The sequence below is a fragment of the Oncorhynchus mykiss genome, chromosome 26 (genome assembly GCF_057628025.1).
Source record: "Oncorhynchus mykiss isolate SJ-2025 chromosome 26, ASM5762802v1, whole genome shotgun sequence".
NCBI classification, from domain to species: domain Eukaryota; kingdom Metazoa; phylum Chordata; class Actinopteri; order Salmoniformes; family Salmonidae; genus Oncorhynchus; species Oncorhynchus mykiss.
In genome coordinates, this window is record NC_143047.1 from 1,636,203 (window position 1) to 1,747,907 (window position 111,705).

The 111,705-nt window shown below is 41.5% G+C and overlaps 1 protein-coding gene across 1 annotated transcript; it reads right to left on the minus strand.

Moving 5' to 3' along the window:
- Positions 1-12,206: 12,206 nt before the first annotated feature.
- kcnk5a (potassium two pore domain channel subfamily K member 5a) lies at positions 12,207-71,233 on the minus strand. The gene is made up of 5 exons (XM_021585671.3): positions 70,510-71,233; positions 23,896-24,007; positions 23,164-23,330; positions 22,831-22,999; positions 12,207-18,568 (listed from the first exon to the last, which is right to left on the minus strand). The coding sequence occupies exons 1-5, from the start codon at positions 70,693-70,695 to the stop codon at positions 17,616-17,618; spliced, it is 1,587 nt and encodes a 528-aa protein (XP_021441346.1). The 5' UTR covers positions 70,696-71,233; the 3' UTR covers positions 12,207-17,615.
- Between the last annotated feature and the right edge of the window lie 40,472 nt (positions 71,234-111,705).

Genomic DNA, 111,705 nt, shown 5'->3' on the forward strand with positions numbered 1-111,705 from the left:
CGTACACACTCTCACTAAATCACATCCAATATCATACACATCAACCTACTCAGATTTACTACACACATAATATCAATTTTCTACCATCTGTGGTATTGGCTCACAGGCAAACAGGCAAGGGAATAAACAAATATTGCTAGAACCTATTTCTTGAATTCTAAACATCAGACATTTGAAAGCTCTAGTTTTGACCGCCATAATACCTCTGATGGTAGTAACTTTACAAGCACTAATTGTGGTCAATTTAGACTGAGAATAGTATCTAGTTATGGTAAGGGGTGAAGTAAGTATAGCCAGTTATAATTGTAACGGTTTAGCAGATTATTTAAAAAAAATCAGTCTTTACATGGCAAAAAGAAAAGGAATATAACATCTACTGTTTACAGGAAACTCACTACATCCCTAGATGAATTTGCGTAGGAAAAGGAATAGGGTGGTGAAATAATTTTCTATCATGGACAAAGGATCTCAAAGGGTGTGATGATATTAATTATGTAACGATTGTCGTCTACTTCGGACGAGGAATAGGAAAGATCGGACCAAAATGCAGCGTTGTACGTGTCCATGTTAAATTTATTACAACTGAACACTGAATATAAAATAACAAAATTTAAACAACGAAAATCAAAACAGTCCTGCAAGGTGACACAACACAAAACAGGAAACAACTACCCACAAACACAGGTGGGAACAGGCTACCTAAGTATGGTTCTCAATCAGAGACAACGATTGACAGCTGCCTCTAATGTGGAACCATACCAGGCCAAACACATAGAAATACAACACACAGAACAAAACATAGAATGAAAACATAGAATGCCCACCCCAACTCACGGCCTGACCAAACCAAAATAGAGACAGAAAAAAGGAACTAAGGTTAGGACATGACAAATTATCAAAAATGTCGATCTGAATGTGCAAATAGTCAAGAATGATTCGCAAGGAAGGTGGATCCTTTTGAATTTGAAAGTGGACGAAAAAGAGATTTGGCTCATTAATCTATATGGTCCAAATCAGGATGGTCCATACTTCTTCGAAAACATTTATACCAATTTATTGAACTTACAGGCAACAAATGATCTAATCATTATGATAGGAGACTATAACACAATGTTGATGTGAGCCATAACCAGCCTTTCAAAGCACTTCATGATTACCGACGTGAGTGCTATGGGGCGGTAATCATTTAGGCAGGTTACCTTAGCTTTCTTGGGCACAGGGACAATGGTGGTCTATTTGAAACATGGAGGTATTACAGACTCGGACAGGGAGAGGTTGAATATGTCAGTGAATACACTTGACAGTTGGTGCACGCGTGCTTTGTAATCCATCTGGCACCGCGGCTTTGTGAATGTTGACCTTTTTAAAGGTCTCACATCGGCTATGGAGAGCGTGATCACACAGTCATCCAGAACAGTTGGTGCTCTCATGCATTCTTCAGAGTTGCTTGCCTTGAAGCAAGCATAAAAGGCATTTAGCTCATCTGGTAGGCTCGTGTCACTGGGCAGCTCACGGCTGGGTTTCCCTTTGTAGTCCTGTAATGGGAATTTTAATGCTTGTGCTTATAACTCATTTCTGTGTTCTAGTCATATGCTGTTCTATAAACCAATTTCTGTGTTCATACAAGTGGCTGACTGTACAAATCACCTATCAGTAGCTGCAATTTGGCAGTACGCCTAGGCCGTGTTTTAAGAACGAATGACGTTGTTTTGAGACCAAATGAAAGATCTCAGTTTCAACGTCTCAGCCTAGAGAGGAGAAGCCTCGTGAGGTGTTGGTCTGTCACATGTTATGAAACAGTATTGGTCAGTCACATGAATGAAACAAAATGGTAATGATGAATTAATTATGCTAAATCATGCAAATATAACTTGTCTGTGTATAGCCGTATCTAAGACAACTGCTGGGTCTGCCCAGGGAGAGCTCCCGATTTACAAGTGTACTATGGTGCATTGAGTTGGAACCGCTCTAGCTCGCTGACAATAAACAATGATTAATTTAATATTGACTTTGAGTGTCCCCATTTTTTCCACAATAGTCCATAATAGTTTTCAAGCCCTGCCACATCCAATGTAGCCACATGTAGTAGGATTCAATCTTAGTCCTATATTGACGCTTTGCCTATTTGATGGTTCGTCTGAGGGCAAAGCAAGATTTCTTATTAGTGTCCGGATTTGTGTCCCGCCCCTTGAAAAAGGCAGCTCCAGCCATTAGCTCGGGCGGATGTTGCCTGTAATCCATGGCTTCTGGTTGGGAAATGTACGTATGGTCACTGTGGGTACGACATCGTCGATGCACTGTCGTAGAAATTCAGTACTGAGAGAGACTGTCATTTCTCCAAACAATCATCTTTATTTAATATAGATAATTTATTGCAATAATGAGGCTGGTCGACCCCCAAACCTTTAGTGTTGGACCGAGTAAATTAACCTTCACACAAATGCAGAGTACTTTATATAGCTGACACTAACAATGCTCAGCCATGGTTGGTTCAAACCCCCTAATGCAGACCAAGGAGCATCATAATCCACTCTGGGTTCATTCTGTCGTTATCTGTACAGGGATGTTGTCTTAACCCCAACCTGGCTTAGTTCCCCAGTTGGAAGGATAATTTTGAGACAACGAGAGATTGTTCTACTCCCAAGCTATCCCCAGTAAAACACATTCTTGTCTATGTAATGCAGTCCGTCTCTATGACACAGAGGATCGGCCCATCGATCCTACTCCCATCCTTCCAGCTTCAAGGCTGGTTGCACCGGTGGTATGGGAGGTGGACGTGGAAATTGAGTGGGCGTTACGGTTGGAACCTGCGCCTCCACGATGTACTACAGGTCTTAAGTACGTGCCGCTTGGTGTCCGTGATCAATTGATTCGGTGGGCTCACACGCTACCCTCTTCGGGTCATCCTGGTGTGGCGAGGACAGTGCGGGGTCATAGGGTGAAATACTGGTGGACCACCTTAGTTAGGGACGTGAGGTTCTATGTATCTTCCTGTTTGGTGTGTGCTCAGAGTAAGGCTCCTAGGCACCTGCCTAGAGGGAAGTTACAGGCCCTCCCTGTTCTACAACGGCCGTGGTCTCATCTGTCGGTGGACTTTCTTACCGATCTTCCCCCATCTCAGGGGAACACCACGATCCTGGTCGTTGTCGATCGGTTTTCTAAGTCCTGCCGTCTCCTCCCATTGCCCGGTCTCCCTAAGGCCCTACAGACTGCGGAGGCCCTATTTACCCACGTCTTCCGGCACTATCGTTTCTGATCGGGGTCCCCAGTTCATGTCCTGAGTGTGGAGGGAATTTATGGAGCATCTGGGGGTCTCGATCAGCCTGACCTCAGGTTATCACCCCGAGAGTAATGGGTAGGTGGAGAGAGTGAACCAGGAGGTGGGTAGGTTTCTGCGGTCGTATTGCCAGGACCGGCCAGGAGAATGGGCGAGGTACGTCCCATGGGCGGAGGTGGCTCAGAACTCACTCCGCCACTCCTCCATGAACATGTCACCATTTCAATGCGTGTTGGGCTTCCAGCCAGTCCTGGCACCGTGGCATTAGAGTCAGACCGAGGCTCCTGCGGTGGAGGAGTGGGTGCAGCGCTCTAAGAAGAACTGGAGGGCCATCCATCCCTCAAGCAAGCTGGTGGCCGGCAGAAGAGGAGCGACCCGTGCCCTGCCGGAAGCTGGGGCCGCAGTGTGTGAGGAGGATAAACGAGGTATCATATTAACCCCTCGTTTCATGTGTCTCTCCTCAGGCAGGTGGTAGCTGGTCCCCTGCAGGAAGGTGAGATGCCGGAGGTCCCTCCGCCCCCTCTGGACATCGAGCGGTCCCTAGCGTACACAGGACGTGCTGTTCTGGACTCCAGGCGCCATGTGAGGGGCCTGAAGTACCTTGTGGACTGGGAGGGGTACGGTCCGGCGGAGAGGTGCTGGGTACCGGTGGGGGACATCTTGGATCCGTCACTGTTGGGGTATTTCCATCGCCTCCATCCGGATCTCCCTGCTCCTCGCCCTCCGGGTCGCCCTCGAGGCCGGTGTCGGCGCGCGTCGGGGGCGGGGGGGGGGGGGGGGGGGTTACTGTCACGACTCCCACCAAAGGTGGCTCCTCTTCCTGTTCGGGCAGCGCTCGACGGTTGTTGTCACCGGTCTACTAGCTGCCACCGATCCCTTTTTCCTCTGTTCATGTTTGTGGTTGTGCGATTTACTTATTTTTTCTCCGGATTGGTTGGGTCCTGGTTTTGGGCCGGTCTTATTATTGCGCCTGGTGTATGGCATAACCATTTTCCCTGTGCCGGAATAAAACATTTTTCTTTACCCTCTGCTTCCTGAGCCTGACTCCGCACCCACTACGCATAGAGTGCATTACAAACGGCCACTCATTTGAAAGAATTGCAATGTACATATTTACAGTGCCGTGCGAAAGTATTCGGCCCCCTTGAACTTTGCGACCTTTTGCCACATTTCAGGCTTCAAACATAAAGATATAAAACTATTTTTTTGTGAAGAATTAACAACAAGTGGGACACAATCATGAAGTGGAACGACATTTATTGGATATTTCAAATTTTTTAACAAATCAAAAACTGAAAAATTGGGCGTGCAAAATTATTCAGCCCCCTTAAGTTAATACTTTGTAGCGCCACCTTTTGCTGCGATTACAGCTGTAAGTCGCTTGGGGTATGTCTCTATCAGTTTTGCACATCGAGAGACTGACATTTTTTCCCATTCCTCCTTGCAAAACAGCTCGAGCTCAGTGAGGTTGGATGGAGAGAATTTGTGAACAGCAGTTTTCAGTTCTTTCCACATATTCTCGATTGGATTCAGGTCTGGACTTTGACTTGGCCATTCTAACACCTGGATATGTTTATTTTTGAACCATTCCATTGTAGATTTTGCTTTATGTTTTGGATCATTGTCTTGTTGGAAGACAAATCTCCGTCCCAGTCTCAGGTCTTTTGCAGACTCCATCAGGTTTTCTTCCAGAATGGTCCTGTATTTGGCTCCATCCATCTTCCCATCAATTTTAACCATCTTCCCTGTCCCTGCTGAAGAAAAGCAGGCCCAAACCATGATGCTGCCACCACCATGTTTGACAGTGGGGATGGTGTGTTCAGCTGTGTTGCTTTTACGCCAAACATAACGTTTTGCATTGTTGCCAAAAAGTTCAATTTTGGTTTCATCTGACCAGAGCACCTTCTTCCACATGTTTGGTGTGTCTCCCAGGTGGCTTGTGGCAAACTTTAAACAACACTTTTTATGGATATCTTTAAGAAATGGCTTTCTTCTTGCCACTCTTCCATAAAGGCCAGATTTGTGCAATATACGACTGATTGTTGTCCTATGGACAGAGTCTCCCACCTCAGCTGTAGATCTCTGCAGTTCATCCAGAGTGATCATGGGCCTCTTGGCTGCATCTCTGATCAGTCTTCTCCTTGTATTAGCTGAAAGTTTAGAGGGACGGCCAGGTCTTGGTAGATTTGCAGTGGTCTGATACTCCTTCCATTTCAATATTATCGCTTGCACAGTGCTCCTTGGGATGTTTAAAGCTTGGGAAATCTTTTTGTATCCAAATCCGGCTTTAAACTTCTTCACAACAGTATCTCGGACCTGCCCGGTGTGTTCCTTGTTCTTCATGATGCTCTCTGCGCTTTTAACGGACCTCTGAGACTATCACAGTGCAGGTGCATTTGTACGGAGACTTGATTACACACAGGTGGATTGTATTTATCATCATTAGTCATTTAGGTCAACATTGGATCATTCAGAGATCCTCACTGAACTTCTGGAGAGAGTTTGCTGCACTGAAAGTAAAGGGGCTGAATAATTTTGCACGCCCAATTTCTCAGTTTTTGATTTGTTAAAAAAGTTTGAAATATCCAATAAATGTCGTTCCACTTCATGATTGTGTCCCACTTGTTGTTGATTCTTCACAAAAAAATACAGTTTTATATCTTTATGTTTGAAGCCTGAAATGTGGCAAAAGGTCGCAAAGTTCAAGGGGGCCAAATACTTTCGCAAGGCACTGTAAGTGTGTACGTCTTAGTTGTTGAAATCGGCAGTCCGTCTGGGGAGTAATTCAACAGAGATCAGAGACTACCAGAGATCAAAGTCTTTCGTAGTTGTAGCTCTGTTATAATGGATGTCAGAAATACCAATGGTCGTTTGATAGGTAAATGGATCTTTCATAGTACCACCCGGTATTTCTTGGTCAAATAAAGTACTTAAACAGCTGCAGACAATGTTCCTGTGTAGTCTTCATCTTCTTCACCCAAGAAAATTTCAGAGTTTCTAACCAGTTTGTAGCTTTCAGCTCAAGTTGTCCGTGTACTGGTCTTGTAGAGTCTAACCATTCGTGATGTCCGGTTCACACCATCCGCCTGCTTGGTCTGATGTAAATTGTCTTAACCATTTGTACCGTATTTAGCTGGTACTGCACGTAACTGGTCTAATGTTAATTTAGCTAGAAGTGGGTTTTATACACTCTGGGAAAAGGGGGCGTTCCATGACGCCGACATAATGTCTGTGCTCACGTGGGTGTGGTCACCGACTGGTTAAGACTTTATATGAAAAACAAATCTCTCATTTAGAAGGCTAACATCACATTTCATCTTCTCACAATTTCATATTTAATCATATACGTTCCTCAACATTTGGATGTGAATCAGACAACTGGGAAAGATACACATTCAGAGATACAGTTATGTTATTATACTGTCCTTAATTACATCACAAATTCGACAGGATTGTTATCTAAGTACACACAGACCATTCCAACTGTTCGGGTTACAGAAAAATACACTGCTCAAAAAAATAAAGGGAACACTTAAACAACACAATGTAACTCCAAGTCAATCACACTTCTGTGAAATCAAACTGTCCACTTAGGAAGCAACACTGATTGACAATAAATTTCACATTCTGTAGAAAACAGGTGGAAATGATAGGCAATTAGCAAGACATCCCCAATAAAGGAGTGGTTCTGCAGGTGGTGACCACAGACCACTTCTCAGTTCCTATGCTTCCTGGCTGATGTTTTGGTCACTTTTGAATGCTGGCGGTGCTTTCACTCTAGTGGTAGCATGAGACGGAGTCTACAACCCACCCAAGTGGCTCAGGTAGTGCAGCTCATCCAGGATGGCACATTATTCAACCTTTTGATGTCACAGTACTACAAAATCTCTCTGTTGTAACGAAGGGATTTTTCAATTCCCTTTCATTGTGTGGGAGAGAGAGTTCCTGCAGGTACTTGCGACTGTCATAAAATGGCCAACTTCACCCCTCTTCCCCTCTGCAGGCGAGAGAGGGCGCTGTAACCTGATCCTTCAGGAGAGTCATGACACTGGTGACTGAGGTGGTACACTCCTCAATGCCATTGGATGAATCCCGGAACATATTCCAGTCTGTGCTAGCAAAACAGTCCTGTAGCGTAGTATTCGCGTCATATGACCACTTCCGTATTGAGCGAGTTACTGGTACTTCCTGCTTAAATTTTTGCTTGTAAGCAGGAATCAGGAGGATATAATTATGGCCAGATTTGCCAAATGGAGGGTGAGGGTGAGCTTTGTATGCATCTCTGTGTGTGGAATAACTGTGGTCCAGAGTTTTTTTCCCTCTGGTTGCACGTGACATGCTGGTAGTATTAGGTTAAATGGATTTAAGCTTGCCTGCATTAAAGTCCCCGGCCACTAGAAGCGCCGCTTCTGCATGAGCATTTTCCTGTTTGCTTATGGCCTTATAAAGCTTGTTGTGGGCGGTCTTAGTGCCAGCATCGGTTTGTGGTGGTAAATAGACCTCTACAAATAATATAAATGAGAACTCTTGGTGTGGTCTACAGCTTACCATGAGGTATTCTACCTCAGGCAAGCACTACCTAGAGACTTCTTTAATATTAGACATCGCACACCAGCAGTTATTGACAAATAGAAACAAACCCCCGCCCCTCGTTTTAACAGACGTAGCTGCTCTGTCCTGCCAAAAGACGGAGAAGCCAGCCAGCTCTATATTATTTGTGTTGTCGTTCAGCCAAGTCTCTGTGAAACATAAGGTATTACAATTTTTAATATCCTGTTGGTAGGATAGTTTTGATTGTAGATAGTCCAGTTTATTTTCCACTGATTGCACATTGGGCCATAATACTTGTCGGTGAATTATTACAATTTTCTCAGTCTTTTCTTCATACTGATAATGGGGATTTGGGCCTTGTCTCGATAAAGCAGTATATCCGTCACATCGGACTCATTAAAGATCAAATATTATCCAGTTCGAGGTGAGTAATCGCTGTTCTGATGTCCAAAAGGTATTTTCAGTCATAAGAGATGGTAGCAGCAACATCACATACAAAATGAGTTACAAACAATGCGAAAAAAAATCGAATAAAACAGTTGTTGAGAAGCCCGTAAAACAGCAGCCCTCCGGCACCTTTATTACCACTGTCTAGATTACATCTTCAAACTAAGAGCAACCATGGCATCCATGACAGAGAGGGAGAAGCGTCCATCCATGCATACGGGTAAGAGAGTCTAACTAGCTACATTTTCAGATATAACACAAGTCTAATATTGTCAGAAAGTCATTTTCATTTCAAGTTAAAGTATACCGTTAGCTAGCTAGCTAACATTAGTTGGCCCCGCTAGCTGGCGTACGTTACCTGTATGATCTGTGTAGTAATATTATTCATATCTCAGAGCCATTTGCATTACTAGTTGTAGCCTAATGTTAGTTAACTAACATTGAACCTAGTTGGTTAGCTACCTGCAGATTCATGCAAGGTAGTAACGTTATGAGTTGGGAATATGATTCATTGTTTCGCTAGCTAGCTACATGTCTAAACAAAAGACTCTACTATTCAACTAACTACACTACCGGTCAAAGGTTTTAGAACACATACTCATTCAAGGGTTTTTCTTTATTGTTACTATTTTTTACATTGTAGAATAATAGTGAAGACATCAAAACTATGAAATAACACATATGGGATTATGTAGTAACCAAGAAAGAAATTAAATAAATCAAAACATTTTATATTTCAGATTGATGACAATATTGTACACTCTTGGCATTCTCTCAATGAGCTTCCAGGAAATCACCTGGAATGCATTTCAATTAATAGGTGTGCTTTGTTAAGTGTTAAATGTGGAATTTCTTTCCATCTTAATGCGTTTGAGCCAATCAGTTGTGTTGTAACAAGGTAGGGAGGTATACAGAAGATAGCCCTACTTGGTAAAAGACCAAGTCCTTATTATGGCAAGAACAGCTCAAATAAGAAAAGAGACAGACCATCATTACTTTAAGACATGAAGGTCAGTCAATACGGAAAATTTCAAGAACTTTGAAAGTATCTTCGAGTCGCAAAAACCATCAAGCGCTATGATGAAACTGTCTCTCTTGAGGAATGGAAGACCCAGAGTTACCTCTACTGCAGAGGATAAGTTCATTATTCATTAGAGTTATCAGTCTCAGAAATTGCAGCCCAAATAAATGCTTCACAGAGTTCAAGTAACAGACACATCTCAACATCAACTGTTCAGAGGAGACTATGTGAATCAGGCCTTTGTGGTCGAATTGCTGCAAAGAAACCACTACTGAAGGACCCCAAGAAACACGAGCAATGGACATTAGACTGGCGAAAATTTGTTCTTGGGTCTGATGAGTCCAAATGTTAGATTTTTGGTTCCAACCGCCGTGTCTTTGTGAGACGCAGAGTAGGTGAACGGATGATCTACACGTGTGGTTCCCAGTCAAGCATGGAGGAGGTGGTGTGGGGGTGCTTTTCTGATGACATTGTCTGTGATTCAAGGCACACCTAACCAGCATTGCTACCACAGCATTCTACGACAACACGCAATCCCATCTGGTTTGGGCTTAGTGGGACTATCATTTGTTTTTCAACAGGACAATGACCCAACACACAGTCCATGTAAGGGCTATTTTACCAAGAGCGATGACGTGCTGCATCAGATGACATGTCCTCCACAATCCCTCAACCAACCAAATTGAGATGGTTTGGGATGAGTCGGATCGAGTGAAGGAAAAGCAGCCAACAAGTGCTCAGCATATGTGGGAACTCCTTCAAGACTGTTGGAAAAGCATTCCAGTTGAAGCTGGTTGAGAGAATGCCAAGAGTGTGCAAAGCTGTCATCAAGGCAAAGGGTGGCTATTTGAAGAATGTCAAATATAAAATATATTTTGATTTGTTTATCACCTTTTTGGTTACTACATGATACCATATGTGTTATTTCATAGTTTTGATGTCTTCACTATTATTCTACAATGTAGAAAATAGGAAAATGAAGAAAAACCCTTGAATGAGTAGGTGTTCTAAAATCTTTGACCGGTAATGTATTCCAAATTCGCTCTGGCTATCTACTCCGATTTCAGAGCACTCTAGTCTGAGTGTGCCAGAGTGCAGAATAACTGACGAATTTACGAACACTCAATACCCGTTGAATATGGCCGGTGTCAGTAAACGTTGGCAAAAAAAGGGTAATTAAATTGTTGCCAGCAGCACAGTTGCATCACCAACACTCTGGATAACATAAAAACAGCCCAACCACCTCTGCTAGGGTGAGTCAAATGAGCGGTTCTCTCATTTGTGTCTGGAATTAGCTAGCAAGCTAGCCAATGTTAGCCAGTTAGCTTGGTTGCTTGACAGCTGTTGTTAGGTCAGAATGCTTGGATCAACCATACTCCTCGGCCAGAGCATCCAGTGTATGCTTTGAATGCGCCAAGAGTGGAACACTCCGAATTTACAAAGATGAACAATTTGATAATGCTCTAATTTTAAGAACGCCCAGAGCACAGTCTGGCACTCAAGATTAAATTCACGAACACACCTGTAGTCTAAGCCAGCCTTTAGTCTTTAAATGTTTTGTTGTTTAGTACATAGCCTCACATGTGAATCTTTAAAGAGATGGGTGGGGCTAAAGCTTAAGAGGGTGTGAACGATGCCGAATGGGTGCAGACAAAGAAGAGCTCTCCAGTTGGTACCAAAACTTTCAATGGGCACATTCTCAAAAGGTTACAAGTTTTTCAACTTTGAAAGCATAGTTACTTTCCCATTGTTCCTCAACTGTAGTGTATGATATACAATTTTCTTTCTCCGAGTCTCTACTTTTATCCAATGCAAAAAACACAATTTCAAATGTTGCTACATAAGACCGAATCGAGCCGGTCACATTTGTTGGGGGACTCGTCACATACGCTGATGCTACTGTTTTATCTATCCTGTTGCCTAGTCACTTTATTCCTAGTTATATGTACATATCTACCTCATTTACCCCTGCACTTCGACTCGGTACTGGTACCCCGTGTATATATCCTCATTGTGTATTTAATATTACTTTCATTATGCGTTATACCTTTTCTATTATATCTCTATTTTCTTCCTCTGTGCATTGTTGGGAAGGGCCGTAACTATGCATTTCACTATTCATTTACACTTGTTTACGAAGCATGTGACAAATAACATTTGATGTGTTGACGTCATTTCACAGGATTTGTTTTTGGACACAAGCCAATTATCGGATGTAGCCAAATATATTATTCATCAATTGTTTTAAGCATTAAATGACCTGGTATGATGGTGCATTGATAAGTTATACAGTTTAAAGACGTTATTTTTGTGTTTACCCAGTCTAACTTTAAGCAGAATAAGTAGTAATTAATGTCTTCTACTGTATGTCCATTTTTAAATATGTTATCATATCATCAGCTTCATCGACTGAGTAATGCCTCACACACTAGCGATGCTTTCCATGCAGAGTTAACGGATGAGTATGCACTGTGTTTTGAGTGTTGGTAGTGCATTGTTTAATGCAACCTCATGCAACTGATGCGCCAACCCCTCGCACCTTCACCATTGAAATAAATTGACAGAGGCAATTCAGTGTATGTTGCGTTGCTCAGTGTGAAAGAGCCTTGAGACCATATATTTGTAGGAAAGTAGCCATAATGAGCCATGATTTTCCATACCAGGTACCTTTGCCATGCCCTGTGTGTGGAGTAATATTAAAAGTCATCCTTGAGTAGGTAAACACTAGCTCCGGTTCATTTAACTCCTTGATTGAAAGAGGGGAAATTATGATCCTGTGTTTTGTTTTTTTGAGGTTAGCGTGCTTTGCCGGCACAGTATTTGACACATTTTGGCAGTAGATGGTGCTATTTTGATGTTTTACTGTCAAAATCAGGGTTTGATTTAGATGTGAAGAACATTTTTTAAATAAACACTTTATAAATATGTTTATTCAAAATGAAATGTATACAGTTTTGCTGTGATTTCATGTACAAAACAATCATAAAAATTGCAATAATTTAATAATAAAAACAAAAGATGGAGTACATTTTACACAAAGTATCAGTGACAGGAGTAAAACTTAAAACATAGTCCAACCAACATAACTTGTTCTTTGTTGATAATGTTGAAACATTTAAAACGGTTTAATTTAATCAGAATCTAGAAAAGTACCATAGCTGCATTAAAACAATGCTGCACTCAAGTGGTCTGGTGAAACCATTTGTGACTGGTGTAGCCTCAGATCGAGTACAGAGTTAAATTCTAACAGACAGTTGGACAATTTTCTGGAACACACTAACCATTTTCCAGTAGTTCACATACCTGTTCTGTAGAAAGATGTGAACATAATGTACCATTTTACTGTAGATGGTGAAAGTGTGATGATTTAGGACATTTACATCTGGTGTCGGTGCACACAAAATGTACACACTCTAAAAATAAACACTAAGATAATGTAAGCAACACTAAAGATTATGCTAACACAGCCGTGGAGCATTAAGCGCTTATGCTCACCATTGAACACCATTGTAATACAATTGGGGCCATATTAGCAACTAGTTTTTTTTCCTGATGAAGAAAGTACAGATATGCAATAACAAGGTCACCTGGTATCCATATCGGATCCATGCTGTATTCTGCACATTGGAAACAACATTCAAGAGTCAGAATGTAGAGGAGTGTGGATTCAATATGGATAGCAGGCAAATAACAAGATGAAAGGTATCTGTCCACTAACAAGACATGTCAGACTCAACTGAATCTTCTGGGAAGGGGAAAAAACACTAGTTGTGAGCAAATGGTATGGGCATCCATAATATTGCACAACACTTATATAATTTGCAGAGTAAGGTTTTTGTGCGGGGGGAGGGGGGAGCAATCGCTGTGGATGAACACAGAGGAAAACAAACAGTGAACACTGACATTGCTGCCTCCTTGTCTCATGACTAACCTTATGCTAAGGGAGCATTACGCTGTCACGTGTTAACCTTGACCGCCCACATGAGTTACATTTCAGGCATTCACACCAGCACGAGCCCCCAAGAGTAAATACAGGCAGCAAGGCCATGTCCTGGACAATGCAGAGCGGGTGGCTACTGATGGGCACTTTCCCAATGTTTACATGGCAAATAAGAAAGGTCTCTCAAAAGGGAGACAGTAAATAAAAAGGAGGAGAGATTACGTGAGAAAATGAATATTGTGACTGGAGAAATTCCTTACGAAGACCGTTTCAAATGAGCCGATTCAACATTCAAAAGAGGCAAGGGACCATTAAATTTTTACAAAAGAATAACAGAGAAAAAGCCATGAGACAAAGTAAGAGAGTAAAAAAAAAAAAAACTTTACACTAGGAAACCAGACTCTAAACTCAAGGTGGTTCTGTGCCGTGTCGCAGAACTAGCGTGTAAGAACGCGTCACATGAATACAAGGAAGGGGGCACTTATGGATATCCCACCTTTTGGCTGAAATGTCTAATGGAACACTAATCCCTATTTTGCACGCAAGTCTACTCTGCATTGGTCCAAAAAAACACTTCAAGGTTTCACTTTCCAGGTTGGATCTAATTGGTTCAGGAAGCTCTCAAAATGGTATTCATGTTCAGAATTTGACCCCTAAAAAATGCAGTCAAACAAATATTTATCTCAGACATTAAAAGTAAACATGGGTTTCACTTAGTGAAACAAAGAAATGATAAGAAAACAAAGGGAGAGGGAAAATTGCACGCAAACCCACTCAACCTCGTCAAGGACAAGGGCTTGGCTAAGGTGGTCAACATTAATCTGCATTGAAATGGATTTTACACTGCACTCATCAGTTGATGAAATTGTGCAATGAGAGACATTTACGCCAGTATGCAATTAAAGTGGGCCAATCCGCAATTGAAATAGTTGCAAAGCAGTCAACCCCCCACTGTTTTGGAAAAAAGCTGAGGGAGGGGATGTAGAAACGTAACCACTCTTAAATTCATAGGCAGAGCTATGGATACAAGGACGAACCATCCATGATATAACATAGTTTGAACCATGTTTTTGAAGCTAAATTGTTTGTTTACATTTATAGTTTACAAACACTAGAGTAAAACAAGTTACTGATTGGGTGCGACAGCTGTTATAGTTATATTCTTCAAGAATCAATGAGTATGCACTGTGTACAAAACATGCTCTTTCAATGACAGACTGACAAGGTGAAACCAGGGGAAAGCCATGATCCCTTCTTGAAGTCACCTGTTAAATCCACTTCAATCAGCGTAGATGAAGGGGAGGAGACACGTTCAAGAATGATTTTTAAGCCTCGAGACAATTGAGACACGGATTGTGTGCGCCATTCAGAGGATGAATGGGAAAGACAAAATACACTGCTCAAAAAAATGTGTCTATTTCAATTAGCTCTATATTATACACTGCTCAAAAAAATAAAGGGAACACTTAAACAACACAATGTAACTCCAAGTCAATCACACTTCTGTGAAATCAAACTGTCCACTTAGGAAGCAACACTGATTGACAATACATTTCACATGCTGTTGTGCAAATGGAATAGACAACAGGTGGAAATTATAGGCAATTAGCAAGACACCCCGAATAAAGGAGTGGTTCTGCAGGTGGTGACCAAAGACCACTTCTCCGTTCCTATGCTTCCTGGCTGATGTTTTGGTCACTTTAGAATGCTGGCGGTGCTTTCACTCTAGTGGTGAAATGAGATGGAGTCTACAACCCACACAAGTGGCTCAGGTAGTGCAGCTCATCCAGGATGGCACATCAATGCGAGCTGTGGCAAGAAGTTTTGCTGTGTCTGTCAGCGTAGTGTCCAGAGCATGGAGGCGCTACCAGGAGACAGGCCAGTACATCAGGAGACGTGGAGGAGGCCGTAGGAGGGCAACAACCCAGCAGCAGGACCACTACCGCCGCCTTTGTGCAAGGAGGAGCAGGAGGAGCACTGCCAGAGCCCTGCAAAATGACCTCCAGCAGGCCACAAATGTGCATGTGTCTGCTCAAACGGTCAGAAACAGACTCCATGAGGGTGGTATGAGGGCCCGACGTCCACAGGTGGGGGTTGTGCTTACAGCCCAACACAGTGCAGGACGTTTGGCATTTGCCAGAGAACACCAAGATTGGCAAATTTGCCACTGGCGCCCTGTGCTCTTCACAGATGAAAGCAGGTTCACACTGAGCACATGTGACAGACGTGACAGTCTGGAGACGCCGTGGAGAACGTTCTGCTGCCTGCAACATCCTCCACCGTTTGGCGGTGGGTCAGTCATGGTGTGGGGTGGCATTTCTTTGGGGGGCCGCACAGCCCTCCATGTGCTCGCCAGAGGTAGCCTGACTGCCATTAGGTACCGAGATGAGATCCTCAGACCGCATGTGAGACCATATGCTGGTGCGGTTGGCCCTGAGTTCCTGGTAATGCAAGACAATGCTAGACCTCATGTGGCTGGAGTGTGTCAGGCATTGATGCTATGGACTGGCCCGCCCGTTCCCCAGACCTGAATCCAATTGAGCACATCTGGGACATCATGTCTCGCTCCATCCACCAACGTCACGTTGCACCACAGACTGTCCAAGAGTTGGCGGATGCTTTAGTCCAGGTCTGGGAGGAGATCCCTCTGGAGACCATCCGCCACCTCATCAGGAGCATGCCCAGGCGTTGTAGGGATGTTTTAAGGACATTACATCAAAGTTGGATCAGCCTGTAGTGTGGTTTTCCACTTTAATTTTGAGTGTGACTCCAAATCCAGACCTCCATGGGTTGATAAATTTGATTTCCATTGATCATTTTTGTGTGATTTTGTTGTCAGCACATTCAATTATGTAAAGAAAAAAGTATTTAATAAAAATATTTCATTCATTCAGATCTAGGATGTGTTATTTTAGTGTTCCCTTTATTTTTTGAGCAGTGTATTTAAGTGCCTTTGAACTGTGTATGGTAGTAGGTGCCAAGCGCACCGGTTTGAGTGTTTCAAGAACTGCAACGCTGCTGGGCTTCAACAGTTTCCTATGTGTATCAAGCATGGTCCACCATCCAAAGGATATCCAGCCAACTTGACAACTGTGGCAAGCATTGGAGTCGACATGGGCCAGCATCCCTGTGGAACGCTTTCGACACCTTGTAGTGCCCTGACGAATTGAGGCTGTTCTGAGAGCGAAAAGGGGTGCAACTCAAAATTAGGAAGGTGTTCCTAATGTTCTGTACACTCAGTGTATATCAATAATGTATAAGTCCAAAAATGTATGTAGCAACTGTGGATTGCCCCTTTAACAAAAGGGCTGCATTTTCCTTCATTGTATAAATATCACAAAAAAACACCAATATGGTGAATATAAATCAAAGAAGTAAGGAGCAATCCTCTGAAAAATGTATTCACCCTTGCTATTTCATATTAACATCTCAAATTGATTGAAAAACTCAATCTTGTTTCAAACAAATGTTAGACGACCATATCTTCTGAAAACAGTAGTGAATTAATGTAGGACAACTTTATCTATAAGTCCATAAGGTGTCACTCCATTTAGTCTATAACCAGAAGGAGTTAATAAGTTCATAAACTCATTGTTTAATATAGACACATTATTTGATCGTTTGAGGGAAGACTGTTCGTCTTTTTCAATCACTCTGGTGCAATTTTCAAAAGCATCTTTTACACTTTCACAATTCTTAGCACAAAAATCTAAACATTTAATCAAAATGGCTGTTTCAAAACTAAGTGTATTTACAAACAAATTCACAGTCACTTGTCCACTCCAAGTATCTGCTTTTCATGACTTTTTATATGATTATCTTGTAATTTCTTAATTCAACTATAACCGAATTAACATGCTCAAAACTGAAGACTCCTGAAACAAAAGTGTATAGTGCCTAGTTACTACATTGTCCATTGTCATCCTTCATCAGCCAGTATTCTTCAATACAATCTATTATTCCTTCGATTCAGCACTTCAAAAAGATCAGTTTTGAAAATTGTATAATGTATTTTCTGCTATCGGATTAAACGTTAGTTAAAATGACTAAATGGTGAGCCTGTTATCTGATGTATTGGTGACTAAGCAAAATGTTCTCATGGTATTTGAGAAAAAAATTGCATGAAAGACTTTTGAACATAAGACACGGGCAAAATACCACTTACATCTGAAAAAATGCACCAGAGTGATAGACATAAAACCTGTAATGTTCATTTCACAGTCTTTGATATTAACAGAATATTAAAATATTTCTCCTTCATTAGATCAAGTTCAACGAGAATGTGGCTATGCCTTAAATTGTAAAAAAATGTTTTTGTCATAGCGATGACAAATGAGGGATTATTTTAAGTTTAGTTCAGTCAAGACCAGTTCAGTTCCTCAGGACTCTGTGTTGTCCTCCTTTGAATATTCCTCCACAAGCTTCTCATAAGAGTGGTCATGTTCTGATCCATCACTGGTGAACACGGACTCTTCTGATTCAGAGCCCTGCTCCTCTTTGGAGTCAGTCTCCGACTCTACATTTTCGTCGCACGTGGTGATTGACAGCTTGGCTTTAGCATCATCGTCCTCATCCTCCAGGTTGTTGTTGAGGACGTTCTCCTCGTCAATAAAAGTGATGTTCGCATTCTGGAAGATCAGGGACTGGTACTCTTTGGAGTCCCACAGCCGTCGACCACCCATACCGCAACCACCACCGCCCAGGCTGCCACCTCCGCTCTCCTGGCCCACCTCTTTGTCAAGTTGGTTCTCGTACATCCTCTCCTGGTCCCCGTCCAAATCACCCTCACCATGGTCCTCTGTGAGCAGCATCCCGTTCTCCGAGCCCAAGAGGTAGTTCTTGGACTTTGAGAAGGCCACTGTGACGCGGTCACTGAAGCTGTAGCGCCGCTTCTGCCGTGGTGAGCGGTCCAGGCTGAGAATAGTGTTGCCGTTGCAGGTAACCGTGTCGATGCAGCTCTGGGAGCGGTTCGCCTCCTTGGCCTTGTTACTGGCATCACTACCATCACAGTGGTCCCCGCCACCATCTTTCTTGACACCAATCTGTTTGATGAGGTCGTTGTAGCCTTCTTGCTTCTTGGACAAGAAGCTGAAGATGTTGACGTCGTTGGCGGTGGGCGGCAGATAGAGGGGCTTGTGGCTCTCCTTGTAGTTCCTCAGCTCGTTAAGGGAGAGCTTGCGCCGCTTGCGTCGTTTCTTCAGAGCCTTGTGGGCCTCCACAACCATGCGCACCTTCCAGTTGAAAAACAGGGAGAGCCAGGCCAGACCCAGGTAAATCCACACCTCCACAAAGTAACGGTACAGAGTGGGGTAGTCTGCATTTGGATCCACGCCTGAAAAAATAAAAGCAGGAAGGGAAAGTTTGAGTATGTACAAATGTCAATGTCCAATTTTTCGAAAGAGCAGAGTTCAAAAGTTTGTGGTCACTTAGAAAGGTGCTATTTTTTTGTCTATTAAAATAAAATAAAATAGATCAGAAATACAGTGTAGACATTGTTAATGTTGTAAATGACTATTGTAGCTGGAAAAGGCAGAATTTTTATGGAATATCTACAGTTGAAGTCAGAAGTTTACAAACACTTAGGTTGGGAATCATTAAAACTCGTTTTTCAACCACTCCACAAATTTCTTGTTAACAAACTATAGTTTTGGCAAGTCAGTTAAGACATCTACTTTGTGCATGACACAAGTAATTTTTCCAACAATTGTTTCCAGACAGATTATTTCACTTATAATTCACTGTATCACAATTCCAGTGGGTCAGAAGTTTACATACACTAAGTTGACTGTGCCTTTAAACAGCTTGGAAAATTCCAGAAAATGATGTCATAGCTTAAGAAGCTTCTGATAGGCTAATTTACATAACTTGAATCAATTGGAGGTGTACCTGTGGATGAATTTCAAGGCCTACCTTCAAACTCAGTGCCTCTTTGCTTGATATAATGGGAAAATCAAAATAAATCAGCCAAGACCATAGAAAGAATTGTAGACCTCCACAAGTCTGGTTCATCCTTGGGAGCAATTTCCAAATGCCTGAAGGTACCAAGTTCATCTGTACAAACAATATTAGACAAGTATAAACACCATGGGACCACGCAGACGTCATACAGCTCAGAAAGGAAACACGTTCTGTCTCCCCGAGATGAATGCACTTTGGCGCAAAAAAAGTGCAAATCAATCACCTCACAACAGCAAAGGACCTTGTGAAGATGCTGGAGGAAACAGGTACAAAAGTACGTATATCCACAGTAAAACGAGTCCTATGTCGACATAACCTGAAAGGCTGCTCAGCAAGGAAGAAGCCACTACTCCAAAACCGGCATAAAAAAGCCAGACTATGGTTTGCAACTGCACATAGGGACAAACATGGTACTTTTTGGAGAAATGTCCTCTGATCTGATGAAATAAAAATAGAACTGTTTGGCCATAATGACCATCGTTATGTTATCTCAAGACTTCCTGAAGTTAAAGCCTGGTTGCAAATAGGTCTTCTAAATGGACAATGACCCCAAGCATACTTCCAAAGTTGTGGCAAAATTGCTTAAGGACAACAAAGTCAAGGTATTGCAGTGGTCATCACAAAGCCCTGACCTCAATCCTATAGAAAATTTGTGGGCAGAACTGAAAAAGTGTGTGTGAGCAAGGCCTACAAATCTGACTCAGTTACACCAGCTCTGTCATGAGGAATGGGCCAAAATTCACCCAACGTATTGTGGGAAGCTTGTGGAAGGATGCCCGAAATGTTTGACCCAAGATAAACAATATAAAGGCAATGCTACCAAATACTAATTGAGTGTATATAAACTTCTGACCCACTGGGAATGTGATGAAAGAAATAAAAGCTGGTATAAATAACTCTGCTATTATTCTGACATTTCACATTCTTAAAATAAAGTGGTGATCCTAACTGACCTAAGACAGGGACATTTTACTAGGATTAAATGTCAGGAATTGTGAAAACCTGAGTTTAAATGTATTTGGCTAAGGTGTATGTAAACTTTCGACTTCAACTGTACATCGTACAGAGGCCCATTATCAGCAACCCGCACTCCTGTGTTCCAATGGCACGTTGTGTTAGCTAATCCAAGTTTATAATTTTAAAAGGCTAATTGATCATCAGAAAACCCTTTTTTAATTATGTTTTCATAGCTGAAAACTGTTGTGCTGATTAAAGAAGCAATACAACTGGCCTTATTTAGACTAGTGGAGTATCTGGAGCATCAGCATTTGTGGGTGGTCAAAATGGCCAGAAACAAAGACCTTTCTTCTGAAACTCGTCAGTCTATTCTTGTTCTGAGAAATGAAGGCTAGTCCATGTGAGAAATTGCCAAGAAACGGACAATCTCGTGCAACGCTTTGTACTACTCCCTTCACAGAACATGGCAAACAGACTCTAACCAGAATAGAAAGAGGAGTGGGGGGCCCTGGTGCACAACTGAGCAAGACGACAAGTACATCAGAGTTTCTAGTTTGAGAAACAGACACCTCACAAGTCCTCAACTGGCAGCTTCATTAAATAGTACCTGCAAAACACCAGTCTCAACGTCTACAGTGAAGAGGTGACTCTGGGATGCCGGCCTTCTAGGCAGAGTTCCTCTGTCCAGTGTCTGTGTTGTTTTGCCCATCTTAATCTTTTATTGGCCAGTCTGAGATATGGCTTTTTCCTTGCAACTCTGCAACTCGTTTGGTAAAAAAAAAATTGCCGAGCAGTCGCAAATATATATTTTTTATGGCACGTAACACCAGTCTGATTTGCATCCGTCTCAGTGGACTAATCCATTGAGGAGGTCCAATAAGAAGTGAAATTAGCTAAGATCTATAAGGCACATCTCTCTCAGGAATGCGCACTCTCCCACCATTTCATGCACTTTCATTGTTTCATAAATTGTGTGAATCGTTTTCCCTTTACATGTTTGTCAATCAATTCCCCATTACATACTGTACATACTGTATATCAGCAGTAGCAGCTTACATTGACCGTTAATTCCCATAATAAACTACAATGTTTGTTTGGTTACCGTAAATTCTGTTAATGCATTCCATATATTAATATTAGTCAATTACCGTTCTCATATTATCGGGACACTTTTGTAGGCCTATAAATTGTCTTAACTTGAGCTTCGAAGTAATTTTCTCTTCACTTCAAAACAGGAAGTAAATGAAGTATGTTTTTAGAATCCATTGCGAATGACAATAGCTTTTCAATGTATTAGAAAAATATTTCCAGCTCTCTCCCTTTCGATAACCACTCAGCATGAAAGGGAAAAATGTAATGCTCTGATCGTGTGGAAACTTCACAAAACACCTGATTACTTTTAATCCCTTGCAGAAATAGCCTACAGTTTTGTCTGTCCGGAGCTCACTGGCGCAAGAAACTCTGAGAGCCCAGAATATTTTATACAATGTTGCAAATCAGGCGGACACAGTTGATACAATGTTTAAAGTTTGTTACAGACAGGCAATGTGTAGCCAATGGGATTTTACAGGATTTTTATTTTTAATCATGATATTTTCTACCTGCAGACCGCAATGTTTTTATTTCTTGGCTTTATGTAGGCAATTTTTTACATAGTTGACAATGGCAACAGAAGTTACTTTTATATTTGTATCATTTTCATTTAGATAGCATTTAAATTAACCACATTACTTTTTGAGATCAAAATTAAATGAAACTGTTCCACGAAAATGTGCATATAAAAATCAGAACCGGCCCTCTCCTGTTTCAGCAAGACAATGTTCCTGTGTTCCTGTACATACAGAAATAGGTGTCGAGATCGGTGTCGATGAATTGACTGGCCTGCACAAAGCCCTGACCTCAACCCCATCGAACACCTTTGGGATGAATTGGAATGACGACCGTGACCTAATCACCCAACATCAGTGCCCGACCTCACTAATGCTTGTGGCTGAATGGAAGCAAGTCCCCGCAGCAATGTTCCAACATCTAGTGGAAAGCCTTCTCAGAAGAGTGGAGGCTGTTATAGCAGCAAAGGAGATAGCAACACTAGATTAATGGCCATGATTTTGGAATGAGATGTTTGATGTGCAGGTGTATATTTGGTTTTATTGAAACACATAGGATGTGTCTATATATGGAAAAAAAACACGTTTAAAAATGTAGACCAATTGATTGGTCGAAAGAAAATACATTCTTTTGGCGGGGACAGTCCAAATGCGAGTAGACGGCTCACTTTCCATGAAATCGTCCTCTATGTGGAAACAGCAAGAATTTTTTGAAATGGTCTGTCTGAGATACAAGTTTGGGTTGGGGTTTAAGCGTTTTCTCTCCAATTTATGCTTTGGCCACAAATACGAGTATAGGACGAGTCAACAACATTATTTTTTGTATGCATTAACAGAATATAAACTTTTAAAAGTGAGATTATCACTTCAAAGTTTTATTAAGCACATTTCTGAGGATGTGGGAACATTGTTGCATGAGAACTACTTTACCATATTGGGTAAAAATGTATGTTGAAAATAAGAAGTACCTTACAAAATACAAGTTGGCAAAAAAATATCACTTGCAAAGTGTAAGGACAAATACCCATAAACATGCAAAAAGCTTGATAATGCAAGGGGAGGATGAGCTTACCTGCTACAAGGTCACCAAAGCCAATCGTGGTCAAGGTGACAAAGGAAAAGTACAAGCCCTCCACATAGGTCCAACCCTCTTGAGACATAAATACAAATGGGGGGATGACCAGATGGACCAGTACACCCCAAAGGACAAAGATGGCTGTGCAAGTGAACTGGGCCTTTCGCTGAAAAACAAAAAATAATGCAAAAACCGATGAAGTGAGTCAAATGCAGTGGAATGCAAAGAAACACATTCACTTATTTCCCTCTGATCATTTTAACTTAGACAAAGACAAATTAGCCATGTTAGATGGAAAAATATTTACAAGACAAAAAGTATCTTTCTTACCAGTGAAACCCCTCTCTTGGTAAGGTACTGACCCAGGTGCTTGGCCCTGCCTCCAAAGAACTTCCCCAGCTCACTGATCCAGGTAAGACAGAGTGGCACCCCGAAGAGCCCATAGAAGATGCAGAACACCCGTCCTGCTGACGTTTTGGGGGCAATGTTGCCATAACCTGTCAGAGCAAGAAAGGATAGGAAGGGGTTAATAGTAGTATTCAAATCAATAGCATTCAAACCTTAACACTTCTTTGTTTTGACCAATTCAGATAACAAATTCTACCAAAAGAACGCACATTTCATAACCACAGTTTATAAAATATTTTTCAGTGATGAGAAATGATAGAGACTTGGCAAGGCTGAATAAACATGTAAAATCATTTTTAAAAAAACTGTTGGCATTCAGAGTACCAAAATAAGATAAATTACTCTGCTGACAAACTAGACCAGTTCTTTAATCTGGCTTTTCTTTACCCGATCCCATTTGATCTGCCCCGTACATTTAGATTATACAGACATGGACTAAAAGGGCAAGCAGTCCACCCTAAATGAGAGTTTATCCCATGAGAGTAAAGTTAAGCAGATCATTACAGAAAGATTTTGATCCACATATCCTTGCACAATAAATGATTATGGAATATATTCCTGTCTTGTTGCATCAGTTATGATATTCCCTTTTCTCCTGACTATAAACCACAATTACATAAGCTCCATGTGACACTCTCAGGACAGTTTGCCTACCTATAGTTGTGATGACAGTAGCAGCAAAGATGACAGCATTGGGCCAGTTCCAGTTGTTGAAAGTCTTGCTGCCAGTGATGGTGACACCTTGTCCGGCAGCATCCGACACCACCTGGGCACAATAACAGCAGTGTGGCAGTTAGTGAATTGAAGGCAAAACTGCATGCCGAATTCAGCCGCCTTCCACAAGGCGGGGACAGCTATGAAGCGTCACGGATGTTTCTTTATATATTTGCCTCTTTGCTTGACATCATGTGGAGGTCTATAATTTTATTTCTGAAGTCTTGGCTGATTTCTTTTGATTTTCCCAAGTCCTTGGGAGCAATTTCCAGATACCTGAAGGTACCACATTCATCTGTATAAACAATAGTACGCAAGTATAAACACCATGGGACCACGCAGCCGTCATACAGCTCAGGAAGGAGACATGTTCTGTCTCCTAGAGATGAACGCACTGTTGTGCGAAAAGTGCAAATCAATCCCAGAAAAACAGCAACGGACCTTGTGAAGATGCTGGAGGACACAGGTACAAAAGTATCTATATACATTGTAAAAAGAGTCCTATATCGACACAACCTGAAAGGCTGCTCAGCAAGGAAGAAGCCACTGCTCCAAAACTGCCATAAAAAAGCCAGACTACGGTTTCCAACTGCACATGGGGACAAAGATCATACTTTTTGGAGAAATGTTCTCTGGTCTAATGAAACAAAAATAGAATTGTTTGGCCATAATGACCATCGTTATGTTTGGAGGAAAAAGAGGGAGGCTTGCAAGACGAAGAACACCATGTGGGGGTGCTTTGCTGCAGGAGGGACTGGTGCACTTCACAAAATAGATGGCTTCATGACGAAGGAAAAGTATATGGATATATTGAAGCAACATCTCAAGACATAAGTCAAGTTAAAGCTTGGTCGCAAATGGGTCTTCCAAGTGGACAATGGCCGCAAGCATACTTGCCAAAGTTGTGGCAAAATGGCTTAAGGACAACAAAGTCAAGGTATTGGAGTGGCCATCACAATGCCCTGACCTCAATCCTATATAAAATGTTATGCAGAACCGAAAAGGCGTGTGCGAGCAAGGAGGCCTACAAACCTGACTCAGTTACACCAGCTCTGTCAGGAGGAATGGGCCAAAATTCACCCAACTTATTGTGGGAAGCTTGTGAAAGGCTACCCGAAATGTTTGACCCACGTTAAACAATTTGAAGGCAATGCTACCAAATACTAATTGAGTGTATGTAAACTTCTGACCCACTGGGAATGTGATGAAAGAAATAAAAGCTGAAATAAATCACTCTCTACTATTATTCTGACATTTCACTTTCTTAAAATAAAGTGGTGATCCTAACTGACCTAAAACAGGGAGAATTTACTCAGATTAAATGTAGGGAATTGTGAAAAACTGAGTTTAAATGTATTTGTCTAAGGTGTATGTAAACTTCCGACTTCAACTGTATATACACACACACACAAAAAATATATATAAATGCAACATGTAAAGTGTTGATCCCATGTTTCATGAGCTGAAATAAAAGATCCTAGAAATGCTCCATATTAAGCACAAATTTGCTTACAACCCCATTATTGAGCATTTCTCCTTTGCCAAGATAATCCGTCTACCTAACAGGTGTGACATATCAAGAAGCTGATTAAACAGAATGATCATTACACAGGTGCACCTTGTGCTGGGGACAATAAAAGGCCGCTCTAAAATGTGTAGTTGTGTCACACAATACAATGCCACAGATGTCTCATGTTTTGAGAAAGCATACAATTGGAATGCTGACTGCAGGAATGTCCACCAAAGCTGTTGCCAGATAAATGAACGTTAATTTCTCTACCATATGCCACCTCCAACATAATTTTTTTCGAATTTGGCAGTATGTCCAACTGGCCTCACAACCGCAGACCACATGTAACCACGCCAGCCCAGGACCTCCACATCCGGCTTCTTCACCTGCAAGACCAGCCACCCGGGCAGCTGATGAAACTGAAGAGTATTTCTGTCTGTAATATAGCCCTTTTGTGGGGATAAATTCATTTTATTGGCTGGGCCTTGCTCCCCAGTGGGTGGGCCTATGCCCTCCCAGTCCCACCCATGGCTGTGTCGCTGCCCATTCATGTGAAATTCCTAAATCAGGGCCTAATTTATTTATTGAAATTGACCAATTTCCCTATATGAACTGTACCTCAGTAAAATTGTTGAAATTGTTTATATTTTTGTTCAGTATACATGGTCCAGCATGTTGTTTCCTCTCATGGAGCAGGGTACATGTTGGTGATATTTTGGAAAAATGTTGTAAAAACTTGCTTGTTTAAAATCTCCCACCACAATAAAAGACTGCTCCGGTGAGAAGACTCTTGCTGGCTAATGTTCTTGCACAGTTCGTTGAGTGCTTGCTTGATGTTTGCTTGAGGTGGTATTGTACACAGCTGTGATAACTCACGTGAATTCACTCTGCATTTAGAAGGGTTGGTATTTTAGCATCAGAAACTCCAGGTCGGGTGTACAGGAGCTCATGGACGTTTTAAACATTGGTACACCAGGAATTGTTGATGAAAAAGCCACCCCCCCGCTACTCTTACAAGAAGCCGCCATTCGATCCCATAAGGAAAATGGAAAAGCCATTTGGTTGAATAGCAGAGCCATGTCCTGTAAAAACAACGACACAGCATTACCTGATTATCCCGCTGCAATTGAAGCCTTGCTCTGAGTTCAAAGTTTATTTTCCAGTGATTGGACATTAGCCATCAGGATACTAGGAAGAGGAGGCTGTAGCCAGTCTTTCAGCATAGCTTGGAGTCACCCTTTCCTTCGTCTCAGGCATTGCCTTCAGTTATCTAGATCAGCAGCAACAAGTAAGCCTGCTGTGTGGGGAACAAAGGAGCTTATGTAGTATTCCAGTTCTGGGAGGCTGAGAGTGTGTAGCTTCCGATTCATGACACAGAAGTATTTGTCATCGTAGGAAATTGGACAAACATTCTGAGCAAACAAAGTAATAATTAATGCAAAAATAGCCGTAAAAAAGGTTGAGTAGGAACAGGCAAGACGGGGTACCCTCCTCAGCACCACCATCTTATAACTTTAATTACAGAATCCATCAAGCTATGTGTGTGCTTGAGCAGCCACAAGGAAAAGCCAAAGAAGCCCATTCCCCCAGGCATGAGCGTACACCCTTCGGCAATAACTTCTAAACTGGGATGGGGCAATGCATTCCCACACACCAAAGCTCTTTAGATTCATCCAAATGTGCTCGAGGGCAAAATGTGCTTGAGCTCAAAAGTGCTGGCAGCACAGCAGATGAGGGCTCTCTTTAATAACGGGCCTGCGACAGTTCAGCTCTGTAATTAGTCAAGCACTAGAGGAGCGAATTCCTTTGCCTGCTGAATCAACAGTCATTCTTTGTCTTCATCAGGCCCCATGACAAGGGAATTGATGGACTTGTTAAAGAAGAGACACAGAGGACCGATGCTCGGCCGAAAGCAGTAGGTGGCCATCCTATCGCCACAGTGTGTTATAGGGACCACTTGCATGTAGAATCGGAAAATCCATTGGTGCTTCGTTTTCACACCCTTGTGCCAAATCAGAGTGCTAGAGAGCTTTCCCCCAATGAAAACAAGTGTTTGGCTGTTATCTGGGCAGACAACCCAGTTAAAGGCACTGAGTAGCAGTTGGAAAAGGGGTCTTACAAAAATACTTAATGTACTATAAATACATCAAAACACAATCAAGTCAAGTAGCTTATTTGCAGGTAGTTGAAGTAAAGAACACTGCCAACTAATATCAACACATATTTTGTTTTGGAGAAATGATTTGCCTTCTGTAAGATTATAAACCTATTGCCTTGTTATTTCGTTTAAAACCACCCCACATATCTTTAAGATATTTTCTAATTTCTCTCCCTCATGGGGGTGGATGATGAAAGTTTGCAGAAGTAACAAGTTAGACCTATCATTTAGACAGTATTTTAACTGATATACATTATGTTTATGACTTATTAGATGATACAACTTACCAAATCGGTAACAAAATGTCCCCAAAAATTGAACGGAATCACAGCAATTAAATTGACTACAATGGGAAATCATAGTGGTCACCTGCTACTGTCCTCCCTTCTTCGCATACTGTTCAGCTCATAACTATTATCTTTCTCTTTGTCATCTGGTGGTCAAAGCAAGAGTGTGAAAACAGTCTGGACAGGCCCTTGCTCGCTCTCCCTTTTCCCTCTTCTCTCTCCAGTTAATATCATCTCTGCCATAAAGCCTCTATCATTCAATTTACTGCAACCAGCATCCTCATCTTCTGCTCCAGAAAGTGGGAAATTCATTGTTTTGAGTATATTGCAGAAAGCAAAGCCAGCAAATCACAAATATGTAGCACAAGTAACTGCCATGGGGAATGATTACTTACATGTTACACACTTGTACCAAAAGAACAGAGAAGGTCTTCACCATACAGTGTCATGTCCCTAAGTATTTAGGGTCCTTCCAACACCGGTTTCTGACAATAAAGCACATTTTCATTTTGCAGAGGCTATCCCTGAGGCTACACTCAGATTGGGTGTCTGTGTGTGTTTACACATGACAAAGGCCTACATGTTGTTGCTTTTGTTCAGTTGTTTTTGCTGTTGCCAAAAGTCTAGGACTTTTCCCCCCATGTAAAAAAAATAATTTGGTTAAATAAACAATCATTCTGTTACTAAATTGCATCTGCACAGTTTAAGTAAATGTGGTATTGTCATTTTTGTGTGGAAATTGTTAAGAAGTAATTCTTGTGCATAGAGTTACATGGTTCGTTAAACTTTGCAGTCACTGTTTATTGTTTGGGATACATTTGAAAGTGAAACATCTGTCTCAATAGATTTCTGTTGACGTGGAATTGCCCTTCTTATTAAGTGGGGAAATGACACTCTGGCGAAAAACCGTGGTGAGCAATTAAGCAATTTTGATCATCTGCAATGTAAACTTAATCCTGCACTTCTTGAAAGGAATTTAACCCCCAACCCAAGATAAAGTTTTGAGTTGTCATTCCTGAATGTGTTTTTTGTTGTTGTTATTTTTCAGGTGTGGATTATCTTAAATGGCAGTGTCGGGTCTATCAGACTACCGACCGTGAGAAAGGAACACCTGCCGACAGCAGCTGAGAGTATTTTACACTAATGGAAACAAGTCAGATATTGTGAGTCGAGGGCTGCACATAAACAGGAACTGAAACTAGCCATTTCATTAGGAAATTCTGCTTCGCTCCAGACATTTTGCTCAGAAAAAGAAGAATTGAAAGGCCTGCTAGTGAAAAGTAACACAAAGGGTATAGATTGTGTCCGCCATCTCTTTTCCAAGAAACTGTTCCTCTCTCTGAAAGTAGTTGCTTAGGAAGGCAGAGTAAAAGATCCATAATCCTCCAAAACAAACATCAATGCATTACAGTGAACCCTTTGGAGATCAGCTTGTAATATTTACTCCAGGATGTTATTTCACCCCCCCACCATGACACAGGATAAACAGCTGCTTTTCGTGGCTGTATTATATATATGTTTGGGATGGCTATGTCTGAATATCCATATCTGTGGCCTGATGTGGTCAGTACTCTTGTGCCCTAACCCAAATAATTGCAGGGCATCTAGAAACTGATAAAAAGCATATACCGCTTGAGGAAAAGTACTTAAGTACGGAGAGTCAGAGAAAATGCTGACTCAGAGGAAAAGGCACAGAAGAATTGTGAGGGCATAACGACAGCTGTTCCCATCTCAAGCTGAAGAGCAGCCAAAAATAAGTTTATGATTTAATGGTCGATTACAGAGCAAATTGAAAAGCAGTTGCAAGGTTGTGGGAGTGAACCTAGAGAGCCTGCTCCATTTCTTCATCCTATTGTAAGACCAGGGTTTACTTTTGAAAAGCTACAGATATCCAATGGTAGGCTGGCTGACAAACACTGCCCTAAGTTGGGCTGTGTCATGATTCTCCACACTTCTAAAGTGTGCATTAGTCATGAATTTAAAAGCATTGGATTTGGTGTATAGATTGGTGTAAGTATTGGCTGTGGGGAGCCTCCATGGTTACTCAAATCCATGAGAGTGCACACTAAGGGAGAGTGAAGGATTGGGATCAAATCAAATGTTATTTGTCACATGCGCTGAATACAACAGGTGTAGACCTTACAGTGAAATGCTTACTTACAGGCCCTTTTCCAACAATGCAACTAAGAAAAAGTGTTAAGTAAAAAAATTAAAAAATTAAAATGATTTAAGATCAGCAGAAAAATAACAGTAGCGAGGCTATACACAGGATTCAGCCTTTGTTTCACTGCACTAACGTGGAAGGTCAATGGAAGGTCAACTCTAACTCAGCAAAGAGGGCAGGAGTCACCCTTCGAGGCCATAAACCCAGAGCTATGTGTGATTCACTGTGGCCAGTGGTGCTAGACCTGCTCTGTAGGAAGCTGTGAAGTAGGATAGCACATTTTACAGCCATAGGGAAGGATAGGGAATATGTATAACATTTCTGCAATACCTTTGAGTTTGCTAGCTTGAACAATGGGTCTGTCTGTAAAATGGATTTATGTAACCATAACAAATAGATGGTGACAGAAACATAATTTCACCTTGTTTTAAAATGGGTAAAAGTTCTACAACACCCCACGTTCATGCCGGAACAGTTGCAAAAGAAAATCTTAATCTTAATCTGTCAAAAAAATGACCAACACAATTACACAATTAATTACAGGGCTCATCTGTAAAACAGACCTTGTCAAAATAACCTAAACTGCTGTGTGAGGTGAAATGGTAGCCACACACACAACTTGCACACCTTATCTTTAGTTAACATGAGCAAGTTAACTTTGGCCCTGACTGACTTTTCGCAAGAGATTTCTTGTTCCTAAATATATTTTGAAAAGGTAAAGTAGAATCAAATAGATTTCAAGATGGCGTAGCAGTTCAGACGTCTTTGTCTTTTCGTGTCCTGTGTATGTATGTATGTATGTATGTATGTATGTATGTATGTATGTATGTATGTATGTATGTATGTATGTATGTATGTATGTATGTATGTATGTATGTATGTATGTATGTATGTATGTATGTATGTATGTATATATATATATATATATATATATATATATATATATATATATATATATATATATGTATATATATATATATATATGTATATATATATATATATATCTGCATTTATATTTTTAACCTCAGTTTCAACATACTCTCCTACAACCCGCCTCAACCAATGTGGTATAGATCTGCTATTTTATATACTTTAGAACTAGAAACCCCAACAGAAGCTAGCCAGCTAACTACCTACTAGCTAGTAGTCAGTTAGCCACTGCTAGCGGTTATCAGCTAACCTTAGCCCGGTCAACTCCTGCCAGTCTGCACAGCGTGATTCAACCCAGAGCATACCGGACTGCTTTTTCGCCACATCTCCGGTTTCCTACCGCAAGCTCTGAACCTTTTCACCTGGATCATCGCAGCTAACTAGCTGCTATCCGAGTGGCTACCCCCTGGCTAACATTTCTGTCCCGAAGCAAGCACCAGTGAGCCTGGAACTAGCCTCATGCTAGGTCCATCTCCCGGCTAGCTGAAGAGGCCCATTCAGCCACTCCTTGGGCTACAATACATATTTTGCCAATTGGCCTGGACCCCTTTTACTGCCGACACGGAGCCCAGCCGATTCCATAACGACTGGCCTACCGATATAATCCGCCCGAGGGGTTTCAACTAGAGGTCGACCGATTAATCGGAATGGACGATTAATTAGGGCCGATTTCAAGTTTTCATAACAATCGTAAATCGGTATTTTTGGGGGCTGATTTGCCGATTTTTAAAAATGTATTTTTATACCTTTATTTAACTAGGTAAGTCAGTTAAGAACACATTTTTAATTTCAATGATGGCCTAGGAACGGTGGTTTAACTGCCTCGTTCAGGGGCAGAATGACAGATTTTCACCTTGTCAGCTCGGGGGGGATCTAATCTTGCAACCTTACAGTTAACTAGTCCAACGCAATAACGACCTGCTTCTCTCTCGTTGCACTCCACAAGGACTGTTACGCAAATGCAGTAAGCCAAGGTAAGTTGCTAGCTAGCATTAAACTTGTCTTATAAAAAACAATCAATCATAATCACTAGTTAACTACACATGGTTGATGATATTACTAGATATTATCTAGTGTGTCCTGCGTTGCATATAATCTGACTGAGCATACAAGCATACAAGTATCTTAAGTATCTGACTGAGCGGTGGTAGGCAGAAGCAGGCGTGTAAACATTCATTCAAACAGCACATTCGTGCGTTTTGCCAGCAGCTCTTCGTTGTGCGTCAAGCATTGCGCTGTTTATGACTTCAAGCCTATCAACACCCGAGATGAGGCTGGTGTAACCGAAGTGAAATGGCTGGTTTGTTAGCGCGCACTAATAGCGTTTCAAATGTCACTCGCTCTGAGCCTTCTAGTAGTTGTTCCCCTTGCTCTGCATGGGTAACGCTGCTTCGATGGTGGCTGTTGTCGTTGTGTTGCTGGTTTGAGCCCAGGGAGGAGCGAGGAGAGAGACGGAAGCTATACGGTTACACTGGCAATACTAAAGTGCCTATAAGAACATCCAATAGTCAAAGGTTAACGAAATACAAATGGTATAGAGGGAAATAGTCCTATAATTCCTATAATAACTACAACCTAAAACTTCTTACCTAGGAATATTGAAGACTCATGTTAAAAGGAACCACCAGCTTTCATATGTTCTCATGTTCTGAGCAAGGAACTGAAACCTTAGCTTTCTTACATAGCACATATTGCACTTTTACTTTCTTCTCCAAAACTTTGTTTTTGCATTATTTAAACCAAATTGAACATGTTTCATTATTTACTTGAGGATGTATTTGGAATAGCGTCTTGACTGTAGACAGAGTTGTTATAGTAAGCCATCAACTGCTCTCTTTCTAGCTGCAGTAAATCATTTCAGAAGCAAGCATATTATTTACCGACAGCAGCTGAAAATTTCAATAAAACTACATCATGTTTTGAAGTTAACTTCCATTGCTTTGTCTAACAACAGTCAAGAATCTAGCAAATAAGTTGTGGGTCAGGGTGCAGTATTTAGTTATTATTAAAGCACAAACTTACTGTATGTTAGCATGTTTCTCACACTTGTTTTACCAACAAAGGCAGCAGTGCTGCCAAGGCTACTGTTGCCTAGCAATGCTTGATTTGCATGAATTAATGTCTTCATATCTCTTCAAATTCCCATGATTCCTCAATATATGTTTGAGACCGAACAGCTAGCGCTAAGATTAAGAATACTTTCCCGGTCTGAACAACCTGGAATGATGAAGAGAAGATTTCTAATGCTTACTTGCTTCATCTTCCTTTTCCAGGATCATGCTCTGTGCTCTAAATAACTTAACTGGCTATTTTTACAGTCTCTAAAGAGAATGGTGGGCTGTACCCCTCTGCTTGGATAGAGCAGATTAGGAAGAGTATCTACCAATAAAAAGTTAGAGCTGTTTGTTGGAGTTTAGAGTGACAAAAACTGTCAAGCTGATGTCTACCAACAGCTCTCTGTGTCATCATTGAGTAGCACAAATTGAGCCATTTCTATGGACACAGAGGGCAAAAATTATGACGAGGGTGAAGAGAGTGACAACAATTACAGAATACAACAACTCACTACATGTAGTGACCACAACCACAACACACAACTTCTGACCAAGACCACACAACTACTGACCACATCTAGTGACCACGACCACACAACTTCTGACCACAACCAAACAACTTCTGGTCCCTCAACTGCTGACCACAAAAACACATGTTCTGACAGCAACCACACAACTTCTGGCCAAAACCACACAACTGCTTACCACATCTGCTGACAACCACACCACTTCTGACCACAACCATACAACTACTAACAACCACCACCAAACTACTGAACACAGCCACACAAGTACTGACCATAAACACACGTCTGACCACAATTACTGACCACAATCACACAACGTCTGAAAACTGCTGACCACAACCACACAACTTCTGACCACAGCCACACAACTACTGACCACCACCAAACTACTGAACACAGCCACACAAGTACTAACAATAAACACACAACTTCTGCCCACACAACTACTGACCACAACAACACAATACTGAACACATCTACTGACCACTACCACAACCACAGAACTGCTTATCATAATCTGTGACCACAACACAACTACTGACCACAACTGGTGACGCACCAAAATGACATTTTTGGCCTATACCGATCTCCAATATTTTCCTTGACAAAAAAAAACAATACAGATAAAAAAAATTTGCAGCCTTAAGCATTCTAGCACGGTTAAATAGTTAACACACACACGGACGCAGCGGTCTAAGGCACTACATCTCAGTGCAAGAGGTGTCACTACAGTCCCTGGTTCGAATCCAGGCTGTATCCAATCAGGCCGTGATTAGGAGGAGCACAATTGGCCCGGCGTAGTCCATCAACATAAATAAGAATTTGTTCTTAATTTACTTGCCTAGTTAAATAAAGGTTACCCCCACACACACCAAAAAGTTATTTTGTTGAAATTTACTTATGTCCCCATTACCCACATAAGGGACGCAAGCTGCATTTGCAGTACTAGACGGCGAATTTTAAAAACATTTTAAAAACATTTGCAGACAACGGCCTCAGGCCGTGCCCCAGGGCCAGGTCTTCCGGGAAGTCATCCAATAAAGTCCCTCGGACATTTGGTTTCCGTTTTATAAAATAATCAAGTTTTGTACATTTTTCCACTGTCCGGAATATTCCACCAGATGGCGAATGGCTTCTTATTGCAAATGTACAAAACATCTCCAATCATGACATGGCCATTTCTCCTAAACGGAAAATACTTTGAATAAGAAACTTGGTGAACATAGGATTGGCCTAATGGGATGTTAGCCAAGAAACAAGATGGTGTCGAGGCCTCAACGCTTTATGAGTTAAGGCCATTTTTCTGGGATTAAAAGTCAAAAACGAAAATAGAGTGCTAATTTGACCGCTTCACATCAAAGTACATGAACCTACGGTGTCAGGAAAAAAATAACTAGCCATTTATCTATTGTATTTTAGGAGAAATCGTACAATGTACAATTGGTGCTGGTAAAATATTTATTTTTATTTTTTTAAGTTACAGATCCAGTTGCGACGTGTTCAGACGAATCCGTTAAGGCGGGTTTCGGAGCTCTCTCTTTTGTGATTTTCTGAAATCACACACACTCATTCATCCCTCTGTAAATCAGTCAGTTCTTAACGTAAAGACTTAAAACTCAAAATCAAGTAAGAGCCTACCCCAAGGAGGATATGTGTTCACTTTCAGCTTCCTGTGTCAACCGGAATAGGGGCTGTTTCGAAGGGTTAAAAAGGTCACATCTTTGCAAAACTTAATATATGTGAATAGGCAACCCTCATGAACTGCAAAACAGTCATTTCTCCCAACAGTCCGAGAAAACACACACAAACACACGATGGAGTGACACAGAGCGGGGCTTAAAGACACACAGAGACTGCAATGGTATCACCATAATCTCTAGGCCATGCCTAGATAAAAGAGATGCCCCGCTTGACCGTAGGTCGCTCTGAGCGAAGCGACCATGAAAAAAGTAGGCCCAAAGTTAAGCCTGGCCCTAAATATCATGTGCTTTTGGGTGACAGCGGCAGCACCATTCCCGATCTGTGCAAGCCTAACATTGACCGTGTGGCATTAACCCTTAACCTCTCTGGGATATGTGAGACGGTAGCGTCCCACCTCGCCAACAGCCAGTGAAATTGCAGGGCGCCAAATTCAAAACAACAGAAATCCCACAATTAAAATTCCTCAAACATACAGGTATTTTACACCATTTTAAAGAGAAACTTGTTGTAAATCCAGCCACAGTGTCCGATTTCAAAAAGATTTTACGAAGAAAGCACACCAAACGATTATGTTAGGTGAATACCTAGTCACAGAAAAACAGCCATTTTTCCAGCTTAAGAGAGTCACAAAAAGCAGAAATAGAGATAGCATTAATCACTAACCTTTGATGATCTTCATCAGATGACACTCATAGGACTTCATCTTACACAATACATGTATGTTTTGTTCGATAAAGTTCATATTTAAATCCATAAATCTCAGTTTACATTGGCGCGTTACGTTCAGTAATGTTTTGCTTCCAAAACATCCGGTGATTTTGCAGAGAGCCACATCAATTTACAGAAATACTCATAATAAACATTGCTAAAAGATACAAGTGTTATGCATGGAGTATAGATAATCTTCTCCTTAATGCAACCGCTGTGTCAGATTTTTAAAAAAGCTTTACCGAAAAAACACACCATGCAATAATCTGAGTACAGCGCTCATACAACAAAACAAGCCATACAGATATCTGCCATGTTGTGGAGTCAACAGAAGTCAGAAATAGCATTATAAATATTCAGTTACCTTTGATGGTCTTCATCAGAATGCACTCCCAGGAATCCCAGTTCCACAATAAATGTCTGATTTGTTCGATAAAGTCCATCATTTATGTCCAAATACCTCCTTTTTGTTCGCGCGTTTAGTACACAATCCAAACTCACGGGGCGCGGGCAAGTCCATGCGAAAGTTCAGTGAAAAATCATATTACAGTTAGTTCGTAGAAACATGTCAAACGACATATAGAATCAATCTTTAGGATGTTTTTATCATAAAACGTCAGTAATGTTTCAACCGGAGAATTCCTTTGTCTGTAGAAATGCAATGGAACACAGGTCGTTCTTACGTGATCAGCTCATGGCACTCTGGCAGAGCCCTGACTCAATCAGCTCTCATTCCCCCCTCCTTCACAGTAGAAGCCTCAAACAAGGTTCTAAAGACTGTTGACAGCTAATGGAAGCCTTAGGAAGTGCAATATGGCCCATAGACACTGTATATTCAGTAAGCAATGACTTACAAAACTACAAACCTCAGATTTCCCACTTCCTGGTTGGATTTTTCTCTCAGGTATTTGCCTGCCGTATGAGTTCTGTTATACTCACAGACATCATTCAAACAGTTTTAGAAACTTCAGAGTGTTTAATATCCAAATATACTAATAATATGCATATGTTAGCAACTGGGCCTGAGTAGCAGGCAGTTTACTCTGGGCACCTTATTCATCCAAGCTACTCAATACTGCCCCCCAGTTCCAAAGAAGTTAACAGTGAAAACAGGGTGTTGACATCAAGCAGTTTGCAATGACTTGTCTCCCCATAGGAATACATTACCTGCTCCCCTAAATTCAACCTGAAGCCTATGTGGGTTATGAATGCCTTATGAACCTGTCTTCGATGACAATTCATCAGGCCACTATGAGGTCTACTTGTGTTGATTCTAAACTTCTTGGAACAACCGGAAGTGGTGAAATTCACCCTAAAGGTGTTTTGATATACACAACCTGCAGTTTGTGAAAAACACTGCATTCAACCCTCTGTAAATCAGTCACTTCTTAACGTAAGGACTTTAAAACTCAGGACTCTGTAAAAGCCTACCCCAATGAGGATATGTGTTTACTTTCAGCTTCCTGTGCCAACCGGAAGTGCCTTAAAATGGGGTCACAGGGGCTGTTTCGAAAGGTTAAAAAGGTCAGATCTTTCCAAAACATCATGTGTGAGATTAGGCAACACTCATGAACTGTAAATCAGTAATTCCTCCCATCAGATTTCCAAGAAAAACTAGAGTGACACAGTGTGGGCTTACAGACACACAGAGCCTGCAAAAGTTACCTTCATTCAAACTATCAAAGAACCATCACACCTAGAGCTCTAAAACCTTAGAAACCTGTTCTAGAGCTCAAGTCGATAATGCACGGTGAGTTATGTGGCTCTAGAAGGTTCTCAGACCGAGAATCGGCCTCGAACATTTGCAATAAATTCAATTCATTTCGCCCATCGTGAAAATTACGACATTTAGAAAGGTGCCAGAGTCGCAAGACTAGGTGCATTGAAACCGCCTTGGCCCATAGAGATGGACCCTAACGTTTCAGTCCGATAGCTCATTCAAGGACCCCATAGCAAAGCCCGGAAAAAGTGGATTTTCGGCATCAATTAAGGTCGCTGCTCCGGCTCTGAATGACCTATGACCGATTCGGGGTCGCCTCAGCTAGGTCTACACATAATGTCAGAACTGGACCCACAGCTAGAACGTAACTACGTGTTTTATGTTTTTATTATGGTTTAAACATAAGGCGCTGTGAATTTTGGGCCTGCCCTAAAATATGTGATAGTTGGCTTCTAAACGAGTTGGACAAAGTGGGTTTGGTGCGAGTTTGTATCAGTTTGATGTCAGAATGATATCTTATTGACTGATGAATGCTGACTTGCTGGCTGACTTTTGTACATTTGCAATACGTTTAAACAGTGAAAAAACATCAACTGGACATGATGACATCAACACAAACGAGCGATGGAGAGGAACCACTCTCACTGCCCGTCCAGTTCATCGGGCCAGTCAATTTCGTATTTCTGCAGTATTTTGAGCATGTTCATTTTGTGCTGGTAAATGCCCATTGAAACATATTGCAAATTGACAGCCATGCGCCTGGTGATTGGAACGTGTTACCAGGAGCACATTTCTTTAATGATTTTGGAGGGTGCAAGGGGTCTACGGCTGGGTAGGGAGCACCCCCCACCCGTGCCCATCCAATAGGGGGCACCCCTGGTCATTTTGTACGTTTTTCAAAAAACCTTGAAAAAAACAAGTCCCACTTCTCTCTCATCATACATGACAAATATACCTAGGTTGATTCAGGGCTTAACATAGTGATATATATCATTTGGGCAGTATAAATGCCATTTGGACATGGTTCACTGACTTTTGGGTAAGGAAGCTGACTTCCTATGATCATATATGGCAAATGGACATAACATCCTGATTTGGCACTGTCAATACTATATATTGCATTTGGACATTTCTTATTGCATTTGGCAATGGTTCACTGACTTTTGACTTCCTATGATAGCATATTGCAAATGGACAATAAACATATGCCTTATGGACAACTCAATAAAATATGACAAAGGTATGTTCATACAGTTCTTATACACGTATAGCTGACAAAAAAAACCGAAAGAATTTTGAAAAACGGTTCAGAAAGCACTTTTTTAGAGGGTGATACATTTTCGGAATTTTCAAAATTGTACACTTGGGTCTTGACTTTATGTCCATTTGCAATATGAAAAATTACAGTGGAGCACGCTCGCCATCTGAGAGATTTTGCTGAATGACACTTGGCATTTGCAATATGCCATTTTCAACATGGTTTAAATTGGTGTCCAATTGACTGGTATTTGCCATCGCGGAAATGTTTTGCCCAATGGCAATATGTTCCCATTAATTTTAGTCCAATTCAGCGGGGTGGGGGGGTATTCCCTTACCAGTAAAACATAGCCAAAACCTATTTCTTTCACTTACTTGCTGTGCTGCTGGAAAAATGGCTACCTCAGTATTTTACGGAAGGTTTTCTCCGGGAGACACCATGCGACCACTCGCCCTATATGGTCAATTACAGCCATTCTCCAATGGAAATGCCTAAAAAGACATCACAATGCTGTAGACACCTTGGGGAAAACGTGAAAAACGTAAGCTGACTCCTAGCTCCTTCACAGCCATATAAGGAGTCATTGGCATGAGGCGGTTTCAAAAAATGTGGCACTTCCTGATTTGATTTTTATCTGGGTTTCGCCTGTAACATCAGTTCTGTGGCACTCACAGACAATATCTTTGCAGTTTTGGAAACGTCAGAGTGTTTTCTTTCCAAAGCTGTCAATTATATGCATAGTCGAGCATCTTTTCGTGACAAAATATCTTGTTTAAAACGGGAACGTTTTTCATCCAAAAATTAAAAGAGCGCCCCCTATATCCTGGGAACATTGAAGAACTGTGAATATTGAATCAGCAGCTTTCATATGTTCTGAGCAAGGAACTTAAATGTTAGCTTTTTTACATGGCACATAATGCACTTTTACTTTCTTCTCCAACAGTGTTTTTTTGCATTATTTAAACCAAATTGAGCATGTTTCATTATTTATTTGAGGCTAAATATATTTTATTTATGTATTCTATTAAGTTAAAATAAGTGTTCATTCAGTAAAGTAATTGTCATTATTACAAATAAATAAATACATAGACATATATTTATTTATTTATAATAATATATAAATGATCACTATACAAAAAATTAAAATCTAATATTTATTTGTATTAAAATGTATAAACAATAAAAATAATAATACAAAAATAGGCAGAGTAATCGGTATCGGATTTTTTTGGTCCTCCAATAACCGGTATCGGTGTTGAAAAATCATAATCGGTCGACCTCTACTATAGAACACCGTTTGGGTCTTTGTGTGTCAAAAAAGGTACTATTTAACACTATTTGACAAGTCAAATAAGCTTGTTGACCAATCAGGACCTGAATATGACTGCACATCACATAATAATTTAATGTGTTCATTCATTTTTTTACGTAGTTATTACACATTGATTACACTATCACTCGTATTTCATATGTCACAACGATTCATCTATATTTATGCTACATTGCTGTTAAAGTTGTCTCGCGCACACCTACAGTGCTGGTCATAAAAAAAAAATCTAGCTAGCTCATGGATGCAAACCTTCTTCCCCCAAAACATAACAAAACGACAATCTGTTTCAGTAGCTATACAGCTAGGTGTCATCATTTAAAATAACCCTAATTTATAAGACAGTTCTTATTTGATTAATCGTGGTCGGACCCATCTATGTGGTTGGACCCAGCCACAATAGTTGACTTTGCCGTTAGCCTTCAAAATAAAAGTATGGCATAATTCTACTATTTGCATTCATCTGCATCACTGTCAATGACATACTTTTATTTTGAAGGCAATACGCAAATTCCACTATTGTGCCTAATACTTATTGTGGCTAGCTTCACAACACAAAACCCGGTCCGGTCGATCCTCACTAGCCCGGTGAAGCTAGCTGGCTGCTTATAACGTTAGCTTTGGGCAACAGGGTTAAGTAGCTGGCTAGCTATTTATTTTCCTGAACTGAAGTTCAATTTCAATAGGCGAACAACAAGTGGCAACCTAGCTAATACTTACTCACAAGGATTCCTTAATCATTGCTAAGAATAATGAAAACGGCTGCAGTTTCTATTAGTAATTATTTTCAGGCTGGTTCTATTGGTGCTAGCTAGGTACCAAGCTAAAGCTAGCTACCTCAGAAGTTGCGGTTGAACAAATTATGGTTTATTACCAATGCGGTATTGTAAACACATCGTTTGTGGTCAAAGCCCAGCTTTGACAGTGCTGTATTTTTTATTGACACCCAAACGGCGTTCCATAGTATGTATGTCGTGAAGCTAATGGCAGTGACGCTATTACTTTGTAACTCCGGTAGGGCAACATCTGAAAAATAGTGCACTTGGTAGTGTGTACCGGTGCTCGACCAGTCAGCAAAAGCCAAAATCATCCACGACAGAGAACGGTTGATTGTCAAGGGCAATGAATTCCATTATCTTGGTTCTAATGGATTTCGCCTTTGAGTTGTCTCGCTTCTTAATCTTTCAAATGACTGCTCGACATGTTGACTGCTCAATCCACACAGCTGACATTGTGTGGGCTAGGTTAGGAATGCTGTGTTGCACATGTAGAGCAACATTTTACGTGGCGTTATTATGTCATGTACCTACGTTATATAGGTATGCACGGTAGCTTTGCCATCGATATTTAACATCGGGCCGATACCGATGTAGGCATTTTTAGCTTACATTGGCAAATTCCGTAAGGCTGGGCGTTAAATCAGTATCAATAATTAGAGGTAATTACTTTCATCAATAACGATATAAAAACGTTTAGATTCATTTTCGATAATGTCGATATAGAATAATTTGGTACAGCAGTCCATTTCACCTCTGTGACGCAGCAGGAACGTGCGGAGAAGTGACAATATGCAGGTGGAGAGGAATACGCCCACTAAAAACCACTAAGCACCTCGAGTGATGGAGTAGCCACTACTAACCCCAAAAAATTAGCGATGTAGGCGAAAACAGTGGCAGTGATAGCCATGGAGAAGGAGCAGCTTCCAACAAATAAATTATTGATAAAAAGGGTTAAACTGTTTCAGTGGTTTGGATTTTTTTGGTTTGGAAGTCTGACAAAGAGCAGAGCAATGTTCGGTACAAATTGTGCTGTAGACGGGTGGCTACGAAGTCTGGTAATACGACAAGCAAAATCACTCTTTGGAACATGCAGGAAGTTTGAGTTTGCGCCACGGTAATGACAAATTCCCCCCAAGCACCAGCCGATCTAGGGATGTTTGCCCGAAGCAGTCAACACTGACAGAGTTTATGGCCTACAAGCAAACATTGAAAAGAGAAAGGCTATTATGCATTGCATTGCTAAGGACATGCTACCAATTAGCACAGTCGAAAAGGAAGGTTTCAAGAGGCGTATCAATTTAATTGACCCCAGGTACGTGCTCCCTGGCCGGAAAACATGTAACAATTTTCCTTCAAGTATAATTTTATGTGTAGCTCACATAGTAATAAAAAATGTAACCTTTATTTAACTAGGCAAGTCAGTTGAGAACAACTTTGTATTTACAATGACGGCCAACAGTGGGAACAGTGGGTTAACTGCCTTGTTCAGGGGCAGAACGACAGATTTTTACCTTGTCAGCTCGGGGATTCGATCTAGCAACCTTTCGGTTACTGGCCCAATGCTCTAACCACGGTTTGTTCAGGCATTCTTGAGTTTGAAGCAGATATGCACCTTTTAAACATTATTTGATTAATATCGTGATAATTATCGTTATCAAATTAAAAACAACAAACACAACTTCTGACCACAACCAAACAACTTCTGACCACTCAACTGCAGACCAAAACTACCAACCACACAAGTTCTGACCACTCAACTTCTGTCCAAAACCACAAAACTACTGACCACAACCACACAACTACTGACCACAACCACACAACTGCCGACCACATGTAGTGACCACAACATAACTTCTGACTTCACAACTAATGACCACACAACTACAGGCCACAACCACACAACTGCTTATCACATATACTGACCATAACCACTGTCCAGAAACACACAACTTCTGACCACAACCACACAACTGCTTATTACAACTAGTGACCACAACAACACAACAACCACACAACTACGGGCCACATTTGGTGACCACAACCATACAACTACTGACCACAACCACTCAACAACTGAATACATCTACTGACCAGTACCACACAACTTCTGACCATATTTGGGCACCATAACCACTGGCCACAACCACACAACTTCTGACTACAACCTCACAACTGCTTATCATATCTACTGACCACAACCACACTACTACTGACCACATCATCACAACTACTGACCACTACCATACAACTACTGACCACAATTGGGGACCACAACCACACAATTACTGACCACACAACAACAGACCACAGCCACACAACAATTGACCACAATACAACTACTGACCGCAACCACACAACTGACCACAACCACAGACCTTCTGACCACAAACCACACAACTACTGTCCAGTCAACTGCTTACCACATGTAGTGACCACAACAGAACTAATGACCACACAACCTCTGACCACAACCACACAACTTCTGACCACAACCACACAACTGCTTACCACATCAAGTGACCACAACCACACATATTAGCCACAACCATAAAACGTCTGACAACAACAACACAACTTCTGACCACAACCAGAGAACCTCTGATCACTCAACTGCTGACCACAACCACACTACTGACAACCATCACACAATTACTGACCACAACCACACAACTGCTGACCACAACCACACAACTTCTGACCACCACCAAACTACTGAACACAGCCACACAACTTCTGACCACAAAGCTACTGACCACTCAACTGGTGACCACAACCACACAACTACTGACCACTACCACCCATCTACTGACCACAACTACTGACCCCAAACACACAACTACTGACTACAACCATAAAACCTGACCACAACTACACAACTTCTGACCACATGTGGGGACTATAACCACATAACTACTGGCCACGACCACACAACTTCTGACTACAACACAACTGCTCAAAACATCTAGTGACCAAAACCACACAACTGCTTATAACATCTAGTGACCACAACCACACTACTACTGACCACATCATCACAACTACTGACCACTACCATACAACTACTGACCACATTTGGGGACCACAACCACACAATTACTGACCACACAACAACAGACCACAGCCACACCACTACTGACCACACAACAATTGACCACAATACAACTACTGACCGCAACCACACAACTGACCACAACCACAGAACTTCTGACCACAAACCACACAACTACTGTCCACTCAACTGCTTACCATATGTAGTGACCACAACAACAGAACTAATGACCACACAACCTCTGACCACAACCACACAACTGCTTACCACATCAAGTGACCACAACCACACATATTAGCCACAACCATAAAACTTCTGACAACAACCACACAACCTCTGACCACCACCAAACTACTGAACACTACCACCCATCTACTGACTACAACTACTGACCCCAACCACACAACTACTGACCATAAACCACACAACTACTGACCACTCAACTGTTTACCACATGTGGTGACCACAACAACAGAACTAATGACCACACAACTACTGACCACAACCACACAACCTCTGACCACATTTGGGGACCCCAACATCAAAACTTCCAACCACAAACCACACAGCTACTGACCCCAACCACACAGCTTCTGACCCCAACCACACAGCTTCTGACCCCAACCACACAACTACTGACAACAACCACAGAACCTGACCACAACTTCTGATCACATTTGGGGACCATAACCACGTAACTACTGGCCACAACCACACAACTTCTGACTACAACAACACATCTATTGGGCTCTATGATTTCCGCAATGTGGAAATCGGGGACTCAATCGCAACATTTGTTAATACAAATGGAATCAACTGTAAAAAGTGGAATATTGCAGAATTTCCACAATAAAAAAAGTAGGCCTAATTATTGTAGTAACCTAAATGATTTCATAATTGCAAAATTACAGACAAATAGGCCAAGAGAAATAATTCAGTTCTCGATTGGGGTGTTGAGGGGGGGGGGGGCTCGGTCGTGCGTGCGTGGGACCCTTACAGCAGCGCTACAAATACTTCTATGAAGTTGCATCCATGCCACAAGGCATGGATGAGATCTGTCTTCTTCAAGAAGCCTGCCAGAAAGAGGAGATGGGTGAGCTTCCTCATTATGAAGGAGTTTGTGCAGGCCAAGTCTCCTCCTGAAGCAGAGAGATCCAGATGGAATAGCTGGTTTGAGGCAGTGAAGTACCATGCAGAGCATGTTCATCTGTAAAGGGAGAGTTTTGGTTGGCAGAAAAGTCATAATCCCAGGCAGCCAAAAACTAGCTGGAAACAGAGAAGGTACAGGCCCTCACTGTTAAGCTAACCTTCATCTCAGAGGGCTGCTCCAAACCGATGACAACTCTGTCAATCCTGGAAGGAACTCACCGTCCCACAGCAGTGCCTGCATACAATGTCATGGAGGATCTGGTCTCTTACCTAGTCAATGGAATGGGCAAAAACATGTGGGTATGGTGCCAAGACAGATGAGCTATTGAGAAAGATGGGGATTGGAGAGAGGAGGGAGGTGCTTGACCATCTCCATGATACATTCCACTTGGCTTTCAAAGTTCTCAAAGCACTGCGACACACATTCAGCCAGAGAGGTCTACAGGCTGGCTAGAGTGTTCGATCCTAGGCAGTCTGCAGCCATGGAAAAGCAGATTGAAGGCTACACACAACTGAAACCCATGGCAAGCCCATCAACAGAGCTCAGCGAAGAATGGATTGCCTATCAGCTGTGTGTGTCCAGGGAGCTTTGAAGCTTGCTGATTACTGTAGGGGCCTGAGTGCGAGATTCCCAAGAGTTGCAGAAGTGGCAATGCCCCACATCTCTTTCCCAGTCAGCTTAGTCGACTGTGAGAGGAGTTTCAGCAAATTCAAGACTCGGCAAGCGAGAAGCAATCACCGTGCTCAACTCAGAGGCTGACAATCATGTACTTCAACGGAGATGTCTGTGATAGATGGAACACTTACAATGGACAGATAGGATCTCATAAGGTAGTTCCATAGGTTTTGCCTATTGCTGCCTTATTGCCTAGATTCTTGCATTAATCTTTTTTTTCTCACATTTATAATGAAACACTTATGTGAAGCACTTTATTTGACAAAAAAACAATGAATGCAACAGTTTTTTTTACACACAAGTATAACTCTAGGTTTTGCCTATTGCTTGCTGCGTTGTTGCCTAGATTCTTGCATTACTTTTTTTCATTTATAATGAAACACTTAGAAATCGGTATTGAAGCATTTGCCTTGATAAAAAATAGTGCAATGTTGTGTTGCATCATTACAAATGTACTGTTATATCTTAAATAGCTGACGTTTTATTCATTCACATTATTAGACACTCTTTCTTATGCTAAAATTAGCGTAAATCGCAAAACACAGAATTCAGATTTATTTTTAATGGAAAAGACTGATTTTATAGGGCCCGACAACTGCTTATAAAATCTATAAAATCTTATAAAAACAACAGACCACAATACAACTACTGACCACAACCACACAAATATTGACCGCACAACAGACCACAACCACACCACTAATGACCACAATATCCCTACTGACTGCAACCACACAACAACTGACAACAACCAAAAGACTTCTAACCACAACTAAACAACTGACCACAACCATACAACTGCTTACCACATCAAGTGACCAAAACCACACAATTACTGACCACAACACACATCTGACCACAACCCCACAACTTGACCACAACCACTGAACACATCTACTGGCCACTACCACACAACTTCTGACCACAACCACACAACTGCTTATTACATCTAGTGACCACAACCACACAACTACTGACTGCAACCACACAACTTTGACTACACAACTACTGACAACATTTGGGGACCACAATCACACAATTACTGACAACAACTACGCAAATATTGACCAGACAACAACAGACCACAACCACACCACTACTGGCAACAAAACACCTACTGACTGCAACCATACAACAATCAACCACAACCAAACAACTTCTGACCACAACTAAACAACTGCTTACCACAACAACACAAGATCTGACCACTCATCTACTGACCACAACCATACAACATCAAGTGACCACAACCACATCTACTGACCACTACCACATAACTACTGACTACAACCACTGACCACATATAAGACTACTGACCGCAACCACACACCTGCTGACAACATATAGTGACCACAACCACATACCTACTGACCACAACTTCTGACCACAACCACACACTTTTGACCACAACAATTGACCACTCAACTACTGTCCACAACTGCTGACCACCACAAAACTACTGACCACCACCACACAATTACAACCACACAACTGATTACCACAGTTAGTGACCACAAAACAACAACTGACCACAACCATATAAGCATATAAGCATTATTATAAGCATTAGCATATAATTACTACAAACAATAATTGTATCTCTTAAATCATTCCAACTAGATATACCAAACCAACTATCACATGTTCAGGCTATCCTAACTTCAAATTATTTTAAACATATCAACTATAACTATATAAAATGTGCGTAAAATAACTCAGCAATATGAATTCTTGAACCGTTCAAGCTAAAGACACCAAACCAACTTTCACATGTTCACGCTATCCTAAGTTCACATTCTTATTTTGATTCTCATCTATCACTATATAAATTTGATTAAGGTAGCATAACCCAACAACAGTAACTCAAACCATTCAAGCAAAATTCAACAAACCAAATTTCATATGTTCAGGCTATTCTAACTTTTCAACTATAACCAGTCGCTACCAATACTACTGCAGACACTATCACTACATAGTTTTCTAAACCATACATACTAAAAAACTTATTTGCTTTAAATAGTACAGTAAAACTTTTTAAACATCTACCACTACCACAAAAAATCTTAAAGATGAAAGCAAATCCCATCAGTTGTAATTCATGAACAACTACCATAGTTTCTATTTGCTTTCATAGATATACAACTTTAGCACCAATTAGTTGAACAATCTAAATAACTGTAACAACTGAATATAGACATAATGTATACACTTCAATGACCATATTGAAAAATAAGGTCAATTATTTGGTCTGTTGATGGAGTGACCACAAAACTACTGATGATGGTGTGAATGCCAATGGGGGTTTGTTTGTTTGTTGTTTTATCTGACTTGAAAACACCTGAGTCAGTAAAAAGAGCCAAACTTCCTATCATTAATTATTTGGCACTGCTACACTCTGATTTTTTTACTTCACCTTTATTTAACCAGGTACGCTAGTTGAAAACAAGTTCTCATTTACAACTGCGACCTGGCCAAGATAAAGCAAAGCCGTGCGACAGAAACAACAACACAGACTTACGTGGAATAAACAAGCGTAGTCAACACAATAGAAAAAAAAGAAAGTCTATATACAGTGTGTGCAAATGGCATGAGGATGTATGGCAATAAATAGGCCATAGTAGCAAAGTGATTACAATTTAGCAGATTAACACTGGCGTGATAGATGAGCAGATGATGGTGTGTAAGTAGTGATACTGGTCTGCAAAGAGCAGCAAAGTAAATAAAACAATATGGGGATGAGGTAGGTAAGATTGGGTGGGCTATTTACAGATGGACTATGTACATCTGCAGCGATCGGTTAGCTGCTCAGGTAGCTGATGTTTAAAGTTAGTGAGGGAAACATAAGTCTTCAGCTTCAACAATTTTTGCAATTTGTTCCAGTCACTGGCAGCAGAGAACTGGAAGGAAAGGCGGTGTTGGCTTTGGGGATGACCAGTGTGATATACAGTGCCTTGCGAAAGTATTCGGCCCCCTTGAACTTTGTGACCTTTTGCCACATTTCAGGCTTCAAACATAAAGATATAAAACTGTATTTTTTTGTGAAGAATCAACAACAAGTGGGACACAATCATGAAGTGGAACGACATTTATTGGATATTTCAAACTTTTTTAACAAATCAAAAACTGAAAAATTGGGCGTGCAAAATTATTCAGCCCCTTTACTTTCAGTGCAGCAAACTCTCTCCAGAAGTTCAGTGAGGATCTCTGAATGATCCAATGTTGACCTAAATGACTAATGATGATAAATACAATCCACCTGTGTGTAATCAAGTCTCCGTATAAATGCACCTGCACTGTGATAGTCTCAGAGGTCCGTTAAAAGCGCAGAGAGCATCATGAAGAACAAGGAACACACCGGGCAGGTCCGAGATACTGTTGTGAAGAAGTTTAAAGCCGGATTTGGATACAAAAAGATTTCCCAAGCTTTAAACATCCCAAGGAGCACTGTGCAAGCGATAATATTGAAATGGAAGGAGTATCAGACCACTGCAAATCTACCAAGACCTGGCCGTCCCTCTAAACTTTCAGCTCATACAAGGAGAAGACTGATCAGAGATGCAGCCAAGAGGCCCATGATCACTCTGGATGAACTGCAGAGATCTACAGCTGAGGTGGGAGACTCTGTCCATAGGACAACAATCAAGTCGTATATTGAACAAATCTGGCCATTATGGAAGAGTGGCAAGAAGAAAGCCATTTCTTAAAGATATCCATAAAAAGTGTTGTTTAAAGTTTGCCACAAGCCACCTGGGAGACACACCAAACATGTGGAAGAAGGTGCTCTGGTCAGATGAAACCAAAATTGAACTTTTTGGCAACAATGCAAAACGTTATGTTTGGCGTAAAAGCAACACAGCTGAACACACCATCCCCACTGTCAAACATGGTGGTGGCAGCATCATGGTTTGGGCCTGCTTTTCTTCAGCAGGGACAGGGAAGATGGTTAAAATTGATGGGAAGATGGATGGAGCCAAATACAGGACCATTCTGGAAGAAAACCTGACGGAGTCTGCAAAAGACCTGAGACTGGGACGGAGATTTGTCTTCCAACAAGACAATGATCCAAAAAATAAAGCAAAATCTACAATGGAATGGTTGACCTGAATCCAATCGAGAATCTGTGGAAAGAACTGAAAACTGCTGTTCACAAATGCTCTCCATCCAACCTCACTGAGCTCGAGCTGTTTTGCAAGGAGGAATGGGAAAAAATGTGAGTCTCTCGATGTGCAAAACTGATAGAGACATACCCCAAGCGACTTACAGCTGTAATCGCAGCAAAAGGTGGCGCTACAAAGTATTAACTTAAGGGGGCTGAATAATTTTGCACGCCCAATTTTTCAGTTTTTGATTTGTTAAAAAAGTTTGAAATATCCAATAAATGTCGTTCCACTTCATGATTGTGTCCCACTTGTTGTTGATTCTTCAAAAAAAAATACAGTTTTATATCTTTATGTTTGAAGCCTGAAATGTGGCAAAAGGTCGCAAAGTTCAAGGGGGCCGAATACTTTCGCAAGGCACTGTATATCCGCCATGTTGTGGAGTCAACATTAGTCAGAATAGCATTATAAATATTCAATTACCTTTGATGATCTTCATCAAAATGCACTCCCAGGAATCGCAGTTCCACAATAAATGTTTGTTTTGTCCGATAATGTCCATCATTTATGTCAAAATAGCACCTTTTTTTATCGCGTTCAGTCCAGTAATCCACATTCATCAAGCGCGTTCACTAGTTTCAGACGAAAGTCAAAAAAGCTCCGTTACAGTTAGTAGAAAAATGTCAAACACTGTATAGAATCAATCTTTAGGATGTTTTTAACATAAATCATCAATAATGTTCCAACCTTTCATGTGAGCGTGCGAGACTGAGCCTGTGGCACTCTGCCAGACCACTCACTCAGAGCTCTTATGAGCCCCTCCTTTAGAGTAGAAATATCAAACAAGTTTCTAAAGACTATTGACATCTAGTGGAAGCCGTAGGAAGTGCAAAATGACCAATATCCCACTGTGTATTCGATAGGGGCTGAGTTCAAAAACTACAAACCTCAGATTTCCCACTTCCTGTTTTTTCCTCAGGTTTTTGCCTGCCATATGAGTTCTGTTATACTCACAGACATCATTTTAAGAAACTTCAGAGTTTGTTCTCCAAATCTACTAATTGTATTCATATTCTAGCTTTTATGGCTGAGTAGCAGGCAGCTTAATTTGGGCATACTTTTTATCCAAAATTCTCAATACTGCCCCCTACCCCAAAGAAGTTAAGCATGTCCCAGGTTAGGTCACCTAGCAGCACGAGCTCTGGAGATAGATGGGGGGCAATCAATTCACATATGGTTTCCAGGGCACATCTGGGCAGAGGGTGGTCTATAGCAAGTGGCAACGGTGAGAGACTTGTTTCTGGAAAGGTGGATTTTTAAAAGTAGAAGCTCAAATTGTTTGGGTATAGACCTGGATAGTTAGCCTGCAGAGCTCTGTCTATCTCTGCAGTAGATTGCAACACCGCCCCCTTTGGCAGTTCCATCTTGTCGGAAAATGTTATAGTTAGGGATGGAAATATCAGGGGTTTTGGTGGTCTTCCTAAATGTTAACATGCATGAAACAAAGGCTTTTACGGTTACAGAAGTCAACCAATGAGAGCACCTGGGGAGCAGGGGTGGAGCTAGGCACTGCAGGTCCTGGATTAACCTCTACATCACCAGAGGAACAGAGGAGGAGTAGGATAAGGGTACGGGCTAAAGGATATCAGAACTGGTCGTCTAGTACGTTCGGAACAGAGAGTAAAAGGAGCAGGTTTCTGGGCGCGATAGAATAGATTCAGGGCATAATGTACAGACAAAGGTATGGTAGGATGTGAGTACATTGGAGGTAAACCTAGGCATTGAGTAATGATGAGAGAGATATTGTCTCTAGAGACGTTTAAACCAGGTGATGTCACCGCATATGTGGGAGGTGGAACTAAATGGTTGGTTAAGGCATATTGAGCAGGGTTAGAGGCTCTACAGTGAAACAAGACAATCACTAACCAGGACAGTAATGGACAAGGCATATTGATATTAGGGAGAGGCATGTGTAGCCGAGTGATCATAGGGGTCAAGTGAGTGGTTGGGCTGGCTGGAGACACGGCGATTCAGACAGCTAGCAGGCCGGTGCTAGCAGAAAGGCTTTAGAAGGACGTCGCGACGGAGGATAGTCTGTTTTAGCCTCCGCATGCGGTGACGTTGATAGAGCAGTCGTGATGGATTAGTAGGGTTCCGAGTAGCAGAGGGGTCCAAGTCCAATTGGCAAAATAGGTATAGTGGCCCCAAAAAATTGGCAGATGGATCTATTCAGCTAACAGTCCAATATGCTCTAGACTGCTAGCGAGCCGCGGCTAGCAGATGGGCATTCAGGGGACGTCGCGGCGTAGGAGCCTGTTGAGTACCCCCTCAAGCAGGTTTCGTCGGTAGTCCAGTCGTGAAGGATTGGCAGAGTTCCATGCCCCTTACCGGCAGTAGAAGGGGTCCGGGTATTGTAGCCCAGGAGTGGCTGATGGGCCTCTTCAGCTAGCCAGGAGAATGGGCCTAGCATGGGCTAGCTCCAGGCTAATTGGTGCTTGCTTTGGGACAGACGTTAGCCAGGAGTAGTCACTCGGATTGCAGCTAGCTAGCTGCGATGATCCGGTGAAGTTTCAGAGCATGCGGTAGGAATCCGGGGATATGGAGAGAAAAATAGGCCAGGTATGATCTGGTTAGAGTCACGTAGTACAAACTGGCGAGAGATTTCCGAGCTAAAGGTTAGCTAATGACCGCTAGCAGTGGTTAGCTGACTACTAGCTAGTAGCTAGTGAGCTGGCTAGAATCTGTCAGAGGATTCCGGATCCGAGGTAATTAAAAATACTTTAGAAAAAACAGATCCACACCACATTGGGTGAGGCGGGTTGCAGGACAGTATTTTGAAGTTGAGGTTTAGAAAAATATATAAAAAAAATATATACATGGGACACGACAAGACGAAGGACAAAGACGTATGAATTCTACGCCATCTTGGATCTCATTTAAATGGTAAGGAACATCAAGCTCATTCCTGTGCACGTTCACCAACATGTGAAGTTCATCATAACTTATTAATTTGCTTGCTGAAGGCAAGAACAATAGATTTCGCTAATAGTTTTATGACTTCTTCTGCCAGCTTCAGAGCTTAAACTAATTTAATCTATCAACACAAAACCAACATTCAAATGTGCAGAGCGCCCCAACTTCAATTGCATGAGATTTTTTTGTTGTTGATAACATTTATACTTTTTAATACTACAACAATATTTAAATGAGCTCCAATTAATTTCAAATGCCCAAAAAAGGGGAGACTCGTCGAGGCCTGGTAACAGATGGAGTATACATCACGAGGCGATGGCTCCATCTGCTGGACATGCCAGGTCTCGACGGGCTCTCCAGCCAGGACTAATTGGGGCTGATTGGGAGCTGGTGATTAATCAAGGGCGGATTGCTCACCAGCTGTGCAAGGCCCATAAAGCTGCCAGAAGGGCAACACACAGGGGGAGTGGGGGAAGAAAGGACTCCCGTGTTATTGTTGACAGTTGCAGAGGTAACAAGAGGGAGTTCAGTTGTGCCCGACAGGATACAGCCAGACCCGAAATCCCAGAAGACGTCATCCCGGTGAGGGTCTCATGGGGGAGACCTATCCTTTAAATAAACACCCTTGAAACTGAGCTAATCCTTCTCTGTCCGTGTCTGATATGGGTAAACGTCTTGACCAAACCCCCTGGTTTGCCACAGCCCACACCAGTAGAAATCAATTTTCTCGAGCTGAAAGACAACCACCATAGCTTACCCATGATGATGCACACCGATTGTCATCGTTTTAGTCAAAGTATTATATATTTGGGCTTGAAGTGACGAATCCGAACTGCACAATTTTATAAAATTGTATAAATTGCGTGACATAGTATTTTGAAACCCAATCCCACCGTCGCCCCAAGATGAATGGTTTTGCATCACTACACACGCCACTTGGTGTAATGTTAGCTAGAAACCACAGATATCTATCCAGATAATGAATAGGCATTCGCAAAAGAAAATTCTAATAAATGAGTTACATGTAATTTGAAGCGTGCATGATCATGAGCAATTTCACTTCCCCTGTGAGAACCATAATTAAACATTTGCATAAATGAAAATGGGTTTGAATGAGAACCATAAGAATACAGAGGTAGCTATTCAAAATGGTCCTACTCCTTGGCCAATTAAGCTACACAACCAACTTCAAAAACATTCAGTCTATCCTAACTTCAAATTTGTATCAACTATAACTATAAACATTTGCATAAATTAGCACAAACTCACCATCAGTAACTCTTGAACCGTTCAAGCTAGAGACACCAAACCAAGTTTTAACAGGCTATTCAGGCCATTCTATTCAATCGAATAAAAAAATCAATTATTCCATCTACATACTTTTTAAACTATAACCAGTCACTACCATTACACTGCAGTCACAACCACTACTGTAATTGATTTCAAAACCATAAATACTTTTTAAAAAGCTAGCAAGCACACACATTTTGTCCAGGAAATAAACTTCTCACTTAATTTGTATTCTTATAAACTCTGCATGCTTTCCCAAGTCGTAGTGGGAGGACCATACAAAAAAGAATCAAGTGACTGAAAATACCGCATGAAAAAAAAGTAGTTTACAGGGTGGGAACTTTTTGTGTCTGTAAAATGTATTATGTGATAAAGTATGCACAAATATTGATATAATAACCATTAGTGGTATAATGTACTTAGTAAAAAATACTTTAAAGTACTACTTCAGTAGTTTTTTGGGGTATCTGTACTTTACTATTTATGTTTGACACCTTTTACTTCACTACATTCCTTAAGAAAATAATGTACTTTTTAATCCATACATTTTCCCTGACACCCACAAGTATTCCTTACATTGTGAATGCTTAGCAGGAAAGAAAATAGTCCAATTCACGCACTCATCAAGAGAATATCGATGGTCATCACTACTGCCTCTGATCTGGTAGACTCACTAAACATGAATGCTTCATTTGTAAATTATGTCTGAGTTTTGGAGAGTGCCCCTGTGTATCCGTAAAATAAATAAATATATACACTGCTCAAAAAATAAAGGGAAACCTAAAATATTTATTTTATTTTTTTATTTTACCTTTATTTAACCAGGCAAGTCAGTTAAGAACAAATTCTTATTTTCAATGACGGCCTGGGAACAGTGGGTTAACTGCCTGTTCAGGGGCAGAACGACAGATTTGTACCTTGTCAGCTCGGGGGTTTGAACTCGCAACCTTCCGGTTACTAGTCCAACGCTCTAACCACTAGGCTACCCTGCCGCCCCGCCCCAAATAACACATCCTAGATCTGAATGAATGAAATATTTTTTATTAAATACTTTTTTCTTTACATAGTTGAATGTGCTGACAACAAAATCACACAAAAATGTTCAATGGAAATCAAATTTATCAACCCATGGAGGTCTGGATTTGGAGTCACCACACTTGAAAACCACACTACAGGCTGATCCAACTTTGATTTAATGTCCTTAAAACAAGTCAAAATGAGGCTCAGTAGTGTGTGTGGCCTCCACGTGCCTGTATGACCTCCCTACAACGCCTGGGCATGCTCCTGATGAGGTGGCGGATGGTCTCCTGAGGGATCTCCTCCCAGACCTGGACTAAAGCATCCGCCAACTCCTGGACAGTCTGTGGTGCAACGTGGCGTTGGTGGATGGAGCGAGACATGATGTCCCAGATGTGCTCAATTGGATTCAGGTCTGGGGAACGGGCGTGCCAGTCCATAGCATCTATGCCTTCCACTTGCAGGAACTACTGACACACTCCAGCCACATCAGGTCTAGCATTGTCTTGAAGTAGGAGGAACCCAGGGCCAACCACACCAGCATATGGCCTCACAAGGGGTCTGAGGATCTCATCTCGGTACCTAATGGCAGTCAGGCTACCTCTGGCGAGCACATGGAGGGCTGTGCGGTCCCCCAAAGAAATGCCACCCCACACCATGACTGACCCACCGCCAAACCGGTCATGCTGGAGGATGTTGCAGGCAGCAACATGCTCCTCCTTGCACAAAGCCAGAGGTAGCGGTCCTGCTGCTGGGTTGTTGCCCTCCTACGGCCTCCTCCACGTCTCCTGATGTACTGGCCTGTCTCCTGGTAGCGCCACCATGCTCTAGATACTACGCTGACAGACACAGCAAACCTTCTTGCCACATCTCGCATTGATGTGCCATCCTGGATGAGCTGCACTACATGAGCCACTCATGCTACCACTAGAGTGAAAGCACCGCCAGCATTCAAAAGTGACCAAAACATCAGCCAGGAAGCATAGGAACTAAGAAGTGGTCTGTGGTCCCCACCTGCAGAACCACTCCTTTATTGGGGGGTGTCTTGCTAAATGCCTATAATTTCCACCTGTTGTCTATTCCATTTGCACAACAGCATGTGAAATGTATTGTCAATCAGTGTTGCTTCCTAAGTGGACAGTTTGATTTCACAGAAGTGTGATTGACTTGGAGTTACATTGTGTTGTTTAAGTTTTCCCTTTATTTTTTTGAGCAGTGTGTATATATATATATATATTGTGCCGTCTGGTTTGCTTAATATTAGGAATTTGAAATGATTTATACTTTTACTTAAGTATATTTTAGCAATTACATTTATTTTTAATAGTTAAGTATTTTTAAAACCAAAGACTTTCAGACTTTTACGCAAGTAGCATTTTAGTGGGTGATTTTCTAAGAAGGTATCTTTACTTTTACTCAATAATGACAATTGGGTACTTTTTCCACCACTGATAACCATTATATCGAAGTAAACTTGGAGTCACGGATGATGTTGTGTGGTCCTCCCACTACGACTCATTAAGGTATATTAGGCTACAGATGAAATACTTATGAATAACTTCACAGGGTGGTGAATGTGCAAGGTGATGAGCTTGATGCGCCTTTCCAATAAATATTGAGGGTCTTATTCTGGTGACATGACGATCAATGCTTGTCTGCCATCTGACAAATAATATTGCTCTTATCCATAATAATCTCCTTGTAGGTAATTTTACACGCACTGTATCTGCGAGCTGTTGGCTAGAGTGCATGTGCCAAGACCAGAGTGGGCATATTTGCTATATAATGCAACAGTTTGTGACAAAACCATCAGTAGATTTGAAAATGCGATGGAAATCCATTTAACTTGAATTTTTCAACGGGAAAAGTTATATTTATGTAACACTGGAATGATCGATAATGGGAGATACTATGTGGCTTTTTAAACAGTTTTACATGAACAATGTCTAAAATCAGGTTTTATGCTATCCCAAAGCAAGAACTTGTCCAGCACTGGTAGAAGCGATTACAGGAGTCACAATGAGACTATTTTGTTTCCATGAACCTCATGCTTTAAGTAATTCCAAGCATGGCACTGGTAGGAGAGATGAAGGACACAATATGAGAATATTTAGTGTGTTTCAACTGTGAACTATATTTGTAAACAGTTTTCTATGAACATGGTCTAAAATCATGTGTAATGAAATGTTCAAGCTAAAACTAGTGCAGTACTGATTGAGAGATGATACGAGACAATTTAGTTGAGTTTCAACTATGAACTATATTTTTAAACAGTTGTTTAAACTGTTTTCGGGAAGTTTCAACATTGCACTGGAATGATAGATAATAGCAGACAGGTGTCTTGTTAAACAGCTTAACATGAAAATAGTCTAAATTCATGTTTTTGCGATATTCAAGCAAGACGTAGTACAGCACTAATAGGAGAGATTATAGGGGAACCTTTGAGACTATATTTGTAAACAGTTTTCCATGAAAATGGTCTAACTGCACATAAGTGGGGCGGCAGGTAGGTTAAATAAATAAAAATGTTTACAAAAAAATGAAATGTGAATTTGTCCCAATACTTGTTGTCCCATAAAATGGAGGAGACTATATAAGAAAAGTGCTGTAATTTCTAAAACAGTTCACCTGATATGGATGAAAATACCCTCAAATTAAACAGTCTGAACTTCTAGCACAGAGATACAGTGCCTGAGACCGCTGTGCCACTCGGGAGCTCCAATTATGGATACTTAAAATATATAAAGGAGGCTGTTTATGAACAATTGATGATCTATCTTTTATGATATATTTCACAAAATCTAGCTCATAGTATGCATATATTATTTTGGGCCTATACTGTACTCTCAAATAAGATTACTTTGGCAAGTGAAAAATATTCCTTTGCAGATATCCTGAGGAATCGAACTTGGATATTGGTTCTATCCTATGAAAGGCGTATATGAGAATAGATGTGTACCATTACTGAATAAAGCACTCCTGAACTTGTGATGGCACTAAAATGTCAATATAAATAGGTATAAATTACTTACATTTGTGCAATTACCACACATTGTACTTAATCTACCACCTGTGTGCCTTCATTTCACTTTAAAATGTGACTATAGATGGTAGCTAGCCCTAAAAATAACATTTGTCTGAATACTTAAGCACATACTCCTAATGTTTGTATTTATTTTGGGTCCCCATTGGATCCCCATCCCCATCTTTATATCATTTTAAAATGACCAAACATTCACAGATTTTACAACACACTGTGTGCCCTCAGGCCTCTACTCCACCACATATCTACAGTCGTGGCCAAACGTTTTGAGAAACATTCACAGATTTTACAACACACTGTGTGCCCTCAAGCCCCTACTCCACCACATATCTACAGTCGTGGCCAAACGTTTTGAGAATGACACCAATATCAATGGCAAGGTGCTCCATCATGCTGGAAAAGGCATTGTTCGTCACAAAACTGTTCCTGGAAGGTTGGGAGAAGTTGCTCTCGGAGGATGTGTTGTTACCATACTTTATTCATGGCTGTGTTCTTAGGCAAAATTGTGAGTGAGCCCACTCCCTTGGCTGAGAAGCAACCACACACATGAATGGTCTCGGGATGCTTTACTGTTGGCATGACACAAGACTGATGGTAGCGCTCACCTTGTCTTCTCCGGACAAGCTTTTTTCCAGATGTCCCAAACAATCGGAAGGGGGATTCATCAGAGAAAATGACTTCACCCCAGTCCTCAACAGTCCAATCCCTGTACCTTTTGCAGAATATCAGTCTGTCCCTGATGTTTTTCCTGTAGAGAAGTGGCTTCTTTGCTGCCCTTCTTGACACCAGGCCATCATCCAAAAGTCTTCACCTCACTGTGCGTGCAGATGCACTCACACCTGCCTGCTACCATTCCTGAGCAAGCTCTGTACTGGTGGTGACCCGATCCCACAGCTGAATCAACTTTAGGAGACAGTCCTGGCGCTTCCTGGACTTTCTTGGGCGCCCTGAAGCCTTCTTCACAACAATTTAACCGCTCTCCTTGAAGTTCTTGATGATCTGATAAATGCTTGATTAAAGTGCAATCTTACTGGCAGCAATATCCTTGCCTGTGAAGCCCTTTTTGTGCAATGCAATGATGACGGCACGTGTTTCCTTGCCAGTAACCATGGTTGACAGAGGAAGAACAATGATTCCAAGCACCACCCTCATTTTGAAGCTTAAAGTCTGTTATTCAAACTCAATCAGCATGACAGAGTGATCTCCAGCCTTGTCCTTGTCAACACTCACACCTGTGTTAACAAGGGAATCACTGACATGATGTCAGCTGGTCCTTTTGTGGCAGGGCTGAAATGCAGTGTAAATGTTTTCTGGGGATTCAGTTCATTTGCATGGCAAAGAGGGACTTTGCAATTAATCTGATCACTCTTCACAACATTCTGGAGTATATGCAAATTGCCATCATACAAACTGAGGCAGCAGACTTTGTGAAAATGTATATTTGTGTCATTCTCAAAACTTTTGGCCACGACTGTACAGTACTAAATCCATGTGTACAAATCTTATCGTTTGTGTGTGTGTGTGTGTCTGTGTGTATGTGCCAATGTTTGTGTTGCTTCACAGTCCCCGCTGTTCCGTAAGGTGTTTTTTTTTTGTATCTGTTTTTTTAAATCTAATTTTACTGCTTGCGTCAGGAACTTGATGTGGAATAGAGTTCCATGTAGTCATGGCTCTAAGTAGTACTGTGTGCCTCCCATAGTCTTTTCTGGACTTGGGGTCTGTGAAGAGACCTCTTGTGGCATGTCTTGTGGGTTATGAATGGGTGTCCAAGCTGTGTGCCAGTAGTTTAGACAGACAGCTCGGTGCATTCAACACCTCTCATAAATAAAAGTAGTGAAGAAGTCAATCTCTCCTCTACTTTCAGCCAGGAGAGATTGACATGCATATTTTTAATATTAGCTCTCTGTGTACATCCAAGGGCCAGCCGGGCTGCCCTGTTCTGAGCAAATTGCAATTTTCCTAAGTCCTTTTTTGTGGCACCTGACCACATGACTGAACAATAGTCAAGGTGTGACAAAACTAGGGCCTGTCGGACCTGCCTTGTTGATAGTGTTGTTAAGAAGGCAGAGCATCGCTTTATTATAGACAGACTTCTCCCCATCTTAGTTACTACTGCATCAATATGTTTTGACCATGACAGTTTACAATCTAGGGTTACTCCAAGCAGTTTAGTCATCTCAACTTGTTCAATTCACACATATTTTAGTTAATATTTGGTTGAGGTTTAGGGTTTAGGGAGTGTTTTGTTCCAAATACAATGTTTTTAGTTTTAGAAATATTTAGGGCTAACTTACTCCTTGCCACCCACTGAAACTAACTGCAGCTCTGTTACGTGTTGCAGTCATTTCAGTCGCTGTAGTAGCTGAAGTGTATAGTGTTGAGTCATCCAAATACATAGAAACTCTTGCTTTACTCAAAGTCAGTGGCATGACATTTGTAAAAATGTAATTTTGATAAGACCAACTCAACCTTAAATGGTTTGAAAATGGTGGCATAAGATACCAGGAATTATTAAATTATGCCCCGTCTCAGTGCTACATGTAGTAATACTACAGAATAGTCTCTTCACTTTTGGTTGAAGTTTGACTGAACAGTATAAAACAATCAAAATGAAGAAATCCCCATTTAAATCACTTAGTGTTGCAGCCCTAGGGTCATGAACAACTCATAAAGCAAATGTTGAACTTTTATTATTCAAAAACATAATGCCATCATACTGCCAGAAATGTGGAAAATATTGTGATAAGATATTTTGCCCATGTCACCCAGCCATATCCTACAATCTAATGTTGAACACAGATAAATACCCTGACTGATTTAGATTCATTTCGGTATCCACATGAAAGTGCAGTTCATGCTTCGGCTATGCACAATTACATTTCATTCCTTCCACATCAGGATATCCATTACTGAGTTCAAGGTCTAGATTGTTAGTGATAGACAGCTCATTTATTGGTTTGCTGCAGCTCCAGACAAGTAATCAAATTGATTCTGGTGAAAGGGGCAAAACAATAAACAAATAAAAATTCCAGTAATTATTAACCTAGTTTCATGGTTTTTGATGGCTGCTTTACATGGAACTATGACACACGTGACAGACTGTTGAGACTTATCTTACTTTTGGACTTATTTCACATTAGTAGAATTCAATATTGTTCCTGTCAGAAGCAAGCAGTGGATTCACCAAAAAAGCTTTGCAGTAGTGGCTTGTGCCAACACTGACGGTATTTTCATTGGACACCAAACCTGTGTTCGAAGTGCAATTTGTCCATTTTATCAACATAACATATTACCCTTAAAAGAGGACAAGTCACAAAAGTGCAGGTTAATGACTAACAAGGGTCCTTCTTGATGGCTGGTTGGACTCGGTTCCTTGGACCGATTTCTCCATGGTCATTTAACTAGTGGCATGTTAGTTAATCATCAAGAATGTCTTAACCTCAAAAGCAGAAATTGAAAAGTGTATTGCGCTTGAAAACCATTATTTCTACAGAGGGACTTCACCTCTGTACAGGGGAGACTTGAGGTGTGTGAAGGGTTAGACCTGCAATGGCATGAATAAATTGCAGCAAGTTGACACGGAAGGACAACTTTTGCTATTTATAGCCAAAAGCATTCAATGTTTAAAACCCAGGACGATTGAGGCACATGCAGAATCAGCTGAACACTCAAAGGTTATCGTGATAAGAGATGTAGCACTAAGCGCCACTGAATTTACCACTGTCATTAAATCTGACTTAACTCAATCCTCCTGACACCAACAACTTTTCAAGAGACAGAGAGGTAGTCCAACAAATGTATGGCCTATTTGTTAGGGATGTAAGGATTCACCAATAAAGATGGGAATCCAGTTCTAATGTTTAAGATACCAGTGCGTCGGTTCTTGGGACTCCAAACCAATACGATTGTAGTATGTGTCGGTCAGAAAACGTTTTATATTCCTATTGCTTTCCTCCTTCCTTCCGAAACCTCATTTTTGGTGCGTCCTTAATTGCATATGTAACTGTGTGTAAGTGCGTATGACAGTAATTGATCTACAAGTAGTGTTGCATGCCAAGCAACCCCAATACCTGTCAATAGTTTTTGTAACAACTCTGCGCACAGTGCCCAGCTTCCCATGTTGTCCACCGAGAGGTAGGCCTATCCCTGATCAAATATTTGCTCATCTGCGCAGCACCTTCAGCATTCAAATGCTTGTAAAAATGACTTAGGGAATATTTAATCATTGGCTTCATTAGATAGGTGACAACCAATGTAATTTGCTGGTTTATTGTTATCAAATGTGCTGTAGAAAACTGTGGTTTACTGGAATAAAAGTAGGCTACCGGACAGACAACCGTTGGGGCTTACATCATTTATATTATTGTTGCACGGTACACTGAGTTTTGATACTAGAACATGAAAAACGTTTCGGTACTAGAATTTTTGTTACTTTCGGTACTTTTGTAAAATGTGTCTCGTGTCATCTACTGATTGAGAGAAGATCAAGTCTGTCTATCAGCACAGCCGAAGTCCCCTTATAGCGCGAGCGCACCATGCCTTCTCTGTCAGTGCCTGCTCCACTTTCTCATTGCTAGCTCCAGCCTGTCCTGAGGAACCACTGCACTCACTGGATGTCTGGGATGCATCACCACTTATGCAGCACAGAAGTTGACACACTTGAATAATGCAACACAGCGTTTAGAAAGGTTGAAACTGATAATTAGTGTTCGCGAAACAATGCGCATTACAGGCTAGAACACTTGACAATGCAATAAGATACTGGTAGCTTCAAGCTTTGTAGGGTAACGTTCCTTGCTAGCTTACAGCTGAAATGAACATCAATTCACTACCCTAGTACCTTGTTTGTGTCCATGTCAACTATAACGAAAAATATTGATGATTTCAAAACTGATTAATCAAAAACTATTCATTCGGGGTTTAGTGTAGCTGAAGGGTGGGACTAAAAACAAATAAAAACAAATTAAAAAAAGATAACTCATGTAAAATATACCGTGTCTGTAATATGTATATAGTATAAGCTGTACGTAGAAGCCTAAGTATCATTGTCCATTTTTCTCCAATAAGGGGAGGGGTGGTAGGATTATGGTAAAATAATAAAGGAAAAATGTATATTTTAAAGAAATGTATATTTGGTATTGGAAATTATGCAGACAATTACATTGATAGAACCCATAATCTATCTGCAATATTAAAGCTGATCCACCCCAAAAATAACAAACAGACTGTGTGTGTGAGAATGACGTCATCGGTCTTAAAGATACACTTTTGTAAAAGAAGAGATTGCTTATTTTATGTAAATGTTGTTGATAAGCATAATAAAATAAGTCCCAAATGGAAGTGAAACTGATTGTTTTTCATCTGTAGCCTCATGAAATCAGCAAAAACAAGCACAACAACTCAATGAATGCACACACTCCTATTGCATATGCAGTCTCTTGTGTATTGTAAATAAGCCCAGGCTACATCTTGTTTTACCCAGCTTATCAATAAAGATGTATCATTCAAATAAACTATTACTATTAAGTTATATGTAGATAAATCAGTAAGAAAAACAAAGTCTAATTGAAAGTATGATTGTATCATTGATTCATTAATGCATACATTAAAAAAATCAAACATGTAAATATAATGATATTGAACTCAAAAGATCTGTCTGGATCAAGTGCCATTATGTGACTGGCTGAGGAGTCTTCTTTTTTGCTGTGGTATTGTTTTGGAATCGAGTATCGTGATGGTATCGTGATACTAAACCTGGTATCGAAGTAAAAATCCTGGTATCGTGACAATCATTTATTTTGCTCAGGGTCACCGTCATGAATTATTCTGGTAGTTTTGCAAGCCTCACAGCACAGAAGTTCCAAACGGTCAAAACCACTCACTTTTGAGATGGGTAAAATCCAAAGCCGTCTAATATTCATTGGCTATGTCTCAATTTATTTTTAAGGTAACGATACATTACTAGTTCAAAACACTTAGGGCTCCTGAGCTCCATCAGCAGCAGATTTAGAATGGAAAATCACTGTCTTCATGCAAATGTTAATATATCGAACCACATATCAAACTGAATTGTTCCGTTCCTCTGATCAAATTGCATCGCAAGGAATCGTGTCAACCGAAAATGCATTGTTCCTGTATCGTATTGGAGCCCAAGCATCTGGATGCGAATCATCATTGAAAGGGAAACACCCTACTGTTTATCTATTGCTCCCAGGCAACATCCTGAAGAGGACATAAAACAGGTTGCTAACCACTAACCAAGTCCCGCCATCCAAGACACCACCAGTATATTAAATTCTTATTTGTACAGAGGATAATAAACAGCTCCACTCTTTTTATGACTGTTTCTTGAGGACAAGCACTTGATGGGCCATAAAAAGGCAATCACAAAACCTTATAAAACAGCAAGCACTTCACAGGCACAACGCTCACCTCCCTGTAAATGAACTTTTTGCTAGTGTCCCAACTTACAGATTAACACTGCTTTTAAACATTTACAAATAATTTAACAGGTCATGAATTGTGAATGAATTGTGTGTGTGCCTGAGTGGTAATGCCCCCAAAAAAGTACAAATGAGTCTAGAAGTTCATGGTTTAGATCCATGTGACTGCCTATCCTGCATTCTTTCCTCCTGCTCTATATTATCCTCTGTTTTTGAATATATAAAAGAAAGAAGGGATTCTAGTCTCAACATGTAAAAATGTACACGTCAAAATGGCAAAAATGACGGAGCTTCATAAATTAGAGCCCATAAGCCTCCTCTGAATTATGGAAGGCAAAAAAATCTGGGAATTGAGTCTGGGAAATGTAATTAAATCAACCATCCTGACCCCCAATAATTATTTTTGGAGGCTTTTGAAATCCCATGGCTGGTATAATGCATTCTTTGTTTTCTAGACTAGATCCAGTTAAAGTTGAGCCTCATGTCCACTGGCCCCTTCATCCAGTTACCGAGCTCACAGCACCAACTATCCCAAAGACAGAATACAACAGTCCCTTACTCTTCCTTCTTCTCACCCTATTCATCAGCACTGAACAGAATTGTTCCTGTAACCAAGAAAGTGAGGTAAGTAAACTAAAATGACTTATCGTCCCTTAACAGTCACTTCTGTCATGATGAAGTGCTTAGAGAGGCAAGTTAAGGACCATATCACCTCCACCTTACCTGACACCCAAGACTAACTACAATTTTACATATCGCCCAAACAGATCCACAGACGACGCAATAGCCAATGCACTGCACATCCCATCTGGACAAGAGACATTCATATGTAAGAATGCTGTTCATCGACCACAGCTCAGCCTTCAACACCATAGTGCCCTCCAAGCTCATCACAAAGCTGTGCAACTGGATCCTGGACTTCCTGATGGGCCGATCCCAAGTGGTGAAGGTAGGCAACATCACCACGCAGATCCGCAACATGAGGGAAACCCACATGGGTGCGTGCTTACCACCCTCCTGTACTTCCCGTTTACCCATGACAGCGTGGCCATGCATGTCTCAAACTCAACAACGAGACAGCGTACAGGGAGGAGGCGAAAGACCTGGCGGAGTGGTGCCATGAAAATAACCTCTCCCTCAACGTCAAAACGAAGGAGCTGATCGTGGACTACAGGAGACAGCAGGGAGTGCACATCCACACCGACGGAGCCACAGTAGAGAGGGTCAAAAGCTTCAAGTTCCTCAGCATGCACATTACTGACAACCGGAAATGGTTCCTTCACACAGACAACGTGGTGAAGGTGGCGCAACAGCGCCTCTTCAACCTGAGAATGCAGAAGAAATTCGGCCTGGCCCTTAAGAGCCTCACAAACTTCTACAGATACACCATTGAGACCATCCTGTCGGGCTGTATCACCACCTAGTAAAGCAATTGCACAGTCCACAATCGCAGGGCTCTCCAGAGGGTGGTGCGGAAAGCCCAATGCATCACCGGCAGCACACATTTACAAGCATCCGGTGTCACAAGAAGGCCAAGAAGATCATCAACTGAATTGGTCCACCCACACAGACAGCGTTGTGAAGAAGGCGCAGCAGCGCCTCTTTGACCTCAGGAGGCTGAAGAAATTTGGCTCGTCACCAAAAGCACTCACAAACTTCTACAGATGCACAATCGAGAGCATCCTGTCGGGCTGTATCACCGCCTAGTACGGCAACTTATCCGCACACAACCATAAGGCTCTCCAGAGGGTAGTGAGGTCTGCACAACGCATCACGGGGACACCTACACCACCCGATGTCACAAGAAGGCCATTAGGATCATCAAGGACAACAACCACCCGAGCCACTGCCTGTTCACTCCGCTATCATCCAGAAGGAGAGGTCAGTACAGGTGCATCAAAGCAGGGACCGAGAGACTGAAAAACAGCTTATATCTCAAGGCCATCAGACTGTTAAACAGCCACCACTAACATTGAGTGGCTGCTGCCAACATACTGACTCAACTCCAGCTCACATCAATAATGGAAATTGATGGAAAAAATATATCACTAGCCACTTTAAACAATGCCACTTAATATAATGTTTACATACCCTACATTACTCATCTCATATGTATATACTGTACTCAATACCATCTACTGCATCTTGCCTATGCCGTTCTGTACCATCCCTCATTCATATATCTTTATGTACATATTCTTTATCCCTTTACACTTGTGTGTATAAGGTAGTAGTTGTGGAATTGTTAGCTAGATTACTTGTTGGTTATTACTGCATTGTTGGAACTAGAAGCACAAGCATTTCACGACCCTCGCATTAACATCTGCTAACCATGTGTATGTGACAAATACAATTTGATTTGATTCAGTGTTTTCCATGGATTACCCAGCCAAATAGGGCAGTGTTAGTCTTATCAGATGTTCTATAAAACACAGGAAAAACTGCATTTTGACTACACTTGCCCTTTAAAAGAATCCTGAGGAGGATTCACCATCTTCATCAAATGTTAAGAATTTATCTGCAATTAAATCATCAAAAAGCCAAATTTGGGAGCCAAATTAACAGCTTTCTTACCAATGCAATTCGGTAAGCTACTGACAAGTCACTCAATTGAAAGTCACTGTCTGGCAAGTCTCGATGGACTTCATATCGAAAATAAATGAGATCTTTAGTATACTTTTCCAGATGCGATACCGTGGAGATAACAACTTTGTATTATTTTATTAATTTTTATTTTACCTTTATTTAACCAGGTAGGCTAGTTGAGAACAAGTTCTCATTTACAATTGCGACCTGGCCAAGATAAAGCAAAGCAGTTTGACACATACAACGACACAGAGTTACACATGGAGTAAAACAAACATACAGTCAATAATACAGTATAAACAAGTCTATATACGATATGAGCAAATGAGGTGAGATAAGGGAGGTAAAGGCAAAAAAAGGCCATGGTGGCAAAGTAAATACAATATAGAGAGAATGACATGGGTGTGCAAAGCTGTCATCAAGGCAAAGGGTGGCTACCTTGAAGAATCTCAAATATAAAATATATGTTGATTTGTTTAACAGTTTTTTGGTTACTACACGATTAAATAACTGTCTTCACTATTATTCTACAATGTAAAAAAATAGCAAAAATAAAGAAAAACCCTTGAATGAGTAGGTGTGTCCAAACTATTGACTGGTACTGTATGTATGTATAGATAAATACAATTACATTTTGGGGGGATTGTGTGTGTAGTGATTTATTTTTATTTTTATTATTGCTAGTTATTACTGCATTGTTGGAGCTAGAAACACAAGCATTTCGCTGCACCTGTGATAATATCTGCACATCTGTGTACACGACCAATAAACTACGATTTGATTTTTAAAAAGTACCATGGGTGGGGGAGGAGGTATGGAGCATGCATGCATATACCATTTTACTCCACAGCCAGAAGGGGAGAGACAGAAGGGTGTGGGTTAAAGATATGGGTGTAGGTGTTTTAAATCAGCCTAATTCCTCAGCATATGTGGAGCAGAGAGGGGGACATGTTAAGACATGCGCTCTGTTTTTGGCCAGAGGCATTCAGGAGATAGAGAATACTATCCATGCCTTCAAACCCAAACACAGCTGTCATTTTATAATAATCCCTCACCTGATCTCGTTTTTTAAAATACATTTTTCAGTGTCAAAATGTTTTTTAATACTGTTGCTTCGATGTCATTCTCTTCCTGATGGCATTCAAACAGAAAGCAAAACCGACAGAAAACATTGCTTCGGCAACGTCTTCCATCTCAAAGAAAACCATGAAGATAATGCTTTGGATTTTACAATAGACTTGAAAGTTTCAAGGAAGGGAGTTGTTATATTCTCTCTCTCAAACTGTCTTCATCTATAAATATAATGTCTACATCCACATCCCTGACAAAAACTGAGCCAAGTCATCAAAACGCGAGGCAACTGACAGGGACTTGAGGATAACAACAAAATATGTCATAGAGGGGTTGTCAAATCACCCCACGTAATTATGGGGTGTTGACTTTGGTCACTTGAGCACAGCACACTTCTGACAGAGGCCATGCATGGAGTTCAATGACACTACACCTACTTTGCTGCTGGGAGCATTATCATTTGTACAGGGAGTCAAATCTTTGCCCTTGGAACAACACTGTGTACGAAAACTTATAAAGACACAAAGGTTATAGATTGGCCTACAGTACACACCCAGACATATTGGCACATTATATCACTGCTCCAGAAAAGGATATTCTATAACACAGAGGCACCATAATCTAAACAACATAAATGCAACTTAACCAGGTCACAAAACAGGTTATAGCCTGTTTTATAGCAAAAGCAACAGAGGGCCTGGACACTATTTTACATAAAACAAATTAAGCCAAATTAGACAGACAAGTCTATGTGGAGAAAACAACCCATAGTGAAATGTACACTCAAATCAAATTTGATTGGTCGCGTACATATATTTTGCAAATGTTATCGTGGTTGTAGCTAAATGCTTATGTTCCTAGCTCCAAAAGTGTAGTTATACCTAACAACACAAATCCAAAAAATTTAAATAAAAGGATTAAGAAATACAGAAATATTGGAACGAGTCATATCAGAGTCCAGAATATCAATATGTAATGATGGTTTGTATAGACATTTTGGATGGTGTATGAATAGAAAAGATGTGTACAGCAGTAGTTCTACAGGATGAGCCTTGACTTGAATACAGTATATATATATATATATATATATAGATGAAGTGGGTAAAACAGCATGTAAACATGATTAAAGTGACCAGTATTTAACGACTGTGTACATGGGGCAGCAGGTCTCTAAAGTGCAGGTTTGAGTACCAGTACACAGTGCACAAAGACAAATACAAGCAGCCACAAAGCAGCATACATATGCGATCAATTTGAGTGGGATAGGTTCTACAGTGGTGTGTAATCTTATTAAAATATATCTGCATTTGGCTGGTCGACAATGGTCCCATCAGGCTCTTTACATATCAGCTTGGTTCATAAGTGGAGTCAGGAATCACACCTGATTTAGGGTCAGATACGAGCTGTTCGCTGAAGGGGTACTGAGTTGAGGATAAGGTTGGGATGAGCTGATTCTAGATCTGTGGTAAATTGCAACTTCAAGATGAAGAACAATTTTGCAAAGACAGGCTGTAATTAATTGATGAAGTGAGCATAATGACAGGTGTTTATCCAGTGAACTTGCAGGTTGACTAAATGCATTTAGGCACTATGCACCTAATATCTAATTCCCAACTGGTACACAGGCCAGGTGTGCACTCTTCTGATAATAAATATACAATGACATTGGCAGGATTATGGCTTTATGAACTAGATTCCGTTACGTAAAACCATAAACATTTTGATCACTCCTCAGGACGTTTGAAGACAAATGCCATTCAAGCGTAGATGTCTAGTATTTAGTTAAATGCATGAATCAATCTTCAAAGGTTACTTGTTCTTATACAGGTACAAATGAATATACTACATTAAAATATCCAACAGCAAATGAGGGATTGTTGTCATACAGTAAGTGAATGACGCACCCAGAACTGTGACTTTTAGGCTACTCAAAACAACACCATATAACACAGCTAATTACCACTATTAGTGCAATCTCGCAATCAGCGTGAATGACATTTCGACCAACAAAATATTCTGAAATTATTATCATCATACCTCCAAAATCTTGTCCAAGTCATCTTTGGTGAGACAGGGGTAGTCTTCTAGTATTTTATCCCTTTGTGCATTGTACTGTTTTGCAGCAAGTTTCCAATTCGGTTCCTCGAGAACTTGGAATATTGCTGCCCCGATGGACAGATAAAAAATGATCGCAGAAGTCAATAGAGGACCTTTATCCACCATACTTACAATGGCTCAACTTTTAAATTCGCGGGAGAGGGGTCCCAATTTAAAAGTGTAAGTGTTGTACCAAGCACATGCTCAACAGTCTTTTGGGGCGGCTTGACTTTTATCCCTTACGAGTCTTTTGAAAAACTTGTCGAAAATACCTCTGGTAACATTTGCTCTGGTGCAAATAATCAGAAAGTGTACATAAATGTATCCGAACTGTGCGAATATGAACGCTGTGCTGAAATGTCAACACAGATGCGTGTTTATTCGGTGCAGCAGTTTGCTCTCCACGTGGGCTGCTCTGTTGCAAATGATTACCCGCTACGGAGATGCCTAGGCTACTACTGAAACTTGTGGGGGAGTGGAGAAACGCACAAAAAGATCCGCCCATTAGAATAGGCTCTTCTAGTCACTAGTCTGGGGGTGGGGGTTCTGCTGGTAATGCCCGCTCCTCCTGCATACATTGACTGCATTACTTTATATTTCGTGTTCCAGTTTTCATTTGCAGCTGACTTTCGCTTCGGCTTGCCAGTTCATTATTGTGGTGAAATGTTTTAATGTTTTTCCTTCAACTCATTTATTCAGTGCGTTCGATGACGTGGGCCAACCAAGGCGTTTGCCAGGGATAAATACAATACATTATTATTTTATCATTTCGAGGCCACATAACTTTATTTTTCCCAGAAGGAAGTTGTGGCATTCAGATATTAAACACATAACATTTCACACATGACAAATCCAAGAACATTGTGCAACAATAATGGCATTAATTACAAGGAAGCTGTCATTGTTGTTATCATTGCAGAGGTATACAAAAATATTTTACTATGTCTGGCAGCGGTGGAAAAAGTACCCAATTGTCATACTTGAGTAAAAGTAAAGATACTTTAGTAGAATGTGACTCATGTAAAAGTGAAAGTCACTTAGTAAAATACTACTTTAGTAAAGTATTTTTTTTATTTTTTATTTAACTAGACAAGTCAGTTAAGAACAAATTCGTACTTACAATGACGGCCTACAACTGCATGCAGTCGTGAGGGAGACAAATATTTTAGTTCCTAGGTTAGGGCCCTTCATTTTGAATAAATCTAACAAATGTGAGTTGTTAGAATATATAAAGGATAACAGTTTCTATGAAGTACATATGTTCTTTTCACCAACTACTTTATGTACCCATACCAAATGTAACATATCATACTAATTTGAGTGTTCCAGATTTACATTTACTATGTTACGTTTAGTCTATGAGACCAGACTGAGTAGGTCTGTGACATTGCATGTTGTCATTATTGCCAAATTAATACTCTTAATTACACCAGGAAAATTCTGGCTTATAAAATGTCCATCCATGCCTTTTACCAGTTCTGAATACCAGTAATACAAAGAGGGTCTGATGGGGTCAATTGAGCCAAAATATGAATCCTACTTATCACGTAGCAGTCAGAACAATGGCCATAATAATCTCCCGAACGCAACACAAGCAACATGTGACTATCCTCTCACATCTACGGTAAACCACAATGGAAACAGAAGCAAATGAATATGAACCTCTCTAAAGGATGTTTCGTTTGGAGTCGAATGCCAGAGCTGTGAATTCAGTAGTGGAGTCATAATAAAACATCTACTGTATACTCGACTCATTTATTGAGTCTGACTACGACTGTCTGATAAAGCACTTTTGATATTCCATCTGAAGCCTTTAAAATAGTTGTGTGACCCACCAAGTAAACAAATATATTTTCCTAACCGCAACACAATCAAATTAATTTTGTAAAGCTCTTTTTACAACAATTGTCACAAAGTGTGTGACCCACCAACAAAGCAATTCTTCCAACCACCCCACACACAAGTTGTGCTTTACAGTAACCCAGACTAGACCACCACACAGTTTTTAGCTGCCCTCCTACTATTTAGCTGCAACCCATTGGTCGGTCTCCAACCCACTAAGAAACACTGTCCTAGACAACACATGACAACACAAGCTCCATGTGACCACCCACCCACAGTTAGGTGCTTGTCCCATTGGACTCAAAAGTAGTGCACTGTATAGGGAATAGGGTACCGTTTGGGACACAGCCCCCTCTTCACTTGCTGTCCTGACTAAGAGCATATGTCAGATAAAGAGGTAAACAAACGCAGGGCACTGTTAGGATGTGGCTTCCCTTCTCAGGACAAAGTGGATGTTGTTGTGACCACGAACCTGAGGGATGCAGGCCCTTGTTTGTAACCTTGTTATTGTATCTGCCTTTCAGGCCAAGAAAGGTGTGGGGGAAGGAAGCGTTGTGAGATGGACGTCTTTATCTTAAGCCCTTGTGTATTACACAGCCTTCCTTTCATGTTGAACCTCCCAGCTTGGCCCTCTGTTCTCTCTCTCTCTCTCTCTCTCTCTCTTCGTGTGTGTGTGTGTGCGTGTGCATGTACGCATGTGTATGTGTGTTTTGCCCTTCCACTAATACCACTCACTCCAGCCATTACTCCGTGCCTTTCCTCCCCAATTAAGGTTCCACTAACCTCCTGCGATACAGTTTTTTTTAAATGTTTTATTTATTTACCTTGTTTACAACAAAGGAGTGAAACAGGCTTATATTTTGGGTTCTGGTGGGGTACGACAGTTGAACTAGGTTTGTGATATAAGTATATAAGTTATAAGTTATATTCTAGGAAAATCAATGTGTACTATATCATTAATTTAAACATCTGTAAATGGATGTAGCAACAGCAGATTGACCCTTTAAATTCATGGAGGCTTTTTCAATTAATTCCCCTTCACTGATGCTCACGTGTCACAGGTGAACATGATCAGGTTATCTGGTCATCAAGTTAAACTGTTTAAACATCATCTTTGTGGCTCGGTTGGTAGAGCATGGTGCTTACAACATCAGAGTCAAAGGTTCAATTCCTGCTAGGATGCTTCCTATGAAAATGTATGCAGACATTACTGTAAATTGCTTTGGATAGAATATGGAATATGCACTGCTCAAAAAAATAAAGGGAACACTTAAACAACACAATGTAACTCCACGTCAATCACACTTCTGTGAAATCAAACTGTCCACTTAGGAAGCAACACTGATTGACAATAAATTTCACATGCTATTGTGCAAATGGAATAGACAACAGTTGGAAATTATAGGCAATTAGCAAGACACCCCCAACAAAGGAGTGGTTCTGCAGGTGGTGACCGCTTCCTGGCTGATGTTTTGGTCACTTTTGAATGCTGGCGGCGCTATCACTCTAGTGGTAGCATGAGACGGAGTCTACAACCCACACAAGTGGCTCAGGTAGTGCAGCCCAACACCGTGCAGGACGTTTGGCATTTGCCAGAGAACACCAAGATTGGCAAATCGCCACTGGCGCCCTGTGCTCTTCACAGATGAAAGCAGGTTCACACTGAGCACATGTGACAGACGTGACAGAGTCTGGAGACGCCGTGGAGAACGTTCTGCTGCCTGCAACATCCTCCAGCATGACCGGTTTGGCGGTGCGTCAGTCATGGTGTGGGGTGGCATTTCTTTGGGGGGCCGCACAGCCCGAGGTAGCCTGACTGCCATTAGGTACCGAGATGAGATCCTCAGACCCCTTGTGAGACCATATGCTGCTGCGGTTGGCCCTGGGTTCCTCCTACTGCAAGACAATGCTAGACCTCAAGTGGCTGGAGTGTGTCAGCAGTTCCTGCAAGAGGAAGGCATTGATACTATGGAATGGCCCGCGCGTTCCCCAGACCTGAATCCAATTGAGCACATCTGGGGACATCATGTCTCGCTCCATCCACCAACGCCACGATGCACCACAGACTGTCCAGGAGTTGGCGGATGCTTTAGTCCAGGTCTGGGAGGAGATCCCCAGGAGACCATCCGCCACCTCATCAGGAGCATGCCCAGGCGTTGTAGGGAGGTCATACAGGCACGTGGAGGCCACACACACTACTGAGCCTCATTTTGACTTGTTTTAAGGACATTACATCAAAGTTGGATCGGCCTGTAGTGTGGTTTTCCACTTTAATTTTGAGTGTGACTCCAAATCCAGACCTCCATGGGTTGATAAATTTGATTTCCATTGATCATTTTTGTGTGATTTTGTTGTCAGCACATTCAACTATGTAAAGAAAAAAGTATTTAATAAGAATATTTCATTCATTCAGATCTTGGATGTGTTATTTTAGTGTTCCCTTTATTTTTTTGAGCATATGTATATATATATATACATATTGTTATTTTTATATTTGCGATAAAATTTCACAACTCGTAGTACAAAACTCAAAACAGATCATCAAAAAGGCTGTTTTTTCCTAACTTTAAGCACATTTTCAATTGACTAAAGACAACACACAAAATCACACAGTACCTTTTTCACCAAACCTAATCAGTGTTTCATCTAGAAATACCTTTCACATTGCAGTGCTCACAATACTTTTCATATGATTCTCTTCTCATTTGTTAAAACACATTTGACCATAATTTAATCCAACTGCGCTTAATGGTTAATCACTTAACCGTTTGGTAAACCTATAGATTTTAACTGGTTTGTCTACTACATATGGATTTTGAGAACTACAGAAATAAAAGGTGTGTTTGTAATGTATAAACATCTAAATGACATGGATGATACATGATAACCGTACATAATGACTACTCCATATTGCTAATTGATTTCACATGGTGGTAACCACAACTGGTCTGGGCTATCGTCGTTGAATAGAATAAATAGAGGCCTTACCATGGCAGAAGCTGCCAGATTAGTTCACCACAATCTGAAAATAAAACAGCTGTCAATTTGATGGTGAGAACATTTCACCAAGAAAACCTGTAAGTCTGCAGGAAATGCACTATGCTTTACATTACATTTAGAATAAATGACATTGTAATGCATGTAAATTCACAACTGTCACGCCCTGTTTCACCTATCTTTGTCCTTGTCTTCACCCCCTCCAGGTGTCGCCCATCTTCCCCATTATCGCCCGTGTACTTATACCTGTGTTTTCTGTTTATCTGTTACCAGTTCGTCTTGTCAAGCTTATCAGCATTTGTCCTGTCAGCTCTACCCCCCCCCCCCCTCCCTCCAGACTCTCTCGCCCTCCTGATTTTTGACCTTTGCTTGTCCTGACCCTGAACCCAGATGCCTGACTACTCTGCCTGCCCCTGAGCCTGCCTGCTGTCCTGTACCTTTGCCCCTATCTGGCTTTCCGACCTCTGCCTGACCTGACCCTGAACCCAGACGCCTGACCACTCTGCCTGCCCCTGAGCCTGCCTGCTGTCCTGTACCTTTGCCCCTATCTGGCTTTCCGACCTCTGCCTGACCTGACCCTGAACCCAGACGCCTGACCACTCTGCCTGCCCCTGAGCAGGGCCAGCTGCGCGATGCCATCTCATCCCAAGGAGCCACCATCAGGCGGCACGAGGAACTGCTTCGTGGCCTTATGTAGAGGGTCCAAACGTTGGCTGAATGCTATGACCGGGCATTGGACGGTTCGCAGGAGCAGTTCTGTGGGTTGTCTGGGAGGCAGCCTACCACGGTGGTAGCCCCGCAGTAACCCTGAGTAACCCTGGCCATATCCGTTCTCCGGGAGCAAAGTTTCCCGGAGGCTAATCCAGCTTCGGCAGGGCTCCTGCAGTGTGGCTGACTATGCGGTGGATTTCCGCATGTTGGCAGTAGAGAGTGCTTTGAACCAGGAAGCACTGTTCGATATGTTCCTGCACGGCGTCTCGGAGGAGGTCAAGGACGAGCTTGCTGCGCGGGAGTTAGAAACAGATCTCGATTCCCTCATTGCTTTGACCATCCGACTCGATGGGTGACTACGGGAACGACAGAGGGAGAGAATTCGATTTCACTCGCACGCCCAGGGATTCCACCTTGCCTCCGAGTCCCCCGTACCCTTTGTATACACCCCACCTTTCATATGTCCTGTATAAAGCCCATGCCTCAGTCCATTGTCTTCCATTTCCAGGCCAACACCTCCTCCCTGTGTCGTCGATAGCCCTCTGGCCTACACGGTGAGACGCCTCCTGAGGGACCCTGAATCCGCCCTCCTGACCACTCTCCCTGAGCCTGCCGTCCTGTACCTTTGCCTCTGTTGCTGTAAACATTGCTACTTCGACACGGTCTGCATCGGGGTCTTACCTTATCCTGATAAAAACAAGTTACAGTATACTGTTCTACCCTCAGAATTGACAGACGACCCCGTGGTGGCCGTGTGCTGACCGACCAGCAGGAATGGGTAGTGGTGGAAATTATGGCGGCTAGGAATTACATAATAGTGGGCCATTGAGGAAAACGATGACACCTTTGCCAATGTGGCATTCATCAAACTACCTTTTGAAGAGGCAGCATTTACCTGATGCCTTTTGAGAAACAACCGGGAAAAACAACTGCGGGCAGAGTGTTCAGGTACAGCACTATATACTGTTACTGTTTGATGCACATGCTTCTTCACAATATCATATTGGAACTATACTGTGAAAAGAACTAAACAAAATATATGTTTGGATGGTTATGGTGCTGTGAACCATCACAAGTATATCTTTGTTGATGAAGCTGGCTTCAACCTGGCCAAAACTCGGCACCGTGGGTGGAACCTCATCGGCCAACGTGCAACCCCCCAAGTTCCTGGACAACTTGAGGGAAACATGTGCACAGCTATGGTTCAGACATGGTTTCGGGCCCATCCCCAATTTGTGACCCTATATAGCATGGAGGTGGAAGGTGTATCGCCATCCCCATGAGCATGCCACCATCCTTCTGTTCATGGATTAGGTCATAGCTGTGGGAAGTAGGAGTGCTGACTGTAAAGGATGTCTTCATTGATCACACCTTTTGATTACACATTGGATAGATATTATGGAAATTATATATTCTGTCAATTGTGTTGGGTAATGTCAAACCTAATGTGAACTGCACTGTAGCATATTACTTCACCACTTCTAAGGGCTATCGGATTAACTGGTAATTAAAATGATTACATTAAAATATATTGTTTTGGGGATTAAAACAATATGCTCATTACATTTCACAAACTTATTTTGACTCAATGGTTGTGGAGAGAGGTTTTGAATGAAAGACTGGCTGCGTTACAAGTGTGACCAGTTTGGAGATTTGTACTAAGAAAAAGTTCTCCCAAAGTCCGTCAGTAGAATGTTTGACCACCGCCAACTGAATGTCAAAATGTTTTCTATTAATTATACACAAGATTTACTTCCATTTTTAAACAATTTTCTGTGTTTATGAAGATGCATTCATATCCAGAGTGTGTCTTGTGTGAACAAGACATTATGCATTGATTTAAGTTATACTGTTATGGTTTTCCCAACGAGATGGCTAGATCATCTGTCTCAAATGTATCTCAATACAATTCATTAGACGTTACATTTGTCTACAGTTTGCAGATGACCTAGTGAAAGTCTTCACACCCTTTGCAGTTTTCATAATTTGCTTTAAGTCAAAATATAACAAATGCGTTACATTGGGATTTGTTTTCCACTGATCTGCACAATGAATCATGAATTACTTATGCAAGTCCAATATGAATATAATGGCAGTGTGCCTCGTCTCTTACAAAAGCTTTCCAGAACCTGCAAACTGTTTTTTATACTGTTCAACATACCTTGTGTCAATTGAAGCGTATCCTCAATACTGACAAAACTAAACTAATGGTGTTTTCTAAAGCAAGAAATAGACCTCTGAACATTTCACCTGTTACTACCTGTCAAGGCAAGGAGATTGAGGTTGTAACCTCATATAAATATCTTGGAACTTTAATTGATAACGGCCTCTCTTTAAAATTGCATATTCAACAATTTACAAAAAAATGTAAGCTGAAATTGGGATTTTATTTGAGGAATAAGGCCTGTTTCACTTTTGAAGCCAGAAGGAGGCTAGTATCAGCTACATGTATGCCTTTACTAGACTATGGGGATATTTTATATATGAATGCTTCTGCTCAGTGTTTGAGATCAATTGACACTCTTTACCATGGCACTTTGAGATATATTTTAAAACTGCAAAACACTTACGCACCACTGCACTTTGTATACCAGGGTTAGCTAGCCTTCTCTGGTCACTCGTAGGCTCAGGCACTGGTATACTTTACAGAGCTATTTTGGGTTTACTACCTTTTTATTTGGGCATTTTTATTGTTCAGAAATGTGGTGGGTACTCTCTTCGTTCGCTGGACTTTATCCTGCTAACTGTTCCAAATGTCCGAACTGAATTTGGTAAAAGAGCTTTTATGTACTCTGCGCCATCGTCTTGGAACGCCTTACAAAATACTTTTAAACTTGTCCCGATTGGTATTTTTAAATCATTGACGAATGATCTTGAGACTGATTCCCTGACCTGTTAATGTTTTTAATTTGCGGTTTTTGATTTTGTTTTACTCTTGTGAATTCTATGGTTTTTAACTAGATTACTTGTTGTTTTTCATGTAATTTGTCTGTTATTTTTCGTAATGACTTGGTACTGCCTATCTTGGCCAGGACGCTCTTGAAAAATAGATTTTAAATCTCAATGAGCCCTTCCTGGTTAAATAAAGGTTAAATAAAATAAATAATTGAAGAGATTCATTTTATTTATTGATTTAACCGATATTTTGTCTCCCTGTTCTCCTTTTCATAAAGAATCGTTGCTGTAACGGCTGTTGGTTGAAGAAGGTGAGGACCAAAGCACAGCGTGGTATGTGTTCATGTTAGTTTATTAACACTAAATACAAAAATAACAAAGGGAATAACCGAAACAGTCCTGAAAGGTGAAAAACACTAAACAGAAATCAACTTCCCACAAGACACAGGTGGGAAAAGGCTACCTAAGTATGGTTCTCAATCAGAGACAACGATCGACAGCTGTCCCTGATTGAGAACCATACCCGGCCAAAACAAAGAAATACCAACAAATAGAAAAATAACATAGAATGCCCACCCAAATCACACCCTGACCAACCCAAAAATAGAGACATAAAAAGCTCTCTACGGTCAGGGCGTGACAGTTACAAGTTTTTACTTGAATGTCTTTTAAGTGTTATTAATTGCCAACTTTACTCTGAAATAAATCAATTGGAGCTAAATAAAAAATCTAATGTGTGCGAAGTTGCCTTAGAAAATAGGCTAATCATGTTTGTTAATCTGACTCGTATGGGTAACCAGAAATGGGTCGTATAATAGTATTAGCTGTGAGAAAATAAGTGCCTTATAAAATGCGGGCCATATCAAACGAATGTGTCAGCATTCACAGAGAGAGATACTATATTTAATTTATCAGTTTTAGTGCAACATTTTTTGTAAACGGTTTGCTTTGCTTGCCAACAACCGATAGACCATAACTACAATCTTGTTATGAACTTAATCGGTCAATCCAGGATTCGAAAAACAGTTTGCACAGTTAATACAAAGCTAAGGGATGAGGGTGGATAATTGTAATGACTCAAATTAATCGACAGAGCTATGAAAACTGACCATCCATTAGATCAAAATTATAGTTTTAACCATGTTTTGAAGCTATACAGTGTTAGTTTACAAGCTTATATTTTGGACTCTGATGGTGTACGACAGTTGAACTAGCTCATGAGGCATTTATAATTTATTTTCTTGAAGAATTAATGGCAATATATTATTGATTTAGAAGTCCAAAATTGGCTGTACCAACATTGGATTTCCCCTTTAACATAATAAAACCTGAGTGGGAGTCTCTTTGCAGCAGGATGTCAATGCTAGTAGAAAGGCCTAACTGCTTGGGAGTGACTGTTGAACAGATAGTTATCGAGGGCCACCGTGGTGGCCTTTTGAAGAGAAGAGGGAGGTCCATATGCCACTGGGGGGACACAAACAACTTCCTAATGGTCACAGAAGTCAGATAAGAGGGTCAGAAGAGTCCTATCAGATGAATGAGTGGTAGAATTCTGCTGTTTGTGTCAGGCATATTCAGCAGGGAATCTCGGGTGAAACAATGCCATCCTGTAATGCTCAGTTGGTAAAGCATGGTACTTGCTACGTCAGGGTTATGGATTAGATTCCCTGGGCCACCCATATTTTTTTTATATTTATTTATATTAACATTCAGCTCTTCAATATGAGAAATGGCCTCAATTCAACCAAATCTATTAAAAACAAAAAGTAGGCATTGATACAAAGCCGAATAATAAAGGAGATTCACATGACCATATTGCTTACTCCACCTATGCTCTACAAGGTGACAGATACTGTAGCTTAACGCAGGGATCATCAACTAGATTCAGCCGCGGGCCAATTGTTTCTTGAGCAGATGGTCAGGGGGCCGGAACATAATTAAAAATAATTTGTAGACTGCAAATTGACCGCAAGAAACCCAAACGGATACAATATTTGACAAAAACATAACCAATCTCGCTGTCATGTTCCAGGCAATGTTTTTCCACTCCTTAACTGTCCAGTGTTGGTGATTGTGTGCCAACTGGAGCCTCTTCTTGCTTCTTCTTGTTTTTAACTGATAGGAGTCAAACCAGGTGTGGTCATCTGCTGCAATAGCCCATCCGTGATAAGGACCATCAAGTTGTGCGCTTCGAGACGTCGTACTGCACACCACCGCGCCATTATTTATCTGTTAGTGTTAGCTTGCACGATTCTTTACATTCTCTTTCGACCTCTCTCATCAACGAGCTGTTTTCACCCACAGGACTGCCGCTTACTGGATGTTTTGTGTTTGTCGCACCATTTTTGGTAAACCCTAGACACTGTCGAGCGTGAAAAGCCTAGGAGGGCAGCCGTTTCTACGATACTGGAACCAGTGTGCCTGACACCGACAATCATAACACCCTCAAAGCTGCTTAGGTTACAAGTTTTTTCCATTCCAACGTTCAATTGAACAGTAACTGATTGCCTCGATGCCTGTCTGGCTGATTTATATAGCAAGTCTCACAGGCTGTAGGAGAGATCCATTTTTGTGAACAGGGTGGTGTACCTAATAAACCTATGAGTGGGAACACTTTGGAACAGACTTCCAAAATTCCAAAACAAAAATTAAAAAACATGTTTTGGAACTCTGGCCTACTGGTTAGAGCATAGGGACAGTGCCCGAAAAGTTGCTAGTTTGAATTGCTGAGCCAAAAAAGTGAAAAATCTGTTGATGTGCTCTTGAGCTAGGCACTTGGGATATGGGGATATGCAATAAACACATTTCCAATTCACACATGCGTATTAATACACACGTGTACATGTATGAAATAAGACAAATATAACCACCCACCAAATTACTGTTTTCCCACAGCTTTGACCTACTATCTACTTTGACCTACTATCTACTTTGACCTACTATGTTGGTTTATTGTACAATGTGTATGCAGGTTGCTTAGGATTCAAACCTTCTCAATCAGCCTAATTCATACTGCTCGAGGAGGGGCTCCCACAATAATGTGATTTGTGCCGCATTTAAACTTGAGTGAGCAGTTTGTCTTGTAGTAATGTGGTGTCTGCCTGTATTCCCTTCAGTTTCGACCCATTTGTGATATAATAATATACACTGAAGAAAATTAAAAACGCATCGTTCATGAGCTGAAATAAAATTTTGAATAATTTTGCACGCCCAATTTTTCAGTTTTTGATTTGTTAAAAAAGTTTGAAATATCCAATAAATGTCGTTCCACTTCATGATTGTGTCCCACTTGTTGTTGATTCTTCACAAAAAAATACAGTTTTATATCTTTATGTTTGAAGCCTGAAATGTGGCAAAAGGTCGCAAAGTTCAAGGGGGCCGAATACTTTCGCAAGGCACTGTAGTTTGGTCGATTGTTTTTGGTCAAATTAACCTGTTATCTACCTTTGATAAGCAGCTAAATAGCTATAGGTACATGGTAGCTTGCTAATTAGTTATCTCCTATGCTAATTTCAAGTCTTTCTAAATGAATATCTTACTAACTCTGAAATATTAAATTATTTCTGAATGGAAGTTAACTGGGAACACATCATACTTTGTTAGCTAATGTAAACTCACCCCATTCCATACAAATGTGCGCAACCGCAACATTCAAACGAGGCTACAAAGAAAACTAATGGGACTGTGTTGACTTCAAAATCGGGGATGTAAACTACGTTTCTATTCAAGCGTTGATCGACATGGTAATGGCTCTATAGTATTGGAGAAAAGTTGAAAAAATGGAACTTACAGTATGCATAAAGCAACTATTTCTGTCTTACAATCTCTCTCCACCTGGTGTAGCTCTACTCTCATCCTTTAAAAACAAGAAATGGACAGTGATGGGGGTAAGGGGGGAATACCTAATAATTTTTTGCGTCATCATTGCATGCGATCATCATTCTCAAAGCCGCTGTTTACTTCTAAGATCACTTTAGCACCGCCCTAAAAAACAGATTCAAATTCGACACAAACCTTCAAATAGGTATGTAATGACACATTATATCAACTCTTTTTAGTGTTTTATTTACATTTTAGAGGCGATACGGTGATAAGTTCGACAGATCGAGTGAAAAAAAGTTATTTTCCCACACGACATCTCTCCTTCTCACTATCAAGCATTAGTTTCGCTTCTCCACCAGCCATTTTTAAAAAGACCCAACGGGGCTCATTGCCTGCTTGAATTATGCAGAAATGGGCAGTGTTTAGGTCATGTAATTGATTATGTTGGAAAGGGGAGTAATTGTGCTTTACAATGGTATTGACAATACAGTTGATCTGGAAGTATTCCGTTTTTGGGGCGCTAAAATAAGGGCAATTGTGCGGACAAAGGCGATGTACGAGTTTACGTTAGCTATCCCTAGTTAGATAATGTGTGTTCACTTATTGCATCTGCATGCTTGTTGCATTCTCCCTGGTGCACTCGTTTGTTCGTGAGCAAGCTGCTCCTTCGTATAATATAATCTGGTCAAAACAGTGGCAGCAGTGGTCATTCGGTTTTTGACATGCAAAAGGGAAATAAATATAGGTGTATTTATGCTGTTGGTCAAATGCTGGGGACGGGGTAGGGGTTTTGCATTTTTGTCCACCCCCAGTTTTATCATTGCAATGTGATACAAAAAGTGGCAACGTGTGCTTTAGGACCATGCGGACACCTCCGAGAAGTTGGGTAGGCTGTTTGAAGTGTTCAGCCAGCTGAATTTAGGACCAGGCAGACACCACAGAGAGGGCTGACAGGATGTGTGAAGGCAAAGATTCTGGAAAGCTGGCTGGACCAGCACAGGAGAGTTGAGCATAGTTCAGTGTGTATTTGTTGTGCTCTTTCACTGAGTTGTAAAAGCAAGCAGAGCAGAAACGCGCAAATCTTTATTTGACTGATGTAACTGCTGTTACACTAAACTAATGTTGCAGTGTTGAGCTAATATTGTGACTGACATGTATTGTTTCATCCCCTCTCGACTGAGGTGAATGAATAAGCTACTCTAGCAAATTATTTTTGCCTCAACCACACTAGACCTAGATATTAGATATTCCAATATTAGATATTCTGACGTTCTTTCAGTGTAATGTGAGTTTTATCAGTCAGTATGGCAATGTAACATTATTGATCTGTCAGTTTCCCTAGCTAATTCCCTATTTTTCACACTGACACAATTAATAAACAGCTCTAACATGGTGCACAGTAGAGGTCTGCATGGGACCATTTTCAGCCACCCACTCTTGCTGGCTTTCTGTCCGACTCCCATTTGCTACCACAAGAACTGGTCCCAAACCCAATCACAGTCCCGCAATGTTATTTTAGGCGTATGTGACAAAGCTAACTTGCCAGCCATGGTCCCAGCAATTTCAAATGTGCAAATATTACTTAAGAAATAGGTTCAATTACCAGAGATTCCCACATGGCCCTTATACTGTAGCCCAGTAACACACAATATATCAGACAATATGCTAGATGTAGTTGGAGCCTACTTTCAGACTGAGAAATAAGGGTGATCAATATTTAGACCTATTTCTAGGCAATGTAGTGAACTATAGCCTAATCATAGGCCTATTTAGGCCTATCATAGGCCTATTTCCTTGGAAAGATAACGATCCTGTGCTTCTCTGCCCATGCATAGTCTATAGCCAACTCTATTTAATTTAGACCACAAGCGCACCTGATCTCACAGGTATGGCTATTGTGTGTAGCAGCAAGAATGATGACAACAACACTTGCTACGTTTTGCATAGGATATATAGGCTACTTTTTAGGAGGATGATTTGCAGGCAGAGACAAATAATTGGTTAATCAATACTTATTTGAAAATGAAAAGGCACAACGCTCGCTCACCATAGTGACCAAACCTATGTGTGCATTGTGCCTTTTTTCCTTTTCAATGATGATTACACTTCGGCTCACTTGGTTGAGCGCCCTTCCACTTCATTCCATTATCAATATTTATTTACAGACACTGTAGTAATCTACAGTCAAATCATATTAAAGTTAATTTCATATTCAAGTTAAGTGCCACGTGATTCTTCACCCATTTAGGCAGCCTACTCTATTTCAATGAGACCACACATACTAGAACTCTCATGCCCAACTAGGAGAGGTAGGCTACTGAAGTTGAAGCAGCGAATTTTGAGTGTGTGAATGATGCAAAGAATATGTGATTTTAATACAATAGTAGATAGGCTAACGCATACAAAGCAGAAACATAATCTGTGGGACAACAAAAATACATTAAAAGTATGTGGACACCCCTTCAAATGAGTGGATTGGGCTATTTCAGCCAAACCCAATGCTGACAGGTGTATAAAATCGAGCATGCAGCCATGCAATCTCCATACACAAACATTGTCAGTTGAATGGCCCGTACTGAATAGCTCAGTGACTTTCAACATGGCAACATCATAGAATGTCACATTTCCAACAGGTCAGTTCCACAAATTTCTGCCCTGCTAGAGCTGCCCCGGTCAACTGTAAATGTTGTTATTCTGAAGTGGAAAGTCTAGGAGCAACAACGGCTCAGCCACAAAGAGGTAGGCCACACAAGCTCACAGAATGGCACCGCTGAGTGCTGAAGCGAGTAAAAATCATCTGTCCTCTGTTGCAACCCTCACTACCGAGTTCCAAACTGCCTCTGGAAACAACGTCAGCACAATAACTGTTCGTAGGGAGCTTCATGAAATGGGTTTCCATGGCGGAGCAACCGCACACAAGCTTAAGATCACCATGCAAAATGCTAAGCGTCGGCTGGCGTGGCGTAAAGCTCGCCGCCATTGGACTCTGGAGCAGTGGAAACGCGTTCTCTGGAGTGATGAATCACGCTTCACCTTCTGGCAGTCCGATGGACGAATCTGGGTTTGGCAGAACGCTACCTACCCGAATGCATATAGCCAAGTTTGATGGAGGAGGAATAATGGTCTGGGGCTGTTTTTCATGGTTTGGGCAAGGCCCCTTAGTTCCATTGAAGGGAAAACATTCTAGATGATTCTGTGTTTCCAATTTTGTGGCAACAATTTGGGGAATGCCTTTCCCTGTTTCAGCATGACAGTGCCCTTGTGCACAAAGCAAGGTCCATACATAAATGGTTTGTTGAGATTGGTGTGGAAGAACTTGACTGGCCTGCACAGAGCCCTGACCTGAACCTCATCGAACACCTTTGGGATGAATTGGAATGCCGACTGCGAGCAAGGCCTAATCGCCCAACATCGGTGTCCGACCTCACTAATGCTCTTGAGGCTGAATGGAAGCAAGTAGGTTTGTGATGGTCACAAAATTTGGTCAGCCGGTGATTGTCAAGCAAATAACTACTGCTCTCATGGAAATTGACCGTTAATTAACATAAACACCTTTAGCCTCTCCTGACTTCCATACAAGCCATTGATGCAGACCTTTGGAATATCTACATTCTAAAAAGGTCAAATAAATTAATCTCATATTGCCTACAACGTCCCATTAAATACATTATTTAATTTTAGACAGGTCTAAAGAAACATGATTTTTGAATAACAGAGTAGCAGAATAGCATAGTTGTCCTCATGTTAGGTCCTGATCTGGCTATGCCATATGGCTGTGGGCTACACTAGTTAATTTAGCAGACAAGATTTGCTTATAATTCATTGGCATTATTTTATATTATGTTATATTATGAAGAATAGAATTGAACAAAGCTGAAAGCTATTCTGTGTTGAGCGGTTAACAAAGAAATAGGTACTCCTATATGCTTAATTTAAGGATTGTTTATGTAACTTTAGTTACAAATGTTGGGCTATATAGTTTGATTTTTAATACATAATACATTCTAAGGCTGCAAGATGCTACTCTAATGATGATTTGAAAAAAGTTGCATGAAAGGCAAGAGTTCTGCTTTGTTTTTTTGTGCAGGCTGTACGTCTGGTTCACTCCAGACCTGACTGCCCTTGACCAGCACAATAACATCCTGTCGCGGTCTGCAATAGCATCGAATAGTCATATATGCAACTGTTCAGGGAAGTCAGGAACCAATACACGCAGTCAGTCAGGAAAGCAAAGGCTAGCTTTTTTCAAACAGAAATGTGCATCCTGTAGCTCTAACTCCAAAACGTTTTGGGACACTGTAAAGTCCATGGAGAACAAGAGCACCTCCTCCCAGGTGCCCAATGCACTGAGGCTAAGTAACACGGTCACCACCGATAAATCCATGATAATCAAAAATTTCAATAAGCATTTCTCTACGGCTGGCCATGCTTTCCTCCTGGCTACCCCAACCCTGGCCAACAGCTCTGCACTCCCCGCAGCTAATTGCCAGAGCCTCCCCAGCTTCTCCTTCACCCAAATCCAGATGGAAGATGTTCTGAAAGAGCTGCAAAACCTGGACCGGTACAAATCAGCTGGGCTAGACAATCTGGGCCCTCTCTGTCTAAAATGATCCGCCGCCATTGTTGCAACCCCCTTTTTCCAGTCTGTTCAACCTCTCTTTCATATAGTCCGAGATCATCTACAAAATAGCTTCCAACACTCTACTCAGCAAACTGGATGCAGTCTATCCCAGTGCCATCCATTTTTTTTACCAAAGCGCCTTATACCACCCACCACTGCGACCTGTATGCTCTAGTTGGCTGGCCCTCGCTACATATTCGTTGCCAGACCCACTGGCTCCAGGTCATCTATAAGTCTTTGCTAGGTAATGCTCCGCCTTATCTCTGGTCACGATAACAACACCCAGCCGTAGCACATGCTCCAGCAGGTACTGTATATCTCACTGGTCATCCCCAAAGCCAACACCTCATTTGGTTGCCTTTCCTTCCAGTTCTCTGCTGCCAGTGACTGGAACGAATTGCAAAAATCGCTGAAGCTGGAGACTTATATTTCCCTCACAAACTTTAAACATCAGCTATCTGAGCAGCTAACCGATCGTTGCAGCTGTACGTAGTTCAGATGTAAATAGCCTACCCAATCTACCTACCTCATCCCCATATTGTTTTTATGAACTTTTCTGCTCTTTTTCACACCAGTATGCACATCATCATCTGCTCATCTATCACTCCATTGTTAATCTGCTAAATTGTAATTACTTCGCTACTATGGCCTATTTATTGCCATACCTCCTGTTGTTGTTTGTGTCGCGCTGCTTAGCTTTATCTTGGCCTGGTTGCAGTTGTAAATGAGAACTTGTTCTCAACTACCTTACCTGGGTAAATAAAGGTAAAATAAATAAAAAAGTCTCTCATTCACAATTTGACAAGCACTTGATAATGCCTCGTATTTCCCAGCGGCATCCCCTTTGTGTGGCCGTAGTGCCCCCTATACAAATCCATGCCTTTTGCAGCCAGTGGCCGTTGTGTCCAGCTAAATATAATAATTATAATTACCTTCTCCCTGAGTGCTGGGTGCTTTGAAGCATCTCTCACTCACATGGCTCTCCATCACGTGATCGGGTCTTTGTCACAGGCTACAAGTGAAGACAGACACATCAGGGAACTAACTGAGCGCGTCCTTATCCAAATCTAAGGTCCATATTGAAGATATTGGAAGAACTGACCGCATTTACTTTTCGTCATCCAACAAGATGAGTAGGCCTATTGAACAGTAAAAGCACTAGCCTATGTCCATCTACTATCCCCATAGTACAAAAGTTGACCTATTATATTCTGTGTAAGAAATGAATATTCCTGTTATGGGACAGTTATGGGATGCGAAAGATCTCAAATGAACATAACCACTTGCAGTAAAAAATGAGGCTCACACAACAGATTAGAATGTTTAGTTTAAAATAAAAAAAAGGACATGGCACAAAACTAGAAACACGGGTAGTGTACAGACATGAAACACATAGTCAATACTGCCTGAGGAATGGCACTAAGGAAGTGGCTGATTTAGGGGAGGTAATCAGTGAAGTGAGTCCAGGTGTGCATAATGATGAAGCGCAGGTGCACTTTATGATGAATGCCAGGTACGCGTAATGATGAATGCCAGAACCAGTGGCTAGTAAACCGGCGACGATGAACGCAGGAGGAGAGGAGCGGGGGTAGCCCCCTCCTCATGTCTACCCCCGCTCCTCTCCTCCTGCGTTCATCGTCGCCGGTTTACTAGCCACTGGTTCTGGCATTCATCATTACGCGTACCTGGCATTCATCATAAAGTGCACCTGCGCTTCATTTGCTTTACTCCAGTTGTAAAGAAAATCAAATGTGCTTAATATTGGGAAATTTGATACATAAATATAATAGGCCTAGCCTATAGAAAGCTGATGGGATCCTCCTCTCTCTAATAGAGGCCATTTAAATTGTGTTCTCTCACAATTGCATAGCCTATAGAAATGTTGTGCAACATGAGCTCATGGGCTCTCATGAAGTGTTTGATTTTATTTTTGAAAACATATGCATTGATGTCAGAGTGATTAGGGGGACAATAGAGTGCTGAGTACCAGACAGTTAGCAAGTTTGGTAGGCTACTAATGACCATCAGCAGCATCAGAGAAGCCTAGTTACTGTGACAAAATGGTCATGTGGAATTTGACTGCTGTCATGACTCGTGACTTCCGGTGTAGCTACGGCCCTGCACAGCAGAGGAGCTGGATGTTCCGGTGGGACCAGAAGATAAACAAGTGGTGGGATCAGAAGATAAACAAGTACATACAGAGGGCTGGTGTACGCATTTCTCTGACAGGAAACACAATCTGCTATCGTGCCATTAAGCAGTGTGTCCTGGGATGTACCTTATGGATGGAATGCATCAGAAGGAAGAGAGCAACAAGTATTCCTTGAGAGTCTGTCTTTCCACCGTTCTCTTCTTCGTAGTAGTAAGGCTCGCGCAGTAGTACACACACCCCAATCCCTGTTCATTGGGCTCGTTGAGCATCATTGAATGGCAAAGACACTTTTAAGAGCCACCTAATAAATGAAAATAAGCACACACTGTGTGTGCGTGTTTGCCGGGACTGGGCTGTCAAAACTATACACGAAAGAGAAAGGTCAAAATGTCTCCTCCATCCCGGAGGGAGTGTACTGATTCAAAGAATAAATAAGAGTTGTAACGTCAGCTAACTACGTTGCTTAACCAGCCAGTTTACTAGTGAAGAGGGCACGACAGCACCCCTTCCCCCTCGGGAGGCTGAAAAGATTTGGCATGGACCCTCAGGTCCTCAAAAAGTTCTACAGTAGCTCCATCGAGAGCTTATTGATTGTCTACATCACCACTTGGTATGGCAAATATACCATCAGACCGCGAAGTGCTTCAGAGGGTGGTGCAGATGGCCCAGTTACACTGCCTTCAAAAGGTATTCACACCCCTTGACTTTTTCCACATTTTGTTGTGTTAGAAAGTGGGATTAAAATGTATAGAATTGTCATTTTTTTTGTCAAGAACCTACACAAAATATTTTGTCATGTCAAAGTGGAAGAAAAATTGAAAATAAACACTACTATATTTTGATAAGATAAGTGTTCAATCATGTTCAACCATGAGTCAATACATGTTAGAATCACCTTTGGCAGCTATTACAGCTGTGAGTTTTCTGGGTAAGTCTCAAAGAGCTTTGCAAACCTGGATTGTATAATATTTGCCCATTATTCTTTAAAAAATTATTCACGATATTCAAACCGATTCAAGTCAAAACAGTAACTTGGCTATACTCAGCAACATTGAACTTCGTCTTGGTAAGCAACTCTTGTGTTTTTAGGTTATTGTCCTGCTGAAAGGTGGATTTGTCTCCCAGTGTCTGTTGGAATGCAGGTTTTCCTCTAGGGCTTTGCCTGTGCTTAGCTATTCATTTTCTTTCTATAGACACACTGGCTTTACTCACACACTAATAACATACACACGAATACCGACACAACACACACAGACACACACACACACACACACACACACACACACACACACACACACACACACACACACACACACACACACACACACACACACACACACACACACACACACACACACACAGACAGACGTGCACACTTTAACACTCATCATATGCTGCTGCTACTCTGTTCTTTATTCTTACTCTTAATATTATCTATCCTGATGCCTAGACACTTTACCTTGCATTAACGTACACATCGACCTCAAATACCTTATTAACATCAGAAGCCTCCTCCCTAAGTTTGTTTTGCTCACTGCTTTAGCACACTCTGCCAACCCTGATGTCTTTGCCGTGTCTGAATCCTGGCTTAGGAAGGCCACCAAAAATGCTGAGATTTCCATACCCAACAATAACATTTTCCGTCAAGATAGAACTGCCAAAGGGGGAGGAGTTGCGTTCTACTGCAGAGAGAGCCTGCAAAGTAATGTCATACTTTCCAGGTCCATACCTCAAACTTCTAATTTTAAAAATTAATCTCTCTAGAAATAAGTCTCTCACTGTTGCTGCATGCTACCGACCCCCCTCAGCTCCCAGCTGTGCCCTGGACACCATTTGTGAATTGATCGCCCCCCATCTAGCTTCAGAGTTTGTTCTGTTATGTGACCTAAACTGGGATATGCTTAACACCCCAGTAGTCCTACAATCTAAGCTAGATGCCCTCAATCTCACACAAATCATCAAGGAACCCATCAGGTACAACCCTAAATCCGTAAACATGGGCACCCTCATAGACATTATCCTGACCAACTTGCCCTCCAAATGCACCTCCGCTGTCTTCAATCAGGATCTCAGCGATCACTGCCTCATTGCCTGTATCCGGGTCCACGGGTCCGCGGTCAAACAACCACCCCTCATCACTGTCAAACGCTCCCTAAAACACTTCTGCGAGCAGGCTTTTCTAATCGACCTGGCCCGGGTATCCTGGAAGGATATTGACCTCATCCCGTCAGTTGAGGATGCCTGGTAATTATTTAAAAGTAACTTCCTCACCATCTTAGATAAGCATGCTCCGTTCAAAAAATGCAGAACTAAGAACAGATATAGCCCTTGGTTCACTCCAGACCTGACTGCCCTCGACCAGCACAAAAACATCCTGTGGCGGACTGCAATAGCATCGAATAGTCCCCGCGATATGCAACTGTTCAGGGAAGTCAGGAACCAATACACGCAGTCAGTCAGTAAAGCAAAGGCCTGCTTTTTCAAGCAGAAATGTGCATCCTGTAGCTCTAACTCCAAAAAGTTCTGGGACACTGTAAAGTCCATGGAGAAGAAGAGCACCTCCTCCCAGCTGCCCACTGCAATGAGGTTAGGTAACACGGTCACCACCAATAAATCCATGATAATCGAAAACTTCAACAAGCATTTCTCAATGGCTGGCCATGCCTTCCTCCTGGCAACTCCAACCTCGTCCAACAGCTCCGCAGCTCTGATAGCAGATGTTCTGAAAGAGCTGCAAAACCTGGACCCATACAAATCAGCTGGGCTTGACAATCTGGACCCTCTATTTCGGAAACTATCCGCCGCCATTGTCGCAACCCCTATTACCAGCCTGTTCAACCTCTCTTTCATATCGTCTGAGATCCCCAAGGATTGGAAAGCTGCCGCAGTCATCCCCCTCTTCAAAGGGGCAGACACCCTAAAGCCAAACTGTTACAGACCTATATCCATCCTGCCCTGCCTATCTAAGGTCTTCGAAAGCCAAGTTAACAAACAAATCACTGACCATCTCGAATCCCACTGTACCTTCTCCGCTGTGCAAGTCGGTTTCTGAGCCAGTCATGGGTGCACCTCAGCCACGCTCAATGTACTAAATGATATCATAACCGCCATCGATAAAAGACAGTACTGTGCAGCCGTCTTCATCGACCTGGCCAAGGCTTTCGACTCTGTCAATCACCATATTCTTATAGGCAGACAGGTTCATCGGAAGGCCTGTTGTCCGGTCCTCTGGCAGTCTCTATGGGGGTACCACAGGGTTAAATTCTCGGGCCGACTCTTTTCTCTGTATATATCAATGATGTTGCTCTTGCTGCGGAAGATTCCCTGATCCACCTCTACGCAGACGACACCATTCTGTATACTTCTGGCCCTTCCTTGGACACTGTGCTATCTAACCTCCAAACGAGCTTCAATGCCATACAAAACTCCTTCCGTGGCCTCCAACTGCTCTTAAACGCTAGTAAAACCAAATGCATGCTTTTCAACCGTTCGCTGCCTGCACCCGCACGCCCAACTAGCATCACCACCCTGGATGGTTCCGACCTAGAATATGTGGACATCTATAAGTACCTAGGTGTCTGGCTAGACTGTAAACTCTCCTTCCAGACTCATATCAAACATCTCCAATCCAAAATCAAATCTAGAATCGTCTTTCTATTTCGCAACAAAGCCTCCTTCACTCACTCACGCCGCCAAACTTACCCTAGTAAAACTGACTCTCCTACCGATCCTCGACTTCGGCGATGTCATCTACAAAATAGCTTCCAATAATCCACTCAGCAAACTAGATGCAGTTTATCACAGTGCCATCCGTTTTGTCACTAAATCACCTTATACCACCCACCACTGCGACCTGTAAGCTCTAGTCGGCAGGCCCTCGCTACATATTCGTCGCCAGACCCACTGGCTCCAGGTCATCTACAAGTCCATGCTAGGTAAAGCTCCACCTTATCTCAGTTCACTGGTCACGATGGCAACACCACCCGTAGCACGCGCTCCAGCAAGTGTATTTCAATGATCATCCCTAAAGCCTTTCCTTCCAGTTCTCTGCTGCCTGTGACTGGAACGAATTGCAAAAATCGCTATCTGAGCAGCTAACCGTTCGCTGCAGCTGTACATAGTCCATCTGTAAATAGCCCAACCAATATACCTACCTCATCCCCATACTGTTTTTATTTATTTACTTTTCTGCTCTTTTGCACACCAGTATCTCTACTTGCACACAATCATCTGATCATTTATCACTCCAGTGTTAATCTTCTAAATTGTAATTATTCGCTCCTATGGCCTACCTCCTCATGCCTTTTGCACACAATGTATGCAGACTCTTTTTTTCCTACGATGTTATTGACTTGTTTATTGTTTACTCCATGTGTAACTCTGTGTTGTTGTCTGTTCACACTGCTATGCTTTATCTTGGCCAGGTCGCAGTTGTAAATGAGAACTTGTTCTCAACTAGCCTACCTGGTTAATTAAAGGTGATTTTTTAAAATGTATTATCTATCCTGATGCGTTGTCACTTTACCCTGCCTTTATGTACATATCAACCTCAAATACCTTGTACCCCTGCACATTGGTCTGGTACTCCCTGTATATAGCTTATTTATTCCTCTCGTGTTACTATTTGTATTTTTATCATATTTTTTTACCAGTTGAATGCTGTAGCAGAATGTTAATTTCCGCCGAAATGGAAATACTCAAATGTTACATAAAATAAACATCTGGAACTCAGCTTTCTGATAAATTGTTGTGGTGTACTCACTTTTGAGGGCACAAGTATATAGTACAAATACTGTGAAAATATGAAAAATCATATTTTTTCAGTATTCATCAAAAGTGGGGCAATAGGGCTTGAAATGACTCAACTGCTTTCTAAATATAGTATCAATCAAATTCTAAATGACTTACTATAGGATTTCAAATTTCTTATAACTGTAAAATAAATATGATCATATTTACTGACAGTACAATATTGGTATATTTGATATAACTGTTGACAGAGAATTTTGTGCTAAATGTCCACTGAGTGGCACAGATGTGTGCAGACTCGTTACAACTTCAGCTTTAAGTACAAAGTGATTTTGTCCATCTGTGAGAAAGAGAAAGTGGTCTTCTTTCAATTCTATTACATTATTTATATAGTATTTTTTTATGTTGAGAGCTCTAAGTCTGGCTGATAATATTACTGTGAGATTAAACCACAATGTCAGGACTCACCGTTAATTTGCTGTCTCCCAAACTGGGCTCGCTCGCTCAGAGGAAGAGATAATCGATTTGCTGTCTGCATAGGCCAGAAAATGTGACACGTCACTCCCTACGCAAATGTGGGGTCTGAAACTTGACATTTCAAGTCGGCTCCGCTTAGAGAATGGAAACAGAGAGCAGACCGATAGGACTTTTTAGCATTATAGCATTATAAGGCACGGGACCTTACAGCATTCATTCGGAACCAGTCCTCAACCTCTCAAAATCCCCTATATTGTCACACCTGCTCCCGCTCCCCTTCCCTGGCGCTCAAAGGCGCCAGGCTCCCCAGCATTATGCACTCCTACCCATCCCACGTCAGGCCTCAGCCGGATCGTCAGGTTTTTATGCCCAGCCGGCTCGCAAACAGGCTCCCATCATCAGGCTCCCATGGTCCAGTGGGATCCTCAGGCTGTCACGCCTCAACCAGGTCATCAGGCTCCCACGCCTCAGCCGGTTTGGCAGGCTCTCACGCCCCTGCCGGTTCATCGGGATTTTACACCCAGCTGGTTTGTCCAGTGCCTGTGCCTCAGCCGGCCCGCCAGGCTCGCCCAGGTGGGACACCGGGTAGCGCCCCTAGAGAGGGGGGGGGGTATGACTGTCATGACTGCTCTCACTCCCCATCAGGCTCCCCAGCATTATGCACTCCTGCCACCATCAGTACGTACCCCTGTCTTTCCCAGTCACGCTCATCAGCGTATTATTGGACTCACCTGGACTCACTCACCTATTATTATTTCCTCCCCTAGAGTTGTCAGTTCCCCATCTCTATTCCCCGCTGCTGCATTGATTGTCATTTGTCGTTGTGTATCCGTGTGCTGACGCTGTTCCTGTCTTGCTCTTTGTCTGTTCCTAATTAAATGTCAACTCCTCGTACTTGCTTCTTGACTCCAGCGTTGGTCTTTACACATATAACATCTAAGAGTTAACTCTGCATTGTTGAGAAGGGCTCATAAGCACGCATTTCACAGTAAAGTCTACACAGGTTGTATTTTGTGCATGTGACAAATACAATTGTATTTCACTTAGTGTATGGAGTAGCTAATTTTAAATGAGAAACGGCCATTGCATGTATTATAAATGACCAGCGTAGCAGTTTCCCAAAGTTCAATGTTGACTATGAACTTTGCTAGCTAGCTGTGCTTAGCTGTGCTTTGTGGAATAATGTGGGATATATTGTCAACATTGAGTTGTGCTCGTGCACGATCTGTCCATACAGCTAACATCACATCCTTGTTGGCTTGTAATGTCAGCAAACGTTAGTTGGCTAGCTAACTGGCAATAGCAACCAAGAACGTTCGCTATTTAATTTATGCTTATTTGTTTGTGCTCTGATTAGGTGCAAGTTTCAAAGCCAACAGTTTACACAGATGACTTCAGCCATGTGAAAAACCTTCCATAGCAAAATATAGCTTCCTTTGCTGTAGCTTGCCTCTCATCCGTCTGTTGTTACCTAGCTAATATCACTGTTGCTGCTAGTAGCTAGCGGAGATTTTGCTGAAAAATATTTTAGCATTGTCAGAAATGTTACAGAAAGGTACCATATCATTGGTTCTTAATGGAAAGAAATTAGCAGGTGAGGGCGATAAAGTATACATTTAATAAAAAACTGTTACACATGCAAATGTAACCGATGTGAAATGGTTAGCTAGTTAGCGGTGGTGCGCGCTAATAGCGCTTCAATCGGTGTCGTCACTTTGAGGGTGGCTGTTGTTGATGTGTGCAGAGGGTCCCTGGTTCAAGCTCAGGTTGGGGCGAGGAGAGGGACGGAAGCTAAACTGTTACACACATTCAGTTTAATCCACAATTTTTTAAAGTCCAATGGTCACTTAATGGACACTATAGTCTCATTTTAATCCGACGTCAATTTAAGCTAGGTGGGCACAGAAATTACTTTGAAAACTCAATTGCTAACGACCCTGTTAAAAATCTGGTATGTGGTTCTCGGTAACAACCGGACAGCTCATGACAAGAAGCAGGCAGGCAGTGTGTTGTGTACCTCCAATCAAGTCGATTTATACATTTTCATCAACATTTCATCAACCAATGCATACTATTGTCACGCCAATCAGCGAGACTATAATAAATATGTAAGATGGATTGTAGATTTTTCCTTCTTAAATACTTCTATTATCCCTCTGTCCCACTTTTGTCCCACTCTGTCCCACTTTTGCATAAAGATGCTAGTAAACACAGGTCAATAGAATAAAAACGTTTCTGATGATATGAATTAAGTTCCTCTTTCCCAAAGTCAATCAATGTTAAATTCAAACCCCCGAGCTGACAAGGTACAAATCTGTCGTTCTGCCCCCGAACAGGCAGTTTACCCACTGTTCCTAGGCCATCATTGAAAATAAGAATTTGTTCTTAACTGACTTGCCTAGTTAAATAAAGGTAAAATAAAAAATAAAATCCAGGAACACTTTAAGTGTAACAATCTTCTTTTGGAGAAAATGTTTATTATTCTTTCTCCAATTGTGATGTCTCTTTATTTTCACTATTTCTATATTTTGCTCAGAGATTATATTATCTTCAGGCAAGGTAGTTATGATTCATTGGCTGTCACATTTTCAGTCATGCAGGTAGGCTTGGAAAAAGGAACAATGACCTTCAGCAAAGTATTTTAAACCAAAGAATGACAACTGGCAGTATTGCTTATATGTTCGTTTTTTTCTTCCACCTGCCATGTGCTTTCATTGTTTTATATTGTGACTGAAATGTAATTTTATATAAAGAAGAAAGACTAAAATGACTTAGAAATGGCTTATTTTGTAAGCTTTGCAGACTCCCTCTCCCAACCCCACTTGCAAAACTCACTGGCAGGAGAAATGCTGCAATGCTGCACTGAACTTCTCTAGTTTCACCTGAATGCCTAGTTAGCAGTTTCTAGAACATTAACATGTTTCAGCGTGAGTTGAAATTTATTTTGTCATTCAGTTATTATTAGCCTGAAGCAGAGCTATTCTCCTTCCAGCAGAGAGCGAGTACTTTCTAACCACTGTAATGATATGCTGAGTGTGTGACCTGATTCTTAGGTGGAAAAACCTGTTGAGGAATCGGGTGAATTTACTTTAAATTAGTTTACATTATCATTTTGCCCCAAGCAACAACAGATGAGTGTCCAATTAAACCACAGACACAAGTTACAACCACACATATTCAGCATACAGAATGGGTAGCTGCTGAAATAACCTTCATCTTGTTGGTTACACTCCAAAATTTCAGTGCTACATGTCAGTCAAGTACAAAAAAATAGCAACTGCAGATCGCTCTTTTATGTCTTAGTTAAATGTATTTTAACGAATCACAAAAAAAACAAATCATATAAAAAGAGATGTGAATATTGCATTGTGAAAAGCAGATAGTTAGTTTGCACCTATATGCACACTGAAAGAGTGAACTGGTGTAGCAGTGAACAATTTACTTTGTGACTTTGTTGTACTTAGTCAGTTTTGATTTTTGTGCTAATTGTGAAAATGCATTATATACTGTACTTCGGAATCTTTATTTTGAATGTACTCCCTTTGGTCCATGCTCGAAGTAGTCAATGCCCCCTGTACATTTGCATAATTTACTGAAGGTGCTTTTGCAGACTGATTACACTGAATACCTGAAGCAGCTAGATGAATACAGGAAACAGCAAGATGTATTCAATCACACTAAATACAGGAAACAGCTAGAAGTAGTCAATTACACTGAGTAGGCCTACAGGAAGCAACTAGATATCTGAAGGATGCCAGCCTGGCTTGACTGGTCTGGACAAGCCTGGCATTTAGTGTGTGCGAGTGTGTGGGTTACACTTCCTATGAAATGGTAGATATAGGGTGGGACTAAAAAATTAATATAAAAGATAGCTCATGTAAAATATACTGTGTCTGTAAAATGTATATGGTATGTATAATCTGGAAGTAGAAGCCAAAGTATTGTTGTACTTTAGTTCACTCCAATTAGGGGAGGGTGTTAGGGTTAGGTGAAAATAATGAAGAAGGAAAGAATATTTAAAATAATATAGATGTTAACCCATATATATATATATACTGTATATATCCCCCATATATGTATATATATATGGGGGATTGAAAATGGTGCAGACAATTACATTGAGAGATGCCACAATCTATCTGAAATATTAAAGATGATCTACCCCCTAAAAATAAAACACTTTCTATGAAGGCCACATGCATAATGCAACAACATTATACATGCAGTGTTAATGCACTATGATGCAGTATAAGCATAGTTATAGACGCACATAAAGACTCATATAGAATTCCGTATACCAATACTCCTAATGCATTATAAGTATAACATGCTAACCACACTGCTCGCGTCGTGTGCGCGAGCTTTGCAAAATAAATGTACACATACATGTTATTCAGTCATTGCCACCACACTGCTCGCGCGCGCCTGCGTTGCCAGGTGCTAAAATAGATGTTGCTTCTATTTGTGGCGCAGAATGTGCTGCAAGTCCTGCCTCTCCTCTCTCCTCATTGGTTTATAGAAGCAGATACCCAAAGACGAAAGACGAACTGAGGTCGGTCGTCGTCATGGTAATACTATTAGATGCCAATCGCCATGTAAAGTCCAAAGAAGAAAAAGACTGGAAGGAGGAGAGATGACTAGAAAGTATTCAGTTGACAGTTTTTATGTGTGGATTAATTGTTAGAGTAAAGGACCTTGTGCATTTCAGGTGAAATAACAACTCATCGTTATATCCCACAACAAAGTAGCTAGCAACAGCAAGCTAGCTAAATAGGACAAATTAGCTAGCAACTGTAAGATAGCTAGCTAAATTGCCATAAATGTTTAATGCTTTGCAACCTGTCCCCAAATTAATATAATTGGTTCAGAGTTTGTTTTGATACTTCAACCTGTGTGTCGTGATCGCGTTTGGTGTGGGGGGACAAAATCAATTTGCTCACGATGGCGCATGCGCGCGACCGGTTAAGGTACGGTGTAATCATAATCCCTTATAAAGTACAGCAACATAGTGCATCATAAATGCTGGTCACTTTTTCCTCAAGGATTATTCAGTGTTTTTGTCAATGAGCAGCACATCATTATTACTGAATCACAATATTTATTTATGGCATGTTATAATATAATAAGCCACTATTCCTTATAAGCCACTATTCTTGAAAGCCATTATTCCCATTCAATTACTCCTGATGTTCTTTTTAAAGCTTTGTGGTACGATTTCCTTGATGGTGCCACACATCCACCTTGAATGTCTGCCATGCTCTCTTTAAATGCACAGTATGGGCTCTGGTGGTAGGATCTATAAAGTTCCTCTTGTGGCACAATGTGTGATGCTCATAACATAACAGCTTATGGTGTATTATATCTGTCTGGCTTAGGCATTTCATCACTTTACCTAAAGCAATCAAAGGTGACTTTAAAGTGGCTTATAACTATGCTATAACACAACAAACAAAGATTATGATGCAGTAACAATGATGTGCTGCTCACTGACAAAAACGTATAATGGTTTATAACTCATTATGCATATGGACTTCATAGAACGTGTTGCCGATAAAGTATTTTTTTTCTCTGAAGCTAGGTGCACCTTGGAGGCTAGAAAGCTAGTGAATAGTAGCTAGTAAACCTTGGAGGCTAGTAAATATTTTCCTCTGTAATTTAAAAAAAAGACACCTGCTTTCAGTGCTTCACTATTAATAACTTGCGTATGTGCATTTAGACCTTGTGAATGGAGCAAATGATTGTTTCCCAGTCCCATTGTATTTTTGTTTATGCGTTTTTGCTGAGGAACTCAAGGGGAAGGAAGCCTGCTCAATCAGTTGCACTAATTTTCTGGTAGGCCGTTCACACCATATCATGATGCGTTTCCACGCTAGGAATGGAATCATAAAAGGAAAAGCTCACTTGTTACCCGAGCTAGTTTTGTAAACACCTTTGACAGCACTACTACAGCTTGTTGGTTCTCTTAGTTGTATTTTTGTAGTACATTCCATGTATTCATATTGAAAACTGATGCACTGATAGTACTCCAGCACAAAGATGTACCTGGCTACAGAGCTAGTGATGAACAGATACCACCATTCCTTTCAGTAAAGTTAAACACAACCCAACAAAATCAGACGCACAGACCTCCATTCTTATGACCATAATGAGTCATGTTACAAAAGTCATAGTCCTTGTTCCATGCATACATTTCAATGTGCCTTTCCTGAGCCATGTTGTGCATAGTAGGCTTTCACGTGATTAGCTCGCAATTGTCACATTGTCTCCCTAAAGAGAAATAGAGACGAGCCATCCACAAGTGGTGGGCGTGGTGCTTTCACCAGAAATCATCCGCCCCATTTTCAAAGTACATTGTGTACCACAGGGGACCTAGTGAGAGATAAACTTTGCTGGCCAGTAATGGAGGCCTCTGTAATAACAAAGCATGAGTGCATCGCATAACGGATATCCTTATTGCTTGGGCCAGAATTTTTTTCTGACAAGGGCCCTATTAGATACAACGCCACAACAAGAAATTCAATTTACATAATATGTACATTAATTTTTCAATTTACATTAGCAACAGAATGTCAAATCAAAATCAAATCAAATGTTATTTGTCATATGCTTTGTAAACAACAGGTGTAGACTAACAGTGAAAATGCTTACTTATGGGCCCTTCCCAACAATGCAGAGAGAAAAATAGAAAAGTAATAGAAATATTCTGTTTCAAGTTTTAATGTCACATGCACAAGTACAGTGAAATCCATTTCTTCCAACAATGCAGTAATCAATATCAATGTAGTCCACATAAGGCAGAACAGAAACACATGATAAAAGAAAGAAAATAAATTAGAACACAAGAAAGATAGTATGCTATATATAGGGTCAGTTCCAACATGACATTTACAATGTGCAGGGATACTGGAGAAATAGAGGTAGAGTACAGCATGTATAGGGGTGACTGGGCATCAGGATATATGATAAACAGAGTAGCAGCAGCGTATATGTTGATTGTATGTAAGTGAGTGTGTGTACAGTAGAGTCAGCATAAATGTGTGTGCATGTTATGCGTGTGAGTGTGAACGTGACCGGTGTTGATTGCCTCTGCATTGTTTTTTGATTGGTTTACATATAACCAAAGGATCAGGATTGGTGTTAATCTTTTATTCTCTGATAGTAAAACAAACAACATATAACAATGATCTCATGAACAGCATAACAATGCAATGCAAATGCAATTTACATTAAGAAAGACAAATGTACAGTATCGGCCTAGGCTAGCCAACTTTCTCAATAACGGCCAGGCGTTACGTGCAGTATTTGTAATTGTATTTATTATCACTGCCAAGGCAGCAGCTGATCTTCCTGGGGTCCAGCAATACGAGAGATTTACATGCATGTTATTAATGTTAGCACTCCGTGTACGTTTGTTCTGGGCCAATTGGGCCCTGTTCTGGGCCAATTGTAATTTTCCTAAGTCCCTCTTTGTAGCACCTGACCATACGACTGAACAGTAGTCCATGTGCGACAAAACTAGGGTCTGTAGGACCTACCTTTTTTTTAGCTACTGTTGTACAACATGTTTTGACCATGACAGTTTTACAATCCAGGGTTACTCCAAGCAGTTTAGTCATCTCAACTTGTTCAATTTCCACATTATTTATTACAAGATTTAGTTGAGGTTTAGTCAATTATTTTTCCCAAATACAATGCTTTTAGTCTTTGAAATGGGTTTGTATTTATCTTTTTTTCTCTGATAGTAAAACAAACAACATCCATAAATGAAATGTTGTGCTGACCTTATGCATCAACTCTTCTCTTCCACATGGGTACAGTAGACAGGGATATAACAATGATTTCATGAATGACATAACAATGTAATACAAATGCAATTTACATTAAGAAAGCGAAGTGTACTGTTCAACCTATAGGCCTAGGCTAGCCAACTTTCTTATTAACATCCAGGCATTACGTACAGTACATTACATGAATTTTTTTTATTCGTATTTATTAATTAAGGACCCTCATTATTTAAGACAAACATATTCCATTCTGAAACTAACTGCAGCTCTTTGTTAAGTGTTGCAGTGATTTCACTCGCTGTAGTAGCTGACGTGTATAGTGTTGAGTCATCCTGACCATAGAAAACCTGTATTTCAGGGCGTGACTAGGGGTTTTGTTCCAGTTTATATTTTATATGTGGGGTTCTAGGTTTGATTTTCTATGTTGGTGATTTGTATGATTCCCAATTAGAGGCAGCTGGTTATCGTTGTCTGTAATTGGGGATCATACTTAAGTTGCATTTTTCCACCTGTGGGTTATGGGATATTGTTTATGTTTAGTTGCCTGATCACACTGCATTGTCATCACGGTTAGTTTATTCTTTATTTGTTTTGTATTTACTTAAGTTTCACTTTATTCATTAAAAGTATGTGGAACTCAAAGTACGCTGCGCCCTGATCCGACCATCATTATTATGAACATCATGACAGAATATCCCATCAACAACTGACCAAGCAGCGTGCCCAGGAGGTAATGGCATCCTGGTCTTTGGATGAGATTAGGGAGAGAACATCCTGGACTTGGGACGACATAGTGGCAGGAGTGAAGAGCCTGCCGTGGAAGCAGGTGGAGGCAGCGAAGGAGGATCAACGACGTGTGTGTGTGTGTGTGTGTGTGTGTGTGTGTGTGTGTGTGTGTGTGTGTGTGTGTGTGTGTGTGTGTGTGTGTGTGTGTGTGTGTGTCACTGTGTAGAGTCCTGTGACTGTGCAAAGAGAAAAACATCTTATACAAGGTTCTAATCAGATAGCTTGATGTAGTGGTCCTGGATGGCAGGGAGCTTGGCCCCAGTGATGTACTGGGCTGTCTGCACCACCCTCTGTAGCGCCATGCGATTGAGAGCGGTGCTGTTGCCATGCCAAGAAGTGATACAGCCAGTCAAGATGCTCTCAATGGTGCAGTTATAGAACTTTTTGAGGATTTGAGGGCCCATGCCAAACCTTTTCAACCTCCTGAAGTGGAAGAAGCGCAAACGCGCGTGCCTTCTTCACGACTTTATACTTGTGTGTGGACCATTTCAAGTCATTAGTGATTTGGACACTGAGGAGCTTGAAGCTCTCAATCCCCTCCAATACAGCTCTGTCTATATGGATGGGGGCTTGCTCTCCCCCCGTTTCCTGTAGTCCACAATCAGCTCTTTGGTCTTACTGACGTTGAGGGAGAGGTTGTTGTCCCGGCACCACACTGTCTGGTCACTGACCTTGTCCCTGTAGGCTGTCTCATCTTTGCCTGTGATCAGGCCTACCACTGTGGTGTCGTCAGCAAACAGGAATGATGTTGGTCAGTTTAAGACATGTGGATTACAGATTGGGACAAGGAGATGTTGAAAAATGACCGTGAATATTCCTCCAATCTGTTCTGTGCATGCTCTGAGAACGTGCTCTGGAGTACTGTTCAGCTCGCGGCTTTGCAAGTGTTGAACTGATTAAAGAACTTACGTTGGCCTCAGAGAGTGAGATCCTCAAGCCCACTGGTTTGGTAGGAGCCCTCATGCACGGCACAGTGTTGTTATTGTTGAAGCGTGTATAAAATGCTGCGTCTTGTTGGGTCTTCCTTTGTAATCCATGATGGACTGTAGACCCTTCCAAATGCTGTGGGCTTTGGAGCCTGTGCAACATGATTCCACCTTGTTCCTACATTGTCCTTTTGCTTGTTTGATGACTCTGCAGAGGCCGTAAACGAGACTTCTTGTACTTGTTTCTGTCCTCAGCCGTAGCTTCAGGGTTGTCTCTGATAGCCCTGTGTTTCCTAATGAAGCCGGTGACGGAGGTAGTTAACTCATCAATGTTTTCGGCAGACTCTCTGAACATATTCTAATCAGCACTAGCAAAGCAGTCCTGTACCATAATCTCTGATTCTGATGACCATCTCTTAATGGAGCGAGTCACGGGTAGTTCCTGTTTAATCTTTTGCTTTAAACAAGAAGCAGGAGTGCGGAGTCATGATCTGATTTGCCAAATAGGGGACGAAGGAGGGCCATGTATGCTTGATTGTAGGTAGAGTAACAGTGTTCTAGAATTTTAGCGCCCCTAGTGGAGTAGGAGACATGTTGATGGAAGTTGGGCATCACCTGTCTTAATTAAAATAGCCGGCAACAAGAAAAGCAGCCTCCGGGTGCAAGTTTTCCTACTTGTTCATATCCTTGTACAGTTCATTATGTTACAGCTTGTCACGCCCTGACCTTAGAGAGACGTTTTATTTCTCTATTTGGTCAGGTCAGGGTGTGATTTGGGGTGGGCATTCTATGTTGTTTGTTTCTATGTTTTGTCCGGGTATGGTTCACGATCAGGGACAGCTGTCGCTGATTGGGAATCATACTTAGGCAGCCTTTTATCCTTTTGGTAGTTGTGGGTAGTTGACTTTGTTAGTGGCCTGTATAGCCCTAGTAAGCTTCACGTTCGTTTTGTTGTATTATTGTTGTGATGGTGACATTTGCAAATAAAAAAAATATACGCTCACCACGCTACACCTTGGTCCATTCCATACGACGATTGTGACAGAACTACCCACCACCAAAGGACCAAGCAGCGTGGAGAAAGGGACTCATGGACATGGGAGGAGATCCTGGACGGTAAAGGACCCTGGAGGCAGGCTGGAGAATATCGCCATCCAAAGGAGGAGATAAAGGCAGAGAAGGAGGAGCAGCGAGGATGTGAGGAGGGAAGTCATCGACGGAAGCCCGAGAAGCCACTCCAAATTCTTTTGGAGGGGGGCACATGGGGAGGTTGACGGAGCTCATGGAAAGGAGTGGGACTGGTCAGGCACCGTGTTATGCGGTGTCTCCAGTGCGCGTGCACAGCCTGGTGCGCTCGGAGCCAGCTCTCCGCAAGTGCCACGCTAGAGGGCAGATTGTGCCTGCTCAGCGCTCTTGGTCTCCAGTGTGCTGTTTCGGCCCAGGGTATCCTGCGCCGGCTCTGCACACTGTGTCTCCGGTGCGCTGTGACAGTTCAGTGCATCCTGTGCCTGCGCTCCGCACGTGCCGGGCTAAAGTGGGCATTCAGCCATGAGGAGCGGTAAAGTGTTAAGCACCAGATCTCCAGTGCTCCCCCACAGCCCAGTTCGACCTCTGCCTGCGCCCTGGAGGTGCCGGGCTAAAGTGAGCATTCAGCCTGGAAGAGTGATGCCAAGAATAAGCACCAGATCTCCAGTGCTCCCCCACAGCCGGTTCATCCTGTGCCTGCTCCACGGGTCAGTTCGGAGCCTGCAGTGACGGTCTCCAGTCCGGAGCCTCCAGCGACGGTCTCCAGTCCGGAGCCTCCAGCGACGGTCTCCAGTCCGGAGCCGCCAGCGAGGCTCCCCAGTCTGGGGCCTGTGGCGAGGGTCCCCAGTCCGGAGTTGGCGACGAGGGTCCCCGCACCAGAGGTGCCAACAAAGTTTGGGAAGCCAGAGGTGGAGCGGGGGCTACGGTCCGAGCCGGAGCCGCCACCGAGGATAGATGCCCACCCGGACAGCCAGGAGTCCGCACTTTTTGGGGGGGGGGGGGGGGGGGGGGGGGTACTATCACGCCCTGACCTTAGAGAGACATTTTATTTCTCTATTTGGTTAGGTCAGGGTGTGATTTGGGGTGGGCATTCTATGTTGTTTGTTTCTATGTTTTGGCCGGGTATGGTTCTCAATCAGGGACAGCTGACTATCTTTGTCTATGATTGGGAATCATACTTAGGCAGCCTTTTTCGCTTTTGGTAGTTGACTTTGTTAGTGGCCTGTATAGCCCTAGTAAGCGTCACGTTCGTTTTGTTGTATTATTGTTTTGTTGGCAACATTTGCAAATAAAGAAAAATATACACTCACCACGCTGCACCTTGGTCCATTCCATACGACTATCGTGACACAGCTTGTATACATCAGTCATGATAGCTGAAAACTCCCTTGGAAGGTAGAACGGTCGGCATTTAGCAGCTGAACAATGGGTCAAGACTTCCACTGCGCTCGAGTCAGCACACCATTTGATGTTGATGAAGAGGGGAACCCTATCCCCTCATGATTTCCCTGACTCCACTGAATGTCTTTTAACTTTCATCCGTGTAAAAAGGGCCTAAGAAGACTTTGGAAATTGAAATTTGTTTTAAGCTTAATCCTAAACCTTCCAAGACACAAACAATTGCCAAGGTTGGAGCACCCCTGGAAGGGTTAGGCTCCTTGCCCAAGGGCACAACAGCCACCTACAAAAATGTTTGCTGAAATTTGCTCTCTCTTTCTTTGATGTTGCCAACTTCCAATAGTTCCAAATTATACAGCAATTAAAGGCTGTTATTGTCACCATGAAAGTTGGATGGAGGGCGTTTTCCAGGCAGAGTTTTAATGATTGTTCATTCACACACGGTTTCAGGACGGGTGTGATTTAGAATGTGAAATATGCATGTATTACAGCGTGTGCCAATTTGATTCATCTCAGAAATGATGCAACGGTTATACCAACGTCTCCAAGAAAGCATGCATGCTTAATTGATGTCTGGGTCCCTACAAAACTTATCTATAAAACCACATCTAAAACCCAGTTAAATCATAATCTACTGAACAAGGACTTTTTAATCATGCAAAAGGAAAAAAGGGCAAAGATGGGAAAAAAATGCATTACAGTGTAATATTTAATGTCTTTACAATACATTCAATTTCAAAACAATATTTTTACTTCAACGTGTCCGTAAGTAATTTTTCTCTGGTGCAGATCTTCATGTCAAAATGTCGCAAAAGTGCCAACTGCACCAACCCTGCACATCAGCTAAGCTAAATGTTGTGAACCTCAACTTTAAAAGGATTTGACATATGCATGTGATGGTGGTCTGTGAGAAATATATCTCTAAACTCCACAGGCGTTTCTGTATTTGCTTTTCATTAGAGTGGAAGTGCTAGATGACTTTGTTAGCATTATAATATTTGTGCACCACCTAGTGGCTGTCTCCCACTACCTGACATTAGTATGCATCTGTAAACATGTTGTAAACACCTACAAAGATATTGTTGAATACGCACTTTATACATATAAGTAAAAGTATAAATAATTTCACATTCACATTCACGTAAACTCAGCAAAAAAATTAACATCCCTTTTTCAGGACAATATAAGATCAGGACAATATAAGATCATTTGTAAAAATCCAAGTACCTTCACACATCTTCATTGTAAAGGGTTTAAACACTGTTTCCCATGCTTGTTCAATGAACCATAAACAATTAATGAACATGCACCTGTGGAACTGTCGTTAAGACACTAGCAGCTAAGAGACGGGAGGCAATTAAAGTTAGTTATGAAAACTTAGGACACTAAAAAGAGGCCTTTCTACTGACTCTGAAAAACACAGAAAGAAAGATACCCAGGGTCCCTGCTCATCTGTGTGAACATGCCGTAGGCATGCTGCAAGGAGGCATGAGGACTGCAGATGTGGCCAGGGCAATAAATTCCAACGTCCGTATTGTAAGACGCCTAAGACAGAGCTACAGGGAGACAGGATGGACAGCTGATCGTCCTCGCAGTGGCAGACCACGTGTAACAACACCTGCAGAGGATCGGTACATCCGAACATCACACCTGCGAGACAGGTACAGGATGAAAACAACAACTGCCCGAGTTACACCAGGAACGTACAATCCCTCCATCAGTGCTCAGACTGTTCACAATAGGCTGAGAGAGGCTGGACTGAGGGCTTGTAGGCCTGTTGTAATGCAGGTCCTCACAAGACATCACCGGCAACAACTTCGCCTATGGGCATAGACCCACCGTCGCTGGACCAGACAGGCCTGGAAAAAGTGCTCTTCACTGACGAGTCACATTTTTGTCTCACCAAGGGTGAAGGTCGGATTTGCGTTTATTGTAGAAGGAATGAGCGTTACACTGAGGCCTGTACTCTGGAGCGGGATTGATTTGGAGGTGGAGACTCCGTCATGGTCTGGGGAGAGGTGTCATAGCATCATCGGACTGAGCTTGTTGTCATTGCAGGCAATCTCAACGCTGTGCGCTACAGGGAAGACGTCCTCCTCCTTCATGTAGTACCCTTCCTGCAGGCTCATCTTGACATGGCCCTCCAGCATGACAACGCCACCAGCCATTCCCATTGAGCACATCTGGAACCTGTTGGATTGGAGGGTGAGGGCTAGAGCCATTCCCCCCAGAAATGTCCGGGAACTTGCAGGTGCCTTGGTGGAAGAGTGGGGTAACATCTCACAGCAAGAACTGGCAAATCTGGTGCAGTCCATGAGGAGGAGATGCACTGCCGTATTAAATGCAGCTGGTGGCCACACCAGAAACTGACTGTTACTTTTGATTTTAACCCCCCCCCCCATTTGTTCAGGGACACATTATTCAATTTCTGTTAGTCACATGTCTGTGGAACTTGTTCAGTTTGTCTCAGTTGTTGAGTCTTGTTATGTTCATACAAATATTTACACATGTTAATTTTGGTGAAAATGAACGCAGTTGACAATGAGAGGACGTTTCTTTTTTTGCTGAGTTTATTAAGTAAACCAGACGGAACGATTTTCTTTCTTTTTTAAGGATAGCCAGGGGCACACATAATTTTCAAATGAAGCACTTATGCTTAGTGAGTCTGCCAGATCAGAAGCAGCAGGGATGACCAGGGATGTTCTCTTGATGTGTGTGAATTTGACATTGTCCTGTCCTGCTAAGCATTTGAAATGTAATGAGTACTTTTAGGTGTCAGGGAAAATGTATGGAGTAAAAAATACATTATTTTCTAAAAGTATAAATAGTAAAGTAAAGTACAAATACCCCCAAAAACTACTTAAGTAGTACTTTAAAGTATTTTTACTTAAGTACTTTACACCACTGACTACAGCACAAAATGAACTGAGCATTCTAGCATTCCACTTCATATCAAGAGGCTGTCGCTGTCAAAAAGGCCTCACGCGGTAAACAGTTGGCATACAGTTGACTGTTTTACATTTAAAAAATAAAGCATTAAAATATTGCTGATATATATATATCTTCAGATGTTGTACATTTAATGCATGTATCAATGTTCACGTTTGAAGCATGTGAAAAATGTAGCAGAAATCATGGAAAGATATGAATTTGATGATGATCATGATAATAATAATAATAATAATCTGTATAATTTGGAAAATACAATCAGCCGGGGGCTAGTCATTTATTGTAACACACGTGACTTTACTTGAAAATGTGTCGTAGTAAAATAAGTAAAATATGTAATTCATTCATATCATTCAAGAGTATCTTTCCACATCAATTCAAAGCACGTGTTTAACTGTTAACTGGACAGATTAGTCAGTAAACAATAAGTGGACCCTCAGAGTTGAGGACTGACCGGTCAACCAAATGGGCAATATCAAACCATGACATGTTTAATGCAACAACAACAAAAAAGTTGGACACAAACAACTTCTGTAGGCTACCGGCAAGCGTAAAGGTTGCTTACGTGTTCTAACAACAAACCCAATATTTACAGGAGTCCTTATTAGAAAACATCAAAATACCCTATCAATATTTATATAAATATTTGATGCCGTTGTTTAGTGACTTTCAAAGTGTTTTGAACAACCTCCATTCCCAAAATGTATGTATCTCTGAGGTCCATATTGTACTACCGAGTGGGCAAAAACAGTTGAAGTCAGAATTTTACATACACTTAGCTTGGAGTCATTAAAACTTGTTTTTAAACCACTCCACACATTACTTGTTAACAAACTATAGTTTTGGCAAGTTGGTTAGGACATCTACTTTGTGCATGACACAAGTAATATTTCCAACAATTGTTTACAGGCAGATTATTTCACTTATAATTCACTGTATCACAATTCCAGTGGGTCAGAAGTTTACATACACTAAGTTGACTGTGCCTTTAAACAGCTTGGAAAATTCCAGAAAATGTCATGGCTTTAGAATCTTCTGTTAGACTAATTGACATCATTTGAGTCAAATGGAGGAGTACCTGTGGATGCATTTCAAGGCCTACCTTCAAACTCATTGCCTCTTTGCTTGACATCATGGGAAAATCCAAAGAAATCAGCCAAGACCTCAGAAAAAAAATTGTAGACCTCCGTAAGTCTGGTTCATCATTGGGAGCAATTTCCAAATGCCTGAAAGGTACCACGTTCATCTGTACAATAAATAGTATGCAAGTATAAACACCATGGGACCACACAGCCATCATACCACTCAGGAAGGAGGCGTGCTCTGTCTCCTAGAGATGAACGTACTTTGGTGCGAATAGTGCAAATCAATCCCAGAACAACAACAAAGGGCCTTGTGAAGATGCTGGAGGAAACAGGTACAAAAGTATCTATATCCACAGTAAAACAAGTCCTATAATCGACATAACCTGAAAGGCCACTCAGCAAGGAAGAAGCCACTGCTTCAAAACCACCATAAAAAAACAGACAACGGTTTGCAACTGCACATGGGGCCAAAGATAATAATTTTTGGAGAAATGTCCTCTGGTCTGATGAAACAAAAATAGAACTGTTTGGCCATAACGACCATCGCCATATTTGGAGGAAAAAGGGGGAAGCTTGCAAGCTGAAGAACACCATCTCAACCGTGAAACACAGTGGTGGCAGCATCATGTTGTGGGGGTGCTTTGCTGCAGGGGGGACTGGTGCACTTAAAAAAAAAGATGGTTTCATGTGGGAGGAAAATAATGTGGATATATTGAAGCAACATCTCAAGACATCAGTCAGGAAGTTAAAGCTTGGTCGCAAATGGGTCTTCCAAAGGGACAATGACCCCAAAAATACTTCCAAAGTTGTGGCAAAAAGGCTTAAGAACAACAAAGTAAAGGTATTGGAGTGGCCATCACAATGCCCTGACCTCAATCCCATAGAACATTTGTGGCAGAACTGAAAAAGCGTGTAC

Coding starts and splice junctions, on each gene's coding strand:
- kcnk5a (XM_021585671.3), bottom strand. CDS start 70,695: ATGGTGGATAAAGGTCCTCTATTGACTTCTGCGATCATTTTTTATCTG. Junction 23,331..23,895: donor TACTGTCATCACAACTATAG/GTAGGCAAACTG, acceptor TTGCTCTGACAG/GTTATGGCAACATTGCCCCC. Junction 18,569..22,830: donor CTTTGGTGACCTTGTAGCAG/GTAAGCTCATCC, acceptor TTATTTTTTCAG/GCGTGGATCCAAATGCAGAC.